General features: G+C 39.3%; 3 protein-coding genes across 5 annotated transcripts; 2 read left to right on the top strand and 1 right to left on the bottom strand.

Annotated features, from left to right (window-relative positions):
* Positions 1–255: 255 nt before the first annotated feature.
* rgs7a (regulator of G protein signaling 7a) lies at positions 256–51,261 on the bottom strand. Of its 2 annotated transcripts, none has more exons than XM_040001076.1 (18): positions 51,028–51,261; positions 50,007–50,125; positions 25,766–25,862; positions 20,404–20,454; positions 12,408–12,514; positions 10,580–10,631; positions 9,527–9,591; positions 9,122–9,198; positions 8,820–8,901; positions 7,005–7,079; positions 6,750–6,848; positions 6,461–6,522; positions 5,968–6,078; positions 5,741–5,866; positions 2,555–2,741; positions 2,156–2,245; positions 967–1,003; positions 256–723 (listed from the first exon to the last, which is right to left on the bottom strand). In XM_040001076.1, the coding sequence occupies exons 2-17, from the start codon at positions 50,082–50,084 to the stop codon at positions 983–985; spliced, it is 1,380 nt and encodes a 459-aa protein (XP_039857010.1). In that variant the 5' UTR covers positions 50,085–50,125; positions 51,028–51,261; the 3' UTR covers positions 256–723; positions 967–982. The 2 variants fall into 2 exon arrangements, with proteins under 2 accessions (XP_039857010.1, XP_039857011.1); XM_040001077.1 differs by having other exon boundaries at positions 256–718.
* A 2,893-nt stretch (positions 51,262–54,154) lies between these two features.
* Positions 54,155–59,085, top strand: LOC120714824 (ubiquitin-conjugating enzyme E2 D4-like). The gene is made up of 7 exons (XM_040001321.1): positions 54,155–54,317; positions 54,882–54,945; positions 55,063–55,094; positions 55,825–55,902; positions 56,097–56,202; positions 57,979–58,072; positions 58,152–59,085. The coding sequence occupies exons 1-7, from the start codon at positions 54,294–54,296 to the stop codon at positions 58,195–58,197; spliced, it is 444 nt and encodes a 147-aa protein (XP_039857255.1). The 5' UTR covers positions 54,155–54,293; the 3' UTR covers positions 58,198–59,085.
* A 1,405-nt stretch (positions 59,086–60,490) lies between these two features.
* LOC120714823 (protein bicaudal C homolog 1-like) lies at positions 60,491–117,655 on the top strand. 2 transcript variants are annotated; one of them, XM_040001319.1, is made up of 21 exons: positions 60,491–61,009; positions 76,852–76,898; positions 86,011–86,080; positions 89,633–89,712; positions 90,762–90,920; positions 92,209–92,262; positions 96,747–96,929; positions 100,267–100,518; positions 102,082–102,213; positions 105,528–105,732; positions 107,357–107,518; positions 107,740–107,912; positions 108,016–108,157; positions 109,937–110,090; positions 111,275–111,434; positions 111,536–111,575; positions 111,772–111,926; positions 112,116–112,278; positions 112,595–112,758; positions 113,080–113,179; positions 114,478–117,655. In XM_040001319.1, exons 1-21 carry the CDS (start codon positions 60,817–60,819, stop codon positions 114,603–114,605), a joined length of 2,916 nt encoding a protein of 971 aa, XP_039857253.1. In that variant the 5' UTR covers positions 60,491–60,816; the 3' UTR covers positions 114,606–117,655. The 2 variants fall into 2 exon arrangements, with proteins under 2 accessions (XP_039857253.1, XP_039857254.1); XM_040001320.1 differs by lacking the exons at positions 60,491–61,009; positions 76,852–76,898 and adding an exon at positions 76,948–78,160.
* Positions 117,656–117,875: the final 220 nt, after the last annotated feature.

The following is a 117,875-nucleotide window of genomic DNA, read 5'->3' as shown; positions in this document are numbered from 1 at the left end:
GACTTTACAGGAGCAATGAAAATCATATGTGCTAGTTATTTGTAGTGCAATAAAATAATGCAAAGCAAAAATAAATGCACCATAAATAATAATATTAATCATAATATATATATGTATATATATATTGTATATTCATTCTGCACAACACTTCCCATAGCGTGACAAAGTATCTGTGATCTCAGATCATGTAAAGCAATGACATTGGTTAGATTTATCAGTTTAAGCTGTCATTTTATATTTTTCTACATTTTTTTCTTTTGTTTTTTGTTTTTTGTTTTTTTTTTCTCTCTGACATCATTTGTTTCAGCTGGAAGTGAGAGACAGGAGGGAGGTTCCGATCCAGCATTTATGATGGAAAGAACTGGAACACTGGGTATAACTTTCTTCAGTGTCATTTTTTTATTTTTTCATCTTGACTGTCTGTCAGTGTCCCCTCAAGTCCAGCAGTGCCTCCTTTCTGAGAATACTGGAAATATATCAGGTATTGAAAGTGGAGAGAGAAGAAGGAACATCCCCTCCATGGACATGCAACATCCTGTGGACAACAGATGAACAGAAGGCTTGGCTCATCATCCGGCTGGGCCAAGAGCAGATGACAGACAATGATGATGAAGAGATGAAATGGTTCCCCTCTCCGTGTCCCAGAGAGAGAGAGTTGGCATTGATTTTAGCATGATGGCACACAACTGGTCAACCTCTTGGATGCCAGTGGTTTCCCCTGCGCTGGGAGAAGAGATAAGAAGACAGAAAAGAATGAAAATAGGGAATAAGGTGGAAGAAGGGAAGAAGAAATACACAGTATTTTAACAACACACTTAGTGCAGGAATTGCACATTTTGTATTGCATTCAATGGTAGAATTTAGCACAACATTTAAGTAGAGTAGCAATCACAACATGCTGACAAGAATTAAATAACAACAACCAAATGTAGTACATGAAGATGATATGGTATCATTGGACATTACCTGGGAGTAAGACCCTTCAGAATAAGTTCTTACTTTTCTGTTGAGACAAAAAAAACCCCACATATTTGAGGTGACTTTAGTTTGTGGATTCATAGGTCACTAAACAAATTACACATATGTAAGAATCCATGAGCTAGATCAACAAAATATGCAGGCTTCGTTTAATTTTAGCTGGCATAAAAAAGAATATTCTGCCATCATGTAAAACATACTACTTTCACATCATATTCAATCAAAAAGAAGAACTAACACAACATATGCCCCAAAATTGATGTAGGTTTAACAGTTTTTTTCTTTAAAAAAAAAAAAAAACATTAATACAATACAGAAATTTTATTTGCCAGATAGATGGGCTGATAAAGAGTAGGAGGTGTGAGACAGGGTAGGTTTTTAACCACGTGGATGCGCTTGTGTAATGCTGAAATATTCTGCATGGTATGACATCCCATTTTTCTGTATTCATAAGAGTTTCTACAAGCCTGACAAGAGTCCTGATCAGCTCCTCCATCAAATACACCTGAAAGAGACTCCATTAATATATTGTACAAATCCGCTTTGCCTATTATTGTTTGCAGCGGTCCGATTTTATTTGCAACTTTTTTTGGTTTGAACTGGTTTGCACTTTGGTTTGGGAGACATAGACTTAACAACTGAATTTAACAGCATATTTTGTCTAAAAACAAATATGTAATTTCAAGAAGCTACTTGGAGTCTGAAATGCACCAGGCTGCTAAAGCAATAAAGCATGGGAAATCCAAATCCACTGCGATTCCTGTATTGTTCCAAATCTGTCTGCTGCTGAGTTAACTTTACTGTGATAAGTCAATAACAATATAATTGTCAATTTCTTGATTTTTGTTCCTTAGTGAACAAATAAATATCAACATTATTCCTGTAGCAGAATACACTGTATGATACTACAGGTAAGTGTAAAAGCAAGTTGCAGACTTGTTTTTATGCAAGGGGATTACTGGGAATGGGATAAAATGTAATTTAACAGACTTTGAAAAGGTGTGACTTTGGTTGCTAGAAGGGCTTATTTCAGCATCAGCAAGTCAGCAGAGTCAGTTCAAATCCAAATAGGGTGTCACGTAATGTCATCTACATGTACTTCTCTCGTCTTATTTTCTCACTAACTAATTTATCAAATGTTTTTAGCCAAGCTTTATGGTTTATTTGATTTTGTTACCTTCTTCTTGGCCTGTAGTAATTCCTGGTAGGCACTGGAACGGATGAAACGGCTGTAAGAATCACTCTTCATCAACTTGTAGATGTGTTCCTGGTGAAGAAACACATAATGTGAGAATGATGAACAAAAGCATGAGTATGAAGTCAGACACAAATAACACTTGTACTAAAACCAAATCAAAAAAAATCTTTCACTGATCCCCAAGACTGTGGTTTGTAAACTGCTAAGAGTAAATATCTCATTGGTCTGTCAGCTACACTCAGCACTAGTTTGATCACTGTCCAAGTCCCAGTGACAGGCTGAATGTTCCTATTCCTCTCTATATTGTGCAACACAAACTAAACAGCTGTGGCTATTATTTAATATCTCTTCATCATTTCCTTTTGGGCAACCATTCACCTGTGCATCCTCGAAGGCGTAGCGTCCAGGATCTTTGACATTCTGGGTGGTTTTGTCGTAGCTCTTTGAATCCACATTGATGGCACTGGGTGCCCCTGGGGCCAAAAACTCTTGCCAGATCTCCTGGACTCGGGTTGGAACTTCTCTAATTGGACGCTTCTTTAGTTCCTGGACTGCTAGCCAGAACCTGCAAACCAAAGTCACAACTACTTCAAACCAATGAAGAGATAATTACTCGCAGTCCACATCAATTCCACAATGGACTAATTTTGCATGCTGTCCGTTGTGACCGCAGACAACTGAGCCTGGTCAACTAATTTTGTTTTATTGGACTATTGGCAGATATTAGCTTGTGATAGATCGGTTTGTATCAGTGTGTATTTCGTCAGATATGCAGTGACAATTTTTTACTTATTTGTTTGCTTTTTTTTAAAGTATTACTGAGTTATAAATTAAGGAATACAAGGCAAAAAATCATCCTTGGGGTAATTTAAAAATGTGTCATTGGACCGTCTCAGAAAGTCATTGTTTGCAATAGAAGCAGATGAGTATGCAACTCAGCTGACCAAATGCTCATGTGGAGTCAAATGGTATTTTAACTCGAGACCCTAATTTGGCGTAATGTGCACTACGTTGTCAGATGATTAAAACCATGACATCTGCAGCGTTTGGTATCTAGGCATTAGTTTAAAAAAATCATCTTCAATAATAAGTTGGTAATTCCTTTGAGGGCACCCCTTTTCCAGTTTTTACCTTTTATATTAATGAATTTGCTCCATCATTCTGTCATCACACAAAAGAAAGAAAATGTAACACGTGTTAATGAATGTGACTGGACTATAATGGATTTCTGAACTTTTCGGGGAGACTTCAACAGAGACAGATTGTAAAAGTGGAAATTATATCAGCAGGAAACCATTTTAATTTAAAAACCCCAGGTGGATAGAGGTTAAAATATTTATGAATGACAGTGCTTGCGTGCTTGCTAGTGGTGGACGTGTTAATTTCCAGGAGAGTAAAAACTGAGAGTTTAATTAAACTGACCTAATTATTAACTTTGGGCAGCAACAAATCAAGCATGTAGGGAGCAAAGGAGCCACTCTGCACACGATTACACTACATTTAGCTGCTTGTATGTGGCTCTGATATTCTGCCCACTGTGACAGTGTGTATATTTTAAGTGATGCACCCACCAGCTATCCCTGCTTTGAAAACATTACCATTACTATACACATTTTATAATTACTCTCCAAAATGCCTTACACAGGGGAAGAAGTATTGACTCCAGTAATAGCAATCACAGTAACAACATGTTGCTGCTGATATGAAAATGCACCTATTATTATGAGTCATTTGTACACCCAGTAAAAAGCCACTCAAGTCGTTATTGATCATGTCTACCATCAAAGAAAGATTCATCTCAGGATAATCATATTGACATGTACTTTGTGATTCCTGTGTTTCTTATTACTTTTAATGTATGTGCAGCTAGAGAAGGAGATCATTCTCAACCGTCACTCATGGCAGCAAATTTATTCATATATTCCCATTTTATGGACCCATGTGGGATCATGAGTTCAGACTAGGCCCAACCTACATGTTTTACCTTTACAACTGGCTTAACATTTTGTGGCACAGATTCAACACAGTGCTGACAACATATCTCAGAGATTTTGGTCTATATTGACATGATAGCATCAAAGCGTTCCTACAGATTTGTCGGCTGCACATTCATGACGTGAATCTCCTATTCAGTCACATCCCAAAGGTGCTCTGTTGGATTGTGACCTGGTGACTCAGGAGGCTGACTGAGTTCAAGAAACCACTTTGAGGTCATTTTAGTTTTGTCACATGGTGCGTTATCCTGCTGGCAGCAGCCATCAGAAGATGGGTGTGCTGTGGTCATAAAGGGATGGCCATGACGGTCAGGTCAGCTGTAGTTTTAAACAATGATCAATTGATACTAAGGGGGCCAAAGTGTGCCAAGAAAATACTCCCGCAACACAGCGTGCAGTGAATTCATCCTACAAGGCAGGATGAATTCACACTTTCATATTGTTTACACCTTATTCTTATCAAACCAGAGAATATTTTTCCAATCTTCTACTGTGCAATTTTGGTCAGCCTGTTTGATATGTAATCTCAGTTTCCTGTTCTTAGCTGACAGGAAGGGCAGCCGGTGTGGTCCTCTGATGTTGCTGCCCATTTGCAGCGTAATTTGGTTATAACAAGTGAGTATTTGAGTTACTGTTCCTTTCTTTTTCTGTGGAAGCAGTGTGGCCATTCTCCCCAGACCTGTGGCATCAACAAACAAATCTTAACCTTTGGCTCACTGGATTTTTTTTCTTTTTCAGGCCACTCTTCGTAAACCCTACAGATGGCTGTGCAGGAAAATCAACAGTTTGTGAAATACTCAGACCAGCCTGTCTGGTCCCAACAACCACGCCACGTTCAAAGGCACTTAAATCACATTTTTTTCTGAATTCCAATCAGCAGTGTGTACATACCTTAAGTTGTTGTCTTGTGAATGGCTCATCACATGTTTGAGTTTATGAGCGCTTAAGCGATTATGGTATACCTACAAAAGTGGCCAGCGAGTGTGTTTTTGAGGTATTATTATTTTTATACTAGGCTACACTGCAGAGTCAAATCATTTCTTTTCACAGAAGTAGTTTCTGGTTGCTTTGGAGATTTAGACTCAATATCAAGCACCGGTTCATTTTATAAATTATAACAAACTTTGATTAAATTCCAAATGATATATTTTTATCATTGTTAACATAAAATCTATCTCAACCAGCTACACTGAACTGCTGATGCATTATTATCTTTTTGTATCTTCTTAGTACTCCTTCCACAACTGTTGATCTTTAAGTAAAGTAGCTGCCCTTGGATGACAACCATATCTAAATTTTGGATAGTTATAGACAGATGCTATAAATGTTTCACTGAATGCAGAGCAACGGTGGTAAAGCAGCTGTTTAATATTTTTTTACTCATGGTCGGCTGTGATACAAAGTGCTTTAACATCCAGTCAAACATGTTAATATATTTTATATTTATATTAATATTTCAGCTAAGATGAGGACATTTCTAATGTAATATGGTAGACAGTGCAATACTGGTATAATGTATGTACTGTATATGGGCATGCTGCTCTATAGAAAGAACTTTTTCATGATGTACCTGAGATTCTCTGAGCTGAACTCAGACTCCAGGAACTTTAGGAACTGCTCTCTCCCAACAGGATCTTTGAGAACCTCGTCAATGCCAAAAGCCCACCTCTTTACCCTCTGCTGGCCTGGCTCCTTACTGGAGGAGGACACAAAAAGTACAACACGATTTCACAGATCAATATGTGCTATAGAAACACTTGGGAATAACGTTTAGCATTTGTGGTTTTCTGTACCCACCTGGCTTCAAGCTCCCAGAGTGTGGTGTCATCTGAGATCCAAGGGTTAGATGGGTCTGGTGGCGTGAGGAAGGGGTCGTATTCAAGATACTGCTCCGTATAGCCCAACAAACTGTTTTTTAAAACAAGAATGGGTGGTTTATTTGTTAGCTTTACCTGACAGAAAGAGAAGGTAAATTCCCTTGGGAGCAAATACTATAAATTAAATGAAATGTAGAGTTTGACAAGAGGGATTGGCTCACTACTTGGACACAAGGATTTAGAAGTCTTTCCTGAACACATCTCTCTTTTTAGAAAGGAATGACAAACAGACACTTTGTACAGGATCAGGTATCTGGATCTCTGTACTCTGATGACAGCTGAAGGCATTGTCTGGGCTTAAACACTGCTCAAGGTCATCTTAGTTCTTAATTCCCAGCTGTGTTAGGCTGTTTAAAGGCTCAATAAACAGATCGATGGCTAAACTGAATAAAGACACAAAGAACATCGCTCACCTCTCTGCCACTTTGGACATTTTCAGTCGATGCCTGTCTAATTGCAATTGCCAAAAGGTGATCTGAAACCACAGCGGGGAACAATGAGTAGACAGCAGTCTCCATGAATTCATTCATTCATTTTCAGTCATACTGATATGACATTTCAAGTTATGCTTTATATTTAAAAGGTGGTCAGTGCAATTAATTGGATACAGAAATAAGACAGCTGTAGTAAAATACCAAATCCAATTGGAGCACTATCATTGACAAAAATCACAAATCCTCTACTGCCACCTGTAGGTCTAACCTGTTCCTGCAGTTCTTCTTCTGTAGGCTGCTTGGCCTCTGGAGCTGGGGTGTGGGTTGGGCTGTGGGTACGGATATCATTCTGCAGCCCATACACAGACTAATAAAATCAAAAACGTAAGCATCAATATAAGTAGCCTTAATGCTGCAAACAAGCAAAGCATGGCAATATGAAACTGTTTGCATTCATACTTGTAATATATACATACAAATAAGTAACATAATAATCAGGTAAGAGTAGAAAGCTCTTAAGTACCTTTCTAGTTTTGTGGGGATTTTTCATTCTTGAGGACTTCTTTATGTCAACTTCTGTTGTATTGACACATCCAGGCTGTGAAAAAAATGAAAATCAGGAAATCATGAGAAATCCAGCTTGTGGTTACAATTTTAGCTGATTATACTCTTCCTTGAGCTTAGACTCTTAGAACACAGTTATGTACTCTATATCACAGTGTACTCTAGCTCAATGCCACAATTAGTAAAGGTGTCAGTACTGTGCAAAAGTTTTAGGCAGGTGTGAAACAAAGGATGCATTCAGAAATATAAATGATTGTTTATTGGCCCCAAATGTGTCCTGCAGCAGGACAACGACCCCAAACTACAGCCAACTATCTTCAAAAGGAAAAAGAAGTGGTGGAAGTGATGGTATGGCCCCCACAGAGCCCTGATCTCAACTTCATCAAGTGTGTCTGGGATTACATGAAGAGACAGAAGGATGTGAAGAAGCCTACATCCACAGAAAATCTGTGGTTAGTTCTCCGAAAGTTTTGGAACAACCTGCTTTCTTCTTCTGTTTTCTTTCGAAAACTGTGTGAAGAACTGTTTTGAAGGCAAAGGGTGGCCACACCAAATATTGATTTGATTTACCTTTCTCTTTTGTTCATGATGATTAAAATAAATGATTAACACTTCCATTTTTGAAAGCATTCTTTGTTTACAGCATTTTTTCTCACCTACCTAAAACTTTTCCTCAGTATTGTGTCATTTTTCAAATACGCTTAGCCAACAAATTCTCCCCAGTTCCCATTGCAAATCTTTCACATCTGCAGCAAGCTTCGTTTCTTTGCCAAGGTTACATAGTCCACAATAGAGACAACACCAACAGAGGACATTTTCCTGCAGTCTCATGTCATCTAACTCAGACAGGGGCATCTTAAAATCTCACCAAGTACCCCGCACTTTGAAAATGATGCTAAAGGATACTATGTGCGTTAAAATGTGATGCCTGCGGGTCCTGACCAAGCATCAGTATGTGACAAGTTGGAAGTGAGAATGAGCTGGATTTGCTGGAAGTCTCAAGGACAATGTGTCAGATGCTGGTTAATTAAACATGGAATGTGCCAATTCTAGGAAAACATGGAAACCAGCAGGAAATTTGAATCTTAGAGTGCAAATACTGGCTGATTGAGCAAGTAGTCTAATCTAGGTTTCTTCCAGAAGAACAGAGCTTGATGGTGTCACTGTGAAATTTGAATTAATATTGATTATGTTGCTCCGAGGACGCATAAATTGAACTTGTTATTTCCCAATTAACCGTGGAGCAGTGGCTTTCAGGAATACAGCAGAGGAGACCCTTAAACCTCAAGGGGAAACTAAATGCTAATGCTAAGCAAGTGTGCAGGAACAAGGTAAAGAGCAGCGGTGAAGCTGATGTGTTGTGACAGTTATTGATGTGGCATTTCATGTGTATGGCCAAGGCAAATACACGCCGGGGTATTTGCAGAGCGTTCAGCTATTTACACTCTTTAAATGTTACAGGAACCATGTAAAGCTCATATATAAATTCTGTCATCTATTAAGTGCTTAAAGCTTATAATTGCATAACATTTATGAAACAATTTATTAATCACAGTGTTATGTGATATCTATAAAAAAGACAATACATAACTCACAAAAACTAAATGTACCATTCTGGGTAATTGTTCTTTTAGACTGTGGTCAGTGTGAAATAATTATTTCAGCATTATTCACTTTTACGAGAACTAGTAGGATGATGCTAGTAAAGTCAGCAAAACAATGCTATTAGTAACAGCAGAGGTGATTATGACAATACCATCATAATTTTACTCACCACTGGTCTGTGCACGTCCCAGAATGCTCTTTCCTGACTGTCAAGAATTTTTCTCTCAATTTTGTCTCTTTTCTTGTCCACTCTGGGAGGGAAAAGATAGAATTCAGGGAACAGTTCTGACAGAGTGTGTAGATTAATCTAAAACATTTATGAGCCATTTACTTCATCACATGTTTAATGTGCAATCCATCTGTGAAGTTGTGCACTGGTAATTACAGGGACGTTTAATCACGACATAACGAGGCTGTAAGAGAACTCACTTATAATGGCTCAATGCGTGTGTGGTTCTTATAGAAACCTACTTTGCTTGTGCTTCTGCTTGCATAAAAATGAACTCCCATTTCCTGGCGAAAGCTCTCTGTAGCCTTGCTAAGCTCTCCTGTAAGTAAAACAAAGAAGAAGCAGGAAAACTAAGCTTTGTAGGAATCCAGGCTGATTATGTTTATCGCGCATGCTGTGTACAGTGCACAACTGGATACAATCTTTAATGACTCCTGCTCTGATATGAAAGAAAAAGACGCAGATAATGACTAAACCAGTGATTCATTTAATAGCTTTGTTGAAAGAGAGCTGCAAATTATACAACGACACATGGAAAAACAAATGTTGTTACTGTCAGTATGAACCAAAAGGTAAGAAAGCAGTGCTAATACAGGAAGAGCACAGATAGAAAGGAGTGCTGACACTAAAAGACCTTCTTCACTTACCGCTTCATAGTCTGCAAGCTCCAGACGTGCTTTATTTTGCATTGTTCTTTTGCAGAGGTAAACAGCTGAGAGAGACAAAGAGAATGGTAATAAAGGGAGAACAGGATCTCAGCTTCGTTTTAACAGCCTTAAGTGGCCCTGCGTTGATTCAGTTAATCCTCTCAACTGCACATTTAGACTGGACTGCAAATCACAAAGGTCATTTACTATGATGTGTGTGTGTGTGTGTGTGTGTGTGTGTGTGTGTGTGTGTGTGTGTGTGCTGCAACTGCTGGCGCTTGTGTGTTTGAAGGTGTGTGCACGCCTGACTTTTGATGTCTTCCTGTACTATCATCATCCCTTCATCTCTTTGTTAACTGACCATAATGTGCAAGCTTCATTATGCCATTAGAGTGTTTTCATTAAGGGGCATCATTCAAGTGAATCAGTTGCTGCATCTGAGACACTGACTTCCTCTAACACTCCCAGGATTATTCCCACTGTGAGCATTAGCCCCTTTCCCCTTCTACAATTCAAACAACAAATGAAAGACCTGCAAGGATGCAGCTATTCAGCAACCCATTTTTGGCATTATGAAAGCTTTATCTCCACTCTACTTGGCTGTAACAATGAAAAGCTCATCCCTGTATCACCATTAAAATGCTCAGCCAACTGTGCACAACAGGTGCATGCATATCAAGGCATTCCTGTTTTCCTTCACAGTAATCAGACTGCCTCAGTCAGAGTATGACTGAGGTAGACACAATTAACTTTAGTTGGAAAACACTGAAAAAAATAAATGTGTAAAATAGAAAGCATTACCTGATTCTAACTGTTGGCCAAGCGTTTGACTAAAAACTAAATCTGATCCTTTTTATCACATCTAACATGGAGACACAGTTGCAACACTTGCGTTTCATCTTTTTAACCTCTGTAAAAATCAGCATTAATAACATGTCAGCTACAGTTTATGCGATATACAAACAGCCTGTCTCATTAGTCTTCTCTATACACACACAAACACGCACATACACAGTGGAAGTTCAAATATGACTACAACAGAATGGCTCTCACCATAGTCTGTGTTTTCTGGTTCCCAGCAGTTTGATGGCCAAAAGTACGGAGTCTGAAGGGAAAAACGAGTCATTAAGAAACAAAACTTAAAAAAAAGACCTTGCATCTTTGATAATGTACAACTAACCACATGGTGCTTCGAAATCAAAGTGTACTGCTATGTTACTTTGGGTGGGCATGTGGTCCCAGCCCTGCATCTGTCACAATAAAATATTTTGTTGTATAATGGGTTTGGCATAATGTCTAAAGCACATAAGCTTCTTTCAGAGAGTGCTTAGAGCAGACCAGCATGAGAGCTCGCCCTCCTTGGGCAGCATTGTATGGACCGGCACCAGATGAAACGTGATTACATACAAAAGGCAAAGTAAAGGGTACTAACACAAACAGCCTTAGGCATTGATTTACTCTTGTTAGTTGCTGTGCAGCACACTTGGGGGAACTCACTTGGTGGAAAATCACTAAAACTGTCAGTCTGTGTATTGATGTTTGGAGTACTAGTTCTTGAATGGAGCCCTCCCCTCCCCATTCATGAACTAGTATGAATTGTGTTCAGGACCTCCTGGTTTACTTACTTCATATGTAATTGAACTAAGTATACTTCATGCTTCATATGGGAATGAACATTTTATTTCAACTCCAATAAATGATTTGAAACATCATTCGAAATAATTTTTTTGTTCTTTTGCTGCCATCCTGCATAAATGTTATCATTTAACATGACTTTTTATTAAAACGATCTGCGTATAGCACTGTGCAAGGATCTTAGCCACCCCTCATTTTTTATATTCTTCTAGGAAAACGAGTGCAGTGGTTTAGCAAAATGAGAAAACATACATGGAAATACAGTATAGCAAGAAAAAATATTTTTGTACAGTGCTAATGAGCTTAAATTCAGTATTTGGTGTGGCATTTATCCTTTAAAACAGCTTAAACTCTTATAGGCAAGCACTCTTGTAATTTATTTGAGTAGTCTTCAGGAATAGGTTTCCAGACTTCTTGAAGGATATTCAAAGCTCTTTGGATCTTGGCTTCCTTTTGTTATGTTCTCTGTGAAGATGATTCCACACTGCTTCACTAATCTTGCGGTCCGGGCTATGAAGAGGCCAATCCATGACTGATAGTGTTCCATTGTGTGTGTTTTTTATCCAGATATTCTTTTACTCTATTGGGACTGTGTATTTAGGATCACTGTCATGCTAAATAACATAGTCAAAGTCAAAGCTTCTTTCCAGACCGATAAAATCTGAAAGTACTTTTCTGCGTTCATAATTCCATCAATTTCGACAAGATCTCCAACACCACTCTCTGAAATGCAAATTTGGATTCATTGCTCTATGAGACATGTTGCCAGTGATTTTTAGTTCTTGTGTAATTTGGCATGCATCCATCTTTTTCTCTGTCTCCTTTCCTTAAAATTGCTTCTTGACAGCCACATGCATCTCCCAGGTTCTGTGTCCGGCCTTTGTTGGATTTTTTTCCCTATTTCTTAAAGACGAACATGATGACTTTCAAATACTTTTCATCTGCAGTGAATATTTTCCACCCTGCCACTTCTTTTGTCCAGTTTCCTCATTTTTAATTAATTAATGAATTGCAACACCTTCTGTTCACAGTATTTGATGGCCCTAATCAAAAAGTGGATGAAAAGAAAGAACAGAATAATCTATTGACTCTAAAAGTCCTTGACTCTAGCAAACTTAAAATGTTAAATATTTAAAAAATAGGATTAAATATTCCCTTGATTAAGCAATGCTGACAGAGTTGGACAGATGTATAATAAAAATAAAATCATTCAATATAATGAGGAATTAAACATTAACATTCTTACCTGAAACCTATAGAAAGTGCCATCGTCTTTGAGAGTGAGGACGTGGTCAGAGATGGGGAAGAAGTAACCATGTGCAGCCATCAGAGTTCCCAGATGAAGAGCCTCCACTGGGAGAAAACACAGATAAAAAGACTATTTACATCTTGATGCGCTCCTTTTTTCCAGTTTTTTTCCCAGTAGTACCAGATACCAGCACATGTTAATGTGCTTTCATGCACATAAAACATAAACACTAGTAGCAGCATGTTTTTGCCAAGAAATGCAGTAATGAGATTGTGTTTCTAAACAAAGAGCATCATAGCAAGCTTCACAACACTGTTGAGATGACTGTTAAGATTTCTGTGAAGGAAACGAGATATAATTTTCTTTCCTTTGGGTAGACGATATGATGACAGTCACACAACAGCCAAATAGTAGCGTCAAATAAAAAAACAACAAGATCTTTTTTTTTTATTGTTCAAATCATAAAAAATTCACATATACATTGTTTGCACATTTTGTCCAAAGACATAACAGACTAAGGCATGATAGTAAATGTACTGTGGTGAGTTTTAAATACACTGCTGGTTGAGCTTAACAATGGATAAGGATGGGCTAGATGTGTCTCTATTTAGTGGGTCTCACACTAAACTAAGCTATCCAGCTGTTGGTTTTAGCCTTCCATTTAAGTTTTAAATGCATACTAGAAAAACACATTTTTAAAAATGTCAAACGCTTGCTTTAATTTAAATTCTAATTTATTTGCTTTATTTAATTATACCGAGGCATTAAAGGTAAACCTGCTTGGAGATCTCAGTTTTTCATTAAAAAGAAGATTCTCTGATTACGCTGCAATCAATACCTCCTCATCACAGATATTGGCTCAGCATGTGTTTTTCTTTTTATTTGTATCCCCAGCTAATTAACTTTATTCACCGTTCATCCCAAGGTGCAAATTCATCCTTCGCAATATTGCTAAAATGAACATAAACTAGGAGCAGTTGCTTTACTACACTCTGCACTGCTATCACACAGAGATAGAAAGACCTCCATTGCATCCAAACAGCTCTGCAGGAGGTCTCACTGATTAGCCCACCTTAAGCTCGAGAAGTGTAACTCATCAGTCAAATCAATGTTGTGCTTAGCTGGAGTGAAAACCTGCTTACCTCTGGCACTCCACAGCACATGGCTGACTGTCCCTGATTTAAAGCCATCAGATAATGAAAACATGTAATCAACATCAAGTGTGTATCATCTGCCATCAGTTCCTCCCTGCTGTTCTAAACCTGTAAGTCCTTTGTGGTGTCGACATCTATCAGTCACAGTTTGTGTTTTGGGCTGATGGCTTTCTTTTGATACTGCCGTATTTAGTTCATTATGAATAGTTTTTCATACAGTGTTGCCCTTGACTGTTTCTGCCAAGTAAGCTGTCCTAACACACGAATAAAGTGAGAGATGAAAAGATAGAAATGTTTAACATTGTCTAAATTGCCAGAGCTACGAACGCTACAGCAGGAGCTTACTGTATGCGTCCATAAAATATGCACATGTCTGCTTTCTCACTCTAACACACACACTGGGTGTTTGTGAGTGAGTGATAAATATAGATTGGCTTTTTCTTTGTCACTGAGGTGGTTGTCACCGCTTTCAGAGGTCAGGATGTTTATGTGTATGCATGTGTTTGTCTGCGACTGGGCTCCTTTTATTAATAAATTATGACTCATAAGTTATTTAAACCTGTTTACTTATAAACAAATCCCTCCCTCTGTATCGGCTATATATAAACTCTAAAGGAGAAAGTGATATATTTAACATAATAGCGGAATTAACATTTACTACATGGAAAAATCAAGTTATTCCTGAATTTCTTTACTTAACCTTTATACAGAATGTTTGTTTGGGTATTTATCTAAGACAGAATGAATGTCAGATGGCAATAAGGTCAGCACAGCATGAAAAATGACCTCGTGGACATGCAATTAGAGCTTGATGTCTCTTATATTTCAGCAACTGAGTTAATTTGTTCTCATTTGAGTCTGTTGAAAAATCCACACAAAGGTGAAAATGCACACAAAATATGTGTGCGGTGCAGATTTATTTCATCTAAGCTTTTGCAAACAGTGCGCAGTGTTATTAGGAAAAAAGAATAAATCTGAAAATGTCAGTTCAATCAAATGAAGGTTTTTCATGCATTAAAACATAACCAATCTTATTTATTTCTAGTTTTTCTGACAGGATTCTACTGTATAAAGTTAAGTCCCGGCAGCAAGGGAGCTTCTGGCTTCCTTTTAACATAACATAAGCTTTATAGGTGACTAGACCTTGGATTAGAATTAGTCAAACTGTCAAAAAAGGCCAGGCTTACAGTCCAGAGAGAAAACACCCTTTGATTTCATCATATTACCAGTTATGTGCCAAAACCCCACTAGTTTGGAGCCCTGCCATGTGGAGTGTGGGAGTACTTTTCCACCTGAGCTTTATCTAAAGACAAACACAAAGATTTTGTATTTGTGGATCATAACGTATGAGCTGCTGAAGTGAAACAGTGTCTCTCTTAGAAATTGTGGAAGGAAAGTAAATAATTCTCAGAAAAGGCTCTTATATGGCTTCATTAAAGTTAAAACTATTTAATATTTCATAGGAAAAACAAAGATTATAAAAGTCTAAGATCTGAATAAAGAATTTATTTTTAATCTAAGTTACTCAAATGTGCTTAAATACATAGTGTCAGGAGGCTCAGCCCCGAAAGCAGTGAATTAAAAGACTAGCACACCAAAGTGCTTTTACATAAAGTCAATTTCAATTAAAGTAAATATGTATTTTAAGTCAATTAAATACACACTTTCAATCATTCGAGGAGGAGCACTCAATGGATTCATGCACAACTGAACTAATACAAGGATTAGTAAAATAACACTGTCCCACAAACAATGGAGGTATAAACTGTATTCATGTGTATGTCAGCACAGAAGTGTGCAAATGGGTGATTTCAGTAGGCTGAAAAACTTGTCTCTAGTGCTCTACTGCAGGAGTGACTCTTGAGCCTGATGAGAAGGAGGTTTGAAGAAGGTTGACAGAGAAGACCAGGATCTTTAATCAGAACCTTAGGCACCCTCTTCCCGCTGTTCTGATGAGCCACATGTCCTCCCTCAGAGGTCACTTTACTGTTCCCTGTTCCACTGAGCAGATTAGATGCTCCTTCATATGTAATTCACACCTTTAATAACACGCAGGTGCACACTCCCTGACAACTTGACTGATTTGTCTTGATGCTCTGTTGTGGTCCGGTGACTGTGATGTGTGTATTTATATGGTTAGAATATCCCCACAGTGACCTACTAAACAAGATTAATTTATACAGTGTATATTGTGATCAATTGTTTGTCATTGTATTTATACGTGTTTTTTATTTTCATTTTAATGTATTAGATAATTAATCTACAGTTTATAGACTTGATGTATATTTAAAAGCTTTATAGAGTCATATAATTCATTTCAGCTACAACACAAGTCTATTTTATTTGACCACACTCAAGGCCTGTTTAATGCCATTAATGATTCATTCATAAGCAGGTCAGAGGTCAGAAGAGCAGCAGACCACACTCACTGGAGCTGATTACATTTTTGTGACCCTTATGACCTAATCAAAAGGATAATATAGCAAAGTTAAGTCATAGCACAGAGTGTATCAATAGTACCAACAGGGAATATGTCGTTTCATAAATACTCTCACTTGATTTTCTTCCTCCCTTTGGGATGAATTTATTTTGAGATTTTCCCAGCATGGTTCCCATTATGCTTTTGGCAATTTTGAACATAACAAACAATGTGGGTTTCATCTCCGTGAGCTGTAGGCTATAACAAAACTTCATTTTTAAAACCGTGCACTTATCAGCCACAATACTGAAACCACTGACAGGTGACATGTGTAGCATTGATCATTTCGTTCCAGTACAAAAAAAACATTGGGCCCTGGTATTTACATGTTGTTACTTTAATATGCACAATCCACGGAAGCATTGTTGCATACCCACAGCAACAAAGAGCCCAAAGTGTGCAACCACCTCCACCCTCCCTGACCAGACCCTCATCATGAACAAGTGGGATTCAAGGAGGCCCTGCCTGCCCAGGTCTGTTTCAGAGGTGTTTTGGCAGCAATATTGGATGTTTTAAATGACATTTTAGTGAATTTCACTTATACTGAATTTGCTGCAGGTTGTTTGTGTTTTCTCTTTTACCACAGATGTACAGCCAGCAAGCAAGTGGATTACTTTTGAACCTGTAATCAAAGTGGGTCAAAGCATTAAAAACCCTTTGCTATAAATTTAATATAGTGTGGAAAATCCATTGCAGTCAAACACTGCCTCAAGTCTTTTGACCCATAGGCATCAGCAGATGCTTTGTATCCTCTCCAGGGACTATAACCATGTTTAGCTGGTGCTTTGCTCTACGATCTTTCTGCCTTTAGTCTGCTTTCAGAAAATGATTGACCTACAAAATGTTAAGGTTGCTGATCATGTCAGCCAGTGGCGCCTCGTTCACATTTTTTTCCTTATGCGTCCAGTCCCCTTCATGAGCAGAACTGCAGAATATGACAAACGTGGTAAGCAATTACTGCCAGCAGTTCATATGCTAAACAAATCAATAGTTTTCTAAAAATCAGCGAATGATGATGCAAAGTATAATCACTGTGCTATTGTCAGGAGCTTCTTGTGCAATACCTTATGCTGAGACATCAAAAACTTTTGTCAAGAACTTTTGAGGCAAGGATTTCTCTTATCTAATCCAATGCCAAATTAAATCAAAATAAGACTGGAGACTATAGACACGGCCAAATAGGATGATAATGAGTTCTTCTGGGCTGCAGCAGTATATTATCTGTGGCGTTCATTTAGCAAAAGAGCTCTACAGCCTCAGTCAACTTTGATACAAGCTCTTTTACATAATAAACTTGCTGCTATCATGCTGTGAGCCTAATTAATTGCATTTCACTTTGCTGTTTGTCAGCCCCACAAGGAGTTGCTCTGTGCTAAAGTCATTTAGTTATACACAACACTGTGTTTACCACAGGGCTAATAACAGCACCTGTGCTGCAAAAAGCAAAATGGGCAGATTAAAAAAAGTTGTCCTAGAGGACAAAAACATCTGTCGACACACGTTTTTAGACTCTTCCTTGTTAAAAATAAATAAATAAATAAAAACCCAGTTTTGGATAAATTTCATCAAAATGAATCTCACAACAAAGTATTTTGGGTATTGTAGATGTAATGACATAAAAACTATTGCCAGATTTTTGTCACAATCCAACAGAGTGGATATTTGTTCCAATGCATCACATTAAGCATTCTTAAGCATATTACAGATGCCTTAGATGCAATGCAGAAATAATAACGCAGTCGTAATCTTTTTTGAGCAAATATAAAAACTCAGAGACTGGTATTTTCCTCGGCATAATTAAAACGAAAATGGAAATGAAAAAAAAAAAAAAAATCACACAAGGACAAACTGTCCACTTGTCTCAAAACTCTTTCATTATGCACATGAAATCATAAATATGCTGCATCAACCGTCGCCCCACCACCCACACACCAGTTTAAATACATGCATAACAACCTTTATGATATCAACATGCACAGCTCATAAAACAGGTAGATCCTTACATACACACAGAGGAACTGTGAGTTGATGAGTCACAATTACTGTATGAACTGATTGTACAATACTGAGGCAACCACTAGAGTAGACTGAAATGTACACCCACGCACATAACCAGTCCAATATCCAAGTAGAAACACCTACATTGCACAGACACGATCAGATACACAAGAAACTCTCAAAAGAAACACTTGGTTTTAACTTCCCATATTTGTCACAGTTCATCCTGCCCACTTTTGAGTCATATCATGTGCAATGAGAGGCTCAACTAATGATTCGGCAGCTCTCTCAAGGCAGTCCAGTTCTACATTTTTATACTGCGCTAAAATCAAACCAGCTGAAGGACACAAAAAGACTAGATTAAAAAAGAAAACAAACTGACTTTTACCTACTGTAATATGATATGGTACATAGGTTTGAAAATGGCAAGTAAGTGAAGTGTTACTCCTTATTTTAGAGCTAAGTGACAACACATCTGGATTCAAGTTATTCAGTATCTAACCAGCACTTGTCCTCTCATTTACGCCACCAGCAAACACGAGGAATGGTATAAACAATCAACACAGGAGCACCTCAGGGATGTGTCCTCTCGCCACTGCTCTACTCCCTCTACACTTCAGACTGTGTGGCCACCCATGGCTCCAACACCATTGTGAAGTTTGCTGACGACACAGTGGTGTTGGGTGCCATCTCCAACAACGATGAGGCGGCCTACATGGATGAAGTGAAGAATCTGGCATCGTGGTGCCAGGACAACCACCTCCAGCTGAACGTCATCAAGACCAAGGAGCTGGTGGTGGACTTCAGAAGGGGTCAGCACAGAGACTACAAGCCCATCATCATCAATGGAGCTCCAGTGGAGAGGGTGCAGTCCTTCAAGTATCTTGGTGTCCACATCTCCTCAGACCTGACATGGTCTGCCCACATTCAGGTCCAGACCAAAAAGGCTAGGCAGCGCCTGTATCACCTACGACAACTGAGGAAGTTCAGGGTCTCTCCAAAGATCCTCAGGATTTTCTATACAGGCGCTGTGGAGAGCATCCTCACACAGAACATGACATCGTGGTTTGGGAACAGCTGTGTGAAGGACCAAAAAGCTCTCCAGAGAGTGATCCGTACAGCAGAACGCTGCTGCAGGATTGCTCTCCCCCCGCTTCAGGACACCTACACCAGGAGATGCCGGACTAGAGCAGCGCAGATACTGAAGGACCCGTCCCATCCTGGCAACAAACTGTTCCAACTTCTGCAATCTGGTAGAAGGTTCCGCATCTTCCGGGCAAGGACAGAGAGACTCAAGAGGAGCTTCTATCCCCAAGCCATCCGTGCCCTAAACACACACACCCGCCCTCTCACATCATCTATAATTGACTGAGACAGGACTCTTCCAGACACTAAACCAAGGCACAATGTACATTTCAAATTCCTTTAATTTTAAATATGTTTATATTGTCTCCTGTAAAATAGTCAGATGTCTATTCATTAATATACAGAATTCACCTGCTTGCTGCTACTACTGCACATTCACCCAGTGTATATACTATGTCTGTATATATATATCTATATATATATATATATATATATATATATATATATATTATATAATATGTTCTTCCTCTACACCCCCCCCCCCCCCCCAATTTTGCACATGTCGAGGAGCGTGTCAGCCTACATTTCACTGTGTGTTATACTTGTATAACTATGCATGTGACAAATAAAGAACCTTGAACCTTGAACCTTGAACAGTTGTAATGATGCTATCCTGAAATTTCATATTTTTAGTATTAATTGGGCCATTTGAGAAAACTGATGTTTGGGAAATGAAAATGGAAGTGCATTAGTGGCTGTATTTATTTAGATTTTAGCAAAGTGGCTCCAGTAAAAATATGCCACAATTTTGTTAGTAACAATATTTTGATCTTGTTCTTTTAATTCAGTGCATTTGCAAAACCTCTCAGTTAATCCAGTGTCCTTTCAGTCCTTTCTTTCTTCCTTTAAGCTTGCTTTCTTCTGATTGGCTCTGCTTTACAAAGAAAATATATGAACAGCACGTCTGTGTGTGTTCACATTAGGGATATCATACAGAGCAAAGAGCAGAAACAGCTTTGCGAAACTGAGCGCTGGATTATTGGGGTTACTTGAGGTTACATACATGCAATGTTTTCCAATAATACAATGTTACAGTGTCTATATATAAAGCACAATAGGTCAACTTTAATATTGGCACAAATTGTGGAAAGCATGTGATAAATTGCTTTCACAAGCTGTCCACTACTGCCGATCTATTTGCTGACCCTGATGTCAAAAGGGCAACTTCGGTGTCATACATACACCAGTAATAAGCATTTCAGTGTTTGGCTTTTACCTTGATCTTCAATGTCCAGATTCTTCATCATCCACTGTACAATATCAGAACCTAAAATAGAAAAAAGCATATACATATGACTCACTTACATATCTAATATGCTCACGCTGTGCTGGAGCACATTTTGCAGGAGATGCAAATGAAAGGGAAAACAATGAAACTCTTAACCCTAGTCAACCCTCCTCATCATCACAGTGCATACCAATTCCTCTCACCTTGCACCATGTAGGTGGGTAAAAGGTGATCCATTACCATTTTTTTTTCTGTGTACCTCTCCAAGCTGGCTCTTTTTGTGTGACGTCCATAAATATAAATGACCAGAGAGAGATACAATTGGATAATGACGCCTATATTTTGTAGTATATTAAAATAATCTATCTGACTTGAAGCGTCTTATACAGATTGTGACATGCGTGGCAGGATCTAAAATGAGAACAGATCAGAATATTGTCTAAACAGTGAAAGAGGGTTTAAACGAGAGCACAAAAGCAAAAACCTGAGAAGAATTAGGAGGAAGATGCTGTGGCCCTATTTTAAACAAACTATCATCAACAACTGAAACATCTGAGTAATGCTTGTGGTTTGCAGATGATTTGTGTATTCCTTTTGCCATTTTTCTGGAATGGAGAAACATTTTACATGATGGATGCTATTTAGCCTCTTCTCCACCTGAAAATGAATCACATTCAAATCTTAGAACAGCATCCTCCGTCCCCAGGCATTTTCACACCACTGCGCACCATGTGACTTTGGCACTTTGGTTAAATATATATTTTGCAAGCTATTATTACTGTCTGTCATACTGACAGGTGAAGGTGTGTGTGTGCAGACGAAAGCCACAGACGGCAGGGAAAAAAGGTGTGAAATGGAGACATGAGGGAATTCATGCAGGGAGACATTCGAGCCCCGTGGCTGTATCTCTGTCCATCGAGCTCCCTCTCAGTCTGTCTTCATTTTGTCTTGCACCCCTTTGCGTTTTGGAGCCCCATAACCAGATGAGATTTTCCATGGATTAACATCATTAATACAACCTCATTTTCACACTACCAAATCTGACCTACTTTCAAAGAGAGAGCTTAAATGAGATGTGTAAGATAATCCTCTGACAAGGCTGTTCTCTGAATTAATTAATATCATGACCATAGATTGGTCTGTACCCTTCTGTGTGGCGGTGTGTGTGTGTGTGTGTGTGTGTGTGTGTGTGTGTGTGTGTGTGTGTGTGTGTGTGTGTGTGGGTACAAATGTATGCATGTCTCAGAATAAGACAATAACATGAAAAACCAGCAAAAGCTAAAGTTGTCTATTGTCAATCATCATGTTATTCTTAAAATAAATTATATATGAAGTATTGTTTAAATATTACAGCACACAGTTGCATTAACAGCTGACCATTAATGCTTATACATAATAGAAAGAAAATCTATCTTAATTTATATACAGTATGAAACTGTATTATTGTATTGTATTATTATTATTATTATTAAAAGCTGTAAAAATAATTTTACACTGTAATGTAAAGGAAAATATCTTCTACACAAAATAAAATCATAAAATCAACATAAAGCTGATACTTAAATAAAGGATAAACAATAATAATAATAACAATTAAGGATAAATAAAGGACAACAATTATACTCAGGCTTTTGAATGAACTGTAAATGGTTCATGCCATAACATCGCTTTGAAAAAAAAAAACAGAAATATGAAGTGTTTATTGACCTCTGTGATATGACATTTCTGAGCATCTATAGAAATATTTTCACCAGCAGCCAGACATTTTGTAAGCCATGGCTCTGTTGCTCACTTAAAAATATAAACGCAATACAGCAAAAACACACTGAAAACACAAACACACACACACACACACACACAGACATCTTGTATCACAGACATATCAAGCATCTTGATATGAAATAGTGGCACAATCTATTGGAGTAGGTATCATGCACAACACAGAAAAATGGGGGGAAATGCCAGTAAAAACAGAAAACCTTTATTTTTAGGTCCTGAAAACTTTCTTTATGTATCATTGTTGTGTAAGTGTTTGATAGAAAAAGTGCTGTGTGGATGTATACATCAAGGGGTGAATTTTTGGCTTGCGGTATAAAAGACTTTGAATTGTCTGTGATGCTATAAAAATGCAATCGATTTACCTTTTCACCCTTCTATGAAAGCCTGCATGGGCAAATAGTTCAACAATACAAGGACTGCATTTTTCAACATAAAGAAACACTTTGAGGATTTCATTTTATTATCCAGTCACAAGAATCAGAAAATCCACAGACATCCCTGTAAGGGACAAGGCCAAAAAACAGCAGTGAATTGCTTTGATCTTCTGGTCCTCAGGCATCAATGCATTAAAAACTCAAGCAGTAACTATAAAAACTACAGTCTGGAGTCTTCAGTGGAGACACTTGCAGGATATGGATAAAAGAATCAGGGGATACGGTGATAAATATCCCCCTGTTCAGCATTAAAACTGAACATACAAATGTTTTAGCTTCAATATTCAAAATGTTATTATCATATTATTTTTGTTGCCATATCATTGACAAAATAATATTATTTTGTTTTATTGACTTAGAAATAATTTAATCCTGTTTTTGTTTACATTTTACACATTGTGTTGGGGTGTGGTTTGTAGCTCATCTGCAGGAGAGCATTGATGGCGATGCATCGAGAGCAGGCAGCGGTGCATCACCGTCGATTGGAACAGCTGTGGGACCAGTCTGGGCACCAGACAAAAGTGTTGCAGAGAGTTGCCTGAGCTGGTTCCTCACCAGCACCGGCCCCAGTGACGTCCTTTCACAGCATGGGGGAGGGAGATGACCCACAGACCTTCGACAAGGTCTTTCAGGCCACGGCAGAGGCATGTTTCTGGCTAAAGGAGGAGTGGGTGATGAGGTTGCTCCAGGTGCTTTCTTGCAAAAACCCCGGCAGCAGTTCTCAGCTTGACTGCAGCAGCGAGGAACAGCTTCAAAGATGTCTGCCAGGTGGTAGTCAACCACTGGGACTCCCACCTGGGAATTATAAGGACCAACCTTTCACCTATGCCATCGTTCATGTCTCGCACACTAAAAGAGCCGTATGAATTACTGGACATTAAACCTGTTTGGACCAGCACCTACCACCCTCAGACTGACAGGCTGGTGGAGTGACTGAATAAGACTTAATAAGACTGAATAATACCTGATTAAAGAAAACTGGCATGAATGTCCAAGCCCAGCTAAGATTCAATACGCTCTAGACCTAAGAGCTGAGCTATACACACTGGGGAGGTTATCACAAGAGAATATGCCCCAAGCCCAAGAAACCACTTCTCTGGTGAGCCTGGTTAAATACAGAGATGAGGATTGAGGGGCCAAATTCCACCATTCCTGCCTACCCGATTATGATAACCATTTCACACAGGCCCAGAGAGCAGATGTTGCTGCATTGCAACAGTGATTTGAAGATGTGTTCTCTCCCCTGCCCAGTCATACCCTTCTCACAGAGCACCATTTTGAAATGCACTCTGGCATGACGGTGCATTCACAGCCCTGCAGGTTACCTGCACATAAGAGGCAAATTGTTCAGGGGGAATTTGCTGAAATGGTATAACTGGGAGTAAGAGAAGACAGAGTGCGTGGAGTAGCCCCATAGTTCTTGTGGTGAAGAAAGGTGGTTCTATACAGTTCTCTGTTGATACCGCAAGGTGAATGAAGTGTTTGATACCTACCCAATCCCACAGGTTGCTCCTGGACCGGTTAGACAATGCTCATTTTTTTCACTACACTGGATTTAACCAGGGGTACTGGCAGATTCCCTTGTCTGCAGAGTCCAAGGAAAAAAAACGCCCTTCTCCACTCCATATGGTTTGTACCAATATGAGACACTTCTGCTCGATTTGTTCTGAGCCCCACCCACCTTCCAGTGCCTCATGGACCGGGTGCTGCTCCTACTTGGATGATGTCATCATCCACAGTGACACCTAGGCGGAGCATGTGCAGCGTGTGGCCAAGGTACTGGAGTCCGTGAGGCAGGCAGGGTTCACGGCAAACCAGAAGGAGTGTGTGGTTGGACAGAAGGAGGTACAGTATGTGGGGTACCATTTGGGAGGCAGGCAGGTGTGTCAACATATGGGTAAAACGACTCCTATCGCATCCTGCCTGCATCTCAAGACCAAAAAACAGGTGAGGCGGTTCTTGGGGCTGGTTTATCTACTTTACCACGCTCGGTTTTGTGTCCAGCTTCACAGACCTAACCAGCCCCACCCAAAAGGGTGTTCCAGATTTGGAGCAGTGTCAGGCAGCATTCTTGCAGGTAAAGAATTGTTGCTCTACACTCCTAACTTTTCCCTCCCTGGGCTGGGGCTGGGGGCAGCTTTGTCCCAGGAGATAAGGGGGGATTGACCGCCCTGTTCTATACATCAGCAATATTTGTCAGAGCGGGAGGCCAGGTGCAGTACAGTGGAAAAAGAGTGAGCTGTTGACTCTCTTCGCTATTACCTCCTGGACCGCCATTTCAGCCTCTGTTCGGATCACGCCCGGCTACAGCATGAAGGATGCCAACGTCTAGATCACCCGGTGGTATCTGGCTCTCCAGCCTTTTGTTCAAGGTGGTCCGTAGTCATGGCTGACTTCCTCTCTCACTTGCAAGGTGTGGTATCAGAGGAGGCTGACCAGAACAGCTGATGACCATTGTCTAATCATGCCTTCCCTATTTGAGTAGGACGCCAGGACCTGACGGGGGAGCTGTGTGTGGTTTGCAGAGCACAGGGACGCAGCTGGAAAGCTGCACGGAGATGTGGGATACACTGTAAATAAATACCTTACAACATGCAACACTGTGTGCGTGGGTCCTTTATCCTGTCACACACATTATCCCACATTTATTGAAAATCAGGTTGTATGCAATCATGCAGAGCAACAGAACTTGTCACCATATGTTGCAGTTCTGTTCCATTCCTGCAGATGTAACTGGTAAAGCTGCTTGCTAGCTGTGCTGTTTGCATATTTTATACAGAATTATGCAATTATATAGGCCAGATCTAAAATTAATCAATACAGCTGCATACTCTGTATGGAAGACTTGTCATGTGATGACTGCTAGTTCCATTTTTTAGATCTCTTCACATGTCACTGTTGGTTGTATGCACAAAACCTCTGAGACTTCTAGCAAAACCAAACAGTGCATTCAGATCACAAAAACAGCCAGTGTTAATGAAAACATTTTTAAGCAATAGTTATATTGCTTATCGCATCTTGCCTGCATCTCAAGACCAAAAAACAGGTGAGTCTGAGTCAATAAATGGAAAAGAAAAGAAGAGAAGAGAAGAGAAGAGAAGAGAAGAGAAGAGAAGAGAACAGAAGAGAAAACTCACCTGAAAAAACACTGGGAATCTTGGTTAGAAAACTTTTCACTGTTCTGATGGGGATGCCATTTTTCTCATCCTGCATGCGTGCTATTACCTCCTCCATCTGCACAAGACAGGGACAGTGGAAGAGAAGGGAGAGTGAGTACTTTCTGTGAACTTGTATAAGTAAGTGGAGGTTGTGTGTGTGCAAGAGAGAAAGAGGTACAACAGATACAAACATGTTTCTGTGTGGTTCAGCCACGCCTCCAGGGGACAGAGAGTAAGGCGAGAAAGTTAGTGACTAACCATCACAGCTGTCAGATTTCTGCCTCTCCTTTGACAAATCTCTCTGATGTGTGTCATTTGTCACATAAAAGCACCAGTAAGCTGCACTTATTGGATTCTGCAGTCTCTATTGAATTTTGGAGTTCTAGCAGTGAATTTTTATTATTATTATCCATTGCATTATATTTATGTACTCAAACCACCACATACATGAACTGGGCAGAACAGAGACAAACATTAGAAATAGTACTGTAAAATATATTCTATTGTCTTCGGCATTAACATTAAGTTAAAATGACAAAAACAGGTGTACAGCCACATACTGGCACACATGCAAACACACAAACATTTGCACACATGGCAAAGATGGAAATGCACTGGGAGTCGTCTCGAGGGCCTGGCAGGGCAACACAAGGCAGACATGTTTCCAAGAACACCCAGAAGGGAGCAAAGCAGAGCAGAGCATAGTGCTGACGCGTCACCACAATTGGATGCCAAGCTACCTCCCTAAACTCTTCCCTCAGTGTAAAAATATACACATGGAAAATATGTACGTAGAAATCAACACATTTTATTTGGTCCACACACCACACAAACCTCAGTTGTAGTGATTCTATCAAGGTTTGTCCACTTTAACTCTACTATTTAATAATGGCATTATTTGTAAAATGTATGAATAGTGTGATTGCATTAAAAAGCTGCGACTTTTTTCAACCTCTCTCGACTACCATGACATGGATGACTGCAAACCTATATTGTAACTATATTGCAGTAATACTGCAAACAGGAAGATATGCAGCGTACATGACTTTTTTTTTACCGATAATGTTTTAGATTTTAATTAAGAATTTTGCATTTTAATAAATGATGGACTTAATTTTTTATAAAAGGTTTATTTTAATCAAGCAGCAGACTTCCAAGCTGAACAGTCAAGCCAGAAGCACCAAAAACTGCTAATTTTCTAGTCGTTGGGCCAATAGTCATAGACTCCTGTTAAAATATCCAACTTTACAGGATCAAAATGCATGGTTTCAGCATGGTAAAAAAATGCTTTCACATTTATAGGTCATGAAATTCATTAATCATTAAATTGCACCTCTTCACTATGTGTGTGCTCTATGTGTCTAATTTAGTGGATTATCTGATTAATATTATGGCTTGTTTTGTTGTACAGACTGTCCAAGATGTTTGTTTAGAATTAAACAATTAAACTAGAATTGAATTCTAGTATCATCTTAGCCCAGTAGTTAGCACTAACTGGCCAATAAGTGTGTCTTTGCAAAAGCACCCCTATTCAGTTTATGAATATGGTTCACTTCTGGCTCCAAAAAACAAAAAAACTGCATGGAGGCATCAAAAAAGCTAAAACGCTACTGTTAAATGCATGTTTTATACTGTTGTGATTCTTACCTTTGTCTTTTTTGCTTCTAACTTACCCGCCCACACAGGCACAGGTAGTGAAAACACCAGTTGTTTATGCATATCCTATGAGATGACGTTGTCCTTCTCAGTGGATATGAAGGAGTACCTTAAGTTAAATATATTTTGCTGCTATTGTCTTTTTCTCAAAAACTATGCGGCAAGTGAAAGCTCCAAAGTGCTATGTTTCGTACAGGTGTTTCACTGTAATTTTATTTTCAGTGGGTTTTTTTGTATTCAAGCAAATCTAACTTTGTGTTTGGTGTTTTGACATGACAATAACTGTGCGCTACACTGAAGGGTTGTGTTGTTCTTGCAGGTCTGACTTCATCGCTCATCTCCTTCAATTTAATTTCCTCTCCATCTTTTATATAACACACATACAGTATGACTTATCAGCTCAGCTCATGAGGGAAATTCAACACAATATGAATAAATCCAACTGCATTTCATATAGATGTGGGTTTTGTTTAGGTGAAAATGAATTTTTTGGCCATATCAGTGAGAAAGAAACTGTTTTGATTATGCACAAGCTATGTTAACGACTTTTTTGTTTGACAGTTCATGAGCCAGCTGTGAATGTATAGTTATACGATAAAGACCCATGGCTAAAATTCTGAAGATGAAAATGATCAAAATTAGTGATTACAAGCGAACTGAGAATGACAGAGCACGTGCAAATATTAAAGAGCTGACAGATTAGTCTGGACCTAGACACCTAGAAATGGAAATAAAAATAAAAACCGGGTGAAATGCATATTTCTGTCTGTTTTGTTAATCTCTTGCTCCCACAGTACCATGTGAATTACCTGTAGCACTAAAATACAGTTCTAAAAACATCTTTAATCTCTCACACATTAACAAGATCTTAGCTTTAATATTAAAAAAAAGCTCTACCTAAACTGCTTCTGGCAATCCTCCTTGAATTTCTGTTGTTTGTTGTTGGATTTTAGTTATTCTCACATGTGAATAATATCTGGGACACCAGACGAGTTTGTATAAATAGCAATGTTACACCAATTGCATGCCGATCTTCTCCCCTAAAGGAGTCCACAGTCCAATACCCCACATTCTAATCTGAGAAATAATATTTTATTTTAATGGTCAATGCTGCAATCAGTAACTTTCACTACTTGTATTCCTCTTTCATGACTACTGGTTATTTGGAAATTTAAGGATGTGAATGTCTAAATCAAAGACAGGTAAAGTAAACTGATAGAAATGGTGGAAGCTCTAGCTGACTAAGAAAAATTGGAGACTTTATTGAATTTATTTTTAACATTCAGAGACTGGAGCAGTCACTACATCACTATTTGTGTAGTAATTACACAATAGTAACTATGTCAGTATTTCTGTCAAATCTAGGAGCTTGTGGCTGGACTATGAATGCAAACAAACTATGATAGAGTTACAATTTTCACAATTTTATCAATAAATTTATAAACAGTTAATTTTTTATTATGACAAATATATTTCATGTAACTGCTATCTTGACCCCATTCGGTCATAAACTAATAGCGGACTGACTCCATGTTACATCGAGATGTCGCCGCCTTGATGCAACAAATTCGCTTTGAAGACAGCAACTGACTGCGAGTGGTTACAGACTTGCTCCCTGTCTCCAAAGCAACCATTTCAAAGGCAAGAAGATTGCAAGTATATTGCACATAGTTGCAATAATTTTGGTCATGTCTAGTGGGACTGTAGAATAACAAAATGCTCAATGTCGTTCTCTGTGCTTTTAAGTAGATTTTAAGTAGATTTGGTACAACGTTCAGGCTTGATTTAGAAAATCTTTCTAAATTAATCCAAAATGCATTTAGTTCATCCCTTTGGAACAATTGTACTTTACAGTGGCAACCTGTCTCAGTCTACCTTTCTCTGAGAGTTGGATGGTACTGTGAGCCACAGAGCAAACAAGGACAACAGCAACATTGATCAATACTTCACACACTCTCCCTCCTATCTCTGCAAACCGCCTACACATGGTAAAATGCCACCAGCGTGAATATTCAGGATCTAAAGCTCTTGGAGTCGGGATGCTCTCAGGCTTCATGTTGCGAGGAAGAGACGAAAGTCGTTTCCACAAGAGAGAAGGAGAGGGAGCAAGAGCCTCTCTATCTCTCTCTTTCTCTGTCCCCCACCCATCCACCCACCCAGAGCTGTCTGACTGTGTCTCTGCAGCCTCTTAACAGATAAGAGTGAGTGTTTTGGCTGCACAGTGTGAATCATTGAATAATGATGGCACAGGACTCAGTACGTATGAAGTGACTAACAAAGCTCCGGATATAAGCACATACTGAGCTTCAGCACAGGGCTTCAAGCACTTCAAAGACTATCACGGAGGGTACTCAGGGTGCAATCAGAATGTTTTGAAGCACCATTTTCAGCAAAAAACATTTCAAACTGGGTTTGTAAATCAATGCTGCCCTCTTAGATTTCTTTTAGCCTCTCTTAAATGCAGCAAGCGCACTTATGAGATGGGCTATTCCTAAGAATAGCAAGTAAATAAAAGAATCATTGATTAAAAAGGTTATATAGTAAGCACATCAGCAAGGTGTCCATTAAGCTATGTTATTGAATGTCTTAAGAAATTTTTAAAAAGCTGTTTTGCTGTTGTGATGGGGAATGTTCACCGTTCATTTATAGAAACAGCAACTGTGATTCGGTCTTTTACGACAAGGTTTATCAAGTGAACCTTGGAATTCTTACCTACATGTAACTGTAAAACAATTTGGTCTAGGTGTTTTGAACCGTTTTACAGTTCAGTGACTTGATGCATTTTGGAGTGATGAGGTACCCTGTGGGAATTAACACGGCTTGAAAATTGCTATCAGCAACTATCATCTTAACATTTGAAGCAAATTTTCCAAATATGAGTCACAGTTCACTCATTTTTGGATCATTGTACAACCTATAGGCTGCAGGAAGTGGTTTCACACTTTAACACATGATTGCTATTCATCTAGAGGTTGACCTAGATTTAAACCTCTGCACTCAATGAACTTATTTTTGAGACATTCTTAATGGGAACATTATTACCTATATAAACTTTACATTAAACAATAAAATTACTAGCTTCCTAGCTGTGCTGCTGAGGACATTAAAACCACTCCTATTCTTCTTTTTCTCCTCTTGGTCTTGCTGTCCCTGTTGTGATGGGTGACTCTTGCTGCACCAGATGCACGAGTTGAATAGTATTATCTTGACAGTGTTATCTGAGGACAAGGAACGATTCCTCTGAAGTACATCACTTTCACATCATGAGACGTTGCATTCGTACACACTGCACAGGCATTCTCATCATTACATGTCACAGCGCACACAACAATTATCAATCATATTGCAAGACCGTATGCTCACAGAGAATTCAGAGATATGCACAACAGACATTATTAAAGCTTATGAACACAGAAGTTGGGGATTATTTTATTTTAAGTGCAGCATCAAAACAGGTGGATTACCCAGTCAGAGTCTGGCTGCCTAAGGCGGCAGGAGAGCAGACTGAAATTAACCTGTGGCTATATAGCATGACAGGTCTACTGGATAAAACAATCTCTGCAGTTGGTTGATCTCATTTCCTTCTGAACTGAAGTCCTTGGATCCATGAATGAGGCAGAACCTGTGGTGAAGGCTCAGAGATAACAGTTCTATTTTTTCCCTCCACAAGCAGCAGTAGTTTACAAAAACTCCAACATGTAACAATACAGTAGGTCCAAGGTCAAAAGGCATTATCTTAATGATTTTATCACTTGGAACCAAAATGCTCACGTTCACATTTTCTTTCCTTTTATTTATTTATTTGGATTTTTTTTTTAAATAAGCTCAGTATTTCACAAAGAAAAACCTCTCAAAGTTGTCAATAGAAACGGATCAACTCTCCTGGACAGGTTGATGCATTTATACACCGAATGAATGTACAAATCCCATGTGGAGGATAAAAACATGCAGGCAGTGTGCTGTAAACAGTTTCTCAAAGACAAGTGAAACTTTTTTAAGATTACAAAAAATAGCAATGGGAAGCGTCAACTGACAAGGACAAAACATTGTTGTGGTTCAATGCAAACAAAGTTAGTAAAAAGCTTTACACTGCAGCAGCAGCAGCAGCAGCAGCAGCACACCATTTGGGCATTCAAAAAAAAAAAAAGACCCAGCAGATAGGTGAGGAAAGTTATTGAGCTGGTGCTGCCAAGGTTGTTGAATAGATGCAATGAATCTTAAGTCTCTCTGAGGTTACCATATGAGTTACCACAGCAACACAGTCTGGGACCGCTATCACAAAGACAACTTTGGCGCACTGCCACCACTCATTCAGAGAGAAAGAAAGACGGAGGATGGGGGAAGAGTGCATGTGGTGGACAAAGGCGAATGCACTTTGCATGAAACATTGCAGTTATGTCTTTGTTGTTATTTGTAATTCCACAGCTTTTTTGGCAGTATGGTAAATTGTTGTTTCATTATTGCTTACAAAACTGTTAACGTCATTATAAACTTATATACAACGTCCTCAGTTATTCATTCGAGGTAAATGTTTGCCCGCTTACCAGCAGAGCTGTTGAGTAATATGGTGGCAACCACTGAGTTTTTGTATTTATTTTATTTTTTGACCAACAAAACAAAACAGTTTATACTGTCATCGTCATTGTGGTTTACTCATCACTGTGTTATGAACATGTACAATAAAAAAACCCGCAAAGGACTGCCTAAAATGCAATACAAAAGAACAGCCATTGCATTGATACCCACTATTCACTCATAATAATGTGTGGACAGTTCAGTAAAAGCATGATCAATAAAACATGTCCAAAATAATAGATTTTATTTATTCGGTGCACATAGGCAATTTAACATTTTTGTATTTATCAAAGCAGAAAGGCCCGAGAATTGTCTCGCTAATATGCAGAATTCAATATTTGTTTACTAGCATTGCAGTGTTACTACACATCATCAATGAATAATTTTGCTTAAGAAAAGAAACCACAGAAATGATTGATATTTTTTTCACTAACTGTCTAAATGGAGTAATTATTCTAGCACTATGTGCCACCCACAGAGAAAAAGATCACATCGATCATCAAACACTTAGGGTTATAAAGTGGAAAAGCCCTAATATGTAATCCAAGAAAAACAGGGAGACACCCCAACAAAGCTAAATTCTCTGCACTGGTAACAGATGGTCATGTTGGGTTTGCTTTGCTCACTCTAATCTTGCATAAAGCAGCCTGATTTGAATTTCATTCAGTTTTAAATATTTTCTCAGCCCTTGTCTTAGGTTTCTTTCTAATGCCTATTTTACATTTTTATTTTCCCTTGCCTATCTTTCTTTATTCAGTCATCCCTTCAATTTTCTTAGGCGTGTTGATGGGAGATTTCACATGGAGCATGAACAACAGTCTGTTTCACAGCAGGCCAAGATCACATAGCATGAGGAACAGATGCCCAGGTGAGAACACTGCCTGGGGTGAAGGCAATTAATCCGAGCTGAAGGTATATTTCTGTTCTCTGTAAGGCAGATTCTGCAAATCACTGATTAGTCATTTAACAACATCTGGAGTTTGGTGCTTGATAAGCTTTGCTTTCGGTTGTATTCATCAATACAGCTCTGTCTCTGTGTACACAATCAGGCTCCATTGAGCCATCAGTCATATGTGAGCATCTGTTTCCTCAAATGTCCCTTCACTCCTTCCCACTTTCGAATGTTCTCTAGCGCTGAACATTTGTTTCCTCTGCCTTCTTTATTCTTCGCTGTGTATTATCGGCAATAAAATCAGCAGAACACACAATGCAGAGAAGTGGAGGATGCAAAGCTCAGAGCAAAATGCATTGCCATTTGCTGTTGCAGTGTTTATGAAATGAAATGAGAATTATTCCTGCTCGGTTTCTGTTGTCACTTCTAATATTAATGTGTATCAAAATGTGCCATTTGGTGGTGTACAGCTTTGTCCATTTTTTTCCATTATGAGAACCGTGATAAGAAAAACCTCGGGCCATTGTGAAAGCTCGTCTTTACAGCGGCAGTATTATCATGAGCAAACCCTGGTCGACAGTGATGCACAGACAGCTTTCTTAAAACATACTTTGATTTGTTTGGGTGTTTATAAAATGGTTGTTGTACACAAAGATTTCACCTGAGTATTGAAATGCTCCTTGGGGTGCGACAGGGAGCCTTTTAACGGCTTGATCTGATTTAGTTTGATTTGCTAATGGATGAAAGTGAGACTGTTGTTTGCAAGCAAACAAGCAGATCTTTGATTCCCTATGTGGTGTTATCGACTTAAGGCTACCTGAGTGGCGTGCTGTGATGGCTTCTCTGCGCTTAAATATAGTACCCTTTTCTGTTCAGAGCACTAGTAGTAAGCCAAATTTTGTTTAAAAGGATAACACTGTGAATAATTCATTATGACTCAGTGGATTGAACTAAATCAAATCACTTGAATTCTGCATTGTGCCATGCTTAAATGTGCCCTGCAGAGTGATCTTGTAAATAAACAAAAGTCAGGTTTGTATGAAAGTGTTGCCCACCAAAATGTGTGCATGTGTTTGGGTACTTAAAGTTTAATAAGCTAGCTGCCTTCCTCTTCTGTGTCTTGCAGGTGCATTGTCGTATGCAAGCATGTTACCACCACCTGCACATCAGCATAACCATGTGAAACCACAGGCAGGACGTCCCTGTTCGCAGAAACACATTTGAATATGCAGTGACAGAAAAGGTCAAAACTAAAGAAACTTTAACGCAGAGTCAACTTTTCTAATGTTTCTCTCTAATGTTATATTTGCATATCAATTAAAAATAACTGTGAAGAATTTCATTTACACTGATAATGTTGCTTTGGGTAATGAAAAGTGGAAAAAATAAAAGCCAACTGTTTAAAATAAATGAAAAATGAAAGCTAGGATAAAAGGTATTTTCTGATTTTCTCTTTTTTTTTTTCCTCACAACTACCCAAGTGGTGAATTATGCCATGAAGTGGGAGTGAATTGAATTGTCAATTACAGAAGTTTACAGATAATGGGTGACACAGACACCCACTATGCGACACAGGGGGGCGAGCGAAGGGAGGGGGGGCGTTCTGGCACGATCCAGCCATTTGACATGCATCAGACAGTGCATAAATCCTGCTTTAATCCATTCAAGGAGTGACTGCAAGTCCACTTTGTATGATTCATTTCATGTTCTAAATGACAAACAGCTTCTCACCAAACCTTCGAGTTTGTTTTAAAATAGCTTAAATCACTTTTTTCTTGACAAGACTGGAAAACGTGCAAAAAGAAAATAGCATGTTTTGAGACCACTTTAGTCTCACACCCACAACTTAAGCAATCAAATCATTATTATATATATGTCTTGCCATCATGATGACATCTATACACAATGCTTAACATGTGAGGGGTGTACTACAAATCAATTTTAGTATAGCCTTTTTCTTATAGTTGGCTTCCAAAACTCCAATAAAAGGTGCTTTTGAGGTGTCATTTCATTCTTTTTACTCACAAAATGAACAAGTGTTGCTTACATCATGCATCCCTTTGCTTATCCACCTTGGGTGGCAGGTGGCTGGAGCACATCTCAGCATTAGATGACAGGTAGGGGTACTCCCAGGACAGGCTGCCAGTCCAAAGTCAGGCTCACATACAGAGACAAACAAACACTCATGCTGACATCCACACCTACAGCTAATTTAGAATCACCAATTAACCTAACACGTCTTTGAAGTGTGGGAGGAAACTGGAGCAACTGGAGAGAACTCATGCAGGCACAGGAAGAAAATGCCACCGCCAAGAACCCACGTCCCAAAGCACTCGACCCAAGGGAAACACTGTAGGATACTCAGAAACCAACTTCAGTAGATATTCCCAGGTTTAAATGACATCACAGTAAGTGGTGCTTTCCTCTAATCAGGTGTAGGAGGTCTTTGAGTGAAAGAGAGAATTGCGAATCGCATGGTGTACGCTGTAACCTTTTTGACATTTGTCAAGCTAATCTATCCATGGCCACACTGAGCAAAGTAAAAGTGTGGATAATTTTAAAAAGTAATAATATGCATAATTTTGGAGGGTTAAGAAATTTGGTCTACCTGTTAAAGTTGCCATTCCATGAAACTAAAGTAGCACAGGCATTTTGTTTAATAAAAGCATGACCATTTGCAGTACACTGTCTATATCATCAAATCTATTTAATGTACTACTTCTTCACTCTTTCCTTCCTTACTGGAAGTGTAAAACTCATAGCCAAAGCATTCCTATGCAGCAACAGAAGCACCCGTTTCTGTTTTGTCATCTGGTTTGATGGACAGATGGTATTATCAAGATTTAAATTTGAATGCTTTCCAGATGGTTGCCAGCTGATACTTGCATTCATAATTCCCTTCTGCAAAGTATTTTCATTTACTTCTACAGTGTTTTACTTCTTACTTCTGCGTGTTTACAAGTCATGGCCTCTTTCCTTCCCAAAAACTGTCTCTTGCATATGGCTATAGAAAGATCTTTAGTATTTTCCTTGACTCCTCAACATCTCCCTCCCGAAGCGACGACCATCTACTAGAGAGAAAGAGATGCACATTGAATGAGGGATAAGAGACAAGCAGCCAGTGATGCCTTTCTTCCTTTGACATTGCTACACTTAATGCAGTCCTTTGTCCGCCAGCAGGGTTTCTGCCATCTCATGCTTTAAGTAAACAGAGCACATTTTTAGAATAATGTAAAATTCCAGAAAGACCACAAAACATACTTAGGTTTCAGGGCACACTAAAGTTCCATGTCATGACTTTTTCACAATGAAATATACATTTTTAATTTTACCATTGCTGTAACTGATGCTTGAAGGATGTGACTGTTGTTGATTTTAAGGTTGTTAGCTTAAAATCAAATAATTCAGAAGTTATTACAGTATCTAAGCATAAAACCATACAAGGAACTTTACCAATATTTCTAATGAGGTGTTGTTATTATTATAACTGTCTCTACTTATCTGTCACAGTTAAATAAACATATTTATATTAAAGGAGTTCAAATCAGTATAAACATCAGACGATTATCAGCTGTGCAGCTCAGTGTTTTAGCATTACTACCTGCAAATTTGTTGTTTTTGGCTAATATCCTTCATGTAGACATCAGTATACTTCTAAACTGAGAAAGTTGGGAAGTTATGCTACAATACCTTCACTAATTGTCCGTTAAAATAACATTTAATGCAATAAAAAGCTACAAAGTGATTCCCTGTATCTTGTTTTTTTGCTGTAGTAGTGAATAAAGTTACACTGGCAGCCACCGTAGTAATTATAGCAGCATGCTAATTTTAGCATTAGTGGTAGTATTGATTTTGTTGTAGGCTGGCGTAACATCTCGGTCAGTTAGTGGCGACCTTACTATAAAACAGCTTGCACTTTTATTTGCTCATAAGCGACAAACTTAAGCTTCAGCATTTTTCCAGTAGAACTGACCCCAGGGTTACAAACCAGTGCAGTATTACTTCAGTTTTTACTATAGTTAATGTTTTCCTTAATCTCATCACTGTTATGCGTTGCTTTTGAGTTATTAGCTCAACCGTCTTCACTTTTCTGTACTATTCAGTTGACTCAGTTTTCTTTCTGTTTGTCTCTGAATCTACTACAACACGGTGTTCCTGGATGGTGGTGGGATAGTGTTCCGGGGCAAGGCCTCGCTCTCTCTCTAACTCGCACTCTTACTGTCTCTCTCTCACTCTCATCTTCTTAGTGGGCGGGCAGTGGGCGCGATGACTAAGCCAAGGTTAGGCATGTGCTAGAACATAATCCACTGAAACCCAATATCCCTCCTGCCCACCTACCATGATTTCATCACTTAAACAGCAACTGTGTGCTATCATAAATTAGCAGATAAATGAAGAAGAAAGCTGCATTACTTTCAGATGGACTGTGCAAAAGTTTTCCAAGACTAAAGCATTACTGATCAGCCTAACACAATTACATATACAAAGCTATGTTTTGGTAAAATAATAACAATAGCTTTTAAATTGGTTTACAATAGGTTTTACTAGACGTTGCTGTGATTCCAGCACTTCTTTGTGGTAAAAAATTAGCAATTCTTGGCAATAAGAAAATTCATACTTGGGTGCATTTAATAATCTTGCTTTTAATTTTGACGATTAAACAGGACAGTCTGGCCATGAGAATTTGGTAGTGTTAAATGAAATCGCCCCTTCTTCATCAAGGAAAGCCATTAACAGGGTCCACTTATGGAGTCTGAGCTCCAGGGATCATGTTTAGACTAAACAGAAGGACAAGGGGAAAAAAAGAGGAAAGGGATGAGAGAAAAACAGAGAAGGGGAAGCAGGAAGGGAGGCTGGGTATGGAAACAGAACTGCGCTGGGAATAGAAAAGAAGGGAGGATGCTTTCTATTTTTAGGTCTAGATAACATGAGAGAGAAGAGGCATCACCCCCTCTCCCTCTATCCCCTCATTTCCCACATTCCTCCTTGGCACGTGCAACAGACACTCAGGACGGCTCTATGTGCCTTGAATACCAATAAGAGAGAAGCAGCTGGATACTGGCAGGCTGACATTCTTCTGCCTTCTCCTGTCTGCAGAACAGAGACAAGACAAGGGCTGGGTGTCTGACAGGACACACACATCCACACTTCAGAGGACACACCAGTCAGGATAGGCAATAAACCAATAAGGGCAGACTGTTTGACGCAAGCAACACTTGAACTATTAAGCAATGAAGATTGTAGATGATAGGCTTTGTTGAGGATTTCAAACTGAAGACAGAAATTTGTGGAGTATTTCAAACTATCATCAGGTACAAACCATTAGTGTGGTGACAGGCAGAAAGATATATGCTGTGGAACCTAAACGAATCCAAAGAAATCAAAGAATCAAAATGAGGTAACATTAAAACTTTACCACTGCCAGGTAATGTATGAGAATTGGCATTGATGTAGTCAGGTTTTCAGATAAGTGCACGAAAAGGGATGCTGCAAACAAGAACACAGAAAAAAATGCCTCAGTTAATACATTCATGCAGGACAGCTGCCTTAATGCCAAACCTTGTCATCCACACCCTGACATATCCTCTCACTTGTTCCAATACCAGCTTATTCATGTACACACTAGGCTCCATTGGCACAGGCTAAGGCAAGCTAAACATCAACAAATCAAGTCAGTCCAGTGCAAGGAACAGTTCCCTTGATATCCAAATGCATTGTTAAATCTGACCTGGTCTTTTTTCCTTCCGCTTAAAGTTATAATAAAAAAATTCTCTTTTGTCCAGCACAGACATTGTTATGTCAATATCCAAAGACTGATTCACAGACTGTGTGAAAAAGAGAAAATATGATATACGCTGTGTTCTGTTATCAGTAAAGGAGAAAGGATGCTGTTATTGCTGCTTTTATCAAGAAAAAGTAGCAATAACAGCATACAATAGATCTTTTTAAAATACATGCGACCGCCAGTGCTACCTATCAGCCTCCTAGTAATCACGCCTATGGTACCAGTGAAAAAGTCCTACATCGTCTTGTTTTCATTTATCACATTCACAAAATCTTCAGAAAACATAACCTCTGACCTCTGACCTTAACATCAAGGTCACTGAGTTTCAAATTCATTCACGATTTTAGCAAATTCATCTATGGTGTGGATTTGAAAATCCTAGATGACGTCCTCCTTGAGTTATCACATTCACAAGATTTTTAGAAAATGCGACCTCTGACCTTGAGATTAAGGTCACTAGGATTCAAACGAGTTAGAGATTTTTAGTAGCTGTTCTTATGGTATCAATTTCAAACTCTTCCATTGCCTTATTCACGGCTTGCCATCAACATGTACATGATAACGTGGTCCAATGTGTGGTGTGTGTGAAGGAGAGCGAGAGAACGCCTGAGATAAAGGCCAGTCCAAATCATTAATTGAATCAAGCAATCTGACTGGTTATTAGCTGTGACATAATAACCATACACATCTAAATCTAATTCCTTTACAACCGTGGTCTCAAGTGGGGACCTGAAAGGAGCTGGAGCTAATATTCTAGAGGTTTGCAAAATATATTGCCATTAGTCAATGCATATGTACAAAATAAGCATAATGCATCTATTATTACTTTCAAGTTATTGGTTGGTGAACAGAAATCCATGTTATTGTGAGACGTCAATTTGTTATGAAATCACTCACGTCTGTTGGGGGCAAATAACAGTTCTGCATCATAAGATTATGACAGGGCTTCGGTGAATAGTTATTGTTGCTAAGTGTAAATGATCTTCACTTATATTGACTTAACTGCTTTTGTGTAGCTAGTAAATTGTTTGCTTAACATGTAAATTAGTTTTTTTACCACATGGTGCATATAAAATTACACGTTTAACCTAAAGACTGAAAGATGACATGCAGAGATGCATAAAATAAATGCTGACACACATAAAAAAGCTGAATGAAAAACACTAAATGCACTGTCTTCTTTTAAAGAAAAATCAAACAAGCTACCAAATTACATGGCAATCGCCTTGCTCCATGTGCAGGCAGTCAGCAGGATCTATTTCTTTATAAAAACACTGATTTCTGAACATATGTTAAAAAGAAAAACAGCGTAAATTGAGCTGAATTGCTGTTATAGTTAGTTTCATTGTATGGCCCTTAGCTGCCATGAACTTTACAATTACATAACTGCATGGACAGATTTTCAGCTAAATGTAATCCAGTGAAACTCAAGTTATAATATTTACTACAGAAATGTAGCAGAGTTTTAACTATAAGTGGCAGAAAATAAAAGTATGCTAGTCATGCTCTTGAAAAAAATGTACTCAGTTGCGTCTATTGTCCCCCTTTTAATCATGTACTCACAAAAGGAAAGGATTTTGGTGAAAAATGCAGCTGATACACAAACAACACTGCAGGCTTTCATGGACTGAGCAGGACTCTAAAAGTGTATGAATGTTTCGCCCGTACACGTGGACTGGCAAAGGCACCGAAAAGCAAACATACACACATATACAAACTCATGTCCTGTCACTTTGCGCTGGACACATTGTTGAAGTGCTCGAGATAATAGCATTTGACAGACTGCTGGTGTGGTTGTCATGGGGATCTGATCTGAACAGCCACTAGCTACCACAGCAGAAACAAAACAGAGGGCAGGAGAAAGCACATCAATTCCCAGAGCATTGTCCAGGAACGTCATCTCAATTAGCAGATGAGACACTGTTAGGGGTCAGTGTCTAAGAATCAAATTATTAAAATGATGATGATCCAGATAGGAATGCCTAATGGAAGAAATCGGGTGTTGGTTAGTAAGTTAGTTGGTAATATAATGTGTAGAAAGAACAAAGTGTAGCATTGCTTTAGAAGCGGTGTGAACCTGTGCTTTAACCCAGATGCTATCAGCACACTAGCAGACACTATTTGACAACTAAACACAGGTAGATCAGTGAGGGTAAACCTGAATTTAATGAAAACATCATTATTTTTTGCTCAAAATTAAATGTCATCCATTAAATAGTTATTAAGAAATTTCACTGAGTATGTGGTAGACCTTCAGACCACCACTGACAACCAGAAATTCATTCTGCTTGGCTAAAATAGCTCAAATAAAAGGTAAATCGAAATGTGCACATTCATATGCATTTCAATCGGCAGCACTCTTAGAATTTCTTAGATTATTATTGTTTACATTACTGTTATTAGAAAATATGCTGTTATTACAAAACTAATAGGGGCAATTTTCTTGCATGTAGATTGTAATTTGCCACCTAATATTTTGTAGCTGGATAATTACTTGAAGTGCATCTACAATTTGATAAAATATGTATGGCCAGTAGGCTAAGTTTATTAAACCTCACATATAACTACATAATGCTAGGAAAGCTGAGGACTGAGCAAAGTATTGGTGTGTCACATGATGGCAGTTGTGATATGTTGGCTATAAGGTAAAAGTTTAAAATACACAACACAGATGCAAATCATTAGTTGGTTACTTTTTACAGAAATGTAAAAAAAAACCAAAAAACATCAGCAGCTTGAGTCAAGATGGCGCCGGAGCTTTGTAGACTAGGCTGTGCTGTGGATAACTGTGCCTGCTAAGCTGAACTAATGGTGTGACGCTGGAAGCATCACGAGGTTGCAGGTGGAAGCTTCTCAGCGTGCAAACACCTGCGAGCTTAGGGAGTGTGTGTGTGTCTGATGAGCTCAGATGTGCGCAGCTTTAAACTAAGGTGTGTTTCTGTCTGTTAGGCGAATTAAAATGTATGTCTCAAATATATGACTATGTACCCTTTGGAACAATTGCTGCTTGACTTTTATTATTGGATTTGCGCACTGGCACTCAGTCATAGCAAGCTAATCACTGAGACATGACCGCTTCTGGGAGAACGACTCCTTATTGTTGAGAGGGGCACCAAGCTGCAGGGGGACAATCAGACCGGCACTCTCAGTTACAGTTCCAGTCAATTTGGATGAAAATGCCACATCCAATGGTTGTTTGTTTAGAGAGAGTTCCCAATAAAGCTATGAGTCACGAGTGAATCACTTCACACAGGAGGAGCGATGACTGTGCTCCACCAGGGTCTAAATACATTTCTCTCTTTTTCTCTTTGTGAGGATAAAAGCTGACTGGATTGGCTTGGGCTCTGACTAGGGTTCAGATGACTTCAAAGAGAGGCGAGGGATGTAAGAGAAGGGGACAGAGAGGCAGAGGTGGAGGGATGTTTTACGTGCGGTGCTGTCGGTGGACAAGGGGTGAGAGTGCACATGTGTGTCAGGGACCGTATGAGAAAGACAAAGATAGAAACTTAGTTTGAAATGGTGGAGTATATGAGAAACATCAAAGACCTGAATCTGAACAAAAGAGGGCATGAGAGTGGGAGGGGAGACAGAAGGGGGAGATGGGAATGAAAGAAACAGAAATGAGAGGGCAAAGTGTGAACACCAGAGCCAGAGACAGTGATGGAAACTGGGATAAAAAAAAAAAAAAGTTGGGAGTGAGAGAAATGTTTTCACAAGTTTACACAGACAGAGAAGACAGAGAAAGTGCAAGAATATTTTTGAAGACCGCCTTCACTTTGACTTCAAGCTGCCAAAATACACAGTAGAGAAGTAAGGTAATACAGAAAATATGTTCTTGTTTCTGTTTACTTTTTAACTCTCTTGATGAGCAAATATGATTTTTGCTTTGGCAATGATTTGAGGCTGCTATAAAGTATATACTGTTTGAAAATAGCATTCCTCACATGATTTTATTCTGTTTCTGCTGAATACTTTAGTGGGTGATTTGGGACACAATGACATTTACAAAAAAAGCAGCTAAGAGTAATTAGTTAATGGTGTTCCAGTTCAAGTATCACATAATAAATATGATGTCCAGAAAAATGATAAAGTCCCAAAACTATATCCAAACCACAAAAAATAAACTAGCATATTATAAAACAACTACTCTGTGTTATCTGTCGTATAAAACAACAGGAAATAAAGAAAATGCAGTAGCCCTGCCCTTAATCGGTTGATAATGAATCATCAAGTATTGTACACTAAATGCATCTCACAGTTAAGAGATTTTAGAGCAAAATATATAACCAGCTTTTATACATCAGAGATGCAATGTGGGAATTTATACATAGTAGACGGTGAGTGGGAAGGAGTGAGCCTTCAGCAGAAACAACCGGTGAGTGCGTTAGAAGTAGAGACTGCATGGAAACCGTTTACAGATGGTGTTTGTAGCGATGGAGGGTCGAGAGAGGAGGGGCACAAATACAAACAAGAAGAGAGGACGGACATGCAGAGGTTTCAGATGGACAGACAGACACACTGTGACTGTAGCGAAATCAAAGAATTCAGATGTCAGCTTCATTGTTTTGTCCTACATTTTAGCCTTCTGTTTTTATTTTCTCTCTGGCCCCATTAAACCCATCACACCAGAGATGGCAGTGAATTAATTTACAACTCTGGGGCACTCCTGTAATCTGTATCTAAATGTTGAGCTGGAATTAAATGACGAGACAGAAGCACTGCCTGAGTCAACCGCTATCTTAATGCCCAGGCTTCCTTGGACCATTATATAACCCTAACAGACAGGCCTAAAGACTCCAGCTGTGGCAGACGTATACAGAGAGGACCGCTTAGAGCAAGATGGGCCTAAGTTTCTGCTCACTGATCTTTGCAGTGCTTTAAAAACCATCACCTCGCATCAAATTAAATGTTAGGTAGCAAATACAGCTTTGTGATTGCAATAATATCTTTTTTAATTTATATGTGATAGCTATTCATGCTGAATAGCAGCCTTTCTCTACAGTGCCAAAAACTCTGATTTGGATGGTTTAAGGTTGTAAGAAATATAGACCTTTGATATTGGACACCCAGGAACATTCTGTGCCCTCAGCCAGGTCACCTACACCAAAAGCAAAAGTTTCTTTGTTGCCAAAGTAAAATGAGAAGATTGATTTTCTGGAAAAGATTGGCTTTCTTTAGCTGAGATTGTAAAGATTGTAAAAATCTAACATCCTCACTCTAAATCCTGCCAGAAAAGTGAGTTTGTGCATTTCACACAGTGTACCCAGTCTCATTTTTTATTACTGACATTTTTTTGCCTTTAGTGTTTTGTTTATTAGAACAGGCAAGTACAAAGCTTAAACCCAGTATTACTTTATATTGCAAAGCAATTTCATGATTTCAAAAAAGCCTTAGTTTGTAGCTTTGACTAAAACAAAGTACGTCATTCAAGAGGCATCACACGCTACTTTTTAACTCTAAATGATATGACATTGATACAATTCATAAATATCATCATTTCATGCTTTGAAATGACTTGTTATGAGCCTCACAAAGCCACTGCTGACACAGAGTCAAATATTTCATTACATTTACATTAAATATTTATATGAAAACAAATCTCCATGTCCAGTAATCACAATTAGGCACCCTACCAGCCTAAAAAATTAAACTCTTCATTAGTTTACATTGCTTATTTTTCAATTTTGCCACAATGGTGTGAATTTGTGCTATCGACCAGCTATGGAAGCACCACTGAACTTAAATCTTTCCCTCCAGAGCCTCGTATAATTTGGCTCAACAATGGTTCCAAATGGTACGATGGTCCTTCAGCTCATTTGGCTTCTCTCTTACACTTACATTGCCTCTGAGCTCTGGTTGTGGGCAATACTGGGGCTGGAGCCAACAGCTTGAACTCACAAGGCTTGGGACCATCATGGTCTCTACCAGATTAATGTCTGCTTCAGGGGATTCTGGAGGGTGGGAAAGTCCACCACCTTGAGAGTCCTCTGTTGTAGAGGTGCCTATGTGATTCTGTGTCACTCTCTGTTCGAGGATGTTATCAAACAGCTTCTGCCTCACAAATCCATCCATCCTTCCTCAATTCTTTCCTATTCCTCTTTGCCATTTATCCTTTTCAAGCCTTTTCAGGATTTTTTCAATATTATCAACATTATTATATGGACCAGTTTAATAACTAAAAATGTTGACCAGTTGCAAAGAACTTTTATGAGAACTCCTATGGCATAAGAGACAAAATACAAGCCGTGATATTGCCACCAATATGGATATATATCCTCTGTGCGCCTTTGTGATTATTTATGACACGTCTCCTTAACAAACAAAAGTTTGCTTAGGGAGAATGAACTATTCACATAATCCAGCAGTTACTTCTGGTGTTTGTTGGATGTACAGTAGGAGGTTTCACCACCCACAGCATGGCTTTGTGGATTAGCTTCCGGTTGGACAATAAGATAATAAAACTACTCTACCACCAACTGTAGCAACTGCCAGCACCTGTAATTACCTTTTATTTACAGACTTCAGCAAATACAGGAGAATTGATTAGTTTGATATACAAAGCCATAAATGTCAATTCTCCCCCCTAAAGTGGGGGCCAAACACCCACACGTTTCCTCAACAATTTTTGGAAAAAAGAACATGTGTTTTCAAACACAGGAAGAGAAATTGCCTGGTTGGCAAGCTGACATACGAAGAGCCCTACTTCACACACAAAGATTTCTCTCTGATCTGGCAATTATAGATCATCCCACCTCACCCCCCCACCCCCCACCCCCACCCCCCCTTCGCTCGTTCCCCGGTCTTAGTGATCTTTTGATTGCAGCCTGAGAGAGACAGGCAGTATAAGAACCCTTCAATCTAGCTCTTAAGTGAGAAAATGCTGAAAATGTATTCAGTTCCCTCTGCTTTATGACTCATGAACAATGTAGGATGGTTGGGAAATTGTATTGATAACAGGGCATGCTGATATAGGGCAGGTTTAACACATGCAGCTTAGAATGAAACTGAAAAATGCGTTCCAGGCAGGAAATGAATTTTCAGCCATCTAAACCAAATTTTAATATGTATGCCTTTGTTTGTTACCTGGCACTCTGGGTTATAATTTTGAAGAAATCAGATAGACCTGATAAAACACACCTATTGTTGAAAAAAAAATCTAAATGTGTTTTACATGTAGTATTTGAAATTATCCAAAGCATCATGCATACTCATCAGTCACTTTGTTGGATATTATGCTCCTGATTTTGTTCCTGTTCGACACATCCGAGACACCAGTAACATAAAAACAGTGGCCAACACCTCGAGAGGGTTAATAATGGATGCAGTTCTGCATCATGTAACACTGCTCTATTACTATTGTGGTGCTGTGATGCAGAACAGAAGGATTGTCTTGTTCTTGCAAAATGATCTCTCGTATACAAGCACTTAATCAATTGACAAATCGATAGCACGCACTAATATCTTTGCCCTATTTGTCATTTCTGTTTGTTCTTTACTTCACCACCGAGGCTCACTAAGTGCAGTGCGGCATCAACGCGCTGTCGCAAAGTGTAAATGACAGAAATCTCTGAAGCATAAAACAGTGAGAAAGTGCATAAATACACTTGTAAAGAAATATTCACAATAATTTTTGATGTAACTATTATTTGACAAGAAAAGCAATTTTATCATCTGTTATAGGCTAAAGCTATTTTGGAAGTGGTCTAAAACAGAAAAGCACAGTTTGGTATTTGCTACATAAATGTTGATCAAAAATATAACCGTGACACATCATGTATTATTTGGTTATGTGATATGAAACCAGTGGTATGACTCTGTTGTGTGATGATCTGAACTATACATAAAACAGAACGCAGATAAGCATCCAACGAATGTTCTTGGAGCCCAATATAAAAGTCCTTTTATTGCGTAGTAACCTTGCAAAAACCACCACGTTTTACTAAATGCTAATTACTTTTTAAGTGACACAGTCTTAACATAGGCAGAGACACAGGCAGCAGAGTATAGAATTTATCGGCTAAAGGTTAAAAAAAAGTGAGAGCTGCATGTGCTTAATGTTAGAAAAAAGACAGAAAAATACAGTAGAGACTTGGCGGCTCTGCACAGCAATAGAAGCCAAACTGGCTGCTGGAAGAACAATTACTGGATACCCATCGGCAGCTTAGATGTAAATAAGAGTGAGCTGGTGCCTCAGCTGTCAGATACAGCACAACAGAGACAAGATCAGGCTTCAGTATACTGCAAAACTTATGTAATATTAACCATTTATTTCATTTCACCCTCAGTTTAAATTACGAATGACTCATCATTCATTCATTATAGATAGATAGATAGATAGATAGATAGATAGATAGATAGATAGATAGATAGATAGATAGATAGATAGATAGATAGATAGATAGATAGAGATTTCACATACATAGTCACACACACATACGAAGACACAAACACACACAAAGCTCGAGCTGATGAGAGATAATGTTCCCTCCTCATACCGAGTGGCTGTGAACCAGAGCTGTTTTAGGCTCGCATAAAAAATTCAGAACTCTCTCTTAGCAACATTCGCCCTACATAAAGAATACACACATGCTCACACACACATCACAGTATCATTTATGTCGTGCACATGTGAGCAGAAATGAAAATACACATATTGAGAAAACCCAGGAACACTTCATGATATTGGCCTCGATTGTTTTATGTTTGAGCAGCAAGACATTAAAGAGGCTATTATACGCAAGGTTCCACACATAGCATTAATTTATTATTTATTGACTCTATTGATTAAACATTTCATTGGCATTTCTGATAAACTGGGGACATTTTACGTAGTGTTAGCTTTACATGCAAGCAGTGGTTGTGTAAAATTTCAGAGTTGCTGTTGCCAATAAATCAGTTTATCAAAAAGCCAGCTGCACGTGTTTGTGCTTGTATTTCTGCAAGTATTTCTGTGTGCATGTTTTTCAATTTTCAGCACATCCATGCATGCATCTAAGCAAGGCGTTTAAGTGCATGCGTCCTTGAAGAAAACAGGCATCTCTGCACACATCTCCACAATGAGCAGGTCAACACCTCGGCTCAACCATCCATTTTCATTAGATGCTAATGACAGGAGTGGAGGGGCGGATGTGCCAGAGAGAAAGATTCAGAGAATAAAAAAGGATATAGTTATGCTCCCTGTGGACTGACTATCAAACCACTATCTCCTGTCATCAAGCATAAAACTCCCTCTGCTCAATTACATAATCATTCCACATACACTACTAGCAACTGTCAAGCAGACGTGGCCAGTTGCTCACAATCAAGATTTTATTAAGAGTTTTTATTATGTATTTATGAGATGGATGTAGAAGAAGTCTGCGGAGGAAAATGGAGAATAAAATGTTTTCCACTTGAGAATTTAGCTCATCTCAGTGTTGCCCTCTCAGTGTGGGTTGCAACACCTCTGCCAAGTCATCTCCATCTGAAAAGCATTTAGGGCGCCTGTTCATCCTGGCATTATCCGCATGTCTATACAGACAGTGCTCCTCCAGTTCCAGTTTGTGTTAAACCCACTCTAGAAACAGGACTTCGTCCTTCCTGGCTTCACCACAGCCTTTCATTCTGCAGAGTATCTAGGTCAGTTGATGTACAAAAGCAAACTGTGACCATGTGTGGTCAAGTGGTGTGAAGTGAAGAAGCTTTATGACTAAGATATCAGTCTGGCCAAAATAAATAAATAAAACAGAGTGGTCTGAAATTAGTCTTCCCTCATTATGTTGAAAAAAAAAGAGATAGTTCTAAAAAACACAAAGTTTAGTTGCTGGATTTATTGTAAAAGCTCCCAAGTGAAGACACACACTAAGGTTGCCTATGTCACAGAAACATCAGAGTATAATCAAAGAAACAGATCAATATCAAGAGAACTGAAACAACATCACATGGAACTAAATAGATGGAAAGACCTCAAATCAATATTTGATGCACAAATCAGGATGTGGCTAGTTTTCCATGCATTGGCATATTGTGATACTCTGCCATGTTGAAATGAAATTTAATGACAGACTTCTTCCCCCCCACAGACTGAACTGACAAAACTAGACGCATGCACCCATCCATCTCAATTACCCTCAATATTTGGCCTGTTTAATGAACAATCTAGCTTCTGAGTCTGTCATCTTACTTTGGGAAGTTCCTAAATAACAAAGCGCTCCTTCCTGCTGCAAACATCGCACCACATCCAGCAAGTCTTCACCCACACTGGCAGTAATATTGCCTTGCACGCTGTGAGTGCTATAAAAGACCGTCAATCCATGACACCATGCTAAGCGTATCCTTTCCATGGTGTGCAGAGGCTATTGCAGATAGAACAGCATTTGCTGATGGGTGAATAGAATGAAATAAAGACATTCACTCCATGGTTGAGTCATCCACAAGTAAGATGAGAAAATTATCACTTCACTGGTGCATCTGAGAGAGCAAAGTGAAACAAGCCACTGTTGTTGTATATGTTTAATCAATTTGCAGGTCACTGTGAGTTAAAATCCAGCAGCACTTACATATTAAGCATTGGATTTTGCTTACATATACAGCAATGTTTAGCAGAAAAACATCAGAAAAATCCAGCTATTAGGCAATGGCAGTGCCACCAGGGAACAGAATCCTCTCCTGGTGGTAGCAAAAGCAATTTTCTAAATGGCTTATTTGTAGGTTAATCTTATATCTAGCCTTACTGTTTATGTTCAAAGCAAAGGAAACATTGTATCTAAATCAGTGCACCCAAGGAGCAGTGCACATAACCTTTCATATTTGTGTGATGCAATATAATATAAGTGTCAGAGTTTCTCTAAGAAACTGTAACTCAATTCTCAAAACAAACATGTTACCTTGCCTGCAGATTATTATTATTTCATGTAACTGTTTAATGGCTAAGCAGTGCTGGATCAAGATGTCTCAACAGTGTGACAGGGAGTAGGGAAATACACCAGTACTGCGGATTAAAACCCTGGGCTTCCTTTTTTCTTTTTCTTTTTTTAATGAATGTAAGTTTGAAAAAAAAAAAAAAAAAGCTCCAGTGTGTATGCAATAACAAGTATTATTGTACACTTGATTTCATGTATGTTGTGAGAGAATAATTGAATAAACTCTCAGTGTTCTCATTAAGCATTTGTAACATCTCAATCCTAGACCAGCCATACCACAAAAACATTGCCTTGCCATTAGTGCTAGCAACTGCCACTGCATGGCTCATCGTTGAGTAAATTGATGCAAGAGAGACACACATGCTTACGATCTCCCTCACACATGCAGACTAAAAATAGCAGCTGCCTTACCTTTCTGTACACTATCATGTTGGGGGACTCATCTGCTACCCCATTGGTCCCCTGCCCACTGCTGTTGGTCTGTGCCATGATCCAGCTAGTAAATCTGCCAGAGGAAATGTCAGGTGCTCCTGTTGTGGACAGAATGGATATTTTGGCATGTCAGAAGAACAACGAAGCCTAAACGTGACTTTGCCAAAAGAGAGCAATTTACACGCCTGTGGTCTGCATCATGTTTCAGTGTATTTGATACTTCAAAAGGGAACAGATGTTCATTGCTCCAGTTTGGCTACGTGTTTTGACATTTCACAAGGTCTTGACAAGGACATTTTTAAGAAAAGGGTGGTTGCTTTAACACAAACTGTGGCTACTGGTACAGTACACATTCCTACTGAATGGGACAAAAGTTCAACTTGAAAAGCAATGATAGGTAAATGGAAGGACTAGCCTACTATCACTCTTGCCTCAGATGAATTCGCTGTGCAGCACAGTCTAAAACGGCAATCACCTTTGACCGTTTGTTTACATCGGAGAGTTCTCTCACGCCCTACATGGCACATACTACGGATGCATCCTAAGGTTCCAATAGCAAGATAAGGTGAATTATAGACCTTGGCAGTGGTAAATGCAGTAAAACAACACACGGTCCCTGGAGGAGGCAGGCTACTCTACAATGCAGCCTGGATACGTGCATTCGGATGTAGTAGCCATAGTCAAAATGTGCAAGACTGTGCAAATGTAATGGATATGGTATGCACATTACAGCTTCATCATTCTTTCTTCCCTTTACGACACCCACACGACATCCTTGGGAGGTTTAGACTGCAACACGAACAGCGAAGTCATGTAACACGCTCTTAACATGAGGCCGTTGGCTTTACTATATCGGGCTTTTCTTACCACAAGCCACTGCCCGTTTAAGCACCTTGGACAGCTACTGCTAAACGCCCGCGTCCCTTATCTTCTTGGACGCCGCTTAAATACACAGAAAACACAGCGACGTCGGTCACGGGAGGAGAAGGGGGGCGCTTACCTGAAAAAACACGCAGCCCGCTGTAGGACTCCTGAATCCTTGCAGGGATGGAAGCCTTGTCCTTTGCTTTCAGTATGTCAACTGGCAGACATAGGAATGCGAGGGGTATTCATTGGCAACGTGAGGAGGCAGACATTCGGCGGACACTTGGTGTGGTACAGCTCTCTGTCTCAGTCTCTCATCTCCTCTTTTCCAAGCGGTGCTCAGAATCACGGGCGCGCCACCCCGGAGCGTCGAGAGCGCGCATCGATCTATAACCAATCGCGTGTGAGGAATAAATTACAACCCGTTTTGGAGACATACAGCTATTTTTTTTTTCAAGCTAAGATTGTACTGCTATGCACTGCAGCGAAATGCTCATCGCGAAAACCAGGACAAGGCATCTTAAACCGATAGCTTATTAATATTGATACAACTGCAATCTATAGCAAAGGTCATGAGAGGACACTACAATTTTCTGTGCCATAAGAAGAAACTCGTTTAGCTGTTGTCCCAACTGAATATGAACAACTGAACAAATACCATTTAGCCCTGCAGTAAACACAAGAATTATACAGCGCTGACGTAGTAATATGCCTTATGATACATCACAAGTGTACCATAAAGCGTTGTTGTGAGGTAAATGAAACCATCCTGAATTACGTTACATTTATATTAAAGTCTCACTATTTATATTCCAATACCAAATAAATAGTCTAACTACTTTCTCTTTATACTGTCACTTTTACTGGCAATAAACAATAAACTTGGACTACTAAAGAACATTTTAAGTCTTTAGTTAACGCACACGTTTTTGTTGACATTTTAAAGTTCATACAGTATAAAAATAAACTGAAAGACGAGCTGGCGAAACCAAAAGTCAAACAAATCTTGAACAAATCTTGTGCTTGTTTGGGGAGAATGATGTATACGCAAACGTCGAGGTCAGCTTAATTTTAGGCCAACATTCATTTTTACAATACCTTTGCAAATCTGTCTGTTCTGCCCAAAGAAGCGGATGAGAATTTCTCTCACCAAAACGAATAGCTGAGGGTATGCAGTACGGCTTTAAACGATAATAAGATATGGCGTTTCAGTCAAATTCACTGTTTGTATTTTATAACACTGCAAGTGTAAGAACTGGGATATACCGGCAATAAATTTATATGACTGGGCATGTCCAGTGCTGCAGTGATAATGAATAAATAAATGCACTCTGTGGCTTTGTGGTATGCAACAGTCCAGGCGTGAAAGATAACAGATGTGCCCTTTCTCCTAGTGTATGTAACTGTATGCTTATCTCTCTACAGTCCTTCCTTCTTTGCTCTCGTAGGAATCAACCACTCTACAAGGTTGGCCAAACATCCAGTCCATTCCCTGTTTTCCTGTGAGCTGCAGATTTGTGAAAAATGTGCTACAGTCATTGGTATGCTGCTATAGCAACTTTGTAGAGGTAACAGGCGCCTCCAGGTGACTGTTGCTGTGAATTGGATGCTATGTAAGTAAAACTGAATCTAAAATTGAATTGAATAACAGGTTTTCAAACCAAACACCAATGGATATTAAAGTCTTGGGCGATAATGAGGTAAGTGATGTCATATTTTCTCATGGCTTTGCATTTCTTTAATTGCTTCTTTGTAATCTTTCATGGACCCTAGATTTATATATATAATTTTTTTTCCTGGGTTGGGTGGGGGTTCGGTTACAATTTTGGCTCCGACTTGCCCTTAGTGTCTTTTGATAATGCTACAATGTAACTTTGGGATCAAATGGCATTTATTTTGCACTTTTTTAGTCTTACTGACCAGTTAAAGTACTTTAAACTACAAATCACTTTCATCTTATTAGTGATTTAAGAAAAAAAAAGTCACTAAGCCTTGAACCCCAGGACTACAGTAAGTGTTAGAAATGTAGGTGTCATAATAAGCTGATAATTACATCTTTTTTTTGTTTTGTTGATAACAATAATAAGATAATAAGATGTGATTGAAGTGCAGACTTTCACTGTTATGGCATGTGTCAGCTGGACAGGTCACTAGTGTTTATTTATGATGTGACTGATAATAGAAGAAGCAGGATGTATTGTAAAGTGTACAGTGCTATACTTTCTGCTCAGATCCAGCCAAATGTTGCAAAACTGATTGGACAGTGCTTCAGGGTGCAAACAGTAACAGCAATGGGCTTTTAAAAAAACAGCATACTGAAAATTATGTTAGTTTGTCTAATTTATTTTTAATCTCTGTAGTATGTAAACTATGTATACATCCTATATAGATTACCATGTATCAAAATGGTTTTATTTGCAAAAATATTTCTCATAAAATCCTTTGAAGTAAAGCAGAAAGTCTGCACCACATCGTGATTGTTTGATAATATTTTCTGCTATTTTGTTACTTTCCTATTCTATGTTATACAAATATGTTTTATGTTTTAATATTCTATGATTTAATACGATCTAATTTGTAAAAAAAAACAAAAAAAACCCCAATACAAATATTTTGATGTGCAAGGTTTTAATAGAACAATATGTCATGCTACTGATTATATAATTTATTTCCCTGACCAACACTCCAATGCTTTATTGTTTGGTTGTAATCAACAGAGTCCCAAGCTATCCTTAAGTGTTCAGTGAAACTTACATCATAGTGAGTTCTGACTAGCTCCAAATAGGTTTGTGTGTGTTCAGTTTCAAACATGTTCCCCAAAAATCAGACATTAAGTTGTAATATCAAGGTAATTTTCAAAAAGAAAGAACCCCACTTGCAGTAAATGACATACTTAAGCACCTTCATGTCAAACATATCCTTTAACAACAAACTAGCAAGCTGTTTATTTGTCAAGTTAGACACCAAAAGCATCAGAATACTTTATTAATCTCATCTGAAATTATGTACAGTTAAAAAAATATGAAAGCATGTAAAGTTTTATTTTTTTTAACTGTATTAAAATACGTAATCAGTTGTTATAAACCGCTGCATAATATCAGTAAAGAAAGAATACATAAGGTGTAGTAGTAAGTTTGCTAAGTTAATTGTTCACTAATTTCTTGGAAGAGTCAATTTTAAAGGATGATTTGTTCCTCGGTGAACGGTCCCTTTAAGTGGCTTGACTAAAGACTCCAACCCCCACAATGCACCGGTCCGTTCTTCAACAAAAACGCGGAAACAATAGAGGCAATCAGTTTGTCAAAACAGATAACACCGAGTCGGCAGAAAGTGAGCGTAGTTGGTGCTGACAGCTGTCAAAGTTAATATCTATCGTCTGTCAAACGATCTAAAAGACTAGCCATGGCTCTGAAGAGAATACAGAAGGTAAAGAAAATAATCGTTTTTTTACATAATTTGTTTGATGTACGGGGTACAGGTCGGAGCGATGCGGAAACATAGCTTTAACGGTAGCGAGTCAGTTGTCCTACAGCATATTTGCTAGCGTTATCAGTGTTTTATAATGTTTTTAAATTCGCAATGAACAATTGTCAGTATTTCTTTTTTACCGTCTGCAAGTCATTTGAGCCAATACAGGTACAGAAATGGAATAACAATCCTTCTGGTTTTTTTCAGCCAGGCTTTTCTTTTGTGATATTTAAGTTATGCTATTGTTGGGTGTATGCCTGTCGCCGTGTTGAAGAGACTGATAAACCTCTTTAGGATCAAGTATTTGAGAAAGGGCCGGGGCTTTATCGTGTGACATGTTGTGCATTTTTGCAGGTTTATTAGCCTAAATCCAAACCCGCTGCCGGTTGCAGTCGTGGTTTTGTTAGATTTAGAGGGTAGTTTGCCCACATTAATATACAGTCTAACAAAATGTAACGATTGTGTTGCTTCTTAATCAGTGCACAAGCTGACAAACTCTAAAACTGTTGATTTTTTTTTCAGGAGTTAAATGACCTACAGAGGGACCCTCCAGCTTCATGTTCTGCTGGACCTGTTGGGGAAGACAGTAAGTGTGACTTTTGGTTAATTTTGCTACTTTTTAGTCATGTCTCAAAGTTTAGTTGTGTCTTTTGGGACTGTGTTGTATGCTCACATGCTGTTTCTTTATCGCTGTTTTCTTTAGTGTTTCACTGGCAAGCTACCATCACAGGACCGGTGAGCTTTTTCTGGATATGATTCCTGGACATTTTCTTTTTAAACCAAGCTGCTTCTGGATCTCTAGACAATAGTGTTTTATGTGGAGTTTACAGCCCTTTCTGTTCTTTATGGCCAGCACAGACTGGCACACTCTATCGTGATGCTATTCACTGAAGACCAGGTCATTATTGAGGCCATATATTGTATCTCTCTTGCAACACATTATCGATACACTGATGGCAAGTGTCGATATTTTTTTGAAACATGTAGTCACTTTAAAGTGCATCCTCATGTGAGTTTGAGTCGATAGATGTTTTCATGTTTTTTTTAATTGAGAGACTTTTTAAAATACCGAGGGTGAAGGAAGCAAAAGTTGAATAGCTTCTTGTGACAAAACTCTCTGGGGGCATAAATCAGTAAACAGGGATAGAAAATTGAGGGCTTACCAGTTTTATCAATCCATTCTCTTCCAATTATCCTTATCAGGATCACATGGGAATGGAGCCTATCCCCGCTATCATAGGACGAGAGGCAGGGGAACCCCCTGACACTAGTCTGCTCCAACTAGTTTTGCCGATATATACACAATGCTTGCTTTTTGCTCTTATAATTGTTTGATCATCAAGGATCGTGACATTACTGTGATATTGTGGTAAGATATAGTGATAGTATCACTGGTGACTATATCCCTGTAATTAAGAAAGAAGTGTTGGGTATGACTTTAAACCAGTTTTCTACTTTATTTCAGAATGACAGCCCATATCATGGAGGAGTTTTCTTCCTTTCTGTGCATTTCCCCACTGACTATCCCTTTAAACCACCAAAGGTAAGTGTATTTGTTCTTGAGACTAATTGTCTCAGAAGTACTACACTATACTATACTAACAACACTATTTTTTGTCATTGTATAGAGTAAATGATTAATGAATATTGTATATTGTTATTAGATCCAGTTGTTACAGTATTTTTTTTTAAAACTATAGCTAATTTTGCACATTTGTGCTTTGCTTTTATTTAAAGGTTGCCTTTACTACGAAAATCTATCACCCAAACATAAACAGCAATGGTAGCATTTGCCTTGACATCTTGAGGTCACAGTGGTCACCTGCACTTACAGTATCAAAAGGTAACCAAATCCATGTCCACATTCATTTTTGCTTTATGATTCGTTGTATTTGATACATTTACTTGTACTCTGGTTTTTAAGGACCCCTAAAACTAAGAGATTTGGAATAACTGTTCATCCTGTTTTGTGTTTTAGCATGGACAAGCAGTTTTAGTTTAGAAATTCATGTGCACTCAGGATATCTGCTCTTGCTCTTATAACTGGATTCCAGCATTATTATCTTGACTTGTGCTTATATTACACCCAGTAGCTGGAGTCTGCACGTTACTTAACAGCATCTCAGCGCATACATGGGATTCAGTGAAAAGGGGTATACGCCTACCTTTACCATATGACTAATACAAATTCAGCAAGGCAATTCCTGATGCCAAGCAACAATGCCATGTTTAAATTATTTAAAGATGGTCTACCTGTTTGATACGAGCAATGACAGTATAAGTCTTAATCATTCTGACACTTACATGCTTTTTTACAAGAGATGTCCTCCTGTATGCCAAGGTTTTCTTGGCCGTTTAAAACACATGCTCCTCCTCACTCATCACTACCTGTGACCTTGTGCTCCTGCTGAAGCAAGGACAGCAGCTACTTACTACCTTTCCTGCCTTAATTCGTCATCCTCCTTTGCATGAAAAAAAATGGTGTAAAAGATGGCTGTAGTTTCCAGTTCTAAAAACTGAACAACTCCAAAGTGCCTTAAACTTGCATTTAAGGCACTTTTAATCCACAAAAAACAGCCCTCAGTTCCCATGCTTTGCTATACAATACTTTGCAGTTTTCAGGTTATACTATATAAAACATAAAAGTTTTTTTTTTTAATTTTGGTAAATATAAAGATTTATAAAGGAGGATAAACCAGGGTTTTCTCAGATCCACCTTTCTGCAACAACAAAAACACTCATCTTGTAGCTTCACAAGGGAACTCGATTAACCTGTCGATCACTTCATGGTGGTCCCGACTCTTATGCAGTCTAGAGAAGGAAACAAAGACGTCTATTGATTACTAGTAGTTAGCATGGATAACTAATCATAGTCAGTACTGACCCTGTTGTCTATGCTAGTAAATGTTGTGCAATTAAATATAGGATTTTTTTTCATGCTACTGCTGTCTCCATACAGATGTGCCTTATCAGATATAAGCGAAGGTAACGAGTTTGCAGCAGTGTTATTTGAAAATGTAAATGTATCAGTGTGGATGGATAAATTACAGCAGTGCCATGTCAGATCTGTATCTGTTTTGCATCCCTTTTATTTTGAAGTCACAGGAAATGAAACTTTTTAAATAAATCAATATAATTAACAGCTAATTGAAATGCTGGGTAAAACATAACATGAGGTGGGAATTTCAAAGATGAGCATAATGCATTATAATGCACACAGTGAGGCAATGAAAGACCCTTTGGTGAAGCAATCCGCTGTCTTGTCACGAAGTCTGGGGTCTTCCAAGTGAATGATTTCTAGCCCTTAGGAAAATGGGTAATAGGATTTTTTAGGGTTGATTATCCAGAAATGTGACCTCTGCACTCTGTTCACTTCTGTCAGAAAAATATCAAATGCATGTTTTATGTTTAAATACACTTACTAAAGACCTACACTAACAGGATTTTGATGTCAATGTACATCAAATCAAAGCTCATTTATTTGTATTTCAAATTTAGAGTTATTCTTGTGTATATGAGGAGCTTGAAAAAAAAAAAAACAACTTTCTTAAAGTGACCATGGTGATTTAATTAAATTAAATTAACCCATTTATTTTCTTCTGTGTCTTTGTTTCAACAGTTTTATTATCCATATGCTCACTGCTTTGTGACCCAAATCCAGATGATCCACTAGTCCCTGACATCGCGCATATTTATAAATCAGACAGACAAAAGTAAGTACGAAGCCGATTGTTAAGAAAACACAATTACACAAGTACACAGTTCTCTTAACATGATTTTCTTTCTCTTTAGGTACAACAAAATTGCCAGGGAATGGACCCAAAGGTATGCAATGTGAAGGACTGATGTTCCAGCTGCAAAGACGCATCCCTCAACACCTCAGAATATGACTGTTTAATTGCTTTATCCTCACTGGTTCTAATTGAGGTGTTTGACATGCTTGAAGCACTTTCTCTACCCAGACCTTACTTGACTTAACTGCTTTTAGTGTTTATTTTATTTTATTCTCTTAAATTGGCATTATTATTGTTATTGTTATTATTATTATTATTATTATTATTATTATTATTATTATTAGATATGAGATGGAAGTTTGGGGAGGTTCTTTTACATTTTTGCTGTATGGAATGATACTGAATTTATTTTTCATGATTTTTTTTGCATTAAAATATTATGCAAAAAGTGAATTTATAATTGTTTCTCAGGAGTACTCACAACTAAACTGAAAATGGTTCAGTGATAACTCTTCATTTCTACAACCAAGTCTTGGTGTCATAAACCTGACCACTAGGTGGCAGTCTTTACTTTTTACTTGCCAAACATTTCTGGTGGATAATTTAATATTCATGTTTGTGTTACATTTAATTCAGGCCCATTTGCTAAATGGTTAATTGTGTGGATAGTGGCTATTATAGAGTGTTGCTCTGGCTATGAACTGAAAATGAGGCCTGTTCTGTCAATTGAAATCAGACCACCCATTACCATCACCTCTGCTCCTTCCTTTGTGCTGATGAAGCTCGTGTCTCCATATAAGCGGAGCACTTCCTGTTTAAAATCGAACTCAAGCATGTTTGCCCAGCTGTTATTACACTATTTTATAACCACTGCTTTCACAAAATGGCTTCAATTTGCAAACCACTTAGAAGTTTTATCATAAAGTGTGAGCACCTCTGTCAATGATTTAAATCTTGCTGCATTTTAAAATAAAGCAATTTTTGCCAATGGATCAAGAGAGAAAAGCACAGTTTGTGCATATGTCAGTAATTATAATGATATAAATGGCTTTCTTTGTGCATTTTTACTTTATTTACCATAAACGTATTCTGCATGGATGATGTAGTCTGGTTTTAGTCTGCAGTAAATACAACATTCCTCCAATGAAAAATAATTCAGACTTTGTTTTCTCATTTTGTATTGTTCTGGATGTTAAAGGTTGTTTTTAAGAAAACCTAATAGTTGCACAGTAAGCTGATAAGTTCCAGCAATATTTGATGTGACTTTTTCAGACTATTGGATTTACTAATAGTCTAAAGAAGACTACTCGTACTGTTGTCTCACACTAACAACGTCCTGGGCTTGAATCCAGTGAAACTGGCTGTAGGTGTGAATGGTTGTCTGTCTCTGTGTTAGAGAGGCTCCAGCCCCCCACCCACCTTCAACCCTCCACAACCCTGAACTGGATTGTCTTGGTCTTAATAACTCTTACAGCCTGCCAAAAAACAAGCATCCTAGTGTTTTGTTCCTGACCATTTAAATAAGCATGTAGGACATTCAGGTGGTTGCTTTACCCTTGACAGAATTTTTTGAAAGTTTAGCTCAAGGGAACAGATGTCAAAGCTCATCTGCATTTTTAGAAATGCAGTTAAAACTTCTCTCATAAGACTAAAATTAAATTGTCAGGTACTTAATAATTACCACTTTTAATCCCAGATCTCAGGAAGAAGTTGGAAAACGAATTAGGCCAAGAACTGTGGTCCTGCGGCTACATGATTAGTTTGCAGTGTGATAAAAGCTCCAGCTGCCACATTAGGGTTGTTAACATGGAGGTTTGTTATGTCTGAATTGGCTGGCAAGCACAGCGTTAAGTGGCACCTTACATTTAAATCAAAATAAAGATTAGCAATGCTGTTCCTGTTGTAGAGGACAAATCTCTGAGATCAGTGAATATGAATAACTCTGGATGTCCATAGCTGGCATTACTGAGTGACCTCTACACTCCCTTTTGTTTTGTTTTCTCTTTCCTGCATTACTTCCCTTTCCCACTCTAGTGTTTCCTCTATAAACCAATAGATAGTTTGCCTAGGGCTGTTTGGAGGGGAAAAAGTCACAGCAAAATTGGTTTATACACACGTCAAAGCTGTCTTTGTGTCTAATTATTTATAGAGACTTGATTGTCACGTCTGCTGGTAATTTAGTATAATTTTGGACTCATAATAACTATGATTTCCGTGGCTATAAATGGCAATATAATCCCTCAACAGTTTCCCATAAATGAGACATACAAGTTGTGCCCTTACGAGCATAAACACAAATCAAAACCAAAAACTCTCACATATTCAAGTTTGGGGAACTTCTCAGGAACCCAGGGGGAGGTATAGATCCTCGAGAAAAGTTTCTGGGAGGAGTCCCGCTTTTTTTGCAAGATGACACGTGAAACTTTCCTGAGGAGTTGCTTGGTATGTTTGGTGCGTGTACTGTGGCCGTCCGTTAACTCGCCAGACAACCTATAGCGAGTGGTTCCGTGTGCGCCTGCCTATTTTTAGAAGCCTGCCTAATGGGGGGAAACGAAGGGGCTTAAAGAAAACTGCAGAGGAAGGTCACAACTGCGTTGAGATGAGCTTCCACAACGACTCGAAGTGACGGAATAAAAAGTAGCAGAAGTAACGGCGCTTTCCTGCTACTCGACCTAACTTTGAGTTAAACGCAGTGGCCGCTGGAGAAGTTTCCGTGCAGCACAATGGCTGCCCAGTGCGACGCTTTAAGCGGATACTTGCAGCAGTCGGACCAGGGCTCCAACAGCGAGCGCAGCACAGACTCTCCTCTGCCGGGCTCAGAGGAGGATCTCAGCGGCCCTCACTCGCTGCCAGACCCGGAGTGGACTGAGGAGAGGTTTCGGGTGGACCGTAAAAAGCTGGAAGTCATGTTATTAGGTAATAAAATTAGCCATGTGCAAAGTTAGATAGTTTAAACATTTAAACGAACAATGCCTTGCATCCCGAAGCAGCTTTCGCCCGGCCCTTTGTTTATTTTAGACTCTTAATCAAACTTTTTCGAAGTTGTTTAAATTTCAGGCCTCTTATTCGGGGAATTTGAGCGTGTCATTTGCTTTAATCCGAGAAAAATCAATTAAGTCAAATGGGCCGAGCCAATTAGCTATTGACTTCCAATTAATGGCGTGGACATAAGAAAACAGCGTAATAGCTAACCACTCAGAAGCTGTGGGCAGCCCTGGAAAAATGGACGTCCACATTTCTTAATTTTTGCACTTTAACAAACAGAAGGTCGAAGAAGTCGGTTAACCATCATTGAAGGTACTTTTTGGGTAGTTGCGTGCTCCAGCCACAGGCTGTCGCTGCAGCAACTACTGCAGTCTGCATTTGTTTGTAGAGTAAACTGAGTGTCTGGCTCTTTGCAAAATAGTCTGCATGATGCAAAACCTTTGCTTGACTTCTAGAAAATAATGAACTGGAAGTTGATTAGTTACCACAAGCCGTTAAACAAATCCAGTAGCAACAGCTGTAATTGCATCACACTGTGTGATCCATTCTGTCTTCAATACAACAGAATCCTGATGAAAAGTTAAAAGTGGGATCTCTCCTAATGACGTGCAAGTGACAGTGAACACTTAAACAAGCGATGACAGGCTTGTAAAGAGAGGCCCAGTCAGACTCAGTTAAGAGTTAAGAGGTCCCTGGAAATTCAAAAGGTTGATGTAATTTATCACAGATTTCAAAACTCTGGAGTGTGGAATATTAGAGCATTACATAAGTGGGCTGGATTCTTTATCATTTCCACAGGAAGGCAGTGACATGGATCTGATGAGCAGCCAAACAAGACGTTAGGAGGAATATTATCAGTCATAATCATGTTGAAACGCTATCAAGGACACTATATCGTGTGTGTTGACAGCAGTAATGACTATTGCTTAATATTTTTTTAAGACTTTAACTTGGGGAATGCGGTTCATCGGTTTAGTCTGAGCTGTCCTAACTGGAACTAGGCTCTGAAAAGCAGCAGGTTTTGAAGGAAGTCCATCCCTTATACTAAAAACACAGACATACACATGCACACACGTAGTTCCCTCTTGAGAAAGTCCTTGCTGCTGCCTAACTGCTCTGTACATTCCTCAGTGCTCCATGTCATCCCCAACTCTTCCAGGAAAACAACTTTGCTAGAGGCTGGCCCTAAATCTGAGTGTCCCGGACACACCGCACGCCACGTCATGCAGTGTGTCTGCGTGTGCGTATGCCATATGTAACCTGTACAGTTTGTCAGATTGTTGTTTTTATCTTTGCCAACCTCTTGTTTCCCAGTTGCTCTTTTATGACATCATGGCTGACGCTGCACATGTTGACATTGCAGCTAGGATGCAGAGTAGGAAAGGCTGTTGGGATCCACTCTTGATCTTTATAGTCAGCTGTAGGTGCAGGTTTAAATACCACAGTGCTTTAACAGTTATTTTCACTGGTTTTGATCTGAAGCCAAGATCTGAGGTCTCCTCATAGCTACCTTGGTTATCTTGCAGTAAACATTTTGCAATCCAAGCTTGTGCAGAACATTGCAGACGATTCATTAGGATAGAAAAAGTTCAAAAGTTTGTTTAAGCCTACATGATCATATATTCTCATTTTTTAAAAAATTATTATTATTTATTTATTTGCTCAGTAGGTGTAAATTCACATCCCCTTTATCGTCATCCCGTTTGGTCAGAGCATTCTAACATCTGGCTGTGTTTTGATTGGATAGACTGTAGATTTTGATGTGGTACATCATGTTCTGTAAGCCAGAGTTTTGGAGCATAGTGAAATCATTTTATGGGAGCTCCAGTGTATTTTTACCCAGTGTTTTATTGTCTGTGAGGTATCTCTGGCTTCTCTTTCTTGGAAAATTAAGTGTTTTTGATTCCTTTTTTCTTTTTTGCCAGATTCAGGTAATGTTCCTGTACTGTTTGCATTTTTGCTTTGTTAAAATACAGATTATATGTAAGCAGCAGGCATACATTTTATTTTATTTTATTTCTTTAAAGACATGGAAAACTTTTACAGTACTCCTTGGAAACTGCATTCACAACTAATCTTCAGGGAAACTGATGGGAGGATTTGAGGCAGATGAGAGATGACCACTTGCCTGCGTACCATGTGGTTAAATATTCATCATGTTTAATTCAAAGATTCCAGTCTGAAATAGCAATGAATAATATATATAGTAAGCTTTCATACGGTACATTTAATCTATTGTTTCAACTCCAAGCATTTTATTCACCGGTATGGGATATGACCCTCTGTAGCTTTATGTTATAAGTGCATTTGCTTTTATTGGCTTCCAAATGATTTCTCAGTATGAAACCTAGCTTTATTCAGAACATACAGGTAAGGGGTCAGAGAAGGACATCAACCTACTGAGAGCCCTTTAGTCAGGGGTTGCATAAATTCTGGTGAATAAAAGTGACCCAGTAGCCCTCTGTACCCATTAAAAGATGTTGGTGAGTCACCAGCACGTCTCCACGACTTTGCACTGAAACAGAATCCCATGATACACACTTAACCTGCTGTTCGAATCAGCCGCATTTTACTATCCCCCTGTTCTGGCACAGTTTGCTTCAGGAGAAAATGGAAATTATTAACTGCTTTTCAATTACAAATTTACTGTCTCTCGCATTGGCAGGGACACAGGTTCCTGGGCTTAGATCAGTAAATAGAGTGTAAAGTGACAACAAAATCTCACCCTAACAGCTATCTGGATTTACTGTTGTACTCTTGGCACCCGCAAATAGAACTCCCAAGTTAATGGCTTGGAGACATTAACAGAGGGATGGTCTTGTGTGGGCAGGGAACAGTGTAAGAGAACCTTTGTGCCTATTACATCGCTATTCAAACTCACGAAACTAAGAAACTGGGGGCAAGTGTGGGAAAGAGGTAACATTTGTTTCCAACTCCAATTATCAAAATTGATTGCATCTGTAAGTGCAACATGATTTTCCGTGAGTTTTCACACATGTATTACCTATGTGCTCTAATATGCATGGCTCAACTGTAAGAGCTCTGGATCATTTAGACTACTAATGATTAGAGTTAAGCTGTGTTTGTGAGTGAATTTCGGCTCCTGGTGGGCCACTGTGTATACACATCCTAACAACATGTTTGCTGAGTAACTGCGACAGCAGCCTACAATTAGACTAAGTGAATCATTTTCGTCACTGAACTAATTTGTTTTCCTGCTTCTAAACCACACACTATTGGTTAGGTTTATTTCTAAATGGAAAAACCGCTGCATATGACACTGAGAGAATTTTCAATTATTTTCAGCATTATAGTGAAGTTATTTTAGACACTAGGGGATCTGAAGATACTGGTACTAGTTCAGAATTTTTGAATTTGTGGGACGGAATGAAAACATTTTATTTTTAAGCAGTGTAGAAATTCTAAATGGTAGAATAGACATTTAGTAGCTTGTTTCTATACCTATATGATGAGGTGTAGGTTTGTGTGTCTGTGTGTGTGTGTGTGTGTGGGCGGGAGCTTAACCTCCTCTTCCTCCTGGATGCTGGGTAAGACTCACAGGCAGGAAGTGAGTGTCTTTTGGGGAATGTGCTGCAGGCTTTCTCTTGTTCTCCCCTTTTATTGCTCCCTCTTGAGTATTCAAACAGTGCTCTGTTGTGGCAGCTTCCATCACATCCACTGTAGAGTTGTTGGACTTTCCCCAAGTCTTTATCTCATACTAAGACACGATCCTCACATTAACCTTCAAACGCAGGCAAATCACACATCAGAAGCTCTATAGTTTAGCTGCATGATTCATTTAAAATAACTGAACTTTGATAATGCAGGGCATGACTTTAGCTGTTTGCAACACTTTGCCTCACTCGTCCACCCAAAGTTGCACAGCGGTGGCGTCCAAAGATCTCACCTGCTGTCGGGAGCAACTTCAGTTCAGCATCTTGCTAAGGGCATCTCACGATGTGGAGGAGCCAGGGACTGAATTGCTAGCCATTAAGCACCACAATATTTACCTAGTCTAAAGTGAAAGTAAAGATGGAGAAGCCTTACACAGTCCAACTTTTGAAAAATTTTCAGTCATGATTGGAAAATATGTGCAGGGCTAGCGCAAGAGAAGGAAAATCCCATATGTCTGAATGTAAAAATCCTTCTTTTTTTGCTCTGATGAGTTAGTCATCTGTTACTCAGAGCTATTGTGATCTTTAAAACAGATTTTGAATGTAATTCAATAAAAATGTGTTATACTTGTAAATGTGCCAGCAGAATAGATGTACTCTTCTCTCCATTGGAATCGGTTTTGCCTTATTAGACCTAAAAAGAGTTCAGTATGATTGAAGTTTGACTTATGAGAGTTTAAATCTCCAGTGATCAACTGATGGAAGAACTGGGATGACCGTTTTTGTTCATATAAATACTTTTTATGTACTGTCACACTGCAAAAATAATGGCGAAGGAGGGGTGGGTTCTGGCTGTTGTCCCAACAACAGTTTGTTAAAAGAAATAGGGCAATTAATGATGATTTTCAACCAGAAAAAAATGATCAAGTAAGCTGGCAGGCAATGCTACATTGAGCAGTTTATAATTATTAAATACTTTCATGAGTTTTCTTCTTTGCATTTTCTAAGAAGTTGGGGAATTTTTAGGCTGTAAATGGAAAGATTGTAAGAAATGATCAAAAATACTTTTTTTAAGAAGAATTCATGACACTAAAATTGTAAATCGCCAGATATGGAGAGGAGTATACAGGCAATACTGTATGTTTCATGTCTGAAAATGCACCACTAAACACTACACGATATGTTCTGTGCAGCAAAAATTGCCTGACTTATTAAAAAGAAGACATGCACTGAAAGAATATGTGTATATTGCATTTTTAGAGCACTTTAATCACTGAATCATTTATTGTATTCAAACACACATCAGCAAATACAGTTCAGCAGTATAAATGATTAAGTTCATTTGCCTGCTGGTTTTACTCTTGACTGGATATTGCCTGGTTGCAGTTTGCCACATTTCCTCTCTCCCGTTTTCTACTGGTTTTTGCAGATTTTACTGAAACATGCTGATACAATTAAACAATTCTATTCGACTTTGCTTACGCGTTGAATTCCTTCATCCTGGGCATGATGAGGCTTTCAGGAGCTGTAATATAATTGAGCTTCAGTCGGTGGAAAAACCTGTAATTCATTACTCAAGAAAATAAAACCAGGAGTCTTATTTCAACAGTCCGAGTGGAGCTGGAGTGCTGTGACCCAATTCTATGCTCCTGGAACTATAAATGGGCTGAAATGAATACCTGTTTTTCTTCGTCCCTCAAACCTCTCTTTCTTCAACCCTTTTCAAAGTACAGATTTACATTCTGTCTGGTTTGCGGTTGCTATTTTAGAAATGTTTCATGTGGGGCACCCCCGACTTATCCTGCGCTCATGTGCGCTCACCACACTCGCATAAATGTGCACGCACGCGCACCCCACCCAGCCCTTAACCACTCCCCCTAGAGCTTTCATTGTTTATCTATGGAGAACCTTGGGTTTTGGCTTGTTGTTCTCTCTCCTCATTCAACATCCAGTACAGCCTGCCTTTTCTCCACTTGCCTTGATTGGGGGGAAAACTTCTTTTTTTTTTTTTTTTTTTATTTAATAAGGGCACCTTTTCGATCTGGTTCTTCCCTTTCCCAGAATAATCATTGCATGAACAAAAGAGAATAGCTGGGGGGTGCAGTCCTTCTCCCTTTATTTTAAGGTTAGCCAATGTCATTGATTTCATTATGTTTTTCTTTGAACTGTTTAATAATGCGCACACTATTCTGATCGCATTAGCCTAGATAACACAGAAAATTTGAAGAATTGTTGCATGCATGCATCTAAGGATTTTCTGCATCTATACAAGGAAAAAATGTGCTGTTCTACGGTTACAATGCTGATGAACAGGACATGTCAAGCGATTTCTTAACAGTCCAGTGTAATGTTTACAGAGGAGCTCTCAGCCTGTTAAATGAGAATAACTCCCTATGCTCCATGGGGGATCTAACACAGTAGATACCAGGCACCAGGAATGTACAGCATTGTGTAATCACTTGGCAGTATTCACACAAGGGAGGTCATAACGCAGACATGTTATCGAGAACAGCTTGATACTGGACTGGTTGACCCTACTACCCAGGATGCTCGAGTGTAAATAAATCTCGCTGCTAATATGATGCAGAAATAGTCTAGGTGTTTATGGATAGATATATATTTTTAATTGTATTTAATTTTTTTTAAAGATGCTTTAAGGCTGTTCTGAAAATTTTCTGTGCTGTCCATTCATGTGCCCCTGGGGTCAGTGAGTAGTCTTTCTCCAATAGGCTTTTATCATTGTCAGACAGCGACATCTGGCACTTAGCGGGTGTATTTGATAGCATAGTTGCTTGGCAACCCAGTAGGAGTTGAGCTGTTTTGAGAGACTGAGAGTGACGACTTCTCACCGTAGGAATACAATAACAGGTGTTCAGCTTTGTGGATATTGATGGTGTTTTTTCAAAGCTATAAATGTAACAGCGCTATAAAAGCATCAAGACAGACTTCTTGATTTTGAGTAATGGTTGATTACTGCTTTGTTATTGTTATCACAATACCTAGCATTATGCAATCCTCAACCCAAATCAAGGGAAATCTATAGTGTTGATTGTTTTGTGCTCAAAGCGTTGTTAATGTTAGACTTTAGATGACAGAGCATGAAATCTCAGTTGACAGCTGTTTTCACAGGCCACTTCCCAAGTAAATCCCTAAATGAATATCCACACACAAATGTGTAATATTTGTATGCAAAGGACAATAGTTTGAGCATTGGACACATTATGGTTTCCATCATGTTTGAGCAGGTTTTGGTTGTATGCAGGTAAACTGTGTGTAGAACACAAGTGGGAACAATTTTCTCATTTCAGCTGCTTTTGTAAGCAATGGCCTGTACCAGAACAGTCTTGAACCCGATATCTGATAGACTGTCTTAGCTACACCGGATGCACCAAAATGCTGGTTGTTCCCCCCAGTGGCAAAATTGGCAAAGTTTAGCAGATGGAATCCCAAATTGCTTTCCAAGTAGCCCTAACAAATATGAACTAAATTTTCAAAAAGTGTCTGTTAGGTTAACAGTTATCCTCGTACGATCAGTAAATGGCAAAACTGATTCGTTCTAAAAGGAGGATTGCGGTAGGAAGCATAATTGTCTCTAACTAAACAGATTCTGTCTTCCAAGGGTTTTTTTTTTTAATTCTATTTTTATTTTACAAATGTCGATGTTGAAAGCTGAGAATGCTTCTCTGTCAGTTTAGATAAACTCACATAAAACAAAACCCTTGGCTCTGTTGTATTCTTACAGTTTCCTAATCCTGAAATGGTAATCAGATACTGTTGTTGCCTTGGAGAAACAGATGAAATGAGTCTCAGGTGCTATGTAGATGCCATCTTGCCAAAAATATTCCAGAGCAGTTTACAGGGAGACTCGAGTGTTGGGTTTTGTCTGTTTTCATTTAAATCTCTCAAACTTTTACTGCCAGGTACTTGTCAGCTGTGTGGTGTTACACTTGTAGGAACTGGCTTTCATGCAAGATATTCAGACTTGCTGGTTGTGAGCAGCTTCAATTACTGAAAGACAACCTCACTCAACATTATTGATTGTGTTATTTATTTTATCATTTAACTAATTTGGAGGGGATTTAAATTATAGTGTGTAACAGAGTCTCGCATCAGTTTGTGTAATGGTTTGTGTAGATTGATGAGTCGTGTCTCTGAGCATGACTTATCATCAGTGTGGTCTCATCTGTGCTGACTTGTGTCCATTTACATGAAATTAATATTTTCAACTTTAAAAAAAAAGGGAAAAAAACAAAGTCAACATTTGGGGCTAAAGGAGTTCACGGTAGATCAAATAGGTCAGCTCACAACCCAAGATCAATTTATACATATCACAGACTTTCTCATGTAATTTGCATTATTTTTAAATATGATATAATTAAAATATCACCTTCTTAAGTCAAAGTATTAACGACTAAGATATTCTATGAAGTGGTATTAAAGTTTTTAAACCATGCCGTCCTAGCCAGGCCTGAAGAAATTCTCTATAATGCTTAAAAAATACATGTGTTCATGTGTTAACAAGCATTGCACGTGCATTTGTGGTTTGCAATAGCTTCCTCAGGCCCTCTCATTAGCTCCATGTTAAATCAGCTGAGAGCTGCCGCTCTGACTGTGGGGAGGGACATTAGAAAGCTGCTGTAAAAACGTCCTCGTTTTCATAAAATGTGGGAATTGTAGTTTTTGCAAACTTGTTGTTTTCCTGCGAGTATGGAACAGTTTATAAATCTGGCTTTCATATTAATCCCTGTCTTTAGTTTTGGTATGCTAAGATATCAAACCTTTCCTAGGTTTGACTTGTTGTTATGAAGTTCTTCACGTCTTTTCTTAGCTTAATGCTAACGTAGACTTTTCTGCAAATGTTCCAAGTTTCACCTTAAGTCCTCTGTAGTTACTGCCAGTACAATACCTACAGAGGTTTCTAAGCAGCCCTGCAGTTTAGAGATTTAGGTAGTGCCTCTCTTTGATTTTTGCAATTTAAAAAGATTTTGTCTTCAAAGAAATCCTTTCACATTAAGGCCTTTGATTGCTAAATCTTGCACAGTGCAAATACCAGAGACCAGAGGCAAAGTGCCGTGTGTAGTTTCATGACTAAAACTGTGTGTTTTAGTCAGACAACCATGAAAGCAGAAAAGCAAATGTGCACATGTCAAATTTTAGAAAAGCATGTATATGCATGATCCTCTTTATAAATCCCAGTGATCTTGTACTTAGTTTGAGAAATTTGCACTCCTATTTATGGCAAATGAAACCACATTAAAGAATAGTACCGGCGGTAGCACTGTTTTTGCACCAACATCATCTTATAAAAGCACTGTATGATTTTAATTTCACATTAGTAATTTGCAATGTATTTCCACAAAACCTGAAGTATGCATATAATATGAGATCAAGTTGCCTAGCAACCACCTATCAACATACAAACAAAAGCCTGGGCATAATAAGAAGACTCTTATATTATGTCTCAGCTAATTTTTCATCTGCATCTTATCAAGCTTGACATTCTTAAGAAAATGTGTACACGTGGTTCAAAGAACACATGCAGTCCGCACATTCTTACGTCACATTTAGTTTATGTGTCGGGGGAAAATGTAAACAAATAGTTTTTATCCATACAAATTGTTTAGATTGCGAGCCCCAGGTGTACAAACTCCTGCTTTGTTATTTAGTTGGTATTAAATAATTGATTTTGACACATTCAGCCTAAATGGATAATTACTTTAATCCTTGCCATGAAATGTTTGTACTCTAGTTATTGGGAGAGTTGTGACTTGGCTTTAACAAAAAACACAAAAAAAGAACTTAAAGCTCATGTCTCAGATTTTCCGTTAAACCAGTGTAGCATAAAACTGAAACTGTCCAAGGGTGAAAATATTAACGTCAAAAATATCTTTTTATTTGATTTATTAAGCCCTATGTCTCTATTGTTTGCTTGATTGTTGTGTGTGGAATGAAGCCAGAACTGTAGAAATCAACACTGTTTACATTCCTTCAACGTCAAAACAGCGGAATCTCCCAGAAAGTTGCTCTTTCCACAAAATAATGGATACCAGACCTTACTCCATCTGCCAGCTATTAGGCCTGTAGTTTTTTTTTTTTTTTTGGTGCAATGACAGTGATTAGTTATATTAAATAATTATACAGAAAGCGTTGGAGGGTGTGGATCTGATTAACTACAACTTTTATGTCTATTTTCTCAAATTAATACAATCGAGTCTGTTGCTTTAAGTTAGTGTCACATTATTTGTACCATATTTTCAAAAATGCATCAGAGGACATAATCCATTGCAAAATGTGAACTGTGCTCGGGGCCTTTGGCTCATTTTTCAGCTGTGATGGCTTTACAGTACACATTGCTGGGAGGGAGGAGCATCGCATTGTCCTTGTGTAACCTGGGTCGGAACAAAACTATGGATCTAATGCATTTGAGAAATGGAAGTCTCTTTGGTATGAGTCTGGAATTGTATATACTGGTAAAATGTATTTTAAAGTCTGGATATATTCTGTTTTTCAGCTCTCATGCAAATATTCATTTAATTTGTCCGCAGGAAAGCTGATAATTTAAATTGGTTTTCTCTGTTGGTGAAAATAACAGGCTTCTTGGTTATCTAAGTACAGAGGCATGAGTTCTGCAGTTTTGTTTTGTGTGTGTCTGTGTCTGTGTGTGTGTGGTGAAAGGCCTGTCAGTTCTTTGAAAAACAGGGCAAAGCTAAATCCAAAGGATCTCTCTGGTCATTTTCCCTTCTAATTTTATGTTATTGGCAAATCATCACATGATTGTTTTGAAGCTGAGAGGGTGAATTTATTGGTTTTCTGAATTTTAAGTCTCAAACTCAACAATAATGAGTGCAAATTCCATTCACTGCATTAAAACAGAGAAAATAATCCTGGTCTTTCATAGGGCAGTAGAGAGGCAGCCTTTCAGTCACTTAACTTAATGTTCATGTGAGCAATTTTTTTTTTTCTTTTTGATGAGGCTGGTATTTTATTCTAATCAGTAGTGATTGATTCAAAAAAAAAAAAAAAAGTACATCCCTTTTGACCATCTTTGACGCAGTACCTAAAGATAACAACAAAAACATTGATGCATGTAATGTTCTTCCAAAAAACAATACTTCACTGGGATTCTTTAACTAGGCCACCCTGTGTTTCTTCTTCTTCTTTTTTAAGCACATCCTTGGTGGATTTACTCCTGAGCTAAGGATTATTACCCCATTGATATTTCCGCTGCATGTTCGGCTTCAAACAGATGTCTTCACATTTTTCTTCAAGTAATGTTTTATATGAATTCAAAGTTGACTCAGGGACTGCAAGCAGCCCTCTATCTACGAGGCTGCAAGGCAACCTAAACCATAACATTTAGACTTCCGTGCTTCACAGCTAGTATGAAAAGACTTCTTTGATGTTCACCAAACATATGGCTGTTGCCTTTTTATTTAGATGGCACATTTAATTACACATTAGCTCTATTTCCTTAACATAAAAGATAAAAACATAAAAATCTATGTAGGTCTACTGTGCCTTAAGGCAAAACAACAAAAACACGTGTAATGTTATTGTAGCCAAGCAATCCTTTGATTCTTCTGTGTAGAGCCCATCACTCCAAAAAGCTGTGGCTTTTGCTTTTGTGGTTGCTGACCAAAAATAATTTTTCTTTATTGTTCTTTTTGGACTTTTGGACAGCAAATTCTTTTTTCCTGTCACACATCCCATGCAGGTCAAAGTTGTGCTATCTGTTTGTAGACACACAAACACACAAACAAACTGTTTTTATCATTTACGGAATATTTCTAAACTCAGACTAATGGTATCAAAGCTTGAACTTGAGATGATTATTCATGCTTTTATTTCTTCTCGTTTAGACTACTGTAATGGCCTTTTTACTTGTTTTAACAAATCAGCCTTAAATCGTCTTCAGTCTGTGCAGAATGCTGCAGCACGTCTCTTAACAGGCACCAAGAGAAGATCGCATATCACTCCAATCTTGGCCTCCCTTCACTGGTTGCCTGTAAATTTTAGGTTTCATTTTAAAATTTTAGTTCTAACCTTTAGGGCCCTACATGGTCAAGCTCCTCAATATTTATCTGACCTGCTGAAACCACATTCATCTTCTCGGGCTTTAAGGTCATTAGATCAGAGACTGCTGGTGGTATCGCGCACTCGTTTTAAAACTCGTGGTGATCGGGCCTTTCAGACTGTGGCACCACGGTTGTGGAATTCTCTCCCACTGTCTCTTCGCTGCACGGACTCCAATGATTCTTTTAAGAAACAGCTGAAGACATTTTTATTTAGAAAAGCATTTGATTAATTTCTTCTTATGCTGTTTTTATAGTTTTATTGTTTTACATTGTTTTATTTACTGTTATATTGTTTTTTTATATTTCCATTTCCTGTGTTGTAAAGCACTTTGTCATTTTTATCTGTGAAAAGCACTATATAAATAAATTTTACTTACAAACTTTACTTACACCAGTAAAGTAAGTAAGTTTTACCTGCAGATCCCCAAAAGTTGATTCTGTTCATCCGGATGTAGCATTTTTCAGCTTTGATTTGTAGTTGTTGATCAATGGTCATGAGAATTTGCATATTAATGATCTCCCAGCCCATCGTTCCTTCAGTGTTGCTAGTTTCTGTCATTATGCAAATGTACTGTTTGTAAGATTGGGAAAACCTGCAGTCAGCTCCCACTGGAAAACAACACGTCCAGATTAACAGAATAATAGAACCAACTTTTGGGGATTTGCTTACCTGGATGATTGAGCATGATCAAGACGTTACCTGCAGATCCTGTGATCTAATTTGCTTTACATTTGCAAAGAGCTCTCAAGACCCAAGGCACCCTTTTCCCGAATCCCACCTCCAAAGCTGCTACAACTACTACTTTTTTTTTTTTTTTCTCTTTTCTCAAACGAGTTATAAAAAATTATATACACTGGAACTCATCAAACAGTCTGTCTCTGCCTTGGATTCTCCCATGGCCAGTTTACACATATGGCAACAGGATGTTTTGCTTTTTGCACATGGCTCGTGTTTTCAATCTTGTCCCATACCAAATTCCATTTAGCTCCTCATTTATGCCAAAGATGGAGTTGGAGTCTTTGCTTTTGCGAGTTATCAGTGAAACAAATTTAATTTTCCTCACTTCAGTTTAGTTTGTGTACTGCTAATTCATAACAGTGGCTTCAAGGCACCACGGCAACTTCTTCACATTTCTTTCCCAATTGGTTCATTCATTTAAAAATGCATTGTCTTATTTGAATACTTTAATATGTGAAAATGTCATACAGCTGACCAAGAGTTTGACTTGTTTAAAATCAGTGAGTGGATAGGTATTTGATGTTTTCCTGCTTCTTCAAGCATTTTGTGCAACTTTACCACCTTATTTGGCTACATGGAGCCGAATATAATCACATCATCTCCTTGACTCCAGTTGGATTCCAACACAGATTCCAACATAGAAAATTATTACCAAGTAGAATAATATTGTAAGTTACCTTTTGGTTGGCTTAACCTGTACTTGTGTCACTATTTTACCACATATAGGCAAGATAAGAGGAGATGAGATGATAAAAGAACAGCTGGTCTACTCTGCTAGACAGCTTTTTTTTTTTTTTCAGTAGACATGGGGGGGAAAACCGACGCTGCTGTTTTCCTTTTGGTTTGTCTTAGTTCTTACAGGAAGTGACACGGTAGCGGGGTCTTTCATAATCTTGGAACTTCAGACCACCTAGAAACTGAGCTTTCAAGTCGGAGCAGTTCTATACTAAAGCAAATACTGAATGAAAACACTTAAACCTAAATTCACTGAGATAAACTAAATATGCTGGGAGTTCTGTGAATACGGAACACGTTGTTTTGTATTTGGTAGCCGCATAGTTGTAACTGTAGCTCAAATTGACACTCATGACATTTTATGCTTTATCAGTTGTTTGTCATGGGGGGGAAAATCCTATGGGGTATACCCTGGGTAGGTCACTGGTTTATCGCAAGGATAACACAGAGGGGGAAAAACACCAACCATTTACATCTCAGTTTAGAATTGCCAATTATCCTAACCCATGCATGCCTTTGAGAGCTAACCACACAAGGAAAAAACAGCAACTGGCTGGCAGGATTTAAACCCAGGACTTTCTTTGTGTGAGGAACGATGCTAATCACTATACCACCACAGTGAACGTCTTAAAATTCCCGCCTGGGATACATGACAGTCACGAAAATAAAGTATATGATGTGAGATAAAGTAAAGCAAAAACAAGTTTGCATTTGGCAAGCAGCGGCCAAGTATTTTGTGTGTTTTACCTGGCAAATACCTTATCTAAAGAATCAAATACTGATTTGTAAAATATTTGCATTCCCAAAATTAATACAAATTACAAGAGAAATTACATCAATGCAAAACAGCTTTTAGTCCATACCAGTGTTTACAGCTCGTCACAGCCCCCCGCCATCCTGTTCACCCTTATTAGTCTCGTCTGTTATCAGATTACGCACAGCAGAATGCTGACGCTGTCATTATGAGCATCCGCTATCAGAGGCTCTTAAAGCAGCTGAAGAGACATCCAGCATTGATTCAACAAGATGCTTATTTTCCCTTTCGTGACAGTTGTTAATGTTGTTGTTGCATAAGAGTGTTAACAGCTGGAATTTTTTTTCCGATCGATTTCCAAAGCAGGAAGAATGGTTGTGGATATAAGCTCGCTTAAATCAGGCTCTCCAGATTCATTCATTGGTGAAAAGGATGCAGTGCTTAGTGAATTTTAATTATCTGTCTTTTAAAATGTGGTGTGGATAGGAAGGCTTCAACAATGCTTTCCACACCCTAATTTCACAGTGGGATTATCATCATATAATACTGTTTGCATCGTGTACAATCTGTAATGGGCTTTTTTCTTCTTTTGTTTTTTTAAATGGGCCAGCTTTTATAGGTTTGAGGAAATTTTACATAAAACTCAACGGGGCTCAGAGGGCATTCACCATATGGTTGCTTGCTTTTCTTTTTTGACGTAATAGGTTTAGAGCTCCATTTAGTTGCAGTTACGTTCTTGATTCATTATAACTTATCATAAATGATTACCGTTATGGTTTTCTAAAGCCCAACAGTCCAGACAGCGATATTTACTGTGCGATAAGTTTACCATTCTTTTTTTTTTCTTTTTTTTTTAAGTTATTGAATTTGGTTCTAATGTTCAAAACTGCAAAGTCACTTTTTGAATACATTATACTTCAGCTGTCCATTCAGAAATAAACGTTGAAATGTTTCGGACACTTTTTTGTCGTCATTGCACCGAGGTCAGCGTTTTTGACTGAACTGTAAGTCACGGCAACTCTACCGCTGCAGATGTTTCTGACCCAGATTTACACAGACTGCAGCAGATCCATCTTGAGAACGTTGGCCGAAATGCATCATTAAACCCTCCCTGTATTCCCCAAATGACAGGAACATGAGAATTCTCCTTGGATAGGAGATATGTATTTTGCATTAACAGAACTTGCCACAGCTTGGAGGACTTGCAGATGTGCTGGAGAGACTTCAGGCCTGACTTGCTCTGGTGGTTGGCTCTGTGCTTCTCTCCTGCTTACTGTATCAGCTAAGGGAGTTTCTTGGCATTTTCACCTGCTTGGAAATTTACTTTAAGTCAAACACCACTGCTTCTCTAAGTCCTTAGTCTGTTTACACCCAATGTTAGGGAATTTTAAAGTTGTCATGTACCATTTCCAAGGCCAGGCATTTACAGTATGCTGACAGACAAAAGTCGTAAGTGTGAATGTTATTTTAAGAAGTGCAAAACCAACATCAGTCAATCCAAGTGTGGTATGAAATGCTCCATTAATGGCTACTGTAAAATGCCCAAATATTTTCACTGTATCCATCAATTTGTTACACGGAAGCTGTGTCCAATCTCTAGGATTATAGAAAATTGCTTGGAACATTTTTATACCATTCTTGCAAATCAGCAGTATCGCTATGCATGCCAAACGCAATATGCAAAGAAATGGAGATCCACCATAAACACTTTACTGAGTGCAGATACGGTAACATTTTGAGGACTGGATAATCTGTGTGTGATTTGGCTGTGTTAGGCTGGATTGTACATTTAAAAACTGAGTGACTCTGTGTGGTTTTGATGAATTTATATTTCTCTTTCCTCTGTCTCACTCTAGCTGCCTCTGAGGGGAGAGTCAACGGTGGGGAGGATTTCTTTCAGAAGGTGAGTGTGTAGTCTGCACTTGGATAATGTGTGCTTTGTCTCTGGGTTGTTTTCAAGCCCACTGAGCAGCACTTCACTCATTGGTAATGGAGCAGATGCTCAGGTGCTCCTTCAGTCAGTCCTAATTACAAATGTAAACAAATAAAAACAATGGAACTACACTGACGTTAAACCACTCCAGGGCTCTGATACTATAACACAGCTGACACAACACTGGGTGGGGGGGCTTTCTCAGTTACATAATGTACCATAATATACCAGCTTATCTAAAGTTTAAAAACCCTAATCCGGCCAAGCAGTGCATCACTGACTTTTCTGTGTGAGCAATTTAACGAAATGTCCTCAAGCTTCACTACATTCAATGAAACGAGGATTTGGCTCAGTGAGTTTAAATATTTCTGAATGGGTGACAACTTGCTCACATTCTCGTACTGGTAATTGGGGAACAGTCAAGTGTGACACTGTGGCTGTATAGCTCAGTTCTTTATTAATTGATGCTCTTTCATACCAGTACAATTGTTTATTAATTGCAAACTCTCAAGTGAAACCATTTCTGACTATTCAGTAATGTGACTTTCTCCTGGTTTTATTTCTGCAACCTATCCTGACAAGGGCTTGGCAATGCAAACTTGATCACCATGAAAAATTAACAAAAGACTAATCAAAGTAGACTGAGTTGGTTGAGTTACTGAGATACAGTATGGTGCAAAAGTTTTGAGCCACCCCTAATTTCAGACTTTCTTGCACTCTGTTAGCAGTAGAACCACGAAGGGGGTCATTTTCACTCCGTGGCATTTAAAGAAAATATCGAAATTGGTTAAAATATAGCAAATAGTGAATTTTAGGATGTGTGAAATAAAAATGAAAAAATAATAAATAAATAAACATAACCGTTTATACCTAGAACAAATGAGGAGGTAATTTAGACCCAATAGAAATTAATGTAAAACAATATTGTACATGCCAGGTTGCCTAGCAACATTTACTGTTTATACACTTTTTGATATGATGCCTGCTGTAGTGCAGAGTAGTAGTTACTGCAGGGCTAAACGTGTCATGTATGGGAGTTTGAGCTGAAGCAGAGCCACTCAGAGCACGGAGTGTGTGACCGAACGTGTGGAGAACCGGGCGAGTTGTTGGCTTTATAGAGCAGCAGGGGAACTGCAAAGAGTGAAAGCAAGAACAGAAAAGTTTTGGAGCTGCGGAGGTGAATATCTACAGACTGAGGCGAAGCAGTGTGGACGCTGGATGAGAGGCTGCAGGTCCGGTGATTAGAGGCAGTTGTGGATGAGATGTTAAACTTTCACTGTTAACTGTTGATAATGTGTTCACGCATCAACAAATCACACCAACACTTGCCTCTAGCGGCTTTGTGATATTTAATGAAATTATCTAAATCATTTATAAAACCAACAAAATCTCTTAAATCTTTTTACAGTCAGATCTTACTTAATTTTCAACTAATTTATCTAATTTTAGCAGCATAACATCTTCAAGAAATGACATTGCCTTTGCTGCTGTTGTTTCAGGACGAGGTCAACATTCCTCTTTGCGGTGGTTTTAGGGAGTCTGGTCTTGGCTTTCTGAAGGCCTTAACCTTTTTTTTTTTTTTTTTTGACGTTGGCTGCTTTTTCACTCATTTTCAGTCCAGTATTTGAACCTGAGAATTTATAGTGGAATCTTCTTTTGTTCAGGCTTTACAGGGGATTTATGATTCTCTGGTCTCCCCGTTCTCTCTGGGTACCCCAGCTTTCTCCCACAGTCCAAAGACATGCAGTTAGTTGGGTTAGGTATCTAACAGCGATATGTCCAGAGTGTACCCAGCTCTCGACCTATGGTAGCTGGGATAGGCTACAGCGACCCTGACAAGGATAAGCAGAAGAGAATGGCTATATGGATGTTAAATCTACACAGTGGCTACGTTCTAACCACAAACCCGTAGGAAACTCTACACCATAACCTATGATGCAACTGTAAACTCCCTGGAAAATTAACTAGATTGGGCGTTGACACAGCCCACAATTATTGTCACTGCTGCTTTTTGTCCTGCAGTTTTTGATTATCAGTGAGAGAGTAATAATCATAGCCTCAATATAAGGATTCACAGATGTCAGCTAATTCCTGGAGGGAGATTGCCCAAACTATTGGAATGACACAGAAAAGCGTGAGGGACACATGTGTTTGCTTCCAAAAAATGAAAGACCACAACAAAGACTGGGGACACTAACATATAACGAGCAACTTAGCAAAGAACCAATTTTAAATTGCATCTTTGGGCATTTTGTTACTAGCAGCCTCTCACAAAAACATGTAAATTGTTCCCACTTCTTCAGCTGAATTTATGAAAAATGCTAAAGATAAGGTGATTCCCAACAAGCAATCATCCACAAGCTTGGCATATCTCTGCACTGTATTGTTAATTAAAGATGAGGGAACTGGACAAGTGAAGGACAATGATACATGATACAGAGACATGATACAGGACCTGATGGATGCATGTGGAGCTTCAGTAGATAAATCTAATATTTGTTGAAGCCCTATCAGAAATGTCTCAACAAATGGGTGGTTGTCAAAAAGGAAGAGAAATGGTGATAAAGCTGCTATATGCCACGTTATCCTAGAACATTACAGAAGCAGTGTAGGATTATCCTGACAGGGATTGGGGGGGGAAAGGCAGCCAACATCCAAAAAAGAGCTTTGAACGTCCTTCAATAAGCCCAGAAAACTTTTTGTTAAGACTCTTTGGTTTAGGTAAGCTTTCTTATAATTTATGCAAAGGCGATCATACCCAATATTGACTTTAAAGCTGATTGATTTACTCTTTGTCCCCCTCATGTTAAGAATGATGTAAAATGATATTAAAAGTAATTAAAATAAAACAAAATTCTATTGATCAACAATTCACAATACTAAAACTTCAGCTTACGGCTTAAATTTATAGATTTTCCACAACCTGTCTGCATGCATATGTCACAAGAGAAAAGACTGTGCAGATGCTGACTAAGATCACAACTCGTGTTTCAACTCATGTTTTGGGAGTAGACCTGTATAAGTTCAAGCATTAAATTACACAATGACGTTTTATGTAAGCAAGTTGGAAAGAAAAAAAATTAACCGAGACTCTAACTGTATTAAAACGTCCTTTGCAAAGTTGACACCTGAAGCATCATCTGCAGATGCAGAGGTTGCACTTCTCAGTTATTAGACACATTGCATGAAATGAATAACGAGGCTTCTGCAACACACTGTATCATTACTGTGTGTTATAGTCAGCTGTTGTTAAAAAAAAAAAGAAACACCAAATGCTGTATATAACTATGATTAATGGAGTGGTATGTCGATTTGTGCAGCATTTGAGTCGGTATCATAAAAGAAACTGTCTCAAACGTAATCGAGATTGGTCATTGCATACAGTCTAATCACACTGACAACAGTTGACCCAAATTGAATTTTCATGTCAGATCTTACAAAGTATCTCAGTAGTATATTGTGGTTTCCTTAATTTATCTCAAGTGGATTGATTTTTGTTTAAAACTCAGCTTCCTCATTATATTAAATCTCCCTCTATACTATGTTAATGGGCTGTAATGAAATAAATGATGGACAGCGGTCTGCTTTAGCATTCCTCCTTTGCCTATTTTCCGTATTTGGTTTTGGAGGTTAGGAATCCGAGTTAAATGTCAAAGAAGGAGGCAATTTAACTGTCCCTGAAGCAGTTTTCAAAAACCAAGTAATGCAAACCAGGCGCCTTAAGATTTCCCTCGTCGGAATTTTAACAAGGACTCTCGATGTAATGCACTCTAGCTCTTCCTTCACTTCTTTTGGCTTGGATAGAACGGCAATGTTTAGGATATGCAGTCTAGATGTCTACCTCAAAGCAGGTCTGGCAAAATACGCCTGGTGGTGTATTGACTTTGCCAGCCATGACTTTAAAAGTCCTTGACTTGAATATTGTCGCAGCTTGTTCAAAGAAACAGTGGTTACTAGAGGTTAAATTGACAATTAAAAATTAGTGTGCAGCTGTTTGAGTTGGCAGTCTGGTAAGAAGCAGTAAAGTGCTAAAGTCATGTTTTTATTGTAGAATTTCCATTTGGACAGCTCTGTATAGTTTCCCCTCTGATAGCGTGATCACCATACATGCCCAATTTGAGTTGGGAAAATAAACACACAGTGTAACTGTGGATTGTTGAAAGAAAATGGATGAGGTGTGTGAAATACCTTGAAGTTGATGAAAATGGAAACTCTTAGTTGGACCGCTTCCTGCCCTTCCAACACACCCATGAACCACACACACTCAGTGGGACTAATAAGGCACATGCGAAGAAAGTCTCTCCCACACATAAGAAAGCATATAGTCATTTTTGACGCACACATTCTTACACTTTGGGTGTTGGGAATTAGATTTTGTAGTTGCCTCAGCAGCTGAGATTTTTAGAGTTCAGTCTCTGGCAAGAGCAGCACAAAATGATCCACCCCCGCACTTTCTTCCCAAGCCTGCCTGCTGCAGTTGATCAAACCCTCTTACTCACTGTCTGCTGGACTTCCTTTGAGCTCAGAGCAACTTTTTGTCATAGAGTCCAAAACAGTCCACCCTCTTCATGTTGTCAGTAAAATAGTAGAGAAGATGGCAGACAATGTTGGACAACAGGAGGGTGCACCAGCCGTGAAGTTAGCCATGTGAAGTTCCCTGCAGCTCCTGTGAGGGAATCTTACCAGCTATGTCCCTTTTCTCTTTTCAGCCTGTTTTTGGCATCACTCACTCATGTTTTTCCCCTCTCGCACGTCTCTTTCTGCCTCTTCCCTGCTGTTGTTCCAATGTTATTAGGTCTTTGCACTCTATTAATCCATTAATGTTTCCTTGTTATCATTCTGGTGTAAGCAGGGGATTTCTCTCCAAATAATATACTTGATTGTTTAACAGAAAGCGTGCGTCAGTGAACAGTTCATCATATTGTTATGCAGTAAAAATTTAACGCTGTAAACTGTTGGGAGTGTTGCATCACTCTAAGCTCTATGGAGCGGTGTGTAGAGGTTTAGTCGTGGGGCAACCAAAGACGATAACGCCACGCACCACAGAAGAGCTTTGAGTGGATTTGAGTTGAGAGAAGCCCTTTGAACCTCTATCCAGTTCCTCCCCAGTCCTGCTTCTGTCTCCATCCCAGAGGTTGTGGTTCTCTAAATAATGCCAAGCAGGATATTTAAGTGCCAGTGTTCTCTACATCTGATGCCAGATGTAATTCATTTCATTTACACTGACGCATTTTGTATTCCGCTGCGCTGACAAGGAAAAAACCTGAAAAATTAAGACTGTCAGGGTGAAATATTTGGTTGGCATACGTCTGTGAGACGTTGAAATAACTAGGTCAGTATGAGTGGCATCAAAACATACATAAACAAATGTTTGTGTTCAGTCAAGCAGTTTGAATTATCATGCGTCATCCATTAAAGTGTGTGTGTGTGTCTGCGTGTGTATGTGTTGCCCAGAGGAGTTGCGGTGCTGCAACTTAGCACTCTGTTAACATGAACTCAGCTATGACTGTTGAGCCTCACGGGAACGGTTCAGTCAGTGCTGTCATCTTCGAGCTCTGCTGTTTTCTCAGTCTCATAACTCTGACACCTCCCCCCAGAAACCCTCTGTCATCCCCGCAAACACACACACACACACACACACACACACACACACACACACACACACACACACACACACACACACAATCGCATATATTCCAGCTGAATCAACAGCTGCACCATTGCAGCGAGATCCAGGAAACATGCCTCTACACTGTCGACTGCTGCTGTGCAATACATACTAACGCAGTCACGTGTTTTAAATGGATGTGCCATCTTTGAGGACATTTACTTAATGATATCCTGTGTTATGTTACGCACACATCTGCACGCACAGCTGCAAACCACCAAGAGCTGATCATGTCAAGGTCATGCCATGAAATGTTGTTGGAGCCACAGTCATTTTTGTATTCATTTCAGAAAGACTAGGGTGGCAGAATAGAGTGGCTGGAATGGTAAATATATAGGTTACTTAAATTTGTGCAAATATCTTCACCCATTTGAGAGGCATTTGCTAGCCCCTTCATAAATAAACACCATCCACCCTTTAAAATGGTGTGTGGTCTGCCAGAAATCAGTCCCATCTGCAGGACCCTGCCAAGAACAGCAACGCTGGACAGGAAACAGGTTTCTCTGAACAAAGCCCTTTTTACAGAAAAAGTTAGGGTATAAGCCATAATGTCTTTTGGTTTTTTTTTTTAAATCGTAAGCCTTCTACTCTGCTTATTTTCTGTGCTCCATTGTAGTTTCTGCGTAGCTTTAAGAGAGTGAAAAGTACATTTCCATTTACAGTGTCATTTTACTCGCTATCAGTCATCTGGCTTTAGTTCCACCATTGCCACTGCAGTTTCTGTTACCTCTGGGAGCTTGCTGCAGTCTTATGTTTCTTTCATATGTGCTTTTAAATTAAAGGCCTTCATGACAAATCCAGACACGCGTGTCATTGCCACAGGAGAGTGATTTGTAAGAGCAGAAGTTACAAAAAAAACCTTTTAAAATTAAAGGAAAAAGTTAAGGGAGAATTTGTCTTTATCGCCAGGAACAGAATGTCCTTTAATGCTGCTTGCGATGCATCCAGCTGGTGTGAGCATGTGATTCAGACTGCGAAGAAAAGTTTGCATTCAGCTACAGGGGTGTTTGTGATTTATTGTCCTTTCTCACATATACCAGACGTCAGTGGGTGGGTGTCATGTTGTAGATTAGCTGCTTGTGCCCGAGGCTAGTTTGAAACTCACTAACATAAAACTTGTCAGATTTTGGTTTCAGGCTTGACTTACACTCTGTGTAAAACCATTTTGAGTGAATACATGGATAATGTTGTTGCAGCACTTGTAAAAAATCCTGCATCAAAGAGGAAGGGGGAGGTCTCCAGTAAGACGGTAATGGGTGATCATTAGCAGCACGCTAAAGGCCGGATCTGTTTCCAGCTTAGTCCCTTTAATGATACCAGAATAAATTCCTTACAGAAATAGTTGAGCAAGATTATCTGAGAAGAATTTGCCTTTATTTTCATTGCACAACATGTACATTGCACTCAGTAGACACTGCAAGTAATCGCAGAACCACGAGAAGGATAAATCACAAGGAGGACTGAAAGCTTAATTCTTTTACCCTTAGATGATGAGAATTCTAAAAAGATATGCAACTTGGGTCAAGAGTTTAAGAGGGAGGGAAGAATATAACAATACATCAGTAAGTTTTTATTGAGTTTTTGTTTTTCTTGAGGAATGCAGACACTTGTGAGAGGAACTTTACTTACCTTTAAAAGGAGCCTATAAAATAAACCCATAGATGCCATTGCTTAATAAAAGTTAAAATTCTGACTTCAGGGTACTAGGTTTTCACATTTTTATGTGTGAAGGTGTAGGAAATCAGTGAGGCCTGAAAGGGGCCGTCAACCCTCATCGGCTTAGAATATACAGCTCAGCTGTAGCGTAAAGCGAAACACACATCAGGCCTTTGGAAGCTGGCTCTGTTTTACAGGTGTGTGTGACTGGCTGTGGATAAGCTGTCAAACTATGTTGTTGATGATTTCAAGAAAAACCCTTCAACATGTAGAAAAGCAGACAGGAGTTTATGAGCTTCCCTTTCTGATTTGTGCCTCAGTTAGCAATACAAGCTGTACTTTTGTCTTTATAAAAAAAATAAAAAAAAAAGAACTGGCAGATATAATTTAATAATCTTTGAGGGGACAATGAAAGCTGTGAATAGTTGTAGCAGTACTAATAAGCCTAACATCTAATTTGACTAGGGAGCACTGATGGATTTTAATGCACCCTTTCTCCCATTTGAATTACAATATGTGGCTTATGGCTTAATGCACTGGACCACTAAGGAATATTAAGTGGCAGCCCCTGCTCATGTAATGTGTTGAAGTGGGCCTCTGGTGCTTGATCACGTAGCTGAAACAGAGAATTTCATATCTTCTCCATCCCGAAAACACAAACCCCTGGAAAGTATTAAAACAAACATAAGACCACGGGACATTTCTGAAAACAAGGATGGAGCACATTGAGGACAAAGCCATTAGGAGACACATCTGATTTTCTTTCTTTTTTTTCCCCGCCATTAATATCAAGTACTTCTCACGACTGGCAGTTCAAAAGGCAGCCGTTATAGATTTGTAGGCAGGAGGCCAAGCAAGGTAACTTCCTCCTGGTGGAGAAAAAAATAGGAGTGAATGCTGGCAGCCTCTTGACAGCTCATTGTACTTTCTTTTGCTACCTGCTGTCCCCCCTTCTCCAGTGTGAGAGAGAGATAGATATAGATATATAGATAGATATATAGATAGAGATATCTCGATCATACATTGATTTTGCCTATTTTCCACGCTTGCTGCCAAAACAGCCTTCATCCATTGATGCATGGATATAATCAGGGACTTTTGAGGGTATCCTAGTGCTGTCTGCCACCACAACATTAGCAGAGGAATTTTTATGCTTTATTGGCATGTTCCTAAGGAGTTTCTATGGAGTCATAGGATGCATTAGCCTGCTTTGTCTATTTGTCTGCTAGGTGCATGTCAAAGTAGCATTCATTTGAATGCCATGACCAAAGGATTGCTAGGCATGTTATGCATTGCAAAGCTAAGTGACCTATAAATTTAATCGTGTGTGTGTGTGTGTGTGTGTGTGTGTGTGTGTGTGTGTGTGTGTGTGTGTGTGTGTGTGTGTGTGTGTGTGTGTGTGGGTGGGTGGGTGTTGATCAGAATCTGAGCAGTTTTTAATTGAACGCAGTCACAACTCCTCGTGTTTTCAAAGTCACCCAAATTAGTGCTTGCTAATACAGCTGATCTAATTAAAATCTCCAAAAATCCACATAGTGTCTCACAGCGATCTATATAATAGTATAATTAGAAATAAATCTGAAAAACACATTTACAAACTTAGAAGTTTAGTTCAGTATGTTGCTGTAAAACTATTGTAATTACTGCCAAGACAGAAGTCTCAAAGTTCTAATTTAGTAGGTTGTTTTGTCTGCTAATACACAACCAGTACTGATATCTGTGAAAATCTAATGCCAGCTCTCCTTCATTCTGTTTCAGATCATGGATGAGACCCAAACACAGATTGCCTGGCCTTCTAAACTGAAAATTGGAGCAAAGTCAAAAAAAGGTGAGGTTTCCCCGCTTTTTATACCAAACTCTTCCTATACTGTTGCTTGTGTGTAACTTACTTTTGGGGGGCTTAATGTTGAGCCTATAGGATGTATGGATATGACGAGCTCTATATGTTAACTTTGTTTTGGTTTTCCATCTGAAAAAACTAATAAAAAAAAAGGTTAATGGTTATGAGTCAGTTTGTTGTAACCAGAAAAATGTTCTTTGCAAACTCGGTGGGGTCGGATGGACAAAAAGGGGAGTATTTCAAGATTGCACTAGCATTGGTTATTAAAAATTTAATTGAAAAGATGAAAGCATTGCATGTTTTCTGTCCCTCGCAAGGCAGTAACCTCATCTTCATGGAGGAATTTTTTTCAGATTTTTGCTGCGGAGGTGGAGGGGTGGGAGTTGGTTGCCCACGCATTTATTACCCAAGTTGTTCCAGCGCTCTGTTACCAATAAAACATTATCACGGTTATTTAAAGCTCTTCCGGGAGGGAGTGAGACCAGGATTGAGGAGAGGGGAGGGCGAGGAGTTGGTGTAGCGATGCCCACTTTAGCAATTCTCCTGAGGAAAACAATGCGCATCTTCAAGCCAGATGTGCAATCCATTGACATTATGTAACTTCCTCACTCATTCTTTATGGATAAAAAGTTGATGCAAACACATCAGAATATTAAACACTTTTCCCTCTGGCTGTTTAATCAGCTGTAGGTTCTACGCAGTTCATTCGCACACAACCATCCATTCACCCCAAGTATTAGTTCATTCAGAAAACCTGCCTTTGACGGCACCTGGGAACGATGATGTGTACAAAAAAATGTAAGTTTTTGGCGCATGATGTTAGATTTTCCCCCGGTGTTGCGTAAACCGAAAGCAGCAGAGGGTAAGAGTGTTATATAATCACTTGGTTATCTTATGCATTTTTTTGGGGGGGTTGAAACTGCCCATCTGCTTTAACCACCTGGATCCTGGAATTGAGGGAAGAGGAAGGGACAACACAGCAACAGAGTTCATTTCACTTACCACATCAGCCATTCTGTAAACTTCAGGAAACGAAGAAACACAGATGTTTATCCACCTTCTATTGAACACAAAATTAGTCCAACACAAAACTCACCTGCTCTGCTCTTGACAGAAGATGACGGAGCAGATTATGTTCCGTTATTTTTATCTAAAATCACACTCTTTAATAGCATTAGCTTTCCTTGTTTCCCTGGAATTTTCATGTGCAGTCTGGAATTGATTACACCTGGTGGGAAAGCAGCAGATGTGAGGGGATCTGTATGTTTTGTAACCTCTGCGTATGCCGAGCCGCACTTCATCAAAATGCCAGCTCTGCTGTTTCATTCATCACCTGCAGCTAGCCATCTCTACCGCCTGCATAGGTGCGATAAGGCAAGTTGGTAGCCTCTGGGACAAGCCGTCATCAGCACCTAGCCTGCAGTTTATCATAATGAGGAGCCATATCGCTCATGCACAAGACACGTACGTGTAGCAATTTAAGGACACCGGAGTGGTCAGTGTTGGTTTATTGGCGTCTCAGAAAGTCTCATTTTTTTTTTTTTTTTTTTTCCATTACGGATAATTGTTTTAAAGCTACTTCCAGTTGCCAGTTGTGTTTCACTGTTTCCGCAGATGTTTTGAATGAGGAACGCTAAGCCAACAGGATTTTAATTCTCTTCATTTGTGTGGTATTTTCTAATGCAGTCCTTCGCTGGAAAAATGCTTCAGCTTTGCCAGGCCAGAGCTCTGGGTCAAAAGGTTTCTTCTCTGTCAAGTGGAACAATAAAAATCTGTGTGACTGAAAACATTCACCTTTCGCAGCTACAGGTCTACTCTTGTTTTTGTTTGTTTTCATAGGTGTTGTGCGTGCCAAATTAGGACTTAAGGTGTTTTTGGTTTTTTTTTGTTTTTTTTTTTATACATATATATTCAACAATCATTCATCAAATACAAAATGGGGGGGTGGAGAAAAAGCACAGAGCACACACCACTTCAAAAATGCGGGGGTGTTCTGCATCACGACTGCGGCACTCATTTAGGCTGGCTAATGTTTGCCAGATGTGCTGTGCAGGTTGGAGTGGGGACACTGAAAGGGCCATACTCCCTCTAACGGTTACAGGAGGAAGTTAAGTGATTTCTGTTCACAACAGCTGAATGATGGGAAAATTCCCTGGAACAGTGCTGAGGTTGTGATAGATCTCTGACCACTCTTTGTGCTTGATTTTTTTTCTCTGTTTTGTTTTCCTGTCTGACTTCAGCCTTTTTTTTTTTTTTTCTTTTTCTTTTTTTTGTGTGAGTTCTTAACCCTCAAACAATCTGTGAGCTGTTGTTCCTCCCTCCTGTGATGCAGCATCTTTTGGAGTCTTGAGGTTGTCCGACCCTTTTGGCACTCTTAACAAGATCTGTGCTTGTTTGTTGATGCATATCAAACTAATAACATTTGCTTCCTTTGTAAATACAAAAAAGAAACTACCCTGACTGTTTTCTTTTCTATGCTTCTCATATCTGACCCATGCAGGACTTTTCACTCCTAAGCTCCTTGGAAGACTAAACACGCTAGCACGAGTTTCTCTAAGGTCCCGGTGACTTTGTAACAATAAATCTGCTTCAACGAGTCCTGTCTGAGGACTACGCTGTACATCTGTGATCCTGTGTTTGTGTGTGCATGGTTAGGAGTGTTCCTGGAAGGGGGCTTTGTGGACTTCCTGCTGCTCGGTACAGTTAACACGTGGGCGATGGACCGTGGACGTGTAGTACATGAATGTGTGCACGTGAACACACACGCACATATTTGTGTTTTTGCGTTTGCATTCTCCAGGGGTCCTGCATGCAGCAGTGCCAGATGTATTCTTACCCAATGCTACACAGACAAAACCATTAGCTGTGAAAAGTTTAGCTATGCAGTGTTTGTGCTGAGAAGCTGAGGAGGCACAGTTTATTCACTGCTTGGACATTTCTTGCACGATCCTTTTGTGGTTGCTGAGTGTATTTACTCAGAAATTTTAAATGCTTCAAAGTGGTGCGTTTACCACTAGTTTGCATTTGGGTAAACACTACTGGGTCTTGGAGTGACTGCTAATAAACACCAGAATACAGTCAGTGATCTTTAACAGTATTTGAGAAAGAAGCTGAAAGAGGTTGACAGAATGAGGTTCAGAAAAGAGAAGGTGAGGGTGTCTGTCTTCTATTTAGGCAAAATTGCAGCTCAAGATTTGTTTTTTTTTTGTTTTTAACAGCTCACAGTTTTTTGAGATTGCCTGAATGTAATTCCAGAGGTGCTCCTCTTCCCCAATCACCACATGGCATTTGCTTGCCAATAAAAATGAGACTCGGCAGATATAAAAGCAGCAATTACTGTCACACAGCTTTTGTCTGACGCACTGTAATTTGTTGACAAGTGGAGACTTTTTGTGTCATATTTGGATTGAACTTGTCGCATTCTGCCTCTGCTCATTGTCAGCACCAAGTCACGCACGCACATAGCATACTTCTACAGACGTTAAACACATGCCGTCCGCCTCGTTTTTAACGTCTGCCCGTCTCTTCTTTCCTTGCCAGATCCACACATCAAGGTGTGCGGGAAGAGGGAGAATGTAAGGGAAGCCAAAGACCGAATAATGTCTGTCCTCGATACAAAGGTAAAGAAAACACCTTCATCACAGTGATTAAAAAACGTCCTTTGTGTGTAAACAGGCAGCTCTCAGTCTTCTGTTTCCTGCTGAAGGTGTTTTTCACTCATCTGTTATCAGGTTTATTTCACCTGAACTCTCCCACTGACAGCAATCAACTTTCCACTAATCAATCCCAACACTCAAGTCTTGAGTTTCTCAGTTTTGCAGTGTGTGCATGCAGGCTCCGTTGCCATGACAGCAAAAGAATTCACATAGTTGGGTGACTGGGCTCTAGCACACCCTAGGGGCAAGAGGTCGCTTGTGCACTTTGTACAGCAACCCACACGGAAGAGCTGCACCCAACTGGCATTGTTTATAGCATTTTATATGGTTTTGTCACAAAAAGGCCTTTTTTTCCCCCCCTGGAATACACAGAATTATTTCATAATTTTTATGTGCTTTATTCATTTTTTTTTAATAAACAGCATATTTTGTTGCTTTGATTCTGTTCTAAATGAGTGCAGCATGTGAGTGTGTTTTTTAAAGAGTGGAAAATTGTAAAAGTAATGACTTTGTGACTGTTTAGATGGCGTAAAGGGGGACACGTGTTCAACAGGCCTTTCAGTGAACCAGGATTTACAATCAGAGAAATAGCAGGGGAATCAGGGAATCTTGGACCTCTTTGTTGTTTAATATTGTAAGGTATTTACTTTATAGTGTCTTAAAATGCCTCGAATATTGCTGGTAATTGGCAATCTATAAATACAACTAAAAGAAATTAAAATATCACCAAAAAAGCGAGAGGTCTATTAGCTTGTTTGTTTTTTGTTGAACACACAGTTGTAGCTCGGGGAGACTATAAACTCCACAGTATGTACCAGATGGTTGCTTTACCCATGGGCCGGATGGGTGTATTTACTAGAAATATCTTCATTAGTGCAAAGCTGTAAATGCAGTTTTGTTTTGCTTTTTTCCTTTAGTTTATGTACAATGTTCTGTACTTTTCTCACCTCACTGATATTTTTCAAGGGTTATCAGTCATCTTCTCAACCCCTATCACTCTTTCTTCTCATTAGAGTAACAGGGTGACTCTGAAGATGGATGTTTCCCACACAGAGCATTCACACGTTATTGGCAAAGGAGGCAACAACATCAAGAGGGTGATGGAGGAGACGGGGTGTCACATCCATTTCCCAGACTCTAACAGGAACAACCAGGCAGAGAAAAGCAACCAGGTTTGAACCTTTTCTTTAATGTCTTGGATCACTGCTCTGCATTCTGCTGCCCAGAGTGTTTCCTACCATCATCCCTTAAAAACGGATTTTCTTAGGTTTCAGGTTCTAAATAACTCTTTGATCTGTGTATGCAGCCCTCCAATCCATTTACTAGCTGTCACGGGGTCTCAGTCTGGACAGGTTGCAGAGAGTTGGTTCACTCGGGTGTTTTGATTGGCCAGCTCAGAGGAAGCTAGTATGTTTTGGCTGGCCTCACTAGAATAGCACTAGGATCCTGCTGTAATTACCATTAAAGTATAGTAAGAGGAGTTGAGGAGAGGTCCAAGCATTAGATATCTCCTCTACACTTGTGTATGAAAGAACTGACAAGTTCTTTATTTTCAAAGGTCTACTCACCTTACTCTTACGGTTTCTCTGTGGGCTTTGCATAAAACAGTTTGCACTTATTGCAGATGTAGATGGTTAAGCTACTCCCCTCAGAACTCTGTATTTTGTGCATTGCTCAATCCCCTCCAGTCTGATGATGCAAGTATGGGCTGATAAGCAGCAACACTCTCCTTTTAGGCCCTTTAAGCTGTGTCTGTTCTCCGGTATCAAAAGCTTTCAGTCTGCATCAGAGCCTTTGAGAGGGCAGGCATATTGACAGTACAGTTTTATTGATGAGCACACGGTACATTACTGTGAAACGCAATGAAGGGGCTACTTTTGATTCTCAGTAAAGCTGATGAGCTTCAGGATATTGTTGAATCACACTTAAGCAAAGCTTTTTTTATGTTAAAATCTACAGTGCAAGTGTATATTTGAAGATTTTCTTCATGTAGCAGAGGTGAATTAGAGTGACCTGCTTTGTGTTGATTTAATTTTCTTTTTTTGACAGCAACACTTAAACTTTATATTTGTTTTGGCACTGTAGCTGTGTACCGTGCTTAAGGTCTTTCATGGATAGCGCTGCTGAATCGTCTTTAGAGTGAGGAACGAGGATCAGAACAGAAAAAGCTAATGAGATCATTTATCACCCTTTTCATTAGTCTTTAAATTTAGTTCATCTGGCCTCTCTTTTTGGTGGTTATGCTTAAAAATTACTTGGTTAAATTTGCAGGGTTGTTTTTACATTCACAGTGAATTGCATCATTGAGTCGAGCAGATTCATGACACGGTTCAAAACATTGCCTGCAAAGATGTCACAATTACATGAAACCGTATGCAAAGTACCTTAGTCTTGTATTTATCTTGGAGTGCGGGGGAACTGGATGACTGATTTACATCATTTACTTTTTATTATGAACAGGTGTCCATCGCAGGGCAGCCAGGCGGGGTGGAGGCAGCTCGAGTAAAAATAAGGGTAAGTTGGAATTCAGCCACGTTTGTCTTTGAGGGATACTCCACCCATAATTTTGAGTATCAAAGGCACATTCCCTGCAGACTGTTAAATTTGCACTTTTAACCTCCGTGGAGCAGACCGACTGTGCTCAGTTTACATTTCTGAAAGTTGCCGCTGATTTTAGTGCTGACCAGTTTCTTTAAGAATAGATTTCAGTGTTATTTTGTAGTGCAGAGTTCAGCCAGATTGGACTGTTTTTAACAGAAAATCACAAGGCTGCCTAATCCATCCCACTTGACGGTAGGATTGAGTTGTTGATTGGGAAATGTTGATTTCTCATGATGTAAAAAAATGGTGAGAATGAAGGATTTTGCTCAGCTGTACTAAGTAACAGCAACTGCAAGTACGAGTGTGTGTTTGAAACGATGTATAACAAATAATAAGAGTATTGCCCTAAATTTACCTCCACCTATGCCATTTCCTGTTTTCTCTTTGCCTTTGGCCGCTCCACCTGAGTACATTTGACCAGGCAAAATTTCAGCTGGACTGCAGTATCCAAGTGTCCATGTCTTGTTCCTCTGGTCAACTTGGTCTCTCCAGCTTGTGTCATCTGAAATACTGTGCTTACCAGCACCAGCATGTCCAGTACTATTCGATAATTACTTGACATGAAGTTAAAATAATTAAGGACAAAAGTTTAAGACAAGAAATAGTCACATAAACTAGATTTTAAAGAATATTCTAAAGAACATTTGAAAATGTGTAAATCATGACCATGCTCAAGAAAATGTCAAAATTAGGACAGTCGAGTCAAGTCGCGCACCTAATCCTTCAGTGGAAAAGCTCCAACCTTTACAGTAGGTAAATATGTGGCCCAGGCATAGTTTCGACACTTCGTCTAAGCCACAAGCACCATTCCCTACTTATTCCCAGTCCACTTCCCAAGAACAATTGTAAAATAAAAGCATGAGCAACACTCCCTCTGGCAAGTCTATCTCAAACCCATTTTCTAGCATTTTTTCCATCTTCAGTTTCATTCTGACGGGAAGCCCAACCTTCAGCTTCATCTCTGAGAGCAAAAAGACCTCGTGTGCTTGTGTGACCTACTACATCTTTAGACTTTTACTGTATTTCAACACCACAGCAGTTGTCTAAAGTGAGCACATTCCTCCGCTATGAACTGACCAAAACTAACAGGGCGATGTGTGCTTTTGAGAAAGACGGAGTGAGTGTGTGCCGGAGGGAAAAGACAGGAAGACAAGGTCACGCTGGATGTTGTTGCAGTGCGTACTGGCAAATGTCTGCATGCATGTACCCATATCTCTCCATGTTTAATGGGTGTTTTCATAAGCAACAAATCAAATCCCAGATCATCTGCTTTCTTTGCTATGGATGAGGGGAAAAGAATAATCAAACCGAACCATACCAGTGTTGTACAAAGAACCACAAAGAGTTTTGTGTCCTCGAGAGAAGACGCAGTCAGCGGACAAGTGAGCTGAATAAGAAGAGTTTCCTCTCCTGTCTGTCAGCTTGGTTTCTTTCAGTGGAAACCTTGATACTTACCTAGTCCTGGAATAGCCAAACATATTGTATGTGCTGTCAACAGTGTTATAAATTTGACATCCAGTTTAAGGCAGCTGTCGATGAAGGAGTGTTATAGTTTGTGCTCGGGCATGATTAGCGATCAGACTACATGCGCCCACTTCTTAAAGCAGATTAGGGCACGGTTCGCTTGACTGCACCGTGGCAGAGCAGTCACGCTACTCAAACAGACGGGCACAGTACAGATCGCCTAACATTGTATACATTTCATCTGGTCAGCGTTAGCTTCACACTGAAAATGTCAACATACTTTAGATGTTTACGTGGTATACCTGCGTCCTGTAGTCATCACCGACTTGGATTGCATCTCACCAAACAGAATATTTATGCAAAGCCTTGGACGTGCCATCAGAAGCTGTATCCCTGTTTGCCTGGAGACAAATCAATGGCTTGATTTAGTTTTGTTGACATCTTTTATAATGTGTTAAACTGCTACTGTAGTAACTTTATCTTGAGGTGGAGTTTTTCCCCTCTCAACACCTCGCCCTGTCCCGCCTCTTATCCCCTCTGAAAATATCTCGAAGTGTCTACATTTTAATTTAGTTTTAGCCATTTAACTTTTTATATTGTTTATATTTTCATAATCTCCTCCCCGGTGCTCCTGTGGTTCATTTTTCCATTTCCAGCTCTGACAGTCTGCCATACTTCTTTCACTTGGTCAGAAAGTTTGATCAATATTAAAAAAAAAAAAATCACAGTAGAGAGGGGGAAAAGGGGGGAAAAACGAACCATGATTAAGTTTTTCTGGTATCAAGTATTTTTGTTGCACCAGTGTTTACCTTTTCAGTTTCACATCAGTAATTCTGGCTTGGATTAAACTCAAAAGTCAGAAGGTCCAGACAAAACAAGCCAGGTGTGTAAACACACTCAGACTGATTATTGAAGGGCTAATCTTTTTTTTTTTTTTTTTCTTTCCCTACATTTGGTGTGAAGTCAGCAGATAATTCATCACCCTGGATCTGTTAAAATATAAAGGAAAACTGTCCTCCACGTTTTCTAAAGCCCACTAAGTGCCAGAGCTTGTCTAATTTCTTAAAAGTTAATTGTTAAGATAACCTAAGATGCATTTCTGGGCTCACCCTCATCATCCAGTGCATGCCGAGCGGCATCGATCTTGAGGGAGGGGGGAAAAAAGTGGACTCGACGGTTATTTCGAATCTTTTTCTTTTTTAAGTTGTGTTGAAATTGAAAAATTCCGCAGTAAAATGCATGAGGTTAGAGAGTTTACCTCAGTTTCTTGTCCTCCTACATAACTCCTACAGTTATGGTTGCTAGTTAGACAGAGTACTATCTTCTGGGTGGGCATTAGACCACATCCTCCCCAGTCGTCTTCTAAAACCAGAAGTGGCTGGTTTTTTCCTGCATTAGCAATGCAGCTAAGGGAGAATCATGTCCCTTAATCATTCAGACACACCGCAGTGGACCTACAAGGTCTGCCGTACTTCTGATGCCTTCTTGGGTGGAGATCTGTTTGACTCTGTAACAAGCCAGTTGTTGAGGTGATGGATTCTTGGGGGATTTAATGTGGCTTTCGGAGATGGAGCTGGCAGGTAGGTGATGAAAGGTCTAGCTAGTTGCGTTACCTCAAAGATATTTTCATTTTTCTTCATCCCTCACCCTTATGTCAGGACAAGTGAGGCCTTTGAACAGCACTTTCTGTTTGAATACATGTGAAACCCATATTTGCCAAGCTGTCCTTTTTGAAAAAAGCTGAACTCAGCTCCGCCGTGAAAATCAGCCTATTCTTCATTCAGTTCTCGACTCCTGCTGGTCTGCTTGTCCTCCCTTGCATTTCCCTCAGTGCTGACCTAAATTTCTCGAACCCTCGGAGAGCGAGTGCTGAAACGTGATATAAATGTAAGGCCAAGCGCATATGGGACTGATCAGGGATGCATTTCTTTGGTCAGAGCAATTCATGCTGCTTGCCCTTCACTGGCAGCCAAAACCATAGTGGCGCTCTGCCCAAGAGTCAGTGTTTGGATAAGTGTGTGCGTGTGTGTGTTCATTGTCTTTATGAGTGTGTATATGTGCATTCCCTTCAGTTTTTCTGTATAAGGGTGTGCCTGTGTGATTTATCGCTCTTGTGTGTGTATATATAAGCATGTGTATGCATAAAGTAAAGTTGTCAGCATCTATTTTCTTTGAATGAAGGCTGTGACACAAATGACAGGAACTGTTATCTGTTGCTGGTCCTGTGGTTTAATTCAGTGACTTGATGTATGAGAATTAATGTATGAGAGTGAACAGGCCATGGACCACTAATGTTTTAAATTTTAAACCATAGTTGGACGTTTTCGTGTAGCCATAATGATAAAATGATGAAGAATTTTATTTCTTCTTTTTTTGTGTGTTTTTTGTTTTTGACCCTGTAGCATTTTGCTGCTTGCAGACGTTGTCTTTTTTTTCTATTCTTTTTTTTTTTCTATTCTTTTTTTTTTCCTTCTTTTTGCTGCCGGTGCTACTCCACTTCATTTTAACTACCTTCCCCAGATTTATTTATTTGGCCTGACAGATTTACATACCAAGTGTTGCCACCTTCTGTTAAATGAAGGGTTGTTATGGCTGTGTGTCAATTCACATAAGTCTTCAGTATGTGAAGAAATCCCCCTTTTCCTTATGCGTTTTTACTTAATCGGTGTAAGTCACTAATGTTTTGACACCGGCTGCTATGTTCTTTCTGTCATAATTTTTTTTGAAGAGGGGGGAAAAAAAATCTGGTTCCACATGTTTTATATTTTTTCCTACAGAAGCCATAACCGTTTAATAATAAGCTCTAACACTCTGCAGCATTTCAGCCGCCATCACTATGCTTCCACATGTTCAAAGACGATGGTTGTCGCTTACTGTTAATACCTTCCCTTCCTCTACCTCCTCCTCCTTCCACCTGTCCCGTCACGTTACAGGAGCTGCTACCTCTTGTGCTGTCTTTCGAGCTCCCTGCAATCATGCAGTCTGACCCCAGCTCGCCCACTGTGCAGCACATCTCGCAGACCTACAACCTCACAGTCTCCTTCAAGCCCCCGACACGTCTCTATAGAGCCACAGGTGTTGTTCGCGGCTCACAGAATAATGCCAACGCAGTCAAGGTAAGAAGGATCTCACGGTTTAGAAGTGACTAATGGTCTGTGGCATTTGAGGGTTGTGTGAAACAGATGGTCAAGGCTTTTTGTTACTTCTTAATAAAATTATGGAGGGAAAAATGCACATTACAACTTTCCACAGACTAAAGCGATAAAAAAGTACGACATTTTAAAACACATGAAATGCATGAAACCAGCAAATGCTTACATTTTATAGCCAGGAACCAGCGAATATTTAGCTGTTGACTCATTAGTCTGTTTTAAGCATTTCCTAATACTGCACCAGCTGTATTAATAATTTAAACTCTGTAACGTCACCTTTTTACTTTGTGGCAAAATTATGGAAAGGCCAAACAGCCCTTGTGTGTCCTGTAAAATATGCTTGAACTCTGACCTCTGTACTCCTTCTCAGTCATTTCAGTTCTGTAATATTTTAGTGAATCCCCAACCATTTACATGTTGAACCACACGCCAAAAAAAGGGTTTCCTGAGCCACGCGTTAAGGCCCACCAACACTTTCGGCATGCCTCACTTTTCTCATATAAACCGCTTCATTACATTCGGCACCACAGGGGCAAGAGAGTGCTGAGAGATTTTTGGTCACTCAAACTGGACGGCTGCTAGTTTAGCTCTCCACTGCAGGGGAGACTGTGTCCCACTACTGTATCAGCAAGTCCACAAGCTCCCCTCGAATGAAACTGTACTTTAAATTAGTCTCTGAGTTTCTTGCAGTTTTTTTCTGCTGCTTGTGTATGTTCGTAATCATACTGTATGTTTCCTATATATAAACATACAGAGATGTATTTCCTCAACAGGCATCTGGCTTAGGATAGTGCCAGGGAGGTTTCTCATAAATCTCTGCCAAACAAATCATAGCCACCATTCCCCCACCCCACTACCAAGCTTTAGTTAACAACATGGAGTTAATTTTAGTTTGCCAACAGTTGCGTTTTGCATATGTGCATTTCTGCGTTCATTTATTCATCAGTGCCAGTGCACTTTTATTTGGATTTGTATGCTCGTGCGCATTTGTGTGTTCCTATGTACAGCACATGTGTTCATATGCAGAAACGTTGCCCCTGAGTTTGCGGTAGGTCTGAGGGGTCAGTCAGGACTGGGAAGAATGCCAGATGAAAGCTGAGGGATCGAATTTGTATGCTATGTTGTGTGGTGGCGTGAGACCCTTAGTGGTTTTGGCAATTCTTAAAGGTGCTCTATGGATTGTTGTCTTATGTTGGCCACAGTGTGCAGATTCCTGTAGAAGAGGGGAAATGACATACTTTACAAGGCCAAGTGATGGCTTGCAGAGACGGCAAAGAATGAGACTGTTAAGATGGCCAGCACAGTTTAAAAAAAAAAAAAAGCAATAATTTTCATTGGTTATATAGAAAACACTGGTGCTTTCTCTGAGAAAGCACCAGCTTTGCTTTACTGCTCTGTGAAACAATTACTTTGTAATCTGGCCTGGATACTGCTTAAAATGAAATGTTGTTTTAGCCTCTTGTTCGCTTATCTTTTTTCTTTTCAAGACTAACAATTCATCACATCTTTACTTTATTTAATATGCACTGTTTTATATTCATATTTTAAAAAATGCAAATTGCTAGTTATAGTCTCGTTTTCTAAGCAAAAATATTGTTCTCTTGCAACGAGTATGCATCCAAAATGAGATGCATTATTTAATATTCCTGCCTGAAAAGTTAAATCGATGAATGGATTTGCGTTTATTTAGAAGTTATCAAAGGCCACAGTCAAACATTTATTGGTGGTTCCTCATGAGAGGATTCATGGCTTCGCTAAGTGTCTTTGTATAATGGATTGAATACTAAACAGTAATTTGATAACTTGCTATCATAGACAGAATAGTTTTTTTTGTTTTTTTTTTGTAATGACTGCACTTAATATACACAAATGTTTCTGTACATAAGCTAATAGCACCAAGGCACACTCAAAATCCAAGTGGTGCTTAACATCAACACGTTAACAAATGCTTAAGTTGGCTGCTTGGTTCATTGAGACTGTGGATGCCAACACTATGAAATGTACATTATTGAAGTATTAGTATAACCTATGAATTGCTCTGTATAATTTCACAGGTTGTCTCTGATCTAAATCTTATGTGACTCCGTGTCCTTAATTTGTAACTACCATATTTCTTTAAACACAGATGTTCCAATGATGCCACCAGCGTGTGCGTGTGCGTGTGTGTGTGTGTGTGTGCGTGTGTGTGTGTGGTCCTCACCTTTCCTGCATGAGAAATAGGGAGGGCTGGATTGGCAACTACAAAGGAAAGTCAAGACAGCATTTTGGGTGCAATTTCAGGAGGACTCAAGTAGAAAGAGGAGCCATTCATAGGAAGACTAAGATGAAATCCATTAAAAGAGCTAAATCTCAAAGAATGATCAGATGGCTATCGTGCATAACAATTTACAGCAGGGAACATTTTGCTGTTTTTCAGTTGCCTTAGCAGTCATGCGAAGAGTTTTCACAGGACAATGTCCTGTACAATGCTCAAAGAAATTGCAAAATACCCAAGAGCTACATCTGAGACGACGTGCCTCAGTTAGCATGTTAAAGTTCATGACAGTCCAATTAGGAAAAACGCTGAACAAGTATGGCTTATTTGGGAGGCTTGCCAAGAGAAAGCCTTTTCTCTTTAAAGAAAACGTGGCAGTGCAGCTTAGGTTTGCAGCACTTTATCTGAACAAACAACAAGACTTCTGGAAGAATGTTCTTTGAACAGATGAGACGTGATCTCCAAAGTGGACATGTCTAACTAAAATGCAGAGCGCCACGTTTGATCAAAACCGGCTGGTCAACACAAACACGCCATACCGTCTGTCAAGGATTGTGGTGGAGGGGTGACGATTTTGGCTGGTTTTGCAGCTACAGGAACTGGGCACATTGTAGTCATCGAGTCAACCATGAACTCCCCTGTACAGCAGAGTATTCTAGGGTCAAATGTGAGGCCATCTGTCTGACGGCTAAAGCTTGGCTGAAATTGGGTTGTGCAACAGAGCAGTGATTCCAAGCACACCAAAAAATCTATATCAGAATGTCTGACATGCTGTGGCAGGACCTTTAGGATGGCTGTGAGTTGAAGAATATCTGCAAGCTGTGAACTGAAAAAGCACTGTAAAGAAGAGTGGGGCAAAACTCTTTGTTATTGTGTAAAGCATCCTTGAGTTTCTTGAATCATGGGATTTGCTTATTTTTGCACACGACTGCAGAGAATCCTGTGAAAAATGGTTTTTGGTTTTTTTTACTTTTAAATCTAATTGGTGATTATCCTGTGAGATAAAATATACTAAAATATATGTTTTCTTTTGTAATCCCTGTTCAGAGAGGTACAGCTCTGCTACTGGAGCACCTGGCCGGTAGCCTGGCTAGCACTATCTCAGTGACCACCCACCTGGACATCGCACCGCAGCACCACCTCTTCATGAAGGGACGCAATGGCAGCAACATCAAGCACATCACCCAAAGGACGGGAGCTCAGATCCACTTCCCTGATCCCAACAGCCCCCAGAAGAAATCTACAGTCTACATTCAGGGCACCATCGAATCTGTGTGCTTGGCACGGCAGTACCTCATGGTATTCATCTTCAGTGTGTGTTTAATTTATTGACAACTGAAAAAAAGAATGCTAAACTGCTAAGCCAGCCCCTTCCAACTTTGTTTTTGTGGTTAAGAGATGGCATTTGCGTTATATTCTTACATGTACAGATTCCACATACTGTGTGGTAGCTAGAATGGATGCCACTGTTTCATCAGTATCATCATGGTATGTGTGAATGATGCATGGGTTTTCAGATGTGAGTTAGGAAGTAAACCACGATTGCCTTGAGGGTTTTGAATAGCCTTGGGAGAGATTTGCTTGGCTCTAGTCGAGCTGCTGAAATGTCTGTCAGATAAACAAGAATCTCAAGGTTAGCACACATGGTTCATAGCTGCTACATACCTGCATGTAAGATGGACACAATTAGTTTGGCTTGACTTCTTTATGTCCTTTCTATGCCTTTAAAAAAGAAAAAGATCCTCATGGTAATGGGTTGACCTGCTTTCTGTGGTAGATTCTAGTGGACTGGATATCAACCTGACTGTAATTCAAAGATTACGTTAAAGTTTGGACCAAAGATAGCACTTCATATTTAAATTTCACTTGGTTAAAATGCTCAGCGGTCATTCTTGTCTTGTTTCCCATGACCACTGAGGCTACCCGAATCTTAAATTACTTAGGAGTATAATCAGAGGTCTGTTTCAGATATGTGTAAAAGTGATGGCTGTTTAATTACTGTTGGCTTCAGGCTTCGGCTGAGCTGGTGTGTATATGACATCTCAGCTGTAAACAGCTTTGGCTTTCTGTTTGGACATCCATAATGTGGGGCAGTAATTCTGCAAGAGCTGCCTTCTCTTTGTCTGCGGTCTCCCAGTTGGCCCCAAAGACATTTAGCAAATGCCAGAGTTGTTTCAGTGACCAAACATGACTTTCTTTTGGAATTGAAATGGGACACACAAGAAGGAGCTTCTTAAGTGTCTTACACTAGTGAAGAGTAAAGAATTTAAAAAAAAAAAAAGATTAATAAGAGATGAGATGGAGAAGAGAGGAGAAACAAAAAGCAATGAGTGCGAGAGGATCGTAGAAATGAACAAAGGGCATAAAAAGGGCTAGGTGAGGTGCTGTAAACTAGATGCAGAATAGGCATACAGGAGTGGGAGAGGCCTCCTTCTCGCGGTAGTGCACTGTGTGATTTGGCTTCTCATAGCCAGACTATAGATTATAGCTCCAATCTCAAGCCCCGTCAGAGCCAGTCTGGCTCTGCTCTCTGCTGCTAATTACACCCACTCACAATAGGAGCACTGTCCAGCTCTCAGCCCAAAATATAGATGTCTGTGGTGCTTGTGGTGGTGATCATGCAAAACAGATTGCTGTTGGCGGAATTTCCCAAACTCAGTGTGGGATGAATCCAGCACTGAATCTTGTATTTATTGGTATGACCAACTTGCTCTACAAATGATATACTACTATTGAGAAACGGCTTATATTACTGGAGCACCAGTGCAAACTTGAAAGATTTTCAAAGAGACTGGTGTGCAGCTGACATAAGAAAATGAACTTTTATTACAAATATGTATTTATTTTGTCTTTGCTCCACAGGGCTGTTTGCCTCTGGTATTAATGTTTGACATTAAAGAGGATATTGAGGTGGAGCCCCAGTGTATCACAGCGCTAATGGAGCAGCTGGATGTCTTCATCAGTATCAAACCAAAGCCAAAACAGCCCAGCAAGGTATGACTTCAAGCCCACACTCACACGGCACGGAAAGTTGGGATTTCAGGCACTGGTACTGACTTGGCTTTGAGAAAGGCAATTTAGTCTTTAAGCTACAGCTACTTCTATCCAAACCAAAATATTTTAACTGTTTCAATGGATTGTCACAAAGTGCTGAAACCTAATGACCTTAGTAAACCCCTGATCTTGCCTTGAGCATCATCATGTGGTTAATCTCTGTGGTTTCATGGCAGCAAATCCAAAGAATGGGTTTAAAACCGTTTAAAACCATAGTCATATTAACAGTATAGTGTTATCGCACCATAAAGAACATAGAAACAGTTCCAAATGCTGCATCATCTATGGCTTATTAAGATGGCTTTAGTCCATTTAGCTCACAGTCCACTTTTATAGATGTGCTTTCAAAATAAACAAAGACCCACATCAAAATCAAGAATATTGTTATTATCAGATTTACTTCGAATTTAGTGGCGGTTAGCAAATGTTTGCATGCAAACACATCATTTTTATTATAAGCTTAAATGAGAAGCTCCTAGTGTTGTTTAAATTAAATAGTTATTTGTTTCCTTTTTTTTAACTAGGAGAGATTGTGTATCCAGGATCATGCTTCAACATTTCCAGTGGCATTAAAAATCATATTTCTAGAGGATATGTTTACATACACATTCATACAAGCAAGTTATTCTATGTGCTTTCTATCACATTCACACTCTGACGGCTGCATCGGGAGCAACCTTCCAATTAGGAGATGAACTGAACCACAGCAGCTCCTTAAATATATCCCTTCACAGTTTTGACTGTTGCATGTAAAAAGAGCATAACAAGACACTGGCTAAAAAGTGATCAGTGGCTGGATAAAGTACAAGAAATGCTCATTTTTTGAGGACTAAAACAGGCACCCATAGGAAACTGGACCACATTTCTATAATATTATGAACATCGTAGACTAAAGAAAGTGCCCCGTGTTATTACCGTGTATTTATTCTGCTGTCAACTTTTAGTTACCAGGTTTTATACTTCTCAATTTTTCTTCTTCTCAAAGAAAAAATAGTTTGGGGGGGGGGGGGGTTGTTTTTTAAAAGGAGCTAATTTTTCTTCTTTATGCATTTTACACTTGGGACTGTAATATGTACTTGACAGAGTAATGATTACTTTAGGAGGCAGTGTACAGACACAGTGTTGAGTGTCCTCCTCTGTAACACTAGCTGTGCACTCTGTATTGACCGTTACAGAGCTCCTACCAGGCAAAATAACCAAATAAGAGTAATGTATTTACTTAACTAAAGAGAGGAAATATTCCATCACAGCTGTTTGCTGCTCATATAGTTGCACACAGAGTAGATGTAGATTCTGAAAATGAAGCACACAGAAAAGAACCACTTGCTTACATGAATAAATGTTACACAATGCCAGCATGTTACAGCAATGATAAAAAATTATAGCATAAAAATCCACCAAATATAAACTTTTATTTTTTTAGCACCGTTGCTTCACAGCAAGAACGTTCTGAGTTTCGATCTCCTGGTTTGTTGGACTCTTTGTGTGGAGTTTGCGTGTTCTCGCAGTGCCTGCGTAGGTTTCCTCCAGGTGCTCTGGTTTCCGTGCACAGTCCAAAGACACGCTTGTTAAATTAACTTGTTTTTCTAAGGTGGCCGTAGGTATTCGTGTGAGCGTGTGGGGTTGTGATGGACTGGCAACCTGTACAGGGTGTAACTCATGCCTTGCCCTGCGGCAGCTTCAATGCACTCTACACCCCCCCACCCACTGCAAACCTGAACTAATTAAACGAGTAACAAAGTGGATGAATGCCTTAACCTTCAGCCAGTCTCATAATTGATTCAAGCATCTGGCATATACTACACTCAGTTTCCACAGTGGTCTTATCTTAAGAAATCACAACATGTATAATCGACTACATTAAAAAAAGCCAAACATCCAGTAAACATTAAAGTTTAGACGAAAATGTGTCCTTTTCTCCCATAGAAAAAGACAGCTGCTGTCCTACTTGTTCAAATGCAGCGTCAGAGAAGGGAAAAAAACGACTGCTCGAGAAACAAATAAGCCACTGTTCCATTTCAGTTACTTTCCATCAAATGACAGCATGACATTGAAGTAAATTATGGATTGCCTTGTCATATTTCATCACTGCTAAAACTTAGAAAGGGAAAAACTGGATCCCTGTACCAACACAGTGAAGGGTTTTGGCAAGTCTGCATCTGCCACAGTGGGGAATCGCAGTCTCTCCTCTGCACAGCCTGCCATGCATGTTTCATCTGCTGGACAGGGCCACTCTGTTTTTTTTAGTAGGAAAAGCTGAAGCATAACAAAAAGTAAGTGGCTTCATTCTTGGTAAATTAGGTAGAAATTTGGAGTTAAGCTCAATGACCTTTAATTAAATGTAGCTTCTATTAGTGAAATCTGTTACTCAATCTTTGGCACGCCTTTTTTGTATATACAATTGATCTAATGTTTATAATAGTCTGCTGTTGTACACGTAGTATTCCTAGTCATATTTCACTGTTTGGCCTCAACCTGACCTGCTCATCAAGGTGCCTACGTCCCACCCTGAGTCAGGGCTCAATGCCCAAACCAGACGGGCCTGTGTGGAAGTGCCAGTATAAACACCGACCCAGCCCAGATCCTCTTAAGAACCCTTCACTTAAACATTTTAATGAGGTGACAGAAATAATCCAAAAGGCCAGTCTAAATGGGTGCCACAGCCTGTCTGCTTCAATCACTTTGGCAGTCCTGTAGAGGAGGGTGTGCACGTGTGTCAGGGATATTCACCGCTGATTGAAAAAAAAAAATTCAGAAGCTCAATTTTGGCAAAATGCAAAAAGCCAGCACTTTGATTTATATTTGATGTTTGGTAAGATCGAATAAAGCAAGGTTTCCAGTCATTTCTTTCAATGATTCCAAATCTGATTGTGAATTTTGTGTTTTTCTGTTCTTTTTACAGTCTCTTATTTTCTTCTCTCATATCAGACAGATATGTTGATCAAGAAACACTGTCTCTCTCACTGTCGTTCCTCCCCCATCTCCTTCTTTCTCCCACACTGCCTCAATGTTTATCCTTCTAATCTACCCTTAATTCCCTCTTCCTTCCTCACATTTTATGTTTGTCTTCTCCCTCAGCCTCCCTTTCACTCCCTATCTATGGTACCAACATTCCCTACCCTATCTCTCCCTTGCTCCTCCTCTTTCTTTTCTCTTCTGCCTCCTAGTTTCCTGTTTATTTCCATGTCCATCCCACTTGTTCCCGTTTTCACCAGTTTCTCATCGCCTCTTCCTTCTCTCTCGATCTCTCCCAGTCTGTGATAGTCAAGAGTGTGGAGAGGAATGCAGTCAACATGTACGAAGCCCGAAAATTCCTCTTGGGTCTCGAGAGCAATGGAGTGGTGTCTTCCTCACCCCCTGTGGCACTGAATGCCGGCACTAATGGTCCATCCCCATCTCTCATCTGCCCTGTTGGCCTGGACATCCTGGCCTCAGCTGGCCTGGGGCTGAGTAATCTTGGTAATCACAATGTTTAACTTGCTAAGAAATAATGCTAAATAATGCTTTCTCTATGATTGGGGGAGGGGGAATAAGATGTTACCTTTTTATTTCGTGCACAAAATGCAACAGATTAAATTGTATCATGATAGAAGAACTAATATCTTCATGAATCAGTGTCATTCCCAGGCGTGTAACACAAAGTAGTCTCTTTTAGAATTTTCATTGGTTTACTGAATTGAAAAACACAATCCCCCTTTACATAAATCACAGCTGGTGACTCACTGCATCTCTATATGACCTTTACAGTAGGAGCTGTGTGGACGCAAGTCCAAATCTGCACATCTTTGATCAGTCAACCATCAGAAAATAACCTCGGTACACATGTAGTTGCAGCACTTTGAATGATTTATGAGTTTATGAATCACAGGATGATGAACGGTTCTTATCGCGTAGGAGTTTGTCTGCAGCGCTGACCTCAACATCTGAGCCCAACAGAGTCCAGAACTGTTGAGATTAGGGGACATTTTTGTTTCCATGGATGACTTTCAATTGGTTGTAAGAGTGCGTGCAGTGTATAACAAATCTTTAGTCACAGTTATCAGATTTTTGCATTCTTCTGATAAAAATTTTGGAGATTCAGTCTGTTTAAAAAAAACAAACAAAAAAAACCCATGGAATTTAGGACATGATTTATATATCAGAGGCAGTCGGAAAGGCAGATAGGATAAGCTGACAGGAAGTGGCTCATTCCTGTAAGCACTAGCTGGCAGTAGATCTGTTGCAATTTATCTGTTAGAAATTTAAATATAAATGCAGTATGTCATCAAATGGTAACCACAGCAAATCTGCATTACATTACTGGAACGTGTTTATTTTCTCCTACCACTGACTTGGACCATATGTGATAGTCAAGATGTTGAGTATGTATTTGTGCTGAGAATTTTCTGTGATAATGGGTTTATTTTTGTTATAATTTTGGAAAACCTAGCACAAATGTTTTAGCATATCTTCTGTTAGTTTTGATGAGCATGTGTTCAGTTTATGATTGGATTGTCCCCCCAGAAAATGAGATTAAAGATTGGCTGCAAAAAAGCTCGGTGTGCCAGGAGAGTGCCCGTACAGTAGAAATCTTTTTTTGCTGTTTCATTTAAACTCAGGGGCCCCGGGTGAAGCTGTGGACGGCCACATCCTGGCCTTTAGTAATTGCTACATGCTTTTCTTCTTCAGATTACAGACCAGTGTGCCAGAAGAATCCCTGGCCTTATTCCTGGAGCCAAAGTAGCCCCTTGTTAAAGCCACAGACCTGCTTCTTTCTGTTTTCATACACTGCGTTTGGGTTAAGACACCAAGCACCACATTGTTGGTGTTCTCGATACCATAGTTTTATTGGGTATGAGGACACACTAGACGTGTACTTATGCATCCATGACCTTGTAGAAATTTAAGAAATTCTTGCTCTCATTTGCTGTTGGGTTGATGGCAGTTTGATGGAATTCCAGTTAAATAGCTGGAAGACCAAGATTTTTTTTTTCTTAGTGCAACTTATGATTAGCTCGAAAAATGCACTTTGACAGGACCACCACTGATCTATTCATATACTGTCTTCTCCTTTCTTTCCTAATTTCTTTTGGTTACCCTTTAGCCTTCCTGGGTGCAACAGCATCACACTCTCTCCCCAATTCTGCTGCCCCAAACGCTGTGCTGAACAGCTTAAACTCTTCCATGAGCCCTCTGCAGACCCCAAGCCCCAGTAACCCCACTCCTTCCCCCTCCCTCTGGCCAAGTTCACTCACCAGCACCCAAGGTTTGTATATAGTACTGCCAGTAGCTCTTATGGTAAATCTGTATTTAATTTATTTATTTTTTATTCACAAATTGTGTCTTGATGCATGCTTGACATGAAAGAGTAAAATCCTTACAAATGTCTCAATCTTTATTTTAATTTTTGGTAATTCAGGTAATGTATAACATGACAAAAAGCCCTGTAACATTTTTCTTATTACTTTGATATTTTGGAAACTTAAGGCTTCTCGTCTCAGCTGATGCTGCATCCTGCCACTCAGGCCACCCTGAGCAGCATCCTGCTGTCCGGTGTGCCAAGTTATACACCGAACACACCATCTCCTCCACCTGGCCTCGCCCCCATAGACAAGCAGCCCAACGGGGTCCCTGAGTGCACCCTGAATGGACATGTCAAGGTTGGGCCCTTACCAACTTTATATTGTATCACCTCGCTCTACGTTTTGAATGACTGTGATAATAATTATTTTTTATTTTTTGTGTGGGCATGCACATGTATAGCACTCTGGCTCAGTGTATGGGAGGATAACAACGGCGTCAATTGCAGAAAATGTCTTGAGTCCAGCTCCATGTGACTCAGTCCAGGAAGCCAGTGGCCACAGTCCATCAGAACCACGGTCAAGCAAGTCCAGCCCGGACGAAGGTATTCCTCAAATCATTGCAGAGTGTCCTTGTCACTGAACACATGTGATTTGTGGCTGGATCCATGCTTTCACATTTACACCTAATTCAGACATTACCGTCTTAATACTGCAGCAGATATTGAGTCTCATCAGAGCAGGCAAAGTTTTTCCAATTACATATTGTCCAATTTTGGTGTTACTGTTGGTTTCGGATCAGATCCAAGCACTCCTGGCCATTTTCCTCTGGCATCATTAAGACATTTTCACCCAGTGATCTGCTGCTTATTGTTTATTTCCTCTCTCAGACTATTCTCAATAAACACTTGAGATGGAGTAAGTAACACATCATTAGAGTCACATTTCTTCACCATTGTTTAAACAGTTTGAACTTCTTAAGGTCCTTTTGACCATGTGTACCTAAATGCATTGAGTTGCTGTTATGTGATACAAGTAAAGCAACTGAAGAGGTGTATCTAACAAAGTGGCGTATGACTGTGTACTATATAAAATGGCTATTGAGAATAATATAAGATTAATTCTCTCTGCCAAGGAGGTCATGTGATTGGTTTGGTTTGTCTCAAGTTAACGCCCCTCTCCCCCAACCCCTCCCTGAGCCTGGTTCTTCCAGGGGTTTCTTCCTGTTAAAGGGGAGTTTTTCCTTCCCACTGTCACTAAGTGCTTGCTCAAAGGCGGCCACCTGGGTTTTGGGGTTTTCTTAATGTAAAGGCCCGGAGGTGATGTACAGATTTTTATGAACGTTTTTCATTCGTATCTTCACCGTTTTTAATTAAAACATTTAACTTGGCTAAAAAGTCATTTTGAAAGTGTGCACTTATTCACAACTGCGCACTTTTTGTGGTGAGTCATTTATAACAAACAAAGTCTTATGATTTATGTGTTGTTACAGCCTTGGACTGACAAAATGTTTGAGCTGTTAAAAGTTTCAGCTCAGGTTTGTTGGACCTTAGCTTTGCAGACTTAACATAAATGTCCAAATCAGGATTTTCCACTTGAGATTTATGCAACCCTTAAACCCACTTTGAGGAAAATACCTTTATTGTACCCACGTTTTACTTCTCTATACTGTCCTCCTAACCTCATACGCTTTCTGACTACATTCACTGGCGTGGAGACAGATTAACTGCTGGTCTCCTCGCGGTTCAGAAAGGCCCTCGTTTCCTCTGTGTCTTACACTCGCGGTTTTCCCCTCAAACCTTCACTCTCACGCGTCTCGTTTTTCCCCGCTGTTTTTAAAGTTTGTCCTCCCTCGACGCGGTGTGTCCAGTTAAGTTTTCCTCTCCCTCCCTTACCACCTCCTGTGTCCCAGAATGTGTTTGCGCTGGCTTGCCTCGTACAGCTTAACTCCGCTGTGTCAGTTGAAGGTGTCTGGGGATATTGTTCAAACATTAAACCCCAGAGAACTTCGTTTAAGTGGCTGACATCATATTATTTTACAGTATGCGACCCATGTATACTCACACGTGCACATCCTGTTGCACAGAGCAGGTCCTTGTTGGGTTAAAAGCAGAGAAGCGGATGAAAAAGCACTATAATCACAGCTGGTGTGTTTTTAATTAATCTAGAATTCAAGTGAGACCTGTCACACTTTCTCACAAGCTCACAAGCTAAACATACTCATTCATACTGAATGACCCAGTCACTTCTGAGTGCAGGCTGTGTTATGGTATAAATTGAAACTGATGAAACCTAAGGTATTACAGCTATTGTTGTCATTATGTGTATTTTGTCTGCACAGAAAAAAGAGAATATTCACCATTTGTCCATGTTTATTCCTTCAGGCTCTGACACATTTGTAGAAGTGGGCATGCCCAGAAGCCCCTCGCACTCCGCTAATGGAAGTGAGTTGAAACAGATGCTGGCGTCATGTAAGACATCATCAGGAAAACGACAGGCTGTGGAGCTCCTGCAGGGCACCAAGAACTCCCATCTACAGTATGTCTGAATCATTTATGACTTCTGTTGTTACTTTTTAGCATCTCTTCCAAAATCTTTTACAGATCATGCTCCTAAAGTTTGATAGTATTCTTTAAATATTGATCTTTACAGACATTAAGATAAGCCCAGAAACAATGGGATCATTTTTATTTTTAAACAATAATAATGCATAAAGTCACAGACTATCCCAAACTGGAGCTACCAGCTGTGGTACGTTATACACATTATACTGGACAGCATTGTTGTTATTATGATGGCTAACTCTATGTTTATAATAATCCCAGTACATCAGCTGTTTTTGAAATGGTGCAGTGGGATCCATCAACTTTGCCTTGTTTTTTTCTGTATAGATGCTCTGACAGTTGTGATGTTAATATCAAACATGGCCAAAGTTTGAAATAATGAGGTCTGCAAATGTGCAAGTAATCCCCTTTGAGCTGAAAGCTCAGGCTTCAGACTGTTTTAACTGCTTAGCTGTTTAGCGGTTTGGCTCTGTTTGATGTCAGTCAGAAGAGATATCTTTAACACGGTTATCTCAAGTGCGCAGCTCTGGCTGTGTGAGCACAGAAACCCCACCCAGCCGATCTTCATATTTTTTGTTTGAGAGGGACAGCCAGTCAGAAGAAAGTTGCATGAAAGGGAGCATTGTGTGTTGAATTGTGATTCATGCAAAATTACTCGAGTCCAAAAACTGTACTCTGCTGCTACAAATTCGAATATACATCAGCATTCATGAGAGCGAGCACTTTTCCACGAGTAGCTGCTAGACACGACTCAGCTTTACTCGGTTTCAGTCGTTTTCTATTAGAATTGAGTCAGGCACCTTATGTGACTGAGGTGGTAATAGCAAAGTCACATGATGTCTTTTGTATGCGACACAAACGTAATAGAATAACGGAGGCCGTTGAGGCTCAGCCGCTTTTTGTTAGACCGCTGTGTTGTTGGTTTTTTTTTTTTGTACTTAGAACCCCGGCTGAGTAAGTACTAAAAAAGTACCTGGTGCCAAAAATTGAAAATCCTTAAAACCGAGGCAAGTCGAGCTGAGTAGATACTAGTGGAAAAGGGATAATGGAGATGCTAGTTACTAAAGGCCCTCTTTAACAGCCTGAGTGATCACGTCAGCAAAGGATGAGCTGAAGAAAGGTTATTTACTGATACAGTGCCTGTTTTAATTCCAACAGTTCTGACTGTCTCCTCTCGGACACGGAGTCCAGCTCATCAGACAGTCCTGTGGCAGATAAGAGGGCGCCGGGGAGTGAGCGGGCAGCTGAAAGGGCAGCACAACAGAACGAGAGGGAGAGAATCCGATTGGCACCTCAGACCTCCTTTGCCAACATGCAGGTACACACACACACACACACACACACACACACACACACACAGCTAACATGGAAAGAGAGGCCATGGTTTTATTGGCTTTAACCACCTGTTGAATTTTACAGGCTTTTGACTATGAACAGAAAAAGCTACTGGCAACTAAAGGTGAGTTGACATTTTTGTGCCATCAAATAGTGCAATCAGTGTCATTAGCAGTGTAACATATAATTTAGTCCCCTTAAAAAAAATCTTAATTTATTTCTTTAGCCACAAAAACATCTTTGCACTAAATATTATTTGGTGCCCAAATAATTCTTTTATAGAAACATATTTGCATCACTGCTTTTCTATATTCGCACAGCTATGTTGAAGAAGCCAGTAGTGACTGAGGTGCGCACTCCGACCAACACCTGGAGTGGTCTGGGCTTCTCAAAGTCCATGCCAGCTGAGACTATCAAGGAGCTAAGGAGAGCCAATCACGTCTCATACAAACCCAGCATGAGCACGACATATGAGGTCAGACAGAAATGAAAGTGTTTAACTTTCATTATCGTGATCAATATGTTCAATATCTCAGCATTTACTGATATTGTGTATATTATAAGAAACATTATTTGCCTGACTGTTGTTTTAGTAGACAGACGTTTGTGCTCTGTATTGGGATGTACAGAATTCAGTCTGAACTTGTTTCTTTTTGGTCCGCAGGGTTCCCCGCTGTCGTTGTCTCGATCCAGCAGCCGGGAAGGCGTGGGGAACGGGAGTGACTCTGACAACTGGCGTGAGAGGAACGGCACCAGCAACGGCCTAGCAAGCCACGCAGAGTTCGCCTCAGCCGTCAGCAGTCCAAAGAGGAAACAGAACAAATCTGGTCAGTAAATTTTTGTTGTTTTTGTCTTCAAATAATGATGCTGATTAACAATGAAGTGAAAGAGAACAAAATAAAGATTTAAAATGTCATTGTGAGCACTCTTGCCTCTGAATTTGATGGTTTTGCTTGTAAGAGTAATATACTCAATATAGCACTCAGGGTTGGCACGTTAAAGTCTAGTGAAGCTGCCAGTCTAGTCAATCTGCAGAACAGATGGTCTCAGTCAAAATGGTCCAAATTTTCATCTCTTTAAGCTAAACATTGTTTCATTACTTGACTGAATGAAAGAAATGTCTCTTTTTAAACTGTCGTGTAGCTGCAGAACATTTCCTCAGCAGCAGCAACTACATGGACTCTATTTCATCAGTAACGGGCACAAACGGCTGCAGCCTGAATTCGTCTCTGAAAGGCTCAGACCTGCCCGAGCTTTTCAGCAAACTGGGCTTGGGGAAGTACACGGACGTCTTCCAGCAACAAGAGGTAATCCTAATTCTGAACCAACCGTTTATCGCACAAGCTTTCATCGTCTTCCCTGGTTTAACTGTAGGGGTGGACGTGTGGGTGTGCCAGACCATTACTTCTGTCCAAAGTGAAATATCCCTGTCATTATTTGTTGTTGCTATGTTACATTCATAGTTTAATTAATTTTTCCTTAACAAGCTGTAGAATTGCATTTGTATATCAAATATTGCTGCTTGCATGGCAGGGAGGATATTATGTACATGACCATTAGTCTTGACATTTATGTTTGAAGATCTTTTCTAGATTAAGGTTGTTAAACTGGCTCGTTGCTGCTTCTAGATTGACCTCCAGACATTCCTGACACTCACAGACCAGGACCTGAAGGAACTGGGAATCACCACCTTTGGTGCCCGTAGGAAAATGCTGCTCGCTATCTCGGGTATGGAAAAAAAAAAAATTCAAAAAGAGCATTCTCTTGTTGCATTTTATCTTTCTCTGTGCTGTCAGCTGCATGACACTGCAAATAAAACATTTGCATAACAACGCAGAGATACCCATGTTGGTCTTTTCCTGTGCCGATAATCACTCGTACCAGCAGGAGCTTCATTCTGCCAGCTCACCTTTGCTGAAGACAGTTTCATTAATGGGTTTTTTTTATGTTTATTGTTTTGTCTGAGTGGATCCCAGCAGTCCAAAAGATAAATAATAAGTTCATATCTCAAAGTTCATAGGTGGTTCTTGTTGTCAGCAAGCCAGAATAGAAGTTAAACTGGTCAAATTTCTGAGAGGACATGCTGCAGCAGCAGCAATAAATGGGATTCAAGCAAATTCTTCTCTGATGAGTGTTTCGGTATTTTCCCAGCTGCTCCAGCTGCCTGTCTCATGCTGATGCAGACTCTTCCCTGTTGTTACACTTGATCTAATGTGAATGTGGTGGGTGTCACACTTCATTACTGACATTATAATAGCCTGCACGAGTTAATCATGTCTGTGTTGGGATCATGAGCTTCCTGTCATGGTTATTGTTTAAATGTTCAGTTCACAAACGTCTGACCAGAGTCAGGGTTGACAGCGAGGGCAATGAGGGGAAATGTCGAGGTCAGCACTATGATTATTAAGGAAGCAGAGGGATCCAAGGCCAGGATCGGTTTTGCTGCCTGTCGCCTCAGCCAAGTCGAGGTCAACTTTCATCTCCGCTGACCGACTCTAGAGCTTGAAAACTGCATATTGCGCATCTCTGTCTGTCTTTCTGTGTTTTTGCTTCTCATAAAAAGATAGAATACCAGTCAAGGCAATCCAGGTTTTAACTTCCTGCTGGTGTGCCAGTAAAAAGAGCTGCTGGAGCGAGCTGCCTGCCTCCAGTAATCATACTGAAGGTTTATGCTGGCACCGACAGACTGCGGCTATCGTATGAATAACTGAGAGATGCCAGGGTGTTCTTGAGACATTTTTATGAAATCATTTTGTCCAAACTGCTGTGTAAAAACAGATGGACACAAAGAGGGGTTTTGTTGATCTGAGCAATTCTGTAGTGCTTTGAATCCAATTTTCTTGTCACTGTAGATCAGTGAGGGCTGCAAAGACATGGCAACATTCTCCACGGTTATATTTATTTTTACTTTGATTTGCTGCAATTCCCATCGCAACAATGGAAGTTACCCCACATTAAACATTATGTTTGTATCACCTTTGCTGCTCCTGATGTTTTGCGGTTATCTTTTTTTTTCCTGCCCACAGAACTAAACAAGAACCGGAGGAAACTATTTGAGCCACCCATCAGGTCCTCCTTCCTGGAAGGGGGGGCAAGCGGCCGCCTCTCCCGCCAGTTTCACGCTGAGATGGCCAGCGTCAGTGGGCGATGGTAGGCGCCTCCAGAGCTCCAGTCATCGGAGAACCGTCCATAAAGAAGACCAGAGTCCAGCATCTTAGAGTGGCGTCTAGGTTTCGGTGGTTGTTTACCCTTTTTCAGCTTCAGCTGAATTGAGACTGTTCGCAAAGTTGCATTGCCATATAGCGCATTTATAAATACTTTTTTTTTTAAAAGCCATAGTTTTACCTGAAGTGCCAACAACAACAAAAAAAGGGATTTCTCAGATACATGAAGTTCAGTGTTATTGCCTTATAAATCCACTAGTCTCTTGTTGAGCATTTATATATGAAGGGTGTGGTTTTGGTTCTGTCCAGTATTTCTGTCCACTTTTTGTTCAAGGGAACAGGCAGAATGATTAGTACATCATTTTACACATTGGTACTACCTGCATTTGTATTATGCTCTTGTATCAGTGACATGCACTTTAATAATACTAGATTTTTGCCTGTGAGAGCCTTATTCCTTAGATTGAAATGAAACTATGCATTTTTTTATTGACTTAAAGCACAGATGCATTTTCTACCAAGCCAAAAGTAAGCACTTAACCAGTGACATTAGCACAGCACCAAATGAAGTAATAATAGGTCAGCGCACTAAAGCGGTGACTTGATCAACTTTAACACATAAACCAAAGTAAATCTCATTGTGACCTTTGACTCCTTCAGTGTTTCGATTGGTGGACATTCCTCCGAGATCAGTGTTTGTGTTGAGCATCGGTTTCTCTTTCTAGACGAGACAAAAATAAGTATTTTGTATTCATTTTGCATTATGATTTTATTTTTTAGTTTTTATTACCATCTTAGGCAAATGAGTGGAATGTTTATTGGTAATCGGTTTACATATGTATTTTTTTATATTTTCATGAATGAGTGTCTATGATTATTTTGTTTTGTTTTGTTTTTTGTAATTAGTTTGCTTGTACGTTTTAGTTTTATTTCCTGCCCTTTAGTCTCTGGAGCCATAACATGGCTGTGCCATTAGACAGCAGCAGAGATGTGAGACAGTTAGGCAAAGCTTTGTAGGCCTCTTTGATTGTGTCAACAGGCAATTTTCTGTGGTTTTTCTTCTCTGTTTATAGTACTTGGTCTTTTGTTTTATCTTTTTTTCCAGTCATGGCCTCTCTGTGGCCCCTTCCATGTGCCTTAAATCTCCCAATCTGGTCTACTGTGTATCTGAAACTTTTTTTTTTTATCTTTCTGTTAGCTTAGAGTTTCAGCTAGAGCAAGGAGAGGAGGCCTATTAACAGGAACAAGGCCTTGCCTGTAATAGTGAAACGTGCCAATATCCATAACTCGTTTTTTTCAGCAGGAAGAAATTTCGTTAAGAACACTAATATTTTGCTCTGACCTTACTTTCCAGATAGGAAGTGCCATCACACAAAGAACCAGTTTTCCCACAGCCAACATGGTCTCATATTAATAGTTCTGCGAGACACAAATAGAGAACTAAAGTCACCAGAAGTACTGCGAGATCTAAGATGAAAACAAATAAAAATCTGGTATTTTCTACTATCAGTCATGTAATCTAATATCCCCAAAACCTGGTTAAGCAGTGTTTAATAAAGTAACAGAATTATGCATGCAGCGGCAGTGTTTATCACCAGAGCTTGTGTTTGCTCTGTAGCCCTGGATTATGTTCAGTCATGTGTTTTTTGAAAAGGAAAACATCCTTTTTTCCAGCAGTTCATTAACTTTGGATAACTCAAATGTTTTTTGTGTAATGTTCTTAAAATATGTCTGAGCATTTAAACTACAAGAACATCCATCTTCCAATGATGAGAGCGTTTTTCAAGTGCAATTCAAAGCCTCTTTGTGAAGTCATTTTTCCTTTTTGTTTATATTTGCAGTACAGTAGGTTTAAAAGCTAAGACTGAGTAATATTCTTAGTTTAAATGAACAAGACCTGTATAAACTCTTAAAGTATGTACAAGACACTTCTGAAAAATTATCACTGCAAGTGCGTAAATGTTTATCTCAGCAGATTTAATTATGACAGACAGCAGCAGCAATCCTCGTATCGTTTCAAAGTAGTTGATCATTTATCACTTTTTTGTTTTCATTTACAGCGATTTAAAACCCTCATTTTTAACCACTTTTCCGTCCTATCTCGCATCCTATCCTATCTACTTGAGCCATTCTCAATGTGGTTGTCAAGTTAGTAACACTACACTAAGTGATATTCTGACATGGTTGCTTATGCAAACCAGGTAAATTCTTGTTTTTGTTTTGTTTTTTATTGTTTTTGTTTTGTTTTTCTGAAGTCTTAAAGAAGATGAAGAAGGCTAAAGCTTAATGTAGAAAGGGATTCTTTATTCTACAAGGAAACCCGGAGCTGCTTTTGCTCCACATGGTACTACATTTAAAAAGAAAATGGATAAATAATGTTGAGCACTGATTCTCCCAGTGCTGTGACTCGTGTTCCTGCCTAGCAGACATTTGTTTTCATCCTTCACTTTTTTTTGGATGTGTTTGCTCGGAGGGCAATAGAGGTTCTTGTCTCATCAAGTGAATGTTTCAAATTTATATATATTGCCTTGATGATGCATGTTATTGCAGCTTGATCACAGATCAGTAAAGGGACTCACCAAGTCAAAAGGTTTACTGCTAGCTTGCCTAGTCTTTGCCCTTGATTGAATAGTTTCACAATTATGTCTTTGATTTGTTTTATTTGTCAAATTAATATTCCCAAAGGGATTTATTTGAAGGAATCTTTGTACTGCAATCAAATGGTACATTTATAATGTAAATGTAAACCACTAAGGAAATGATGTATAACATAACTTTTGTACAACTTTTCATTTTTACAGTCATTGTTTTTGCGTGAGAAACGTACAATTCTGCACCATATTCCTAAGATGGATTCGTGCATAAACATTGCCATGTGGTCAACGCTCTGTTCACTGTGGCATCTGTTGATGCTGTTGTTATTCTAACTGTATTGTAGTACAGATATAAACTTTTCAGAGAATCTGTCAAGCAGGCAAAAAAATGTTTGTTCGAACATTCAAATGATATTATGAAGGTAATAAATGTATGCAAACAAAAGCGCCTTTTGGTTTTGTTTCCCACATAACACAGAAATGTCGAATTTTGAAACTTTCTCAAGTCTGAAGCTACCAGGCTGTCCAGGCGCACAGTATCAGTGCAGTATTTCTAGAAAAGGGCTGTTAAACATGCAGCCCGAGGGCCAGAATCGACCTTGCAAAGACTCTAATCCAGCACACTGGAAGGCTTTGGGGAAAAAATTTCTTCCTTATAAAGAAAGA

Source organism: Simochromis diagramma, unplaced genomic scaffold (genome assembly GCF_900408965.1).
Source record: "Simochromis diagramma unplaced genomic scaffold, fSimDia1.1 OVJJ01000421.1, whole genome shotgun sequence".
Classification (NCBI taxonomy): Eukaryota; Metazoa; Chordata; class Actinopteri; order Cichliformes; family Cichlidae; genus Simochromis; species Simochromis diagramma.
This window is presented reverse-complemented; position numbering and strand designations above follow the sequence as displayed.

Bases quoted from the DNA above. Each gene is read 5' to 3' on its own strand.
- LOC120714824 (XM_040001321.1), top strand. From the start codon at position 54,294: ATGGCTCTGAAGAGAATACAGAAG. The intron at 54,318-54,881 runs GTAAAGAAAATA...TTTTTTTTTCAG, and splicing joins CTCTGAAGAGAATACAGAAG to GAGTTAAATGACCTACAGAG. The intron at 58,073-58,151 runs GTAAGTACGAAG...CTTTCTCTTTAG, and splicing joins TATAAATCAGACAGACAAAA to GTACAACAAAATTGCCAGGG.
- LOC120714823 (XM_040001319.1), top strand. From the start codon at position 60,817: ATGGCTGCCCAGTGCGACGCTTTAAGCGGATACTTGCAGCAGTCGGAC. The intron at 92,263-96,746 runs GTAAGTTGGAAT...GTCACGTTACAG, and splicing joins CAGCTCGAGTAAAAATAAGG to GAGCTGCTACCTCTTGTGCT. The intron at 111,576-111,771 runs GTGAGTTGACAT...ATATTCGCACAG, and splicing joins AAAGCTACTGGCAACTAAAG to CTATGTTGAAGAAGCCAGTA.
- rgs7a (XM_040001076.1), bottom strand. From the start codon at position 50,084: ATGGCACAGACCAACAGCAGTGGGCAGGGGACCAATGGGGTAGCAGAT. The intron at 2,742-5,740 runs GTACATCATGAA...TTTGGTTTGCAG, and splicing joins TTCAGCTCAGAGAATCTCAG to GTTCTGGCTAGCAGTCCAGG. The intron at 2,246-2,554 runs GTGAATGGTTGC...TTTCTTCACCAG, and splicing joins ACGCCTTCGAGGATGCACAG to GAACACATCTACAAGTTGAT.